Here is a 144,179-nt window from a genome sequence, read left to right on the forward strand (position 1 = left end):
AGAGACTGGGTCTCCTGCCTGCTCCCTGCTCACCTCGTCTCTCGTCGCTGCCTCCTCTCCGATCCACATTGCTGCTCTATTTTTGGACCTTCGTAATTCAGGCTCCTGCTTGGCCAGTGGCCTCATGTTGCTGGCCCTCCTCAGCCACCTGGCTCTGACTTTTTCTTCTGTGTATGGCCCTGACAAAGGCCTGCTGTGGGATCTTGCTTCCCTCCTTGCTGTGCCACCCCCAGCTCAGTCGCAGGGCCGGGCACTAATGTCCTGTCGCTCTCAACCGCTGTGCTGCCAAGTTGTCGACGCTCTTCTGCTGCCCAGGCCCGACCCCTCAGTTTGCTTTCTTCGCAGCTCAGCCCCGTCAGGGGCTGCTTGCGGGCTCTTGCTGCTCTCCCCACTCTGCCACCCCCCAGCTCTGATGTGGGGCAGCGATCGGGTAGCCAGCTGCCTTCTCGGCAGAAATGCTGACGGTGAAGCTCCTTAGAAATGCTCCTACCAGTGCGCCATCTTGGCCACGCCCCTTAAAGGTCTAAAGAAAGTGAAAGGACGCATACCGAGGCAAAGGAAAGAGCAAATAAAAAAGGCAAAGAATGAATGAAGGGAAGGGAAAAAATAGTGAAAGAATGAACACCTGATGAAGAAAAAAGATAGGAACGAAAGAAGGAAAGAAATAACCAAGTTTTTGCGAGTTTGAAAGAAGAGGTAGCAAGAGAAAGAAGGAAATTAAAAATGGAGAGGTGTAGAAATAAATAGTTGAAAGAAAGAGAAAAACTGTAAATGTGTGGACTTTAAGAGCTGGAAAGAGAAAAGTGGGGTAGAAAGAAAACATTGAGGGTAAACAGAGTAAAGGAAAGAATGGAGTGAGATAGCTGAAACAGACCCTCTGAAATAAAGATTGCAGCTATAAATAGCTTTAATTGGCTCCCTCATGTCCTTAAACAGAAGTCAGAGTGTGGAACAGCAGGGGGCACTGCAGAACATCAAGCGGTGCATTAGCAGAGTTGTTTGTGAACCCCAATACAGCAACATTGGGGAGCTTCTGATCAGAATTTGGGAAACAGACAGAGCTGTGTTCCGGCCCAGTGCTGGAATAACAGAAAGGCAATGGGTGAAGAATGAAAAATGAAGCGCTGTGTAATTCCTGGTAGTGGAATAATGGGGCGCTGCATGTTAAGGTTGAGATGCACTGACAGAGTTGCATATGGGCTACAGTGCTGGAATAGTAACGGACCCACAAGGTCAAAAGTGAGGCATGTTAATGGAGCTATGTGTGGAACATAATATTGGTGTGAAAGTATTGCCGAGTGTTAGCCTGGAGGTGCCCTGGTGAAGCTGCAAGTGGGGCCCAGTATTGGAGTGGCATTGTCCCTGAACCACATGGACAATGCCCAGAAGTGAGGAGTCCTGACGTGCGTTTGTGTGAGCCTTTGTACTGAGAAGAAATCAGCACTGAATGTTAGAATTGATGGATTCTGGTGGAGCTGTGGTGGTTCCCATCAACAGTGGCATTGAATATTAGACATGAGGTGCCCTGGCTGATCTGTGTTTTGCTCTTTTGGGTCCAGTATTTGCTTGGCAATGGGACTGAATATTAGAATTGAGATACTGCAGTGGAACTATATGTGAGCGGGGTCCCAGTATGGAAAAAGAAGTGTCCTCGCTGGGGTAGAACAGAGGTGCACTGATGGAGCTGCACATGAGGTCCTAGTACTGGAACATCAGAGTGTACTGACTGTATGAACTGAGGTGCTCTGGCAGCTGGCGTATTTCGGGTTCTGGCACAGGAAAGGAACTTAGAATGTGTGAACTGAGGTGCACAGATGGAGCTGCACCCCAGGTCCCAGTACTGGAACAGCAGTGTGCACTGACTGTAAGAACTGAGTTGCTCTGGCAGACAGCATGTGTGGGGTTCTAGGCTGGCATGACTGAGGGGCTTGGAGTGTGTGAACTGAAATGCACTGATGGAGCTGCGGGTGAGGTCCCAGTGCTGCAACAGGAGTGTGTACTGACTGTAAGAACTGAGGTGCTCTGGCAGACAGTGTGTATGGGGTTCCGGCATGGGCATGTCTGAGGGACTTGGAGTGTGTAAACTAAGGTGCACTGCTTGGGCTGCACCCAAGGTCCTAGTGCTGGAACAGCAATGTTTACAGACTGTAAGAACTGAGGTGCTCTGGCAGACAGCGTATTCGGGGTTCTGTCACAGCTGAGGGGCTTGGAGTGTGTGAACTGAGGTGCACTGATGGAGTTGTGCCGGAGGTCCCAGTACTGGAACAGCAGTCTATACTGAGTGTAGGAACTGAGGTGTTCTGGCAGAGAGTGTGTGTGTGGGGTTCTGGCACAGGCATGGCAGACGGGCTTGGAGTGTGTGAACTGAGGTGCGCTGATGGTGCTGTGCCCAAGGTCCCAGTACTGGAACAGCAGTGTGTACTGACTGTAGCAAACTGAGGTGCTCTGGCAGACAGTATGTGTGGGGTTCTGGCATGACTGAGGGGCTTGGACTGTGTGAACTAAGGTACACTGATGGAGCTGCACACAAGTTCCCAGTACTGGACCAGCAGAGTGTACTGACTGTAAGAACTGAGGTGCTCTGGCAGACAGCGTGTGGGGTTCTGGCACAGCTGAGGGCTTGGAGTGTGCATGACTTATGGAGTATGTGCACTATTGGAGCTGCAAGTGGCATTCCAGGATGGAACAGAAGTGAGGACTGTCTCTAAGGATTGCAGGGTCCTGGTAGAGCAGGGTGAGAGGTCCCGGCACTGGAACAACAGTGGGCACTGAGTGCTTGGTAGGAGCTGCTTTTGCTGAGCTGCATGTGGGTAGCAGACATGAAAGATCAGGGATGCCATCAAAGGTTTCCAAGGTGACATCAGGTTCCATTTGGGAGCATGGCCTCTGGATGGGGGGAACGTTCTTGTATGCTTGTTGGAACAAAAGTGGAGATACCCAGTTAATTTACAACATCACTAAATTACTTAATTAGGAAAGGTCAGGCAGATCTCACTAACAAAGCAGGAAATGTCAGGCAGTCACAATTTATTCCAAAGCTCATGAAAACAATTTTGTGGTGTTTTCTGCTAATTTTGTTGCAGACCCTGATGTAAGAAGCCCTGGGGGCTCTAGGCTACAAGCCATTACAAGCCAGCATCCCTTGCTCTCAGCACCAGAGACCACAGGCTGGCACACCAAATGTGACCAACATGACAGCCTGATTTATAGCCTTGTTTAAGGATAAGCTCAGAAACTGAGGTGCTCTGGCAGACAGTGTGTGTGGGCTCTGGCACAGGTAAAGCTGAGGGCTTGAAGTGTGTGAACTGAGGTGCACTGATGGAGCTGTGCCTGAAGTCCCAGTACTGGAGCAGCAGGCTGTACTGACTGAAAGAACTGAGGTGCTCTGGCAGACAGTATGTGTGGGGTTCTTGGCACTGGCACGGCTGAGGGCTTTGAGTGTTTGAACTGCAGTGCAATGATGGAGCTGTGCCAGAGGTCCCAGTACTGGAACAGCAGAGTGTAATGCCTGTGATAGCTGAGGTGTTCTGGCAGACAGCATGTATGGGGTTCCTGGCACTGACACAGCTGAGGGCTTGGAGTGTGTGAACTGCAGTGCAGTGATAGAGCTGCACCCGAGTTACCAGTACTGGACCTGTACAATGTACTGACTGCAAAAACTGAGGTGCTCTGGCAATCAGCATGTGTGGCATTTCTGGCACTGGCACGGCTGATGGGTTGGAGTGTGTGAAGTGTGGTGCACTGATAGAGCTGTGCCAGAGGTCCCAGTACAGCAGCAGCAGAGTGTACTGACTGCAAGAAATGAGGTGCTCTGGCAGACAGTGTGTGTGGGGTTCTTGGCACTGGCATGGCTGAGGGCTTGTAGTGTGTGAACTGCAGTGAACTGATGGAGCTGTTCCACAAGTCCCAACACTGGAGCAACAACATGTACTGACTGCAAGAACGGAGGTGCTCTGGCAGACAGCATGTTTGGGGTTCCTGGCACTGGCACAGCTGAGGGCTTGGAGTGTGTGAACTGAGGTGCACAAATGGAGCTGCAAGTGGGATCCCAGTGTGGAGAGAAATGGGCACTGTCTATAAGGATTGTGGAGCACTGGTAGAGCTGTGTGCTGGGCTATAAGTAATTACAAGCGATCCTCCTTCCTTGCTCTCAGCACACAGGCACGAATACTTGCTAAAGAAAACCCAAGCCAAGAAAGGGCGGGAGCCAGGCAGATAAGAGAGGGTGCAGAGAGCCCACGAAGCCCAAATCTGACCGTTATAACAGCCTGGTTTATAACTTTGCTTACAGCTAAGCTCAGAGGACGAATGCTCTGCAAATGAAAAGGTAAGCAACGTAAAAAAAAGGGTCCCCTGTAGACCAGATAAACTGGACAAAGCATAGTTATAGTTACAGTAGTTGATCCCTGCTCCCACACAGAAGAAGGAGGAATAAAGAGGCATGACTGACCACTAGCAAGCAAGGATTTTTAAATGACAGTGAAACTAACAAATGAAATTGCTGGAATCCCACAGATGGAGCACACTTAAAAGTATACAACACGTCACACTCTTATGCTTGATCTAAAAACGGGCCACAACATCTTAAAAAAGACCCACAAACAGCCAAAAACATACCTACGCCCTGAACTTTCAGACCAGCTCTTTGGGTCACTGCGAGATTGCCCTAGAGACCCTGGTTGAGGCTCTCATTTAGGTCAAAGCAGCTATGTGCTGTGTTTGTCTTTAAATGCTATACTTCTGCCATTCTTAAATGACCCTGCTGTATTCCTTTAACAAAACAAAATACATCCCTGAGGACCAAATAACTTTAGTTGCAAACTTCAAATTCTGAATTGACTTAGAGTGCAAGGAAAGAGTAAAGGTACACTTTTTAATTTTTCTTTTGCAGCATTGAAAATCACGAAGCTGGCCAGAAGTGTCATTTCTTGATCGACCACCACGTCAAAATGAGGGCATAAATAACCTAAAACGAAAAATCAATCATTTGTAACTGATAAAAACAAGTTCTTGTCTTTCTTACAGCTATCAGCAAGCCAGCAGAATTATCAACAAATATCTCATCACTGCACTGCGATATAAGTTAATGAAACAAAATAAAATGAATTACAATCCTCAAATGGTTTAAATACAAGTATTTCTATTCCACAGATCTTTGGTTTGACTTTCTGCCAAAGGATATATTTAGACACGCCTCGAAAAAAGGAAAAGAAACGCATTTAATTCAAGAGGATGGCAACTAAAACATTTTATTACTTTACTTGTATGTATTTCTACATTCTTTCGGATTAGAGCACTTTGTTACCTAAACACTTTTGTATTAATATGTGCGATTGGATTGAGGCGGTTTGTGTGGATGGTGTGGGAACTGTTGAAAGACGTACATTGATGGGATAGACGGTGGGCTGCATGGAGTAGGAAGAAAAAGACGTGTGCGCAGCTGATGCGGTATATTCCTCTGTCCTAACGTGCCTAACATGAAACACAGTCCTTTATTCATTACTGATAAGTCTTGTGGAGTTGCTGTCATCGAAATCAGTACAACTCCAGGTTTTCTCCTAAAAAGCTCCTATCACAGTCACATTTTAGCAACAGCTTTATTCTGAGTCATTGTTGCATGAGTTACATAAGTTATGTAAGCTGTTCTATTAAATATAACCAGTAGCATTTTTCTGGACATGTGCTTGAAATCAGATACTGCTCCACATTCATTGATGGAACAGGTTTCTGCAAGCCCTATTTTTCAATGTACATAGAGAGGGTATTTGGGCAACCCACTTCAGGCATTGGCTTGTTTGGGTCAGCCCTAGCCGGCCCCTTTCAGCCATGGTTTTGAGACTTTGGGGCATATTTATACTTTTTGGTGCAAAACTGCACTAACGTAGTTTACACTAAAAGGTTTAGCACTGGCTTGCCCCATTCCTGAGCACCAGCCGGGTGCCATATTTATGGAATGACGCAAGCCGGTGCAAAGGGTGGGTTAACATTAAAAAAATGACGTTAGCCGGGTGGAAATGGCGGTATGGGAGAAGGGGGTTTTGCACCAAAAAGTGACGTTAGGCTGGTTAGAGTAAAAAATAATGACTCTAACCAGCCTAGCATCATTTTCTGATGCTAAACCATCTTAGAAAAGACAGGAGTCATGCCCACCACCCCAATGGACAGCACACGGGACAGTGTCCCTCTGGGCATGGTCATTGCACCCTGTGCCATGCAGGGTCCCCAAGTTGGGCCCAAGGGTGCCACTTTAATTTTAAAAAAACATACTTACCTATACTTACCCTACTTACCTGGGATGGGGTCCCCATCCTCCGGTGAACCTCTGGTGTGGGTGGGGGTCTTCCAGGGGTTTAAGGAGGACACCTGTGGACCCATTCCATGGAGTTTAAGTATGGAAATGGGTCCACAGGTCACTTAATGTCTGGTCTGACCCAGGAGTTAAAGAAGCAAGCTTTGCACCATTATTTAGCCCCTCCTCCCACCCGTGTGTCATTTTAGCATGGGGGTAAATATGGGGCTATGGGGTTAGCATCATTTTTTAGATGGGAACGCCTAACTTGCATCTCATTGACGCAAGGTAGGTTCACACATCTAGAAAATGGTGCAAACTCCAATATTTTGACATTAGACTGGTCTAACGTCAAAATATAAATATGAAGTTAGTTTTGCGCCAAATTTGCATCACAAAGATAATACAAATTCATTGCAAATGGGGTATAAATATGCCCCTCTATCTGTACCAACTTGGATTATCCCCAAAAAAGCATACATCATTCACTTCCTACAAGTGGCTCTTTGGTGTATCATTGCACCTCCATTGAAGTGTTTCCATTGCAGTACATATGTTCATTGGCTTCACCATATGGTCTGGATTATTTTGTGAAGGCAGAAAGCAACTAGGATTAAATATTGACCCTCTAAATAGCAATATGTTCTACATTTTCAGAAATGATTACAGAATGTGGGATCCAAAAGCTAATTTTTTGGTGTTCAATAAATAATCCACGAGAAAAAAAAAATTAACATTTCAAAATAACACCTTAAAATATTATCTAGAATGCACATACTTTTCTGGGTGAACTGTTTCATTACTTTCCCCAGGCTACTGTTTAAATTACAAGATTGAATCAACTCTTAAACCTGGTTCTGTTTTCTTTTCCCGTCTGTTTTTTTTTCTTTTTTACCTTTGTGGTCGTTTTTCTGCCTCTAGTTACTTGTGCTAGTCTAGCCTAGTCTAGTCTAGCCTAGTCTTCAATGTTGCTGGTTGTATGTACCATTGTAGTCCTACTCTCTGTGCTGATTTGTTTCATTGAGATTTTTCTAACATAAGAATAAATGGCTGCCATCTTACAATAGTGTTTTCCATTGTATGAAAGATTGCAATGGGAGGGAGAGGACTGGTCCAGTGGTCCTAGCACGAGGCAGAGATGGACTTGACTTTTGATGCACCTTTGGTGCGCCCATGGCATGTTCACGTTTCCACTGTATTATGTATCATGGAAGCGGGGAGTGAAGAAGGTGGTGGGGAGGGCTGGGAGAGGTGCAGGAGACTGGAAGTGGGAGAAACGGAGACAGAATAGTGGGTGGCAACTGATCGGTGACAGCAGAGTAAGGGCCTCATTGCTATAGTGACTGTTGGAACGCTGCACTCCAGGCAGTCTAACTGCCAAAATAAGACCCTGGCCAGTGGACCCGCCTAAAAACTGCTGTCCTTGCCAGAAACATCGTTCCCAATGCAGTGCTGGCAGTCAGGGTTGTACTGTCGTGAACCCATTTTAGTTTGCACGGATACAGGATGTTAGACCTGACAGGTTTAGTGTGGTCACCCCTAATTTGTTTACCTGCCTCCCTCCACTTTTTGGACACTATTTTTGCTGGATTTAGGACTCTGCACACTTTACCGCTGCTAACTAGTGCTAAAGTGCACATGCTCTCACCCTTAAAACAGGATGACATTGGATCATACCCAATTGGCATATTTAATTTACGTATAAGTCCCTAGTAAAGCGCACTATCTGTGCACAGGGCCTGTAGATTAAATGCTACTAGTGGGCTTGCAGCACTGATTGTGCCACCCAGTTCAGTAGCCCCTTAACCATGTCTCAGGCCTGCCATTGCAAGGCTTGTGTGTGCAGTTTCACTGCTAATTCGACTTGGCATTTAAAAGTACGTGCCAAGCCTAAAACTCCCCTTTTTCTACATATAGGTCACCCCTAAGGTAGGCCCTAAGTAACCCATAGGGCAGGGTTCTGTGTAGACAAAAGACAGGACATGTACCTGTGTAGTTTACATGTCCTGGTAGTGTTAAACTACTAAATTCGTATTACACTGCTGTGAGGCCTGCTCCTTTCATAGGCTAGCATTAGGGCTATATTCTAAAGAAATATTTCACTCTCTTATTTCAATTCCAAAATATATACACACTTACACAAGCTTTTCAGATTTTTATCATAGAGATTAGAAAATTATTTTTATTATTGATAATAGTAAAGAATAAACACTCATCTAATATAAACTCAACATAAAACATGGAAAGACAACCAAACTAAGACCACACGTAGAAACACAAGACAAATCGCATCACACCACGGATAAGACAAAATTGCAAAACACAAATAATATTTACATCATATATCGAAAATATAATCCTTACAAAATCATACACATCTTCTCCAATTCAAAAAGATAATTTTGCAAATAATCTATCAACCCTCAGGCAGTCTGTATCTGGACTTTACTTTGTTTGTAGTAACAACATGCTTTACTTGTCATTAAATTGTCCTTCACACATCAATATCTTTTATCCTCATGTGTTTCCATCCATTTCCAATTAAATATATAGAGAGGAAAATATTTTCTGGGATTTCAGCTTGAGCGTTGTTGCCACTGAGCTTTGATGAAAACCTTCAAAGCCAGCCTTGGCATTCCTTGCCGACGCGCGTTTCGGTGGATCCCACCAAATGCTGATATTTTAAATCACCTTCCTCAGGGCTGCACACAATCGTGCAACAATAGGCTGGAATAATATCTACAACAAATAAATATAATCCAATAAACCCTACTTCATTTCCATGTTATTCTTAACCATGTCTTGCTCATATTTCCAAACACCAATGTACCTGCCACCAAGTGGTCAGAGCTGTGAATGTGCTGGAGGTGTCTCTCAAAGAAAAAAATTAAAGACCTTCACCAAACTGAAAAAACTTTCAACATGAACAACCGAACGTCTTATAGAGCCTTTAACCAAAAACCAACACAAGTGCCTCACATAAGTGCCAAAAATAAAGATTCACCTGTGACCGACATTAACTAATAAAACTACAAATAGGTGACACTTAGAGCAAAACAAGAATACCTCTTTTTCAATCATTCTGCATCTTTCCTCAAAAACGGGTTAAAATTGAAATCCGAAATGCTTAATTGGGACATCCTAGGCTGAAAACAAAGAATTTCAAATTAAAAGAACTTTAACCGTAATGATCAATTGTCAACCTATATTAACTAAAAACCCTGAAATTCAAACTACAAACATAAATAAAAGGAAATTGCAACAAACACATTTATAAACAATTGCACCACACGAACAAACTCAACCCCATGAACTTAAATATCAAGCATTTACAACGGACCTAAATACGCATCCAATTATTCAGAATCTTATCTACTTAGTGCCAATGTTGCCAAAAAACTCGTAGTGCGCCGATATCTGCAACTGCTCAGTATCTGTCTGATGTGCCGACTTGCCGAGTGTTTCTCGGCATGACGCTTTTAGCCAATTACATTGCAGATTCACTGCAATAAAAGAAAGACTCTGTTTGAAACCCAAAAGCGGGCAGCCTCGTTCACGGCGGCCATCTTGAAATGTATATCTAGACGGCAAGTACAATTTGCACCTAATTGCCCACCTCTATTATATCCAATGTTTATAAAAAAATAGAGGCAGGTACACAAAGAATTAGTAGCTTTGGTGTGAACATACAAATATTGTATATTCTACTCTCATCACTCAAAGACATTTCGAGGACTTAGCAACTGCTTTGCATACCACAGTGTACCTAAACATAAAGTCAATACTAAAACATCAAGTCAAACATAAACTTATTAAACATCATGGAAATATGCCAAGATACCCTCCAACAGTCGTACAGGGCTAAATTCTCAAGCCCCTAAATTTAGGCTACTGTCTCAAACAAGCCTAATGCTAATGAGGAAATCAACATATCGCATTTTGTCATGGTATTTCCACATTTAATCCTTTTTATATGTATCTAGAAAAAAATCCAGAACACTTCACGCTTTTTCCTTTTATTTTCACTGTCTTCTAGGTTACTAGATACTATTTTTTCCAGGATAGTCCATTTAATGTCTTCTTCTTTATGTTTGCACTCCTGCAGTGTGAGGCCAAAGGGGCATTCAGTTTCTGAGTTATACATGCTGAAAAGTGTTCATAATACCTAAATCTGAACTCCCTCTATGTTTCACCTAAATAGCCCAGATTGCACGGACAAAGAATGAGATAATCCACGTTTTTGGTTCTACAGTTTGACATATTTCTTAATTCAATCTTCTTGTTGTTGTATGTAATGGTACTTGACTTGATATTATCGCTCCCTTACATGCTCCACATGTCCCACATTTGTGGTTGCCTTTAACAGGTTCTAAACCACAAATGGATTTTTGTACCGGTTCGCTCTGCCTTCTCATAGCTGATTTAACCAAGATATTTCTCAAATTTTGTTTTCGCATGAAGACAAAAAGTGGTTTCTCAAGTGGTTCCTGATCTGTTTTGGTATTCAAAATGTGCCACTGAGAATTAATGATTTTCATAATCTTATCATTGATATTAGAGTGGCGAATGGAACAAACTAGTTTGTTGTTGGTTTTCTTTAGATTCTTTTGGAACATTGCATGACGGTCATAATATTTGGCTCTTTTTAGAGAATCTCTAATTAGTTTGGGTGGATATCCTCTGAGTAGAATTTTTTTGGCCAGAATATTTGAATGCTCAATATAGTCCATCATACTAGTACAGTTTCTTCTGACTCGCAGAAAATGACTAAATGGAATGTTTTGCTTTTGACTCACCGGATGATAGCTTTCATAGTGCAATAATGTATTTCTGGCCGTAGGTTTAACATAAAGTGACATAGAAAGAACTCCCTCTTGATGTGCAATGCATATATCCAGGAATTCTACCTGGTTGCGATCATATTTCAAAGTGAATTTTAGATTATTATCGCATAAATTCAACCAGGTAAAGAACTCCTGGAGTTGTTCTAATTCTCCATTCCAGACTAAAAATATGTCATCAATATATCGTGACCTTCGTGTAATATTCTCATAAAATGGGGCCACTTCATTGTAAATAAATTTCTCTTCAAACAATCCCACATACAGATTAGGTATACTAGGTGCACATGCTGCTCCCATGCTGACTCCTTTTATGTGATGGAAAATAGTGGAGTTAAACTCAAAAAAGTTATCGTAAATAACTGTCTCAAGACAGTCCTCAATGAATTGTTTAAGTGGTTTAGATTGCATGTTTAGTAGACTTTGTTTCACGCATTCTAAAGCTTGCTCTTGTGGAATGTTACTATATAATGCCTCTAGGTCCATAGTAACCAAAAACTCAGTGTTAGGAATAAATTGTTTGCCTTCCACTTTTGAAATGATATGACTGGTATCCTTGATGTAAGAGGGAAGTTCCACAACTAATGGTTTTAAAAAAGTGTCTCTATATTTAGGCAATGGTTCGATTGCCGAACCTATCATCGAGACAATCGGTCTCATAGGTGGATTTGTGGTATTTTTATGAATCTTCGGAAGATCATAAATTACTGGAAGTTGAGTGTTCTTTGGAGTAAAAAAATCATACTCTTTCTTGCAAATAACCTCTTGTTGTAAAGCTTTAAGGTTTCTTTCCATTATCATGGTCTTAATTCGTGTTTCTGGATTCAGAGATATCTTTTTGTAAAATTCTTTACATTGTAACATATTAGACATTTTTTCAATATACTGATCTGTATAAAAAATAGTAATACCACCTCCCTTATCGCAAGGTTTGATGGTGATCTGTCTGTTATCCTGCAATCTTTTCAAAGCCAGTTTCTCATCATTCTCTAGGTTGTACCGTGGCTTCGGAATAAATCTAAGTAGATGAGTCAGCTTATTTAACACAGCTTTTTCAAAGATTTTGACTTCTGGATCCAAAGGTTCTATCTCTGGGGTAAGTTGTGATACCGGACGTAAGCCAGATATATTAACATCTATTTAGGAAGGCCTTGTTTCAAAAAATGTCTTTGAACGTATTCTTCTAAAGAAAGCATGTATATCTGTCAACAATTCAAATGTATTGACATACGAACAAGGGACAAAAGAAAGTCCTTTGGGCAAAACTTTTTTAGTAGAAATGTCAAGAGTTTCTGTGCTTAAATTGAATACTGGGATATTTTCTAGCCCCGCCAATATTGGTTTCTTCTGGTTTGTAAAAACTGAGCTGGTTGTTCTGAATTTACAAACTTGTTGCCACGACTGAACTGGGGTCTCACCCTGTAGTTGTTTCTCCTGTTCCCTAAAAAACGGGTATTAGTGTAAGATTGATCACCTTGATTCTGCCTGTTACCGTAAGTGTCGAATTGATGTGAGCTGCCTTCTCCTGCAGAAAGAGTAACAATTTTTTTAGATGTCCAATAAAATTTATCTTAAGAGGTCTGATTTAATTGCTTATAATAATTTTCAGCCAAATAGGGATAAGTTTTTTCAGCGGTAAAATACCGAATATCCTTTTTTAGTTTTTCTGTTTTCCTTTTTATTAAATATTGATTGAATGAATCAAATTCAATCGTTACTTATTCCAGTTTTTTCTTAGCTTCTTCTAAGGCATTCTTTTGTTTTAACTTCACTTCAAGTTCTTCAATTTCTTTACGTAATAAAGACACTATTTCACACGCAGTCTCAATAATTACCAGCATCCAATCTCTTGAACACCTATTGGAAATCAGTGACCATTTATCCAAAAAAGCTCTGATTTCTACAAACAGTCCTGGTATGTTTTTTACTCTAAGGCCATTTGGAATTACTCCTGCTTTCAAGTATTCCAACATAAACTCGGCATGGGCTTCAGTTCTACAAGTCTTTTTCTTAAGTTCAAGCAATTTTATCCAGTCGTCTTTTAAGGTGTTAGCGAGGCTAAACCCCTGGTCTATAAGTTGAGAAGCTCCCACAATTCTGGCAAAGTCAGCTTTGGAAAATCCAAACGACTTTATGCTCTCCATATATAGTACATACGCCTTTACGGTCAATCCACAAAATTACACAACAAGAATTATTAGTGCAACTCCCAAACAAGACGCAGATATAATAAAACAAGCTAAACTAGAAAGACACCCCCAGGCACATTACAACTACCTATACCCCTACAGCCAACCGCTGTTACTCAAGGAAACAAAATAAAGGGGTCCCTTTCTTTAGTTTCCTTAACATTAAGGCTACCCTCAAATACCATTTGACTGGTAGCTTCTGATCAGAAAGGAGTAACAAGGTCATATTTAGTATGGCCAGAATGGTAATACAAAATCCTGCTGACTGTTAAAGATGGAGTTAATATTACTATTTTAGATATGCCACTTTTAGAAAGTTAGCGTTTCTCTGCACTTAAATCCTTCTGTGCCTTACAATCCATGCCTGGCTAGGTTTAGTTGACATCTCCCTTGTGCATTTACTCAGACAAACCCCAAACACAGGATGCTTAGTCACACTTGCATACATCTGCATATTGAATGGGTCTTCCTGGGCTGGGAGGGTGGAGTGCATGACACTTACATGACAAAGGACAGTAGCCTGCCCTCACACAAAAGACTGCCACACCCCTTACTGGGACCGTAGCAGACAGGATGAAACTAAAAGGGGACCTAGTGCACTTCTAAGCCACTCTTTGAAGTCTCACCTACTTCAAAGGCACATTTGGGTATTTAAGCAGGGTCTCTGGCCCTACCAAATCAGACGCTTCCTGGAGAAGAAACCCTGAACCAGACACTGCAACCTGCCAAGAAGAACTGCCTGGCTGCGCACAGGACTCACCTGACTGCTTTTCTGAGAAGGACTGCTGCCTTGCTGTTGCCATGCTGCCTTGCTGCTCTCTGGCTGTGCTGAGAAGTGATCTCCAAGGGCTTGGATAGAGCTTGCCTCCTGTTCCCTGAAGTCTCAGGACCAAAAGGACTTCATTCCTGCAAAAAAACTCCTTGTGCGGCAAAAATCGATGCACAGCCTGCATCGCGGTCAGAAAATCACAGCAAGCTAAACCGGAATGACGCAGCCCAACTTCGCAAGGAGAAGATCAACGCAGCACCAGCGTTGCAACTGGAAATTCAACGCATGGCCCACTGGATCGACGTAAAACTGAGCCGGAACGACGCAGCCCGGCTTCCTGAGAGGGCAGTTGAAAGTTCCACGCTTCGCCCACCAGATCGAAAAAGCCCCTTTGACTTCGTCCTGCAAGTCCCGGATTTCAACGCATCATCCTCGGGGCGTCCGAAAACCCCACCCCCGAAGAGGAACCCAGTCTACATGCTGTAAATCAATGCAAAGCCTGCCCTGCGTGAAAATTCTACAACACATCGTCTCTGTGCGCTGGTAAAATCGACACACACCTCCCCGTTTTCCACACATCTCCTCCTCTGAGGTACCTTGCGGAGAATTCAAACGCAAACCAGGTACTTTGTGCTTGCAAGAGACACTTGTTGCTTTTTTAGAGACTAAAGACACTTTATATCATTTTTACAGTGATATTTCAACGTATCCTTATTGTATCTTGATCGTTGTGACCTGCATCTTAACGGACAAATATTACATATTTTTCTAAACACTGTGTGGTGTATTTTTGTGGTGTTCTACTGTGTTAATGCATGATTTATTGCACAAATACTTTACAGATTGCCTTCTAAGTTAAGCCTGATTGCTCAGTGCCAAGCTACAAGAGGGTGGGCACAGGATAATTTGGATTGTGTGTGACTTACCCTGACTAGAATGAGGGTCCTTGCTTGGACAGGGGGTAACGTGAATGGCAACCGAAGACCCCATTTCTAACATTGGTGATCAGTCGTGAGGATAGAACTTGTATTTGTGCAGTGACATACAATAGCTACGTGTTCACTACACACCCACAGTTGAACGTCAGTTTTTTTTTTTTATCTTTCTCTGCAATTTTGTTCTCTACCTGACGTTTTTAACTAAATCCTCACTCAACATGTCTCTGGCTGAGTCTCAAGCAAGAGTTGAAGATTTTGACCTAGCCATCCTGGTGACATATAGACCCTCATTACAACCGTGGCGGTAAATTCTGCCTACCGCTGTGCTGACGGCCGCCAACATACCATGACCGCGGCGGTATTCCGCTAAAGGTATTATGACCCACACTGAGAAATCTGCCACAATACAGACACCCATACAAGTCTGCCAGACCAAAGGTCAGTGATAAACTGGCGATAGCTAAGCCCACACCGTTACGCCAACAGGAATACGCCCACAGTATCATGACCCACGAAACACTGCGGCGGTCTTTCAATCGCGGTAAACCATTGGCATTACATACCGCCTCACTCAAAATACACACACATTTACAAAACAACACCACATTGGACAATTCAAAACTACACAAACCTAACACACATACACACCCACACACTCACACCGCTATAAAACACACACCCACATTACCCACAACCCTTTCAATGAAAATAAAGATTGCCAACACAGAGAGACACAAGCCAGGAGCACCAACTCAATCAGAGCCACAGAACACCATCACCCATATACCATCCATGCACCTCACAGCATACACTTCAACACATCACCCCACACATCCTCACACATATCACACACACCACATCCATGGCACCCCAAAGACACCCCAGGTTTTCTGAGGAGGAGATAAGGGTAATAGTGGAGGAAATCATTGGGGTAGAGCCACAGCTATTCTCATCACAGGTGCAGCAGACTTCCATTGCAAGGAAGATGGAGCTATGGCAGAGAATCGTGGACAGGGTCTATGCTGTGGGACAGCACCCAAAAACAAGGGATGACATCAGGAAGAGGTGGAACGACCTATGGGAGAAGGGGCGCTCCGTAGTTGCAAGACACCAGGTAGCAATACAGAGGACTGGCGGTGGGCCCCCACCTCCTCCCCCACAACTAACATCATGGGAGGAGCAAGTCTTGGCTATTATGCATCCTGAGGGTGTCGCAGGAGTCGCAGGAGGACTGGACTCTGGTAAGTCAAATCTTTACTACTATATCCCCCCTACCTGCATGCCATCACAAACTCCTACTCCTACCCTTACCCCCATCACTCCACCTCCTCACATATACCCCACTATCACAACCCACCCATCCCAATACCAAGCCCTGCATGCAATACCAAAGCATGGACCCCCAACACAGACCTGCTTGGACACCCATCACCACAGCATGCCTAGTAGAGAGACTCACCAAACAGCCCACAAAATCACCACTCACACAAGATCAAGCTGAAAGGGAAATCACAAAAATACCAGGAAACACACCAATGCACAAGATGGCGCCTGCAGATAATTTAACACTGCATTTGCATCCCCACAGAACCCATACTCAATGTCACTGGTGAGGAGGTGCCAGCTACATCCAGTCCCCCCCCCCAAAGAGGCCCACAGTGACGACAGCAGCTCTGCACGCCTGGATCAGGATGACCAACCTGGCCCATCAGGGACCTCTGGACAGTCGGGTACCCAGCCACAGTCCCAACCCACCACAGAGCCTCCCCCTTCAGGAAACACCAGCACAGCACCCACCCAGAGGGCCCATAGCACTGTCCCCAGGACACGTCAATCAGCAGTGTGTCCACCACTACAGGGACCCCAGCCAACCCCACAAACACAGGACGATCAGGGTCTTGGGGTCAGTGGCAGTGGGCATACGGTTCAGGAGACAGAGGCACAGGACAACAGGGAAGCTGGGAGGACTGCTGTGCGACAGGGGGAGGACAGGCCCATGGAACCCACTCTCCATGAGGCATTCTCCAACAACCTGGGAGCATAGCACCATTCCCAGGAGACGATGTGCCAGATACTGGCCAAGTTGCAGGAGTCCCAGCGGCTGCAGGAGGGACAGTAACTGGGGATCAGGGATGGCCTAACTAACATCTACACCATCCTGGCCACCATTGCAGGGGTGCTGGCTGATATGGCTAAGACCCTGAATGAGGCAGTGGCACAACAACGGGCGCCTGACACTAGCCAATCCGATGAACAGCCTTCCACCTCTGTCAGCACTAGTGGACAGGAGGCCCCACCACAGGAACAACAGGCCACCAGCACCCCACCCCCTGCAGAAGGAGAATCACCCCACAAACCGTCCCTGCGATCCAGGCAGAAGAAAAAGAACATTGCCAAGACCCCCGCCAGGAAATAAGACTCTCCTGATTGTCACCCTTCTGTCCCACTCTGTCACCCTGTCCACCTTGAACTGCCATTACACCTAAATAAACACCCTTGGAACAAATACTAATCTGGAGTCTGTCAAATGATTCACAAATGTATTAGTACAACATTATCAAAGCATTGCAACTCAAATGTACAGTGCAATATACTTTGGAATGACCTTTGGTGGGCAGCAGTACACATACCAGGAGCCATAGTGGGGCACAGAGATCTGTAAATAGAGATTCCAAAGTGTACTGTCAGTGGCCATAGACATAGGGAAATCAGGCTGCCATGTACAATGTCCAATAGAAAACTGAAATGTAAAGTGAACTTACAGTGTCTTACCTGTGTGTCACTGGAAGTACTGCTGAATTATATTGATTCTGTTGTCAACATCTTCTTCCTCTGCCTCTTCTTCCTCACTGTCCACAGGCTCCACCGCTGCAACAAGACCATCTCCCGGCACATCCTCCTGCAGAAAAGGCACCTAGCATCGTAAGGCCAGGTTGTGCAACATGCAACGATGATTTGGCACACCTTCTTGGGTGAGTATTATAGGGAGCTTCCTGTCAGATTGAGGAACCGGAACCTGTCCTTCAGGAGGCTGAAAGTCCTTTCAATAATCCTCCTTGTATGCCCATGTGCCTCATTGTAACCTTCCTCTGCCCTTGTCCTGGCATTCCTCACTGGGGTCAGTAACCATGAGAGGTTGGGGTAACCAGAGTCACCTGCAAATATCGAGGGACAACTGTTAGACACACACTAACCCTTAGGGACAACCCAATACCCAGAAACCAACTTATACTGGGTGGGGACCTTTGGCTCACCTATTAGCCACACTCGGTGCCTCTGGAGTTGGGCCATCACATATGGGATGCTGCTATTCCTCAAGATAAAGGCATCATGCACAGAGCCAGGATATTTGGCATTCACATGGGAGATGTACTGGTCCGCCAAACACACCATCTGCACATTCATAGAGTGATAGCATTTTCTATTCCTGAAAACTTGTTCATTTCTCCAGGGGGGGGGGGCAAATGCCAGATGTGTACCATCAATGGCACCAATGATGTTGGGGCTATAACCCAGGGCCTAAAAGTCAGCTTTCACTGTGGCCAAATCCTCCACCTGGGGGAACATGATGTAGCTGTGCATGTGTGTCAGCAGGGCAGACAACACCACTCTGGTCAACGTTGGCTGGACATCCCTGATGCCATGGCCACTGTTGTTTGGAAGGAACCACTTTCCAGGAAATGGAGCACTGACAGGACCTGCACTAGAGGGGGGATATCTGTGGGATGGCGGATAGCTGACATCAGGTCTGGCTCCAATTTGGCACACAGTTCTTGGACTGTGGCCCGATCAAGTCTGTATGCAATTATAATGTGTCTGTCCTCCATTGTTGCAAGGTCCACCAGGGGTCTGTACACCTGAGGATGCCGCCATCTCATATTCAGCCTCAGCGGTTGAAGCCTGTGGAAGAGAACGGTGAGCAGAAGGTCATATTCCCACATCTATTGCACTAATGATGATTTGTTTACTTTACAGAAACAAAATTTGAACCCGACTGTCAGTTGCCGTGCCAATGTCTGCTGTGATGCAGGTAGGTGCCATGGCCTGTGCTCCCCTAAAATGGCAGATGCCTGACCTGTCAGGAGGGACAAGTGAAATGAGGTAAGTGCTCTGGCATTGTGCGCCCTCGCAGTAGGCGGTCGATGTCCACGGTGCAACTTTGCATTGGTTATCATTGGGCCCTATGGGTTCCAGGAGCCAATTCCTCTTGCAGGACGGTACGCACCGCCGCGGACATCACAGCCATTTTCTATCCATCCACTCACTTGCTACCTGACCTTCAACAGGAGAGGACCTACACTGCAAGTGCTGCTGTGACCTGTGTCTGGAAGCAACAATGGCTCATGTGTCTGGGGAAAGGGCCCCTGCCTTCACTGCAGAGGAGTTGGAGAAACTGTTGGATGGGGTCCTACCCCAGTACACGTTACTCTGCGGTCCTCCAGACAAACAGGTGAGTACACTGTGAGCATGATGCGTGGGCCATGAATGTATGGAGTGCTGTGTATGTAAGCCACGTGTGGGGGGGCAGAGGCGTCCTGGCCAAAGTGCACCATGTAAGGTGGACAATGTATGTGCGTCAGGAGATGGGAGGGATCTCGTGGGCCATGAGTCTGACGGTCCAGACGGTTGACTAATTCCCTTATCTGCTGTCTTTTCCCTGCAGGTCAGCGCCCACCAGATGAAGGGTATTTGGCGTGCCATCGTTAAGGAGGTGCGGACCCTGGGGTTCTTTGACAGGTGGAGCACCCACTGCTGCAAGAGGTGGGAGGACCTGCGCCGCTGAGCAAAGAAGATGGCATAGGCCCAGCTGGGGCTGGCCTCCCAATGAGAAAGGGGTGCCTGTCGCACTATGACCCCCATGATGTTCTGCATCCTGACGGTGGCCTATCCGGAGTTGGATGGGAGCTTGAAGGCATCACAGAAGCCACAAGGGGATGAGTACAGAATCTGACTCCTGACTTTGTGCGCGTTAAGAGGTACCTGGGTGGGGGAAGATGGCAGGGTAGGTCCCTTGTTGGGCAGGCTCTGAAGCACTCCTACCCCAATAGTGTTAGTGGGCATCTGCTACTGGGCAGTGTCCTGTGAGTTTCTGGTGTGCAGCTGATGGTGTTAGGCATTTTACCCCATGGGCTGGTGACTATCTTAGTAACTGGTTGGGCATGGCCTAGTGCATAGGGCTGCTCCTTGTGTGTTGTGTCCGCCAACGGTAGTGGTGTTGCTGGCATTGACCAAGTGTATCCTCTGACTCTTCCCCCCCCTTTTTGTTTTGTCACCCTGTCCTTGTGTGCAGTTACATCATCTGGCGGAGGAGCGGAGGCACCGGTGATGGAGGGAGCTACATCCCACATGGGCCTGGAGGCTGAATCCACCGAGGGTGAGGGCACCAGTGGGACGGAGGGTGAAGGAACCTGCTCACCCAGGAGGGTGGACATCTCCTTCGCCCCAGGCACCTCAGGCCCTGCCCCAGTCAGCCTTGATGCCCTCAGTGAGGAGACTATTGACCTCCTGAGATCCCTCTCTGTTGGGCATTCAACCATACTGAATGCCATCCAGGGTGTAGCAGGGCATTTGCAACAAACAAAAGCATACCTGGAGGGCATTCACTCTGGCGCGGCGGCACAACAGAGAGCATTTCAGGCTCTGGCCTCTGCACTGATTACAGCCATTGTCCCTGTCTAGAGCCTCCCCCCTCCAACTTCCTCCACCCAGTCCCAATCCCCTTAACTCCAGCCTATCCCAAGCACAACCTCAGACCAGCATTCACCCAAATCAACACACAGAAGTGGTTCAGGCAAACACAAGCACCACACATCATCCCACAGGCACTCACACAAACACCATACCCATGCAGACACACCAACATCCACTGCCTCCGCTGTGTCCCCCTCGTCGTCGTCGTCCACCTCCCTCCCAGTAGCTTTTCCACTCACACCTGCATGCACTACATCCTCATCTACTACCTCCATCACCAGCACGCCCATCACTACTCACCCCTCACTGGCAGTCACCACCCCCACATCCATTCACACGTCCCCTGTGTCCTCTCCCAGTGTGTCTGTGACCACTCCTCCCAAAGTACAAAAACTGAAGCATCCACCTACCCAACAGCCATCCACCTCACAACAGCATCCAGCACAGGCACCATCACCCAAGCTCAGCAGACAGACACCTCCTACAACTACTCCCTCTTCCTCCACTCCCAAACCCTCTCCCTCTTCCCACTCCAGTGTGTTTAAAAAGCTTTTCCTGGCAAACATTGACCTGTCCCCTCTGTCCTTTCCCTCGGGCCAGTGTTTAGACTATATTTACTTAATATATCAGTTCTGAACCGGATGAACCTAAAACCTAAACGGTCTGGATTCTTAGTTTTAAAGAATAATGATGATCTGTATGTTTTATAAATCTGTGACCTCACTATTTATCTAGGGTTTTAAAAAAAGTAAATTATGAAATTTCCCCCTTCTATCCCAGACAACAGAGACAAATGATAAAATTGGTCACTCAGCGGCAAGGTTCTTGTAAAATACATAGGAGACACGAACTAGAACTCTGATAATCACTTGCTTCCAATAATTTGGTTTTAGATTATATTTAATTAGTTTGATAAATTTTAATTAATTGAAGCTAAATTTTAACGATCTAATATTTTTACACGTCTTGAGATTTTGTAATAACAAAAATGTTTAAAAACAATGTTGTCTATACATTCTAAAAGTTTTTAAAGTGCTATGTCTCTTAATTATGTTATGTCTTGTATTGTTTACTTTTATGGCTTATAGCCGAAATAAAGTTATATATGATGATGATGATGATGTGTCCAGACCCCAGGCCAGCACCTCAGCCACCAAGTCGACGTCTGCTGTGGTACCTCCAACTCCCAGAGGCTCAAAGGGGGCACCCGTCAGGCCAGCCAGTGTGCCTCCAACCCCTGCAAAGGACCAAACCATTCCACCACCTGCCAAGGTGAAGAAGGGGACGATATACAGCAAGGGCAAAGAGGACGACCCACCCAGCAAGGCCTCCTCCAAAACTCCAGCTGCCAGAGCCAAGGTCACGACAGCATCTGCCAAGGTGAGGAAGAGGCAGAAAACCCAAGGCAAGGCACTTCAGCCGTCGAAGGCTGCAGGTAAAGGTCAGGTGCCCACCAGCAGAACCGCCAGCCCTGCCACCTGCACCGCCAGAAGCCCCACTGCAGGCACCGTCGCAAGCCCTGCTGCAAGCCCCACCACCTGCACCATCGCTGCCACCACTACTGTCAGCAGCAGCATCCCCAGTGGCCAGCCGTCCGAGGCTGCAGGAGAAGGGCTGGAGCCTCCCTCCACCACTGGCAGCACTGGCACCTGTACCACGGTCAGCAGCCACGCCGCAAGCACCGCCACTGCACCTCTGACAGTAGGACCAATACCAGCAGCAGCAGCCCCAGTGGACAGCGTCCGAAGCTGCAGGAGACGCGCTGGAGCCTCCCACCACCACTGGCAGCACCCCCACCAGCGCCGGCACCACCACCAGTTTGCAGCCTTAACTGCCTCACAATGTAGTCTAGCCCTGCGTCCATGGACTATCATACAAATTGGTCCTTGCAAATCTTGTGACTCAGACACACAGATGAGGGAATGTGAACTGCCACACCCTAAGTGCTGCATCACTTGGCACAAGGCCCCCTCCAGAACCAGTGGAGATATGCATCCACTCACCCACTCCTTGGAAGGATGAAGCACACTGGGCACAAGGCCCCCTCCAGAACCAGTGGAGATATGTATCCACTCACCTCCTCCTTGGCAGGATGAAGCACACTGGGCACAAGGTCCCCTTCAGAACCAGTGGAGAAAGGCATCCACTCACCCTATCCTTGGCAGGATAAAACAGACTGGGCACAAGGCCCCCTCCAGAACCAGTGGAGATATGCGTCCACTCACCTCCTCCTTGGCAGGATGAAGCACACTGGGCACAAGGCCCCCTCCAGAACCAGTGGACAAAGGCATCCACTCACCCTATCTTTGGCAGTGTGAAGCAGACTGGGCACAAGGCCCCCTCCAGAACCAGTGGAAGAAGTCATCCACTTGAGAGACTGTGGCTTTGCACTACCCAGGACCAAACAGTGGGCAGACCACCCACTTGAGAGACTGTGGCTTTGCACTCCCCAGGACCAAGCAGTGGGCAAACCACCCACTTGAGAGACTGTGGCTTTGCACTCCCCAGGACCAAGCAGTGGGCAAACCACCCACTTGAGAGACTGTGGCATTGCACTCCCCAGGACATCGCTGTGGGCATGGAGCCCCCTCGAGGAGCAGTGGAAGTTATTCCATCTTCTGGCTGAGGTGCCCCCCTTCCCTGTCCCCCTGAGGTGCCTGTGTGTTTTCAACCTGATGCCCCTACAGTGTTCTCCCTGTATTGAGGCAGGAGTCAAGTGTGAGCTTGGCCCATGATTCTTGGCCCAATGGCCCACGGACATTTGGAAGGGACAATGTACGGCCTTATGTACATATTGTATATTTTTGTAGATATTGTTTTTATAATCGTTACATATATCTGCCTATTTCTAGAATTACACTGATTTAACTCTATTCCTTTTGTCCTTGCCTTCTTCCAGGGGGCAACGGGGTGTAAATGTACTGTTGCTGCATGTGTTTGTGTGTATGGTGTTGTCGGTGAGGGTGGGGGTGGGGGTATTGCATGTTGCGTGTGTATGTCACTCTCTTTTTCCTCCCCCTTCCCCTGTGTACTAGGTGTAGTACTCATCGTGGTCGTCGCCGCCGTCTTTCATATTCTTGGTAGATGAGGAGGTAGACTATCATGGGCAGGACCTGTAACCAGGGCATCCTGGTTCTTCGTTGAGTGTCGAGAGGTGAGTGGTTTTCCTTCCTAACACTGTTTCCGCCGTGCTTTTCATATCGTTGGTACCGCCCCGGAAAAGCTGGCGGATTGGCGGGTTAGATGGGGTAGGCGGTAAATTGTCTTCCGCCTGTCTGTTGGCGATGACCGCCGCGGTGTTTGTTGCTCCTGCTGAGGCGGTCGGAGTTTTAAAGTGGCTGTCTGTGTTGCCAGTTTCCGCCGTGGTCTTGATCCCATTTCTTTTACCGCCGGCCTGTTGGCGGTATTACCACTGCTTTAACACTGACCACCAGGGTTGTAATGAGGGCCATAATTTCAAACAGCTGAAGGGGTTCTGCAAGGATATGGGAGTACCTACCCAGGGTGCCTCCAGAAAGGAGGAATTCCAAATGGCGCTGAGGGCCTGGGCAGAAGCCCATTCTGATGAGAATATTGAAGAGGAGGGTCCAGAGGATGCCCCCTCAGAGGATTTTTTGCCATTACTGGAAGATGTTACCACTGTGATTGTGCCCCCTGCCAAACCAGGGAGCAGTGTCTCTAGCCATGGCCTGACCGCAGAGGAAAGGAGGGAAGAGAGAGAATTTCAATTACAAATGGCAAAGTTAAATTTTTTATCTCAACAGGAGGAGAGGAGGGCAGAGAGAGAAGCCAAACAGGCTTAAGCTGAGATAGCAGTCAAGCTAATTGAGGCTGAGAGAGCTGAGGCTGCAGCTGAGAGAGCCTTGGCTGAAAATAAACTTTTGTTGGCTCATGAACTGACTCTCAAGGAGCTGGATATCAAGGCAAGACAGTCTGAGTCCAGCAGTGATGGTGGCAGTATACATGCAGTACCTGTTGGAGAAAAGAATGTTTGTATACCCAAAAGTGTAGTGCCAAGTTATGTGGTGGGTGATGACATTGATAAGTGGTTGGCTGCTTATGAATTTGCACTAAGGGCTCTGAGGATCAATGGGGGGTGGCCTTGTGGTTTTATGTACCAGTATTGGGGAGGGGCACACTTCTTACACTAGATCTAAAATATAAAAAAGTGTATGCACCCATGAAAGCTGCTTTACTTGCCAAGTTTGGGCTGATTTCTGACAAAGACCGTCAGAGGTTCAGGAACAGCATCAAACTCTCCACACAAGACTGTTTTGATTTCTCCAATAAGGCACTGAATGGATGGGTGTGGGGCAGCAAAGTAAATGATTACACAGAATTAGATGATTTTATTCTAAGAGAGCATATGCTCAGTCTTTGTTTTACAGCGATGCGCCAGCACTTAGTAGACCATTAGCTGACTGGTCCTAGGAGGCTTGCTGAGGAGGCAGACTTCTGGGTTAGCACCAGAGTGTCCAAAAAGGTACCTGGGGGACACCCTCAAAGGTGGTCAGGGTTCCCAACAGAAGAAAGAGGGGGAGACTTAAACATAGGGAGTTCTCCAAAGGTCCCCAAAACAATTCCCAGGGGGGTGGTGGTACCTAGTCCCAGCCTGCATTTGAGAAAAAGCCGGGATACTTTGATAAAAAGCAAGGGAAATTATCCCCAACTGCTTAGAGTGCTTCAAGCATGGACACTCTAAGGGGGACTCCCAGTGTCCCAGGAGGGCACAGCCCCCCCACTGAAGGGCAGACACCCGGGTTGGCTAGTGTAGCGCTTGGGTGAGGAGACAGTCCCGGTTACCTTTGGGGAGCAGATAGAGGTGTAACTAGTATCCCTGGGAGATAAGGAAATGGTGCCAAAAGCCCACATACCTGCCAATACTTCCAAGTAAAGGCAGTGGGTCATCATTGATGGGCAAAGGGTGAAGCCTCTGCGTGACATAGGAGCCAGTATGACTACTGTCAGGGGTCAGCTGGTGTCAGCAGAGCAAATCATCCCTAATACATTCCACAATGTCATAGTCGCTGACAATTGCGAGAGTCACCTTCTGGTGGCTCTGGTTCCCTTTGAGTGGTGGGGGGGGGTCATTGGTAATCTAAAGGTAGCTGTGAGTCCTGCCATGCCTGTAGATTGCCTGTTAGGCAATGTTTTTGAGCATACTGCCTGGAAGGAGGTAGAGCTCAGATCCTACCTGGAGATGTTAAGTTTGCCTGAGTGGGTCTGCATGACCACAAGGTCCATGGTTGCCCGGGAAGGGAGTCAAGGGCGTCTGGAGCCTGGAACAATGGCCCAGACAGCTGCACAGAGGAAAGGCAAGGGGCGCGGAAACCCGCCTCAGATATTCCCACGGTGGTGGACGGTGTCCCAGAGGAGGAGACCACTGAGCCAACTGGGGAGGATATTGCTGACCTGGTAATCTGTCTGAACTTGATGGCTGTCAATTAGAGGGTGGGCCAACGAGGAAGGAATTCTGTAATGCACAGAAGTAGTGCCCCACTCTTGAGGGTCTGAGGCAGCAGGCCTCAGCCCAAGTAGCAGGTGAAGCTTCTGGGTATCACCACATATACTGGGAGAATGATCTCGTATACAGTGAGCCTAAGGTACCGGCCGCTGGAGCAGCACATATGCTGGTGGTCCCCCAGTGTTACCGCGCCTTACTCCTGGGCCTGGCTCATGACATCCCCCTGGCAGGACATTTGGGCCAAGGCAAGACCTTGCCAGGCTTGTCACCCATTTCCATTGGCCTAGAATGTGGGTGCCTCAGATAGCTTCTGTAGGGCCTGCCCCACCTGCCAGGCAAGTGGGAAGACAGGAGAAAGGCTTAAGGCCCCCCTGATCCCACTCCCCGTTGTTGGCATTCCCTTTGAAAGGGTGGGCATCAATGTCACAATGTCCCTTACACCCCAAAACCACACTAGGCAACAGATTTATTCTGGTTTTCATGGACCATGCCACCCGCTACCCAGAGACAAACCCTCTGAGGACAGTGACTGCACCAGTGGTGACCAGAACTTTGATGGGAATATTTACCCCTGTCGGGTTCCCAAAGAAGGTTGTGTCTGACAGATGCACAAACCTCATGTCAGCGTACATGAAGTCCATGTGGGATGAGTGTGGGGTATCCTACCGGTTTACCACCCCTTACCATCCTCAATCCAATGGGCTTGCTTAGAAATTCAACAAGACCCTAAAAGGCATGATCACTGGCCTACCAGAGGCCATGAGTGGTAAGTGGGATGTCCTCTTGCCATGCCTTCTCTTTGCTTATAGGGAGGTGCCCCTAAAAGGGGTGGGGTTCAGCACCTTTGAACTTCTCTATGTGCACCCTGTCAGGGGACCACTAAGCATAGTGAAGGATGGATGGGAGAAAGCTCCCAATAAACCTCCCCTTGATGTGATCACTTACAAGCTGGCCCTCCACAACCAGACACAGTGCTTCTGGAAGCAGGACAAGAGCAACCTCAAGGCCAGTAAAGAGGTGATGAAGGAATTGTATGACCAGAAGGCCACTCTGGTTGAATTCTCACCTGGCGACAAAGTTTGGGTGATGGAGCCAGTACAGCCTAGAGCTCTCTTGGACCGCTGGACTGGCCCATTTGAAATCAAGGAGCGAACGGGGAGGCCAAAAACCTAGTGCACCTCAAGACTCCTAGACACCCCCTAATGGTTCTCCACCACTATCGACGAATGCCTCATTTTGAGAGGTCTGAGGTCTGTGGTCAGCATGCTCCTTGTGACAGATGAGGGCATGGAAGAGGAGAGTGAGCCTCTTCCTGACCTCCTCTCTGCCAAAGAAAGTGATGGGTCAGTGGAGGTTGTCAATCTCTCTGACTCCCTAACTCTAGATCAGAGGGGAGACTGCTACAAGTTGTTGGAGCAGTTCTCTTCTCTGTTTTCCGTCACTCCTGGACTCACACACTTGTGTGTCCATGACATTGACACAGGAAACAGTCCACCAGTAAAGATTAAAATTTACAGAGTGTCAGACAAAGTGAGGTCCAGTACCAAGGATTAAGTTTCCAAGATGCTGGCTCTTGGGGTGATAGAGAAATCCAGCAGTCCCTGGTCCAGCTCAGTGATGTTGGTTCCCAAGGCTGCTGTTCCTGGTGCCAAACCAGAACTTAGGTTCTCCGTGTACTACCGGGGTCTCAACTCTGTCACAAACACAGATGCTCACCCCATCACCAGAGCTGATGAGCTCATAGACAGGCTCGGTGCCGCCAAGTTCCTTAGTACCTTTGACCTCACGTCAGGGTACTGGTAGATTGCTTTGACTAAAGGGGCTCAAGAGAGATCCGCTTTCTCCACTGCTGTGGGCCATTACCAGTTCAGAGTGATGCCCTTTGGGTTGAAAAATGCCTCCCTACCTTCCAGCGGTTGGTTCACAGGATCCTAGCTGGCAAAGATGCCTTCTGCGCAGCCTACCTAGATGACATAGCCGTCTATAGTTCCAGCTGGGAGGAACACTTGCTCCACCTTAAGGAGTTGCTTCAGGCCCTGCAACAGGCAACCATGACCATCAAGGCCAGTAAGTGCCAGATTAGGCAGGGTTCCGTGGTGTACTTGGGACACCTAGTAGGTGGTGGGAATGTGCAGCCCCTCCAGGCCAAGATTGGAACTATCAAGGCCTGGCAACCACCTAGAACACAAACAGAGGTGAGAGCCTACGTAGGCCTCCCAGGATATTACCATAGATTTGTCAAGGGCTATGGCACTATTGTGTCACCCTTGACAGAACCTACTTCCAAAAAGCAACCTAGGTTGGTGAATTGACAGAGGCTTGTCAGAAAGCCTTTAACTCCTTGAAGGAAGCCTGTTTACGGCCCCCTTGCTCAAGGCCCCTGACTACTCCCAGTAATTTATTGTGCAGACCCTTCAGAGCATGGCACAGCTAAATGAGGTGGGCTTAGACCAACCAGTAGTCTTTATTAGCAGAAGACTTTTACCGCAGGAACAGAGGTGGAGTGCTATTGAGGGGTCAGACAGACCACAGGCCCCTCAGATGGCTCTTGCAGATGATGGGTGAGAATCCTAAACTCTTGAGGTGGTCCATTTTCTTACAGAGGATGGACTTTACGGTGTAGCATCGCCCGGAGATTGACCACGCCAACGCTGATGGTCTCCCCAGATACTTCCGCCTTAGCGATGAGAGCTCCCAGGAGGTTGGGTAGCTCTTCCCACTTTCAGCTGGGGGTGTACACATGGTAGACCTGACAGTCTTAGGGTGGTCACCCCTAACTTTTTGCCTGCCTCCCTCCACTTTTTAGATACTGTTTTTGCTGAATTTAGGAGTCTACGCACTTTACCACTGCTAACCAGTGCTAAAGTGCATATGCTCTCTCCCTTAAAACATAATGACATTGGATCATACCCAGTTGGCTTATTTAATTTACTTATACGTCCCTACTAAAGTGCACTATCTGTGACCAGGGCCTGTAGATTAAATGCTACTAGTGGGCCTGCAGCACTGTTTGTGCCACCCACTTAAGTAGCCCCTTAACCATGTCTCAGGCCTGCCATTGCAAGGCCTGTGTGTTCAGTTTCACTGTCAATTCAACTTGGCATTTGAAAGTACTTGCCAAGCCTAAAGCTCCCCTTTTTCTACATGTAAGTCACCCCTAAGGTATGTCTTAAGTAACCCATAGGGCAGGCTGCTGTGTAGACAAAAAGCAGGACATTTACCTGTGTAGTTTACATGTCCGGGTAGTGTAAAATTCCTAAATTCATTTTACACTGCTGTGAGGCCTGCTCCTCTCATAGGATAACATTAGGGCTACCCTCATATACTGTTTGAGTGGTAGCTTCTGATCTGAAAGGAGTAACAAGGTCATATTTAGTATAGCCAGAATGGTAATCCAAAATCCTGCTGACTGGTGAAGATGGATTTAATACAACTATTTTAGAAATGCCACTTTAAAAAAGTGAGCATTTCTCTGCACTTAAATCCTTCTGTGCCTTACAATCCACGTCTGGCTAGGTTTAGTTGACTGCTCCCTTGTGCATTCACTCAGACAAACCCCAAACACAGGATGCTCAGTCACACTTGCATACATCTGCATAATGAATGGGTCTTCCTGGGCTGGGAGGGTGGAGGGCCTGACACTTACATGTGAAAGGACAGTCTGTCCTCACAGAAAAGACTGCCACACCCCTTACTGGGACCCTGGCAGACAGGATGGAACTGAAAGGGGACCTTGTGCACTTCTAAGCCACTTTAGACACATTTGGGTATTTATGCAGGGTCTCTGAACCTTCCAACTCAGACACTTCTTGGAGAAGAAGCCCTGAACCAGAACCTGCAACCTGCCAAGAAGAACTGCCTGGCTGCCCACAGGACTCACCTGACTGCTTTTCTGAGAAAGACTGCTGCCTTGCTGTTGCCCTGCTGACTTGCTGCTCTCTGGCTTTGGTGAGAAGTGCTCTCCAAAGGTTTGGATAGAGCTTGCATCCTGTTCCCTGAAGGCTCAGGACCAAAAAGACTTCATTCCTGCAAAAAAACGACTTGTGCGGCAAAAATCGATGCACAGCCTGCAAGAAACGATGCACAGCCTGCATCGCGGTCAGAAAATCACAGCACGCTGAACCTGAACGACGCAGCCCGAGTTCGCAAGGAGAAGATCAACTCAGCGCCAGCGTTGCAACCGGAAATTCAACGTATTGCCCACTGGATTGACGCAAAGCCGAGCCGGAACAACGCAGCCCAACTTCCTGAGAGGAATCGATGCAGCACCTACTGTGCAGTTGAAATTGCGATGCATCGCCCACCGGATCGACGAAGCCCCTTTTACTTCGTCCTGCAAGTGCTGGATTTCAACGCATCGTCCCCGGGGCGTTCTAAAGCCCCGCAGCCCGAAGAGGATCCCAGTCTATGTGCCATAAATCAACGCAAAGCCTGCCCTGCGTGAAAACTCAATGATGCATCGGCAGTGTGCGCCGGAAAAATCGACGCACACCTCCCCGTTTTCCACACATCTGCTCCTCTGTGGTTCCTTGCAGAGGATTCAAACGCAAACTAAGTACTTTGTGCTTGCAAGACACTTGTTGCTTTTTAAGAGACTAAAGAAACTTTATATCGTTTTTACAGTGATATTTCAATGTATACTTATTGCATCTTGATCGTCTTTGACCTGCATTTTATCAGATAAATATTATATTTTTTTCTAAACACTGTTTGGTGTATTTTTGTGGTGTTCTACTGTGTTATTGCATGATTTATTGCACAAATACTTTACGCATTGCCTTTTAGGTTAAGCCTGACTGTTCAGTGCCAAATTACCAGAGGGTGGGCACAGGATAACTTAGATTGTGTGTGACTTACCCTGACTACAGTGAAGGTCCTTGCTTGGACAGGGGGTAACCTGACTGCAACCCAGTGACCCCATTTATAACACAGGAGTTTATTTTGGCCTTGGTTTGTAGGCCTGTGCCCTTTTTACCTACATAAGCATGCCCTGTTTTATTAATTATCCTTTAGTCAATTTTAATAGTACTTCTTGTTTCTGCATTTTATAAGAAAAGTTTTTATGTTATAATCAGTTGCCCTTCTGTGAAAGTATCATTATCAGTAGTATACATACTGAACTGTTCACTTGTCCCTCTGCTTCACAGAATATGAGCATGTCAGGCATTTTTGTTATGGTATTGACGATCCAAGTTTGTACACACAATTTAACTCTGAGGTACATACCCACATCAGGAGGTCTACCCAAACAATAACATGGGCCTTATATAAACACTCTGTGAGACCAAGGTCATTAGAGGGGTTCCAACCAGGAGATTCCATTTACGCTGCACAACATATTGCAGCAGACCTCAGCCTTTGCGACACTACAGCACCTGAGTTGGGGACTGGCGGCCACCTTGGTCTGAGTTAAAAGGGACTGGGGTGCCTCTCATGGACGGAGTTTTGGCAGATTAGGCTTGTCATACCTTGTTCTCTTTAGGGTGGACAATACACTCTAGTGAGGAGTTTGTTTATTCATGTCTAGTGAAAAATGTTAGGATTGTTCATATTCACATCGCTCATTTTCACAATCCTGATTTGTCTCCTGTCATTATCCTAATCATTGCAGCTCATGTATTTTACAGTAGATTGTAGTATTTTCAATAAATATACTGAAAACTTTCTTGCATCTTCTTTCTTGTCTGTGTGTGCAAGAGACTCATTTTTAACAAGAGAAAAGGATAAGACTTGTAGCACCACAAATCCCTGAGAACATTTCTGAGTCCATGTGTTAGGCTGTTCTTGGGTGAGGTGCTGCTAGAGAGCTGAGAGGGTTGGTGCCCCAATCTAAGACGAAGTCAGTGGTCAAAACATGCCTTTCACTACAAGGGCGTAGGCAGCAATTCTGCTGGACAATGTGGTAGACATCACAATTTGTCATCAAAGACTTATAGATGATATGGATGTGACAGCAACTAACAATTTTCTCATCATAGAGACAGAGGACAGGCATATTTCCCCACCCAACAGGGTTTATGAGTTAAAACTTCAATTTGAAAGGGACACAGAATGCACTATTAAAGTAATCTTCTGGAAAGCACCCAACTGTGATATCTTATTGGCAGAAAAATATTGGCCACCTGAATTTGTCCACAAGCTCCCACATGGTGAAGATGTCATTTTGCAGTCTTTCTCAGTCCTCCTTGCAGATGCGGTAAAGGAAGTCACTGTAACTGACTGGGCTTTAGCTCAGGCTCCTCCACTGTTCCACAACCACATGGGATGGGATAAGGTATTTTCCAACATCATAATACTACTTAGGTCTACACCACAGCCTCAGCCACACTATCCCATTGCGCATGAGGCTGAAGCTCCAATGAGAGAGACTCTTGCACAACTTGAGTACCAGGGAGCAATAGAACCCTGTGCCTCTGCAATTAATAATCTGTTATTCCCCATTGCAAAAGCAGACCATTCATTTAGAACAGTCTTAGATTATATTTAAACAGTCACACACGCACATATGCATTACAAAACGTACACAGCACAGCACTGACAACATAGTGTGTAAAAAAATATTAAACAACCTTGGACATTTCCAGTGTTTTTTTCTGTCAAAGTCTTGCACCTGAAGGTCAGGATCTTAGGGGGTCATTCTGACCCCGGCGGTCTTAGACCGCCGGGGCCAGGGTCGGCGGGAGCACCGCCGACAGGCCGGCAGTGCCCCGCAGGGCATTCTGACCGCGGCGGTAAAGCCGCGGTCAGACCGGCAACACTGGCGGTCTCCCGCCAGTGTACCGCCGCCCTTCTGAATCCTCCAAGGCGGCACAGCTAGCTGCGCCGCCGAGGGGATTCCGACCCCCCCTACCGCCATCCAGTTCCCGGCGGTCCGCCCGCCGGGAACCGGATGGCGGTAGGGGGGGTCGCGGGGCAGACAGTGAAATACGCGACGGGTGCAACAGCACCCGTCGCACCTTCCCACTCCGCCGGCTCAATTCTGAGCCGGCGTCCTCGTGGGAAGGGAGTTTTTCCCTGGGCTGGCGGGCGGTCTTTTGGCGACCGCCCGCCAGCCCAGGGAAAAACTTAGAATACCCTCTGCGGTCTTTCGACCGCGGAGCGGTATTTCGGAGGGGGAAGTCTGGCGGGCGGCCTCCGCCGCCCGCCAGACTTAGAATGACCCCCTTAGTGTCTTCAGCACATTAGGCTTGCAGTGGCACTTTTATCATTTGCCTCAGGGGTATAAGACCAGCCCAGGATTGTTTTCAGCCTGTGTAACATCGATATTGCAAGATATTGATCCAGAGGGTTGTCCTATGTGGATGATATTTATCTCACATACGATTACCTCAACATTCATCTTGGCAGGAGCAAACGGATTATTCTTGGATTCACTGCCCCATACTATAAATTCAATTGTAAGAAAACATAATTGCCTTTCTTAGTGTCCTACTCCTAGGATATGAGTTGTCAGGTGAAGACAAGAGCCTGGCCCCACACGTTTTAGAACAATGCACACAACTTCCATCAAGAAACTTCAGTTACTGCTGGGCTTCTTTAAATTTGACAGAACATGCATATCCGATTATGCACAATACATGAAACCTATTTATGACTTAATTTGTCCAGATTTCTCAAACAAACATTGAACACTTGAACAAACACGCATTCTCAGAGACCTTCAGCAGGATATGCTTGCAGCTAAACATTTACATTCACTTAACAACAAAACAAATTTGATCATCAAAATAGTAGATGGCTGTCCAAGGGAAACACAGTATTGTTGTTACCCCCAAGTCAGCCTTAGAGACTGTTACCAAGGCAAGCATTCCTAATGATAAAGCATTACATCCACACTGGATACACTGCAACTTCTCTAACTGCAAATGATGTTGATGCATTTTTGACCCAAAATTGCAAACACAAGAATTTCTCCAAAATGAGCAGGAGTACCCGGCACCGACCTATATATTACCACTTGATCAATACCACACTATCATTTACACTGATGGATCAGCACACCCATCTATAGGTACAAAACATCAATATTAAGCTGCTTGCGCAGCCCTAATCAGTGCGATGCGGGAGGATGCATTTCACCCTCAGAATACCTACACGCAGACCCGAGGGGATAGCAAACCACAGCTAGCAGAGATTAAGGCTCTCATTTTGGCACTGGAACATCCAGATCCAGCACACGCCACAATAATTGTGTGTACTTCGTATTATTGTGTCCGGTCCTACAATATTTTCTCATTAATTGGCATTTGAATGGGTTCAGAGATTCCAAGGGGAACACCATTAAACAAAGAACGTTGTGTGAGAGGGTAGCAGATCTTAAAAACAGGCTACCAGATGCTCATGTAGTACATACATTGTGTGACCAACCTTTAGGAGTACATGTTGTGGGGAATACTCTGGCTGACGAAGTAGCCAAATCTGCAGTAGCTACTGCTTCTGTTGCTGCAGTGACTTGTTCTCATATGAGAATGGATAATGAAACACTGGCTGCCTTGAAAGCTTTGGCTGATGGCCAACCTTTGCCTAAAGCATACCTTCCGAAATAAATATATCATATTATTGCTCAGAATGTTGCATTTGCAACCGTTCCAGGGTTAGGAGATTGTGTGATCCCCAACCCAGATCAAAGACCAGATCTTATCAAAGCAGTGCATGAGGGTGTTGCTTCTGCTCATGCAGGGGTGGTGGCCACCATTCCTCTTCTACAGAAATGCTTTCAGTGGCCAGGTCTATATAAACAGACTAAGAAGCAATATGTCCTTTGTTGTGACATTTGCCAAAAAATATAAGGTTTTAACAGTAAGCGTCCACCACAGACTTCACTCTTTGTGTCAAACAGACCACTACAATGTGTGTACCTAGACCATTGTGGTCCCTTACAGCCTGATGGTGCATGCAAATACATCTTTGTAGCTGTTGATTCCTGGTCTAGATTCCTATGGATATGGCCACAAAGGTCGGCTGAACTTCTAACTATTATTAAAGATTTGCAGGTCTTTAACTGTACATATGCAGTTGTAGTATTCCACTTGGACCAGGGCCCTGCTTTTGCCTCAAGGACATTCACGAACACCACGAGGATGATGGGTGTTGAACTCCATTACTCTTCCTTCTACCATCCCAAGGATAATTCGGTAGTGGAGAGAAGGAATTGAGACTTGGTGCAATCTGTAAAACCAAGATTATTGGGTTCGGGTTTTAGCTCGCTTCATCACTTATATGGGGTTCAGAGAGCATTAAATAATCTCCCCAAAAGATCTTTGGGAGATTGAACCCCTTATGAGGTTTTGTTTGGGATACATATGTATGTCTCAGATCTTGATGGATCTGGATTGGTGGCAGCAGACAAAATTTGACATGAATGAACGTGTGACTATTTTACAGGAGTTATAGAAATTCTGTGATGACAATTCATCTGCCTTGGGAATAAGGGATTTGCCAACAACATCTACCGGCTGGATTCCTCAAGTTGGGGATCTGGTATGTGGAAAGATTGCTGTGAAGGAGGAATTCTGCCCACCCTACGGAGGACTGGTTCTAGTAGTGAAAATACACAGTACCAGAACTGTCATCTTACCACCGCTGCCTGGTTCAAAAGGAAAAAGATTTGACTTTATTGACAAGGTAAAATTGCACTGTGTGGCCAATCCTGCACAGTAGACCACAAGTTCCCTTGGGTAGTACCTGCTCCCCTCCCATTACCCAACAGGTCATACCTCTACAACCGGTGAACAACATTTCTGCAAGCACCAATTGATATAACAATGTAACAATTGCCTCCGTGAGCATAGGGGTGGGGGAGAGAATGAGCTTTTACTTATTCCAGTCATCACTTCACTGACAAGAAAAATTAGATATAGAACTATATAACTCCAATTCCACACAGACAGACGGTATTGTCATCTATAAACCCCCAAAGCAAGTGGATCTCTGCACCAGTTCTACACAGGCTCCTGTATTTGCACGGACTGCTTCTGCTTACTTAGTCGACATTGATGATTTTTCTTCTGATTCTACAACAGAAGCTGTATCAAAGACATGTAAGCTGTACATATGGCTTAAAAATAACTATTTTGTTTATTCATGGTATTATCTCTGGATACTGTTGACATTGCTTACCTTTCTGTTATGGATTGGTTTTGTCATTGTTTTCTTTCTCTTGATAACTGGATATTACCTTCCTGAACACCCTGCAGTTGAACTAGTGGATGAGGTTTTAACACATTACTTGTCTTCTCATAAAGTTTGACGAGGCTTGTGAAAATCTCAGCGGTTCCGATTCCTGATGGGATTGTTTGAGATAAAGTGCCCTTTGAGGTCATTCAAATTCCATATGTGTTTAAGGTATCAATGACTGATGTTATTACACATGGTGTTATCTCTGATGACTGGGATATTGAGACAATTGATTCTATGCCTACCGAGCTAGACTACTACACTGTTTTTGAAAGTGAAGATGTGTGGGAACACAACAAATTATGGGAAAATGTTCTGTTACAATCAATGGGGATGTAACTTTCTGCACTGAGCCAGTAGACCCAGATCAATTTTCAAATATAGACAGTGGAAACATTTTCCGACTCCAGCTGTGGGAAGTATCAAAAAATATGTAGAAAAGTTTGCATATTTTACTGGGCATGACACTAGAAAACCTGAGTCAAATCATTTCAAATTACCACTTTCCAGAATGAGGAAAATATTGCTAACTGATACAAAACTAATTTAATCAGACTCCTTTCTTTCCTAGCTTACTGTTGAAGGCTGAATTTTGAAAAAATAATATTGATGTGAAGTGCATGGGGAACAAGAGATTGGCAGATACAGGGTAGGGAAGCTTTGATTAGAGCATGCCTTAGTCCCTTACAAATCATATTCTTAACTTAAACAGTTCAATAAACATCATGCTGGGGTTAACAAAAATAAAAGAAATGAACATGCCCAGTATCCCCACACCTGCTAAATTTCACAATTTGCAAATGCTTCTATAAGTTACTGAAGATTAACTAACAGCTTCGGTTCATAATGGTACCTTTTATTCCTCACTTTCAAGTCCCAGTGGGTGGTTATTGTGGCCAAAGTACACAAATGGTTTCGAGGCACGTTTTGTTAATTCCTCAGCAGGTTTCAAAGCAAGCCAGCCATATCCTCACTATGTCTTGGGGTAGTACTAGGGTATTGTTACTACATACATTGTGGGTTAACTATGCCAACAGTGGTTACGTTCCTCCACCTTAGCAGCTGTGAAGCAACATCTTAGTCTCCTTTCTGAGGAAATAGATTTACAAGATTTCTTGTTAGGACCTAGGAAATCACTCTCAAAATGCTTCTTGTATGCCATATATAATGAGATTTGGAAACTTTCCCAATTGAAAGCTGCTGCACGTTTGAGGCAGATGGATAGGGAAAATAAGGAAAAAGCTTTAGCTGTTGTTGATAAAGGCATGTACACTTTGTCCAACATAATTATACCTTAAATAATATTGTGTCTTCTTAGAATTACTTCATACAGAATGCCATGTCTTTTCTCCAACATGGGCAGAATCAACTGTGGTCCATCATGCAGTTAGGTTGGACAGTGCAATTCCTGAAAAATGGCTACGTAGTTTGGAAATACATGAATAGTAGCACCTTGTTCGCCGCTTTCAGTTTATTCAGACACCAGCAGATAATGGCTAAGAAATAAGCTAGTTAACACCACGCTTAACATTGAGAAGTTATAATAGTTGCATTTCACTGTTGCAGAAATTCCTTCAGCAGTATGGCTAATACATGGGGTTAGAAATCTACTTATTTCCACCTTTCATTTCGCAAACTGTTTGACACATCTTGCAGTAGGCAGCCATGAGTGGCTAGGAGACAGTCACATACACAAAGTATGGGAGTTGCCTTTTGATTACAAGTCTAAATAGCGAAACAGTTGTGTTTCTTAACGTAAGCAAATGTGAGATTACTGTTAGTCATTCTATGATTTGTAAGCAGGTGCCCTTGCATGGCTCTTGCAATGCAGAGGTACCATTCGGCATGCCATATGAAGGGTACTCCTGTACCTTTGATTCATCCAGTATTTCAGAAACTTTCAAATTGAAGTTATTTGGTTCTGAACAAAGAGAGCTGCTGCAGTATGAAGCCTGGAATTCCTTATGTGATTTCGGTTTCTCAAATTGTAACTTCTTGCGGCAATGTTTTATTACCTCCCACACAAGAGATAAGGGTAGCAGAATTGTGGCCTCACATTGTTACTTCGAATGTGAATTTTGACAAGCTGAGCAGACTAAAGGTGTTATTGTCCCAAAAACAAGTAACTTTGACAACAGCAAGAGAGACGTGTGCTCGTCAGATAGCAAGGTCATCAGTTGAGATACAGTCCCTATTAAATATCAATTTCCCCAAGCATTTTGGAGAATTGGTCAGCAGAATTTTCAACATTTCTAGCACTGTAGGGATTGTGCACTTTTTTAAGCCTGTCTGTTCTGGGTCAGTACCTTTCAGACTGTGCCTTGAGTCATACCTTCATCCATACACCTACTCTTTTCTAGGTTCTTTGGCGGATTCCTTGTTACTTTGGCGCTGATTGATGGGATTTTGCTGCTATTATTTTTGCTACATAGTGGCTGCCCTATTCCAGTGAACCAGAGTGATGGAGCTACCATCAACCCTGCTATGTCATGATTGCCTTATGCAGTACTTCGGAGCACCCCCTTTGGAAGCTGGAGAATGATTGGTCCTTGACATTCAGATCAATCGTAGCCTGTGTGCAGCCAGTTTTCCACTGCATTTGGTATACCTCTGACTGTGCACCAATGGTGAGCCTTGCAATACAGCCTGTGCCTCCTGTGGACAAGGATCTGTTAATATTCTCAATAAGGGTTCATTCACAGACATGCCCCTCGAAATTGACGCTGATCCGCGAGGCAGCTTATGAGCCACCGTTTATGGATTTCCTGGCTCCGACAACATCTGGGACAACCTCTGCAGGTCATTCTGCTTTCGAGGATCCTACACATTTCTGCTCTGTGGATCCCTCTGATAATCCTTTGCTGCACCTGTTGCATGCCAAAGTGGGATCCTTTTTGGTCTTAATCTCCGTTGACGAAATCAGAGACCTCTTGCAAGACCATAATTATTGTTAATTTCACCATTGTCTCTTAAAACAAAAGAAATACAAATGGTGACTCCAAATTGCCTTTTAATTCGACCTGTCTGCTGGCCTTTTTTGGTTGTCATTATTGACATTTCCTCTCTTATGTATGCTTTTAAACTTGCTTTAAAATTTTTAGTTTAGAATATTTTAGCCTTTGGATTTCACACCCTTGTATCTTCGAAAGGGGAGGGTGTTGTGGGTCCATTTTAGTTTGCTCGGGTACAGCAGTTTAGCTTAACCTCGGCTTGCAGGCCTGTGCCCTTTTTACCTTGATAAACATGTTCTGTTTTATTAACCATCTTTTATTCATTTCAATATTACTTGCAGTTCCTGCATTTTATAAGAATAGTGTTTATGTTATAATTAGTTGCATTCCGTGAAAGCGTCATTATCAGTAATGTACATTTTGAATTGTCCTCATGTCCGTCTGCTTCACAGAATATGAGCATGTTAGGCACTCTTGTTATGATATTGACAATCCAAGCTTGCGCATACAATCTAATGCTTAAGTACATACCCACATCAGAATGTCTGCTTGAACAATAACATGGGCCTTATATAAACACTCTGTGAGACCAAGGTCATTAGAGGAGTTCCATCCAGGAGATTCCATTTACACAGCACGACATATCGTGGCAGACCTCAGCCTTTGTGTCTCTACATCGCCTGATTTGGAGAATGGAGGCCAACCTTGTTCCAAGGTAACGGGGGCTGGGGCACTTTTCATGGATATGCCTAGGGCATATTAGGTTTATCATACTTTGCTCTCCTTATGGTAGACATACGCTCTAGGGTGGAATTTGTGTATTCATATTTCGTGCAAAACATTTGATTGTTCATGTTCAAATTGCTCATTTTCACAATCCTGATTTCTCATTATAATAATCATTGCAGCTCATGTATTTTACAGTAGATTGCAGTCTTTTCAATAAAGATATTTAAAACTTTCCTGAATCTTCTTACTTGCCTGTGTGTGGATAAGACTTTTTGCACTGGGAATCACAGAGACAACTTCAGATTCCATGCCCTAGGCTGCCAGAAATCACCTGTGCTGTTTATGTTCTTAAGTGAGGTGCTGCTAGAGAGCCGGGAGGGTTGGGCCAACAGCTGCCAACTGTTGTGGGAGTGACTCAGTCACCTTCAATCAGAGGTAGTGGCACTCCTAATCCGGCAGTCTCGTAGAGATACAACAGTCCTTACAATAGTGCTGGGGGCCACAGGGTAGCCTCTGCACTGCCCATGGCATGGGAAGTGCAGCCCCCCCCTGCCCAGCACCACCAGAATGCGCATTGTCTGCAAAGCAGACAGTGTGCATTGTGAGGTTGCTGTGGTGCTAGGGTATTGGCCTCAGCTCCCTTATGGGAGCCAAGGCAAATATCGTAACACTGTTACTTCTGGCCAACATGGCAGCAACGTGTATTACAATGTTCACTCTGGTAAGCGCATGGATAACATTGTAATACGGTTGGGGGAACGCCACTGCCATGGTAGTGGCATCCCTCCGCCCTGAGTTTGGCAGTCCCGCATTGGGCCCACCAAAATCATAATTAGGTCCTAAGTCTTTCATTGCACTTTAAATGGCTACGGGATGACAGAGGTCACATAAAGCACAGAAACCCATAATTTTCATGATTGACGTAACAAATTAGAGTATATTCTGAAGAGGACACACACTGGGACAAAGACTGTTGCAAAGGTGTCACAATTAATGGACTTTATTTTAATGTCAGTGGTGGTGAAATTACATGCCATCTTTAGAGTGGATAGGTGTTCCATTAGTTGACAATTCTCCATTTCACTACTTTAAACGCTACACAGACAGGATCAGTTGAAAAGAATGTTTGGTCAAAAGAAAAAGGACCACCAAAGCTGTTGACCCGTGTCAGGAGCCCTGGGGTGGAAACACTCCTGACTTGCATGCTGGAACACTCCCTACAGGGATGGTGGCACTAGCTATCCGATTCTCCACTATACCTAGTATAGTGGGGCATAGTCTTGTTGTACTGTCCTCAAGGAGACTGTGGATTATGGCTGTTGCAAGCAATCATCCTGCAAGAGGTTGAAGGCCAGATTGGTTGCAGTATCCAGGGCTGGAGTATAAAATGCATATGAAGAACTATATGGTGCTGCTATGTATCTAAAGTACACTAGGTAAGTCGATCATGTGAGCTATGAAGGAGGACAATGAAACTGCTTTTGCCAGGAGGAGGAATACATAGAAGTGTGAAGCTAAGAGTTCAGAGCAAAGCTTGCTAATAATATTGTAAGCCTTCTTTTGTTTCTAAACCAGGAGGATCACAACTACTTTTTCTGGTGCCTAGAGGGGGTCTTCTTCAGAAAATAGCTCTAAACCCAATTTAAGAAAGGCCAGTGGGAACTGGGATGCCAACAAATTTGGGGCTCAGATATGCTGGAGGGAGTAAAAATGTTTCCAGCTATGACAGAAGAAGGGGATGGGAGTACAAAAACTAAAATGAAAAGGAAGCAGACAGACAAGACAGAGCAGAAAGCAGAAAGCAGATGAGAGTAAAAAGACGGACGCACATAAGAATGACTCAGAAGACAAGTTTATGGGTCAGCCTTTAATGAATTGTTCCCCCGCCATATCAGACAGTTGAAAGACTAGTTCAGAACATAGCCCCAAGTGTACCTACAGCTCCAGCTACACAAAGCATGATTCAGGTAGTCCAAAGTGTACCTTCTAGTTCAGTGACACAAGTGCCTGAAATGTATCCTGCAGTTCCTGTGTGAATCAGGTAATGCCAAGAATAAAAGCGATTCAGATGGAATCAATGCCTAATGTAACAGTACCTGTGAAGAATTTTAATCAGAGACAGACAATGCCCATATATTCTCCAGTATCAAGAACCCCAGATATTTCCCCGAATCAATAAGGACAGACTTACAGTACAGTATGAGCAGATCAAAGTGCAGGGATGATTCCACGGAATATGACAGATTTGACAGGACCAGAACCATTGACAGTACCCGTAACCATAGGTCCAGTTGTCCCACTGTGTGCTCAATGTAGTACTTGGAGTAGCCTCCAGACACCAAATCCACAGTAGTTGCACCATACAATACACAATAAATCAGTATACTTAACTAATTTGGAAATGGAAATATTAGCGACATCCGTTCCAGCAATGAAACCAATGAAAATTGTAGATCTCAACCAGATGTTAAATTGAACAGGTCTAATAATAGATGTGAGATGTCCACCAGGAACCCCAGTCACACATATGTCCTTATCAGAACTTATTGTAAGGAACCCATGTAATACCCAGCAAAACATAACACAGGGAAACATCAATTTGCAGGGATTTACAGCACAGCAATTGACTGAGTGGTTAGACAGTCTGAGTGGAACAACAGGTGTAATAAACAATAGTGGCAGAACAGAAGAGGCCCCCACAGAGAAACAGGATAGTGAACGTGTCCAGATTAAAATTAGAATTAGATTAACTAATTGAGGTAAAATTAACTCCTAGAAAGATTGGATGCCCACAATGAAGAAGAATTGTGTTTCATGTGCGAAGTTGTCACAAAAAAAACCAGGATTGACATATGATAAATTAGTAAAATTGTCTGAAACATATGATGTGGATTTAGAGAAATCAAGGCCTCCAAGATGGAGTACAGACTAGAATTCAGTTCCAAAGACAATGCAAACATGGGGTTATCCAGCATAAGAATGCACATTAAAGAATTCATTCTAAACATTCTATCATGGAGAGCATTAGTTAAATGGGGAGGCATATGGTCAAAGAAAAGAGGTCACAAGACAGCAAAGCAGAATTTGTCTCCGGCTGAAGCAAATCAAGCTGATGAGAGTGCACAAATGCTACCAATGAGAGAGATACCAGTTAGAAGCTATGCACATCTCCCTTGGACCAGAAGTGACATATTGTCATTTACAAATGATTACCCGAAATTGAGGGAGTAACCGGTAGAGTGGTACAAGTGAACAGAGAGGATTGTGAAACTTGTGAAATGCCAGTGGGAAGATTTGAACACCTTATGTGAGATTGTGCTTCCAGTCGATTTGTGGGTTGAGTGCAAGCAAAATGTTGATTCACCAACTTGTGAACCGCTGAGAGATAGAGTTACAGGTGCACGGTCTGAAGATGTGATGAAAGGATACTGCAAAGTGGTTGCATTTCTGACTAATAAAGTTTCCCTTAAGATGTTTATTGGTAAAAGATTGACAGGACAGCATAGGAGACAAAAGAGTTGATTCATGCATACTATGACAGATTGTTGCAAGCCTTCATACAGCATAGTGGATCTGAAGTTATTGAGGCAAAAGACATGAGGCATTTTGTGTTCAGATTTGTGCAAGGATTGAAACCTGAAATTAGTAGCATTATTCATAATCATTTGATTTGCTGGCAGAATAAACCGATTGATGAAGTGCTGCAGTATGCTAAGTACTATAGTGATGTAATTGGATTGTAGCAGAAAAAGTTGAAGGAGAAAGTGATGGTGATGCAAATTAAATCTGCTCAAAGAGGAACACAGAGTTTGCCAGTAATGATGAACACCAGTGGGATGGAAGGTATGCAATAGCAGGTTAACAAGGTGCCTCAGTTTAGAGGTAGAGGAGGTGGTGTTCTGATAGGTCAAAGTGATAATGTGGTTGATGTTCAGTCAATAAAGAAGCTGAGCGCATGCCATACTTGCGGTAGTTTTGGGCACTGGAAGCAGGAGTGTCCATACAGTAATGTAAATAATTTGGTGCAGAATGGTGGTGTTGCATAAACTGTGGACAATAGTCAAGTTCAAAATCAGAGAGTTCAAAGATCCCAAATCCAAAATGTGACTGTTCCAAGTGGATTACAACAGATGAAGGTCCTGCAACAGATGCAGGTTCCCCAACAGGTTCAAGTCTCTTGGCAAATGCAGGTTCCTCAAGCCCCAGTGCAACAAAAACAAGTGACGGTTCCTCAGCAAAACATGAATCAGAGAGCAAATGCAAATGTAAATCAGTTAATCACACAATACCCATTAATTGATTTCAGTGACTATGAAGTCCCTGAAACATATAACAATGACAGTTCAGAAGAGGAAGAATGTGTACTGACTGCATTCTCAGAGGTAGATCAGCGTAGTCCCAACGTAAATGCCAATGTTATGTGACACGATGTTTTATTCCTGGTTGACACTGGAGCAAAGCGTTCCACTGTCAGAACAGCAGAAGTGCCAAATGTGCCCTTGTCAGGAAAGAAAGTACAGGTGCTAGGAGCAGTAAATCAGCATTTAACAAACCAGATTGCAGAACATATCCCTGTTAGAATAGGGTCATTTGAGGATTTTCATCAATTTGTGGTTTGCATTTCAAGTTCTGTGAGATTATTAGGATGTGCTCTATTGTGCAAATTAAATTGTTCCACTAGTTGCAGTGACAATGGAATAGCCATTCAAACAAATAGTGATGAGGACATATCCAGCAAAATTGATGAAATGTATCCTCTCAGTTCATTATTCCCAATGATGATAGTTAATGATTTGCCCGAAGAGCTGCAAGGAACAGTGATGGTAAAAGTTAGGTATTTTTCAGGGAAAGATATCCTGCTCATTAGAGGAGTTGAGTCAGTCAAGAGAACAATAAAGCCAAATGCAGTGTTTCCCAGGATCCCCCAGTATAATATTGCCCAGAAGAGATTGCAAAGATTACTCCTGTAACTGAACATTTTGTAGAGCAGGGAGTCCTGAAGGAGGTAACGGGAAGCCTATGTAATTCTCCTATCATGGTACTGCGGAAGCCCAATGGGAAATACCGCATAGTCCAAGATTTGGGGAAGGGGAACGAAATTGTCATTCCCTGTTTTACAGTGGTACCGAATCCTGCTGTGATTTTGTTCCGGATTCCCCGTGAGGTGGAACGGTTCTCTGTCATTGACTTGTGTCAGACATTCTTTCCTGTTCCACTCCATGAAGAAAGTCAGTTTTCATTTTTATTTAAATTTGTAAGTGGTGTTTATTCCTGGTGTTGTACTCACCAGGGGTACACAGAGGCGTTACCCTTTTTTAATCAGATCTTAAAAAAGAATTTAGAGTTCCTAAACATGCCATTTCATTCAGCCTTAGTTCAGTACATAAATGATTTAATGTTCACATCAATCACTTGTAAAGCCTGTAGGAGAAATACCATTGCTCTATTGAACCATTTGAGTGAAACGGGCATTACATTTCCCTCGCAAAATTACAGTCAGAGAAAAGTGAAATATTTAGGTCATCACATAGAGAAAGCAGCAAGGAAGGTGTCCTAAGGGAGAATTGCAGCAATTATGCAAATGAATCCACCAGTGACACATAGAAATGTTAGAATGTCCCTGGAAGTGGTTGCGTACTGCAGCCGGTGGATCCCATTTTTTTAAAATAATTTCCAAGCCATTGCAAAAATTAGCACACAAGGAAGTGTCTGATCTGGTACCATTTCATAACACATGCCTGAATGCCTTCTCCGAACTGAGCCCCAGCTCTCCAAATGCCTGATTAAAATAATTGTTTACACATGCCTGAATGCCTTCTCTGAACTGAGCCCCAGCTCTCCAAATGCCTGATTAAAATAATTGTTTTTCATAGTTTTGTCATGAACGTGATGGCTGTCCACTTTCTGTTTTGATGCAGTTACATGGAGGGGTGAATAAACTAGTGGTGCGCTATTTGTTGGTGGGACACCGGAACGGCCACGTCACCTGGGGTGGGACTATGTCCCCCAGGCTCCTCTGCTCCTTCTCATGCTTTTAAGCACAATTAACACACGCAGCGCGGGAAGTGCCTGGGCGTGTGCCTGGGTGAAGACTGGGCCAAGATGGGCCCATCTTTGCCCCTCATCGCCCGATAGAGGCCGGGCTGGGTGCACCCCTCTGACTTTTGTGAAGTAAGTTTTTGTCCCTGGAAGTTGACTTCAGGTTTTACTTACTGTTCTGTTTATATCTTCTGCTGTTCAGAGATGGAGAAAAGCAAAGCTGGGGATGCCCCGCACACTCCAGTGGTAAAAAAACCTAAAAAAATGGTCAAGCAATCAAATGAGTTCCTTGTCTAACAAAGGAAGTAATCCCTTAGAAGATATTGATATATTATTTGAAGAGATGGAGGCTCTTTTGAGAACAATTCTAATTTACCATCTATAAAATGAGGTACTTCTGCTCAAAAATCCCGAATATATTTAAGAAAAAGTCACAGCTACCCAACTCCTCTATGGAGATTGAAGTAAACATGGCACCCCAAGTTTTCAGATCTAATTCTTCTCCTGTGCTGACCACTACCCTGTGCAGTGACTTGGACGTTGCATCTTATGTCACAGATGACCTTCTTGTGGGGAAAGAGGTTCCTCGCCCTCCACTAAGTCCTGAGGTTCTGGTGATTCCCAATATCTCATGTTTTAATCAGTATGGGTTCTGGATGAGATTGGGAGGTCCTATGATGGTGCTACACATTTACAACCTGGAGCTTGTGTTGATGACAACATTGCGGCCAAATTGCCTCCGAACATGGGCTGACTGTCACTGTCTTGTAGGAAACCTGACCTGGCCTCTATTCTTCAGAAGCTGGACAAAGTCAAAAGGGTGGTGCTGTTGTTGATGGACAATTTAACTGGGGAACTGGCACTGAAGTGTGAGTGCAAGTCTTTGAGGTCAAACAGGTGCGGGATTTTGCCTGCTCCTGGGGGCTTGCCCACTGTTATTACTGTGCCTGAATCTGGGCCCGAGCAGGTAACCATCCTCTAGGGCTTGCTACAACATCCCCTCTTGAAAGTTCATCTGCACCCCATAATGAAGGATTTCAGGCTGCACCTGCGACTGTAAGGCGGAAGTATAATACAGTTATCAAGGACAGGAACACCATTGGGTCAGAGAAGCCAGTTAAAGTCCAGTCTGTTGATTTTACTAAGGGTTCTCGGGAGGCTGCTGGTACCCAGGTGCCTGCTGGGGTTGCCACTCATAGAACACATTATATTAAGTCATCCGATGATGTCATACATCAGGCTGGTATGAGTTGGCTAGTCCTTAAGAAACCGGGCCTAGGCCTGTGGAGCAAAGGAGGCACCACCTAAATGGTTGAGGTACCAAAGTTGCCCCCTGGCTCTTTGGAAACCCAGGATTCCCTGATAAATAAGGTCATTTATTGGCTACAAGTCCAGCAAAATTGCCTTTCTGTTATTCGTGCAGATATTCTTGAGGTGGGCAGACATAGTCAGCTTGGTTCAAATTTTGATTTCATTTCTATTCGTCTTGTGGATATGTTGTTGGTGGATAAACTCATTGATTTCGAATTACACACTTTCTATCTCAGGAATCCTAGAGGGGCTGGTATTAGACTTAAACTTTCCCCGCGTACTGGCAGTCCACCTACATTTTATGGTGGTCCAGCTGGTGGGAAGTCTGACTTTACTCAAAAGTGTGCTCTGGTTCCAGCAGCAAATTTCTCTCATACATTATCAGAAGTTGATTGACTAAATATAGATCCTTACTTAAAAACCTCAACTTTGACTTCTGAGGCCAAATTTGGAGCGTCAGATGAGATCAAATAACATAGCGAAGCCCAGTGCCCCAGGCCGAGAGTCCTGATAACTACCTCTGAACTTTCTATTATGTCTTGGAATTTGGCTGGGCTAGGCAGGAAGTTGGGAGATCCCGAGTGGGTCAACTATTTAAATAAGCAGGACATATGCCTATTCCAGGACACATGGGAGGAGGACCCAGTTTCCTTGGAATGGTTTTTATCATACTATGCCGTGGCCCAGCCTGCCAAGGGTGGCACAGGTCATGCCAAAGGGGTACTACTGATACTGTTGAATAAGAAATTACAGTGTGATCACTTTGCATCAAAAATAGATTCTCGACTTATTGGGTGTCCAGCTTACATTTGATCGAGATTTCAAGAAGACTATAATTCATGTATATGCCAGGTCTGTCCCACGGGGACTAGAGTCTCAGTCTTTGGCTCAGTTGTCTAAATATATGGATAGTCTGACTTCCTCAACCAAATTAGTGGTTGCAGGGGATATGAATTGCACTTTTGAACTCTCTTGCTTAAGTAGTGATCTAACGGTCGAAGAGGATGAACTTTGGGGCATTCCACAATTGATGAACAAGCGACAATGCACTCGCTCCCGTGCTGCTTTACAGTTGACATCCCTGTGTTTCAAATATGGACATAGGGCCTGTAATGGCCGTACTTGTTCTGACTTGAGTACTGCACCTATTTTTAAGCGAGGTCAGTCCTCAAGCGTTATTGATTATTTTCCAGTGGATGTCAGGCTATGGCCATCTTTAAAAGATACGAAGGTGGACTTTCGTCACGAGAACGATCATAATCCCCTGCTTCTTACTTTACATAGCGGTGTATTCAGGAGATCGCAGAACATTCAACTTACTGTGGTTCCAGAGCTACTTTTGGACAATAGTCACACTCGTGTTAGCTGGCCAAAGGTCATCATCATCATCATTACTTTATTCGGTAGAAAAAGACCATAAAAGACATCCAATAAATAAAACATACAAGTTTCTTAATCATAAAATTACTAAAAAACGTTATTAATACATTTTTCGAATACCATGAGCAGCACATATAAAGTTTAACACAGCCTGAATTATATCCACAGTTCCCAGGTTATATAAGTATAAATAAGCAAGCTGACTAGTTCTAATACTTTTAGATAAAAATAGCGGACATAAAAACCTTTTTCTCTTAACAACATATAAAGTGCAAAAGAGCATAAAGTGCAATGTACTCTGAGGTGTCTTTCCATCACAGCGACAAGGAGGAAGGTTCTTAAACCAGGTTCCACATACTGGAAATGCTACCAGGTAATGTAATGTATTTAAACGTAGCCTTGTGAGTAAAAACCTTTGTCGCTTGTGGTTAATAGTAGTCAAATATAGCTGTGGTTGCAATTGTTGTATCTCGTGCCTCACCAATAATCTATTTGCACCCGAGGCTGGCTCCATGACCTGGCTTTTCTGCCAATATATGTCTTTAACCTTTTTAATGTCCTGTTTTGTTAAAATATCCGGTTTAAGAAACAATTCTCCTAGTCCTCAAGATAGTAGGGAGAGATGAACGTATCTAAGCCAGGGTATATCCAAAGATCGTGATAAAAGGAGGCAATCCTGTATCACCTTTCTGCATAGAGACGCTTCTGGCTTAGTCCAAATTTTTTACCATAATAATACGGGTTGAAGCTTTATATAACTAGATATGTATCTCAAACCTACTTCTTCGTGACAAAATGTTACTGGTGTAGATTGGGGGACTGCTAATAGCCTTCTTAAAAATTTGGGGGCATATTTATACTCTGTTTGCGCCGGAATTGCGTAGTTTTTTTTGACGCAATTCCGACGCAAAACTAACTCCATATTTATACTTTGGCGTTAGACGCGTCTTGCGCCAAAGTCCATGGAGTTTGCGTCATTTTTTAGCGTGGACACCTACTTTGCGTTAATGATATGCAAGGTAGGCGTTCCCGTCTAAAAAATTGACTCCGAGGCATGTGCGCCGTATTTACACTCCCGGGCAAAATTCACGCCCGGGAGTGGTCGGGTCAAAAAAAATGACGTACGGCCGCTTTTGCGCCGTTTTTTAGCGCCTGGACAAGGCAGGCGTTAAGGGACCTGTGGGCTCGGAAGGAGCCCAGAGGTGCCCTCCCATGCCCCCAGGGACACCCCCTGTCACCCTTGCCCACCCCAGGAGGACACCCAAGGCTGGAGGGACCCATCCCAGGGACATTAAAGTAAGTTCCAGTAAGTATGTATATATTTTTTTTCGTGGCATAGGGGGGCCTGATTTGTGCCCCCCTACATGCCACTATGCCCAATGACCATGCCCAGGGGACAGAAGTCCCCTGGGCATGGCCATTGGGCAAGGGGGCATGACTCCTGTCTTTGCTAAGACAGGAGTCATTTCTATGGGGGTTGGGAGTTGCAAAAAAATGGCGCAAATCGGGTTGAGGCGAAAAATTTGCCTCAGCCTGACTTGCCCCATTTTTTGACACCCAAGCTACATATCCCCCTACGCCGGCGCTGCCTGGTGTACGTCGTTTTTTTCCACGCACACCAGGCAGCGCCGGCGGCTAACGCCGGCTAACGTCATTGATTAAATACGGCGCCCGCATGGCGCTTCAGAATGGCGTTAGCCGGCGCAAATTGTTTTGACGCAAAACTGCGTTAGCGCAGTTTTGCGTCAAAAAGTATAAATATGGCCCTAGTTTTCTACAATCTGGAGGCCTGAACATTCTGCATATCCCCAGACCCCGGCTCCAAATGTCGCAAAAGAAAGACATTTGGAGGAAAAAACAGTCATCATTTCTTTGACAGGTTTGTGTCGGAGTCTTTTCGCAAACCTAAAAACTGCTTCTATGGCTTTTTGAAATTGTATTGAACGTATATTTACTAAAAATTTCCAATTCAAATCTACGTCAATGGGGACCCCCAGATACGTGAAATGTGGGACCTTGAGTATCTCATGCCCATCTAGAGCAAATTTTTTCGTTTTTGCTAATTTGGGTCCGGTCTTCATCACAAATGACTTAGTTCTATTAATTTTAAGACCAAGGTTCCCCATAAAAGTATTAAAAGCATTCAATAAAATCTGGAGGCCATTTGCTGTCCTTGAGATAAGTACAGTATCGTCTGCATACAATAGTACAGGAATTGGAGAATTATTAATGACTGGGGAATCCTTCCCCGATTCACAGAGAAATTTCTCTAACCCATTTATATATAAAAGAAAAAGAAAAGGGGCCAGGACACAGCCCTGTCTAACCCCCTTTAATGAGGGAAATTTCTCTGTCAAGCCACCCTCCCGAGAATAGCGGACCCGAGCCTCTGTACAGGCGTGAAGTTTACTAAGTAAGATGATTATATCTTTATCCACGCCCATATTCAGCATAACCATCCACAGTTTTTCCCTGTTAACTGTGTCGAAGGCGCAGGACAGATCCATAAATGCTAGATGTATACACCCCCTTTTAACTTTGGTATATTTCTGGACTATGAGGGTCAAGTTAAGAGTTTGTTCTACTGTGCCCACACAGGGCCGAAAGCCAAATTTAACTTCTGAAAGGAAATGAGATTCAGTCGCCCAATTTTCCAACTTATTTAGGATCACTCGGGCTAAGATTTTAACTGAGCTATCCAATAAAGAAATTGGACGATAGCACAAAGGATCTGCCCTGTCTCCCTTCTTGAAAATCGGGACAATGATCGCCTCTTTCCAGGTATCTACTAAAGGGCCTGTCATAGGCGATCTCAGGACATTAGTAAGCAATGGCCCCCAGAAATCTGGAAGCGCTTTATATAAATCAGCAGGGATTCTGTCTGGGCCAGGAGCTTTCTCAGAAGGGCAATCTTGAATGGCTTGTTTTACACCATCCACGTTTATAATATTGCTGAGAGCCAGACTTGACTGATCATTTCCTATTAACTTCAAACAGTTTAACTTTTCTAGTTGAACATTAGTCTCTATTGCAAAAGTTTTTTTTAAATAGTCCACCCAAATTTTGGCTGGAATGACAGTATCCATGGACATCTCATGTTTGTCATTCAGCAGTGAAGAATTAACCACACGCCAGAATGCAGTTGTATCTTTAGTTTTGCTTGCTTCCATCAATTCCTCCCACGCTGACTCACTTAATTCGGCTTTCCTCTTGGCAGTGCTTCCTTGTAATTTTTCCTGGCAACTTTAACTGCTTGTCGGTCTTGGGGAGATGCGCTAGTTATTTTCTTTAGATTACTTAAGGATGTGGTACATGTGTGGTTAAACCATCTTGGGCCATGTACTTTATTAGTGCCAGAGGGCTGTAATTTCTCAGCCATATACTTTGTCAGCGAGGAAAATGCACAGACAATTTCATGGGGGGCCCTATCTTCATCCAAGGATATCATAACATCTGACCGTTTATTCAACATTAAGGGGGTCATTCCAACCCTGGCGGTCGGTGTTAAAGCGGCGGTCAAACCGCCAACAGGCTGGTGGTAAAAAAAATGCAATTCCGACCCAGGCGGAAACCGCCAACAGAGACCGCCACTTTAACACACCACCCGCCACGGCGGGACAAACAAACAGCGCGGCGGTCACCGCCAACAGACAGGCGGGAGACGATGTACCGCCCACCCTATCACAACCCACCAATTCGCCACCTTTTCCGGGGCGGTAGCCCTGCCGATAAAAACACGGCGGAAACAGCCATTTCAAACGGAAAACACTCACCTCCATACACCCCACAAGGAATCTGGACAGCATGGAACCCGAACTACACATCCTACCAGCCATTGTCTTCCTGCTCCTCTACCAGGAGCACGAATGCCGGCGCAGAAGACAACGGTGAGTACTGCACCTATGACACAGGGGAGGGGGAGGCAAAAAATTACGGGGACACACATATGCGACACATCCACCCTCACCCTCAACCACTACAACACACACATCAATGCATAGCAACACATCACAGTTACACCCCCAAACCCCCCGGAAGAATGCAAAGGCAAAAGGAAATGATTATAAATATAGAATTATATTGTAAGACTGAGTATAAAATATATCACACATCTATAACTTTATATACATAAATTGTCCAGTCCGATATGTCTATCAGCCATTGTTCGTGGGCCACTGGGCCAAAACACATGGGCAAAGCCCACACAGGATACCTGCCTCCAACGGAGAGAACACTGCAGGGGCATCAGATAGGAAAACTACAGGCACCTCAGGGGGAAGGGAAGGGGGGGCACCTCAGCCAGATGAGTCCACGACGCCACTGTGCCATCCTGGGGAGTGCAAAGCCACAGTCTCACAAGTCTCTACAGTGGGTGGGTTGCCCACTGTGCCATCATGGGGAGTGCAAAGCCACAGTCTCACAAGTCTCTACAGTGGGTGGGGTGCTGTAGGAAAGTACCATCTTGCCTGGCATGTTACCCCCATTTTTCACTGTATATATGTTGTTTTAGTTGTATGTGTCACTGGGACCCTGCCAGCCAGGGCCCCAGTGCTCATAAGTGTGCCTGAATGTGTTACCTGTGTTATGACTAACTGTCTCACTGAGGCACTGCTAATCAGAACCTCAGTGGTTATGCTCTCTCATTTCTTTCAAATTGTCACTAACAGGCTAGTGACCAATTTTACCAATTTATATTGGCTTACTGGAACACCCTTATAATTCCCTAGTATATGGTACTGAGGTACCCAGGGTATTGGGGTTCCAGGAGATCCCTATGGGCTGCAGCATTTCTTTTGCCACCCATAGGGAGCTCTGACAATTCTTACACAGGCCTGCCACTGCAGCCTGAGTGAAATAACGTCCACGTTATTTCACAGCCATTTTACACTGCACTTGAGTAACTTATAAGTCACCTATATGTCTAACCTTTACATGGTAAAGGTTAGGTGCAAAGTTACTTAGTGTGAGGGCACCCTGGCACTAGCCAAGGTGCCCCCACATTGTTCAGGGCCAATTCCCCGGACTTTGTGAGTGCGGGGACACCATTACACGCGTGCACTACATATAGGTCACTACCTATATGTAGCTTCACAATGGTAACTCCGAATATGGCCATGTAACATGTCTATGATCATGGAATTGCCCCCTCTATGCCATCCTGGCATAGTTGGCACAATCCCATGATCCCAGTGGTCTGTAGCACAGACCCTGGTACTGCCAAACTGCCTTTCCCGGGGTTTCACTGCAGCTGCTGCTGCTGCCAACCCCTCAGACAGGTTTCTGCCCTCCTGGGGTCCGGCGAGGCTTGGCCCAGGATGGCAGAACAAAGGACTTCCTCTGAAAGAGGGTGTTACACCCTCTCCCTTTGGAAAATGGTGTGAAGGCAGGGGAGGAGTAGCCTCCCCCAGCCTCTGGAAATGCTTTAATGGGCACAGATGGTGCCCATTTCTGCATAAGCCAGTCTACACCGGTTCAGGGACCCCTTAGCCCTGCTCTGGCGCGAAACTGGACAAAGGAAAGGGGAGTGACCACTCCCCTGACCTGCACCTCCCCTGGGAGGTGCCCAGAGCTCCTCCAGTGTGCTCCAGACCTCTGCCATCTTGGAAACAGAGGTGCTGCTGGCACACTGGACTGCTCTGAGTGGCCAGCAGGTGACGTCAGAGACTCCTTCTGATAGGCTCCTTCAGGTGTTGCTAGCCTATCTTCTCTCCTAAGTAGCCAAACCCTCTTTTCTGGCTATTTAGGGTCTCTGCTTTGGGGATTTCCTTAGATAACGAATGCAAGAGCTTATCCGAGTTCCTCTGCATCTCTCTCTTCACCTTCTGCCAAGGAATCGACTGCTGACCGCGCTGGAAGCCTGCAAAACTGCAACAAAGTAGCAAAGACGACTACTGCAACTCTGTAACGCTGATCCTGCCGCCTTCTCGACTGTTTTCCTGGTGGTGCATGCTGTGGGGGTAGTCTGCCTCCTCTCTGCACTAGAAGCTCTGAAGAAATCTCCCGTGGGTCGACGGAATCGTCCCCCTGCAACCGCAGGCACCAAAGAACTGCATCACCGTTACCCTGGGTCTCCTCTCAGCACGACGAGCGAGGTCCCTTGAATCCAGCAACTCTGTCCAAGTGACTCCCACAGTCCAGTGACACTTCAGTCCAAGTTTGGTGGAGGTAAGTCCTTGCCTCCCCACGCCAGACTGCATTGCTGGGAACCGCGACTTTTGCAGCTACTCCGGCCTCTGTGCACTTCGGCTGGAAATCCTTTGTGCACAGTCCAGCCTGGGTCCACAGCACTCTAACCTGCATTGCACGACCTCCTAAGTTGTCCTCCGGCGGCGTGGGACTCCTTTGTGCAACTTCAGGTGAGCACCATTTCACTCTACTTCATAGTGCCTGTTCTGGCACTTCTGCGGGTGTTGCCTGCTTTTGAGAGGGCTCCTTGTCTTGCTCGACGCCCCCTCTGTCCCCAGACACAATTGGCAACATCCTGGTCCCTCCTGGGCCACAGCAGCATCCAAAAACACTAACCTCACGATTTGCAGCTAGCAAGGCTTGTTGGCGGTCTTTCTTCAGGAAAACACTTCTGCACGACTCTCCACAGCGTGTGGTATCCGTCCTCCAAAGGGGAAGTTCCTAGCCCTTGTCGTTCCTGTATAATCTTCAGCTTCTACTGTCCAGTAGCAGCTTCTTTGCACCCACAGCTGGCATTTCCTGGGCATCTGCCCATCTCCGACTTGCTTGTGACTTTTGGACTTGGTCCCCTTGTTCCACAGGTACCCTCATTTGGAAATCCATCGTTGTTGCATTGCTGATTTGTATCTTTCCTGCAGAATTCCCCTATCACGACTTCTATGTCTTTTGGGGAACTTTAGTGCACTTTGCACTCACTTTTCAGGGTCTTGGGGTGGGCTATTTTTCTAACCCTAACTGTTTTCTTACAGTCCCAGCGACCCTCTACAAGGTCACATAGGTTTGGGGTCCATTCGTGGTTCGCATTCCACTATTGGAGTGTATGGTTTGTGTTGCCCCTATCCCTATGTGTCCCCATTGCATCCTATTGAAAATATACATTGTTTGCACTGTTTACTAAGACTATTACTGCATATTTTGGTATTGTGTACATATATCTTGTCTATATTTGGTATCCTCATACTGAGGGTACTCACTGAGATACTTTTGGCATATTGTCATAAAAATAAAGTACCTTTATTTTTAGTATATCTGTGTATTGTGTTTTCTTATGATATTGTGCATATGACACTAGTGGTACTGTAGGAGCTTCACTCGTCTCCTAGTTCAGCCTAAGCTGCTCTGCTAAGCTACCATTATCTAACAGCCTAAGCTGCTAGACACCCTATACACTAATAAGGGATAACTGGGCCTGGTGCAAGGTGTAAGTACCCCTTAGTACTCACTACAAGCCAGTCCAGCCTCCTACATTGGTTGTGCAGCAGTGGGATAAGTGCTTTGAGACTACTTACCACTTTTGTTATTGTACTTTTCATAAGAGAAAAATATACAAAACAAGTTCAGTGTATGTACACCTAACCAAAAAGTTTTGCATTTCTTTTCTCACTTCTTTTCTAGAGTGCTGAAAAGTACTTCTAAACTTTCTAAAAGTTCTTAAAAGTTTTAAAAGTTTTTTTCTGTCTTTCTAAAAGTTCTGAAAACTTTTTTCTCTTTTTCTGTCACTTAAACTCTTTCTAAAAATGTCTGGCACAGGCCAAACTGTTGATCTGTCCAAACTTGCATATGATCACCTTAGCTGGAAAGGAGCAAGGAGTCTCTGCATAGAGAGAGGTTTGAGTGTAGGGAAGAATCCTTCTTTGGAATTATTGCTTAACATGCTTAAAGAACAAGATAAGGCCAGAAGGGCACCATCTGTTGAAAAAGTAGCTAATGGTTCCCAATCTGATCCAGGGACTCCCCTAGGAAAAGATTCAGGAAAGAAACTTCCTAGCCTGCCCATTACTAGACAGCCTAGCATAGTTGGTACTGATGTAGAGTCACACCATACAGATAGTGTTGTCTCACATCCTAGCAAGAGTATTCCTTCTCACCACAGTAGAAGTGATGTTTCTGTTAACCAAGCTGTTAGGGTGCCTTCTGTAAGGGATAGGTCTCCTTCTGTCAATTCTCATCATACTTCTGTTTCTAGACATGTCCCTCCCACCTACCCTGATGACAGATTGTTAGAAAGGGAGCTCAATAAATTGAGAGTGAAACAAACCAGACTGAAGCTTAAGAAGCAACAGCTGGATTTGGATAGACAGTCCTTAGAACTAGAGAAGGAAAGACAGAAGTTGGGTTTAGAAACCCATGGTGGCAGCAGCAGTATTCCCAATAGTCATCCTGCAAAAGAGCATGATTCTAGGAATCTGCACAAGATAGTTCCCCCTTATAAGGAGGGGGATGACATTAACAAGTGGTTTGCTGCACTTGAGAGGGCCTGTGTTGTACAGGATGTCCCTCAAAGGCAGTGGGCTGCTATCCTATGGCTATCATTTAGTGGAAAGGGTAGGGATAGGCTCCTTACTGTGAAAGAAAGTGATGCCAATAATTTTACAGTTCTTAAGAATGCACTCCTGGATGGTTATGGCTTAACCACTGAACAATACAGGATAAAGTTCAGAGAAACCAAAAAGGAGTCTTCACAAGACTGGGTTGATTTCATTGACCATTCAGTGAAGGCCTTGGAGGGGTGGTTACATGGCAGTAAAGTTACTGATTATGACAGCCTGTATAACTTGATCCTGAGAGAGCATATTCTTAATAATTGTGTGTCTGATTTGTTGCACCAGTACTTGGTGGACTCTGATCTGACCTCTCCCCAAGAATTGGGAAAGAAGGTAGACAAATGGGTCAGAACAAGGGTGAACAGAAAAGTTCATACAGGGGGTGACAAAGATGGCAACAAGAAGAAGGATGGTAAGTCTTCTGACAAGGGTGGGGACAAATCTAAAAATGAGTCTTCATCAGGCCCACAAAAACGCTCTGGTGGGGGTGGTGGGCCCAAATCCTCTTCTAATCAAAACAAAAAAAAGAAACCATGGTGCTATTTATGTAAAATAAAAGGCCATTGGACAACAGATCCCAGTTGTCCAAAGAAAAGCACCAAGCCTCCTACCACTACAACCCCTACTGCTACACCTAGTGTCCCTACTAATAGCAGTGGTGGTGGGAGCAAACCTACTAATAGCCAATCCAAGGGAGTAGCTGGGCTCACTTTTGGTAACTTAGTTGGGGTTGGTCTTGTTAGGGAGACCACAGAGGCTGTGTTAGTCTCTGAGGGGGCTATTGATTTAGCCACCTTAGTTGCTTGTCCCCTTAACATGGATAAGTACAAGCAGCTACCCCTAATAAATGGTGTTGAGGTTCAGGCCTACAGGGACACTGGTGCCAGTGTTACAATGGTAATAGAGAAACTGGTCCACCCTGAACAACACCTACTTGGTCACCAGTACCAAGTAACCGATGCTCACAACAACACACTTAGCCACCCCATGGCTGTTGTAAATCTCACCTGGGGGGGGGTTACTGGTCCAAAGAAAGTTGTGGTAGCCTCAGATTTACCTGTAGACTGTCTACTAGGAAATGATTTGGAGACATCAGCTTGGTCAGATGTAGAGTTGGAGGCCCATGCAGCAATGCTGGGCATCTCAGGGCATATTTTTGCTTTAACCAGGGCTCAGGCCAAAAATCAAAAAGGACAGGGTGACTTGGATCCTGGAACAATGGACCAAGTGCTCCCTAAAGCTAGGGCTAGTAGAAGTAAAGCACTACCTACTATCCCTCCCTCTACAGTGGATTCTACTTCTGAGGAAGAAGAATTTCCACCCTGTGCAGAACCTACACCAGAGGAGCCGGAAGCAGGCACTGCTGAGCTTTTGGGTGAAGGGGGGCCTGCCAGGGAGGAGCTGAGTGTGGCACAGCAAACCTGTCCCACACTAGAGGGTCTAAGACAGCAAGCTGTCAAACAAGCTAATGGGGATGTCAGTGACTCTCACAGAGTTTACTGGGAGGACAACCTCTTGTACACTGAAGCAAGGGATCCTAAACCTGGAACTGCCAGGAGGTTAGTGAGTCCTCAGGAGTACAGAAAGTTCCTCCTAACTCTAGCCCACGACATTCCCCTAGCTGGACATTTAGGACAAATGAAAACTTGGGACAGACTTGTTCCCTTGTTTCATTGGCCTAGAATGTCTGAGGACACAAAGGAATTTTGTAAGTCCTGTGAAACCTGTCAAGCCAGTGGCAAGACAGGTGGCACCCCAAAGGCACCCCTTATTCCACTACCTGTGGTTGGGGTTCCCTTTGAAAGGGTAGGGGTTGACATAGTTGGCCCCCTTGACCCTCCTACTGCTTCAGGCAATAGGTTTATCTTGGTAGTAGTGGACCATGCCACAAGATATCCTGAAGCTATTCCTCTAAGGACCACTACAGCACCTGCAGTGGCAAAGGCCCTCCTGGGAATATTTTCCAGGGTGGGCTTTCCAAAAGAGGTGGTATCAGACAGGGGAAGCAATTTCATGTCTGCTTACTTAAAGGCCATGTGGAAGGAGTGTGGTGTGACTTACAAGTTCACTACACCCTATCATCCACAAACAAATGGACTGGTGGAGAGATTTAACAAAACTCTCAAAGGCATGATTATGGGACTCCCTGAAAAACTCCGCAGGAGATGGGATATCCTTTTACCATGCCTCCTTTTTGCCTACAGGGAGGTACCCTAGAAAGGAGTGGGCTTCAGCCCCTTTGAACTCCTCTTTGGACACCCTGTTAGGGGTCCATTAACACTTGTCAAGGAAGGTTGGGAACAACCTTTAAAAGCTCCAAAGCAAGATATTGTGGATTATGTACTTGGCCTCAGATCAAGGATGGCTGAGTACATGAAAAAGGCCAGTAAAAACCTTCAGGCCAGCCAAGAGCTCCAGAAGCAATGGCATGACCAGAAGTCTGTTTTGGTTCAGTACCAACCAGGGCAGAAAGTGTGGATCTTGGAGCCTGTGGCCCCAAGAGCACTCCAAGATAAATGGAGTGGACCCCACACAATTGTTGAGAAAAAGGGTGAAGTCACCTACTTAGTTGACTTAGGCACTGCCAGGAGTCCCCTTAGGGTGCTCCATGTCAATCGCCTGAAACCCTACTATGACAGGGCTGATCTCACCCTGCTCAAGGCAACTGATGAGGGACAGGAAGAAGAGAGTGACCCTCTCCCTGATCTCTTCTCTTCCACAGAACAAGATGCTCTAGTGGAAGGTGGGAGTGCAGAGCCACAGTCTCTCAAGTGGATAACAGTCTCCACTGGTACTGGAGGGGGACTAGTGCCCAGAGTGCTTCGTGCAGCCCTGCCCGACACAGATGTGGGCCTGCCCCTTCCGCCAATGGGCCAGCGGTGCTTGAGATGAAGGGCCCAGTGGAGCAGTGCTTGAGATGAAGGGCCCAGCGGAGCGGTTCTTGAGATGAAGGGCCCTGTTCAGCGGTGCTTGAGATGGCGGTGCCCTGTTCAGCGGTGCTTGAGACGGCGATGCCCTGTTCAGCGGTACTTGAGACGGCGTGCCCTTTTTTTAGCGGTGCTTGAGATGAAGGGCCCAGTTCAGCGGTTCCTGAGACGGCGGTGCCCTGTTCAGCGGTGCTTGAGATGAAGGGCCCAGTTCAGCGGTGCTTGAGACGGCGGTGCCCTGTTCAGCGGTGCTTGAGATGAAGTGCCCAGTTCAGCGGTGCTTGAGACGGCGGTGCCCTGTTCAGCGGTGCTTGAGATGAAGGGCCCTGTTCAGCGGTGCTTGAGACGGCGGTGCCCTGTTCAGCGGTGCTTGAGATGAAGGGCCCTGTTCAGCGGTGCTTGAGACGGCGGTGCCCTGTTCAGCGGTGCTTGAGATGAAGGGCCCAGTTCAGCGGTGCTTGAGATGAAGGGCCCAGTTCAGCGGTTCTTGAGACGGCGGTGCCCAGCGGAGCGGTGCTTGAGATGAAGGGCCCTGTTCAGCGGTGCTTGAGACGGCGGTGCCCAGCGGAGCGGTGCTTGAGATGAGTGTCCTGGTCAGCGGATCCGGCCCAGGCATGGATGTCACTCGCCACCTGACATGTGGCTGGCGGGGCCTTCCTGCTCATCTGTCTGGTGGCTTGCGGGGCCCTCCTGGGCTGCAGTTCTCGGCCTGTGGGTGTCCTCTTGCCCACCTGGGACGTGGCTTGCGGGGCCCTCCTGGGCTGCAGTACCGGGCCTGTGTGTGTCCTCCTGCACACCTGGGATGGGGCTGGTGGGGCCCTCCTGGCCAGCTGGCCTGCTGCTGGACTTGTCGGGCGTGCTGCCCTTCCCACCCTTCCCTGCACGCTTGTGGCCCTTTCCCACCTTTGGCGGTGTGCCAGGTGCCACCCGACTTTCTGCCGGAGCCAATGTAGGGATTTTTGTCCCTGGGGTCTTTGGTCGCTCGCGCCGGGCACTGGCAATCTTAGGATGCTTTTCCGGTGGTGGGCTGGCCGTGCCTTGGCTCCTAGCTGAACTGGATGCCCTTGAGGGTGGGGGACTCCACAGTCCATGGACAAGAGTCTTCACAGGTCCCGGTTTTGTGGTGGCTGAGGTGCTGATTGGAGTCTTATGAGATGGACGGGGTGGGGGAGTTGTTGGAAAGAGGTTAATGTTGGCAAGGAAAAGCAAATTTGGAAAGAGAGGGTCGGGTAGGTGTAGTGGGTATGGGAGTGGAGGAAGAGGATGTGGTTGTAGGAGTTTGAAGTCTAGTGTCTTTGGCTGCAGGTGCTTGGGCTGGAGGCTGTCGTGAGGTGGATGGCTGTTGGGTGGGTGGCTGCCTGCGTTTGTGTAGTTTGGAAGAGGGGGTGACAGACACACTGGGAGAGGACACAGGGGACGTGTAAATGGTAGTGAGGGTGGTGACTGCACGTGTGCGGAGTGTTCTGGTGGGTGTGCTGGTGATGGACATAGTGGCTGAAGATGTTGTGCATGCAAGTGTGAGTGGAGACGTGGCAGGGAGGGAGGAGGGAGACGAGGAGGAGGGGGACACAGTGGAGGCAGTGGCTGTTGGTATGTCTGCATGTGGATGTTGCTTGTGTGAATGCTTGTGTGATGTGTGATGTGTGGTGCTTATGTCTGGATGAGCTTCCCTTGGGAGTTGAGGTGTGTGCAGGCTGGTCTGATGGTGTGTCTGGGATAGGCAGAGGTACAGGGGATTGGGTCTGGGTGGAGGGAGTTGGAGGGGGGAGGCTAGAGACAGGGACAATTGCTGCCGTCAGTGCTGAGGCCAGAGCGTTGAACGATCGCTGATAGGCAGCCTGACCCGAATGAATGCCCTCCAGGTATGCATTACTCTGGTGCACCTCCCTTTGTACACCCTGGATGGCATTCAAAAGGGTAGACTGCCCAACAATGATGGTCCTCATGAGGTCAATGACCTCCTCACTGAGGGCAGCAGGGGCGACAGGGTCAGGGCCTGAGGTGCCTGGGGCGAAGGAGATGCTCACCTTCCTGGGTGAGCGGGCACGGGGCAAACGCTGAGGGGCTGCTGGGAGGGCGGTGCTGTGGCGCTGGGTGGCGGCTGTACCTGTTGTTGCGGGGGGCACGGATGTTGCCGCCACCACAAGGGAGCTCCCTTCAGAGGACGAGTCGCTGTCACTGACATCAGCACGAGTCCCCGCTGTGGAGCTCCCCTCGCCCTCCGTCTCACTGGTGAAATCTGAGTCAGTTGCATGTCCCGCCATGGCCATGTGAGATGCAGCTCCCTCGTGCTCCGATGCCACTTCTCCTTCGCCTGATGATGCTAATGCACACATGAACAGGAAGACCACAAAAAAGGGGGGGAGGAGAAATAAAGACATGTTGAGTGCATGGATTACCGCTACAGTTGGCGGACAAGACAGACACAGAAGCCCCCTGCACTACGCCGCGCACTTGGGGTCCACTACGCAATCCGTGGGACATGGCCTACAAGCCTATGGACGACAACTGCACACATAGATGACACAGGGCCATGGATACCTGTACTTGGCACCCTACAGACGTGGGGGGCGGGGGCACAGGGCCATGTCTTATGGAGGGGCCTAGCCTACAGAAATTGCCCTGGCCTAGGGATACCCACAGCCCTCCTCCCCCACCCAGACACCTCCACTGCGCGCAAAGTCAGCAGAATGTATTTGTACTCACCCCCTTGTGTCTGCTGTGATGTCCTCACGCGCCCATCCAAATCGGGGTAGGCCACCGCCAGGATCCGGGACATCAGGGGGGTCAAATGACGACTGGCACCCATCCTACGTTGGGAGGCCTTCCCCAGCTGAGCCTCCGCCGTCTTCCTGCTCCAGCGTCGGATGTCCTCCCACCTCTTCCGGCAGTGGGTGCCCCGTCTGTTGTGGACCCCCAGGGTCCTGACATCCTTGGCGATGGCACGCCAAATCGCAACTTTCTGGTGGGCGCTGACCTATGTGACATGTACAGGGAGAGAAAAATTGTCATCACCTTCTGCATGCTCGATGTGAGTGGCCCCCCATCCCCACCCTTGCCATGTGGCACATGCTCTCATCTGTCGTTTGATGCATGCCTCAATCGCTCCCCTCTCCACCATCTTTCATCCGCCCGACTCAACCCAGGCATTGCCCACTAAGCATGGTCCCAGTGTACTTACCTGTTGGTCTGGAGGACCGTAGAGTAGCGCATACTGGGGGAGGACCCCATCCACAAGTTTCTCCAACTCCTCCGCAGTGAAGGCAGGGGCCCTTTCCCCAGTAGCATGAGCCATTGTCTCTTCCAGACCGAGGTCACAGCAGCACTTGCAGTGTGGGTCCTCTCCTGTCGAAGATCAGGTATCGAGTGATTAAGCAGATAGAAAATGGTGGTCACGCCCGCGGCGGTGCGTACCGCGGCGGTGCGTACCGCGACAGCCAGCGCACATCGTCATTAGCTCCTGAAACCCATAGGGTTCAATGTTAACCAATGCGGCTTAGCGCCGCGGTCTTCGACCGCCTACCGCCATGGTGTGCCACGCCAGCGCATTGACCTCACATCCCACTGTCACACTTCACAGGTCAGGCAGCCGCCATTTCAAGGGCCCACATGGCCTAATTACCAACTGCGTCACACATACCTAGGCCATACACCAACACTCATACAAGCCATTCAATGCATTGGGAATCGTGTTATGTGCAAGCTGTGGTTACGTACCTGTGGGTTGCTTGACTCTGTGCTCGCTGTTGTCCTTCATAGGCACCGTCCGCTGGGACATGCGAGGAGATGGAGGAATCGTCCCGTGTACAGACCGCTGGTGGACCTGTCGACAATGGAGGAACGACATGTCATACTGACATACAGGCTTGACCGAGCCACTATACAGGAACTGTGTGCCCAGCTGGAGCCAGACCTGATGTCACCCATCCGCCAACCCACAGGGATCCCCCCTCTAGTGCAGGTGCTGTCAGTACTCCATTTCTTAGCAAGTGGGTCATTTCAAACAACAGTGGCCATATCATCAGGGATGTCCCAGCCTATGTTTTCCAAGGTGTTGTCCAGAGTGTTGTTTGCCCTGGTCAAACACATGCGGAGCTACATCGTTTCCCTGAGGTGGGGGATTTGCCTACAGTGAAGGGTGATTTCTATGCCCTTGGACATATCCCCAACATCATAGGTGCCATTGATGGGACACATGTTGCTTTGGTCCCCCCCAGCAGGAGTGAACAGGTGTACAGGAACCGGAAGAGTTATCATTCGATGAATGTACAGATGGTGTGTTTGGCTGACCAGTACATCTCCCATGTTAATGCCAAGTTCCCTGGGTCAGTGCATGACGCCTACATCCTGCAGAATAGCAGCATCCCGTATGTGATGGGTCAACTCCAGAGGCACCGGGTGTGGCTATTAGGGGACTCTGGTTACCCCAACCTGTCCTGGCTACTGACCCCAGTGAGGAATCCCAGGACAAGGGCAGAGGAACGGTACAATGAGGCCCATGGGTGGACTAGGAGGGTGATCGAGCGAACCTTTGGCCTCCTGAAGGCCAGGTTCAGGTGCCTCCATATGACAGGTGGATCCCTAATGTACTTGTTGGAAAATGGGTTATTGGTAGGGCAGGTAGGTACCTACACCTAGCAACAAGCCACAAACCTCCACATAAGTACAGTTAGGTCTCAGTAAATTAATCCCAGCTCTACCCTTGGTAGCTTGGCATCGAGCGTCAAGGCTTAACTTAGGAGACAAAGTGTAAAGCATTCAAATATCACAAAACAGTAATTAAATAAAACACAGGAAACAGTTTAAAAATCCAAAACCAATTTATAAAAATAGCTTATATTTTTATCTTTAAAATGACACAAAAACGATTAAAATCGGTTCAGGGGAACCGGAGATATGAATTTTTAAAGTATTATTATTTTCTAGCGCTTAGAAACAAAAATCGCCAATCGGGTCATCTGGTTGCACCAGGACCGGGGCAAAGTCAAACTTTCAGGCCGACCGCGATGGAGCCCTGCTCGGCTACAAGTCGCGGGAGGCCTCGGTTAAAAAGTTACCTTCTGACTTAGTCTCTTTTTTGATGTTTTTCTTCCCCGGGACGAACCTGCCAGTTGAATCCGACCTCCTGGAGCCCTTGTCCGGATACGCGAAGTCGGTTTCCTCGGTGGTGATTTTTACCTTCGGACTTAGTCGTTTTTTCGAGATGAAAATCCTTCGACCGGGGTAAACCTGGATCTTGATCCGACGTCCATGGAGCCCTTCTCGGATACGATGGCTGGGAGGTCCCGGTCAACTTTTTACGTTCGGACTTAGTCTCTTTTTTGGATGTTTTTCTTTACCGGGACGAACCACGAAGTCAGGCCGGGTCGCGGTTGAGGCAAGCCGGCTAGAATTTCCGCGTCGGGTCGGTCACTTTATGGAGCTTTTTTTTCCAAAATTCTCCAATCTTTTCCAAACTTCTGGGGGCTTCACCCAGATGTTCTTTTAAGGTTCTTTTGGGGTCCACAGCTCACCCCAAGGGTCCAGAAGTTCTGTGATGGTCCTTGGGAAGTGCGGACTTCAACTCCCAGAATGCACCTGGCGCAAACTCCTTTTTGGCCACTGGACAGTGGTCAGCTGGTCACTTTTTCAGGAGTTGGTGCAGGAGACTCTGGTTTAGCAATTTTTCACCTGTAGCAAACAGGGAGTCCCTCCTTGAACCAGTTGAAGCCAGGCAAAGTCCTTCTTGTGGTGAAGCCCAAGTGTGCAGCTGGTGCAGTCCTTCTGAGTGCAGGGTCCAGGTGCAGGCCAGGGGTCCAGCAGGGCAGTCCTTCTTCTTCTTTAGTTCCTTTCTTGTTGAATTCTGGAGGGGATCTGAGGCGTGGGTGCAGGTCTGCCAGTTTTATCCTTGCTCCTGGGTGAAAAGCAGGGGGGCCCTGGTCCTCCAATCAGGGACAGGGTCGTCCCCCTGTGATGACCACTTCCTGGGAAGTGTGGCAAAAATCCATCCCAGAAGGCAATAGTCTCTAAAAATCCAAAATGGATGAATCTGATTTTTAGAGGAGAGATCTGGCTGAGCCCACCCACTGGTGTGGCTAAAAATCATAAACACACCCCTCTCCTGCCCTCTCCTAATCTAATCAAGGGGGCACCTAGCTGTCTGGGGTTGCAGGATGTGGGGGTGTTGCTGGGTGCTCCAGATGTCCTTCTCTGCCTTTGAAGACCAGTTTGGCAGCCCTCCCCCTTCCTGCTTCCCCATCTGCTGAGGGGAGATTCTCTCCCCCAAGCACATTCCTTTGTGTAAAGCCAGGCCACTTCACACCTCATAAAAGTGGCCTGGCAGAAGCTGCTGCAGGCTGGCCAATCAGAGCACAGCAGCAAAAACAATGCAGAGCTGAAATTGGCAACTTTTTAGGTAAAGTCTAAACTTTTTACCTGCACTAGTTATATTAAATCCAACAACTGGAAGTTGTGGGATTTATTATAACAATCAATTTGATACCAAATTCTTGGTATGTAACATTTAAGGAGACTTTAAAATTTAAAATAAAGTCTGCCCATTCTAGCCTATGAAGGCCATTTACTTCAATGAGGGAAAAACGAATTTGGCTGTTTTTACCTCACCAGGGCTTATAAATCTATTTTTATAAAGTCCCTGCTTATAGTTACATGGCACCCAGCCCTAGGGGCACATAGGGCACACCTTAGGGGTGACTTATATGTAAAAATAAGGTAATTTAAGACTTTGGAAGTACCTTTAATTCCAAAGTCGAATTTGCATATAACTTTAATTTAAAAGCAGCCAGCAAGGCAGGCTTGCTTTTAAAATGACACTGGGCACCTCAGCAATGCACCTAGGTGTGCACCACCTATGCTGTGGTCCCTAAACCTACATGCCCTACCATATACTAGGGACTTATAGGTAGGTTAACTTAGCCAATTATAATTAGCCTAATTTGCATATCCATTTTACACAGAGCACTGGCCCTGGGACTGGTAAGCAGTACCCAGGGCACAGCCAAGAGTCAGTAACCACCAGTACCTATCCAGAAAGAGTGGGGGTGATCAGGCAAAAAAAGGGACTTTCCTACACTGCCCCCCCCCAGATGAAAGGTGATGGGTACTAACCTACACCCTGGTAGTCCTCATCAGCTAAGTGGAAAAACCTGGAAAGGCCATCTGCATTGGTATGAGCAGTCCCAGGTCTGTGCTCCACTGTGAAGTCCATCCCCTGTAGGGAAATGGACCACCTTAACAGTTTTGGGTTCTCCCCCCTCATCTGCATCAACCATCTGAGAGGTCTGTGGTCAGTTTGTACACGGAAGTGAGTGCCAAACAAGTAAGGCCTCAACTTCTTCAGGGACCAAACCACAGCAAAAGCCTCCCTCTCAATGGCACTCCATTTCTTCTCTCTGGGGAGTAGTCGCCTGCTGATGAAGGCAACTGGGTGATCATGGCCCTCTTCATTAACTTGTGCTAACACTGCCCCAATCCCTTCCTCTGAAGCATCTGTTTGCACTACAAACTCCTTGCTATAGTCAGGGGCCAGTAACACTGGTGCTGAACACATAGCCTGTTTTAGGGTGTCAAAAGCTTTTTGACACTCTGGGGTCCAAATGACCTTCTTGGGTTGTTTCTTGGAGGTAAGCTCAGTCAGAGGGGCCACTATGGTCCCAAAATTCTGAACAAACCTCCTGTAATACCCAGTCAGGCCAAGAAAGGCCCTGACCTGAGTCTGGGTTTTTGGAGCCTCCCAATCCAGGATAGTCTGGATCTTGGGCTGGAGAGGTTGTACATGGCCTCCACCAACAAGGTGGCCCAGGTACACAACAGAACTTTGCCCTATCTGGCACTTGCTTGCCTTGATAGTCAGGCCTGCTTGAAGCAGGGCCTGAAGCACTTCCTTCAGGTGGACCAGGTGGTCCCTCCAGGTGGAACTAAATACAGCTATATCATCCAGATAAGCTGCACTAAAAGATTCCAACCCAGATAGGACTCTATTCACCAACCGTTGGAAGGTGGCAGGAGCATTTTTCATCCCAAAGGGCATCACCTTGAACTGAAAGTGGCCCTCTGGTGTGGAAAATGCTGACCTCTCCTTAGCTCTTGGACTTAAGGCAATCTGCCAATATCCTGAGGTCAGATCAAATGTGCTCAGGAATTTGGCAGCCCCCAACCTGTCAATGAGCTCATCAGCTCTAGGTATGGGGTGAGCATCAGTCCTAGTGACTGCATTTAGACCTCTGTAGTCCACACAGAATCTTAATTCTTTCTTCCCACCTTGGGGACTAGCTTTGGGCACCAGTACCACTGGACTGGACCAAGGACTATCAGAGTGCTCAATTACCTTCAGATCCAACATCTTAGCCACTTCAGCTTTGATGTTGGCCTTGACCTGGTCAGACAGCCTGTACAGCTTGTTCTTGACAGGCAAGCTGTCACCAGTGTCAACATCATGGACACACCAATTGGTGAGTCCAGGGGTCAGGGAGAACAGACTAGCAAACTGTCCCAAGACTTGCTTACAGTCTTGTTGTTGCTGATCTGTCAGTTTGGGAGAGAGTACCACTCCCTCCACTGACCCATCTTTTTCTTTTGAGGACAGGAGGTCTGGCAGAGGTTCACCCTCCTCCTCCTTCCCTTCATCAGTGACCATCAGCATGGTCATGTCTGCCCTGTCCTGGTGGGGTTTCATCCTATTAACATGCAGGATCCTGTGAGGATTCCTGGGGGTGCCAAGGTCCACCAAGTAGGTGACCTCACCTTTTTTCTCTAGGATTGGATAGGGCCCAGTCCATTTGGCCTGTAGTGCCCTAGGAGCCATGGGCTCCAAAACCCACACCAGCTGTCCTGGGTGATACTCAGGCATGGTAGCCTTCTGATCATGCCAGAGCTTCATGAGCTCCTGACTGGCCTCCAGGTTCCTGCTTGCCTTCTTCATATACTCAGCCATGCGAGACCGCAGGCCTAGTACATAATCCAGCACATTCTCCTTGGCTTCCTTGAGAGGCTTTTCCCAAGACTCTCTCACCAAGCACAATGGGCCTCTTACAGGGTGCCCAAACAGTAACTCAAAGGGGCTGAATCCAACCCCCTTCTGTGGCACCTCCCTGTAGGCAAACAGCAGGCATGGGAGGAGGACATCCCATCTCCTCCTGAGTTTGTCAGACAAACCCATGATCATGCCCTTCAGGGTCTTATTGAATCTTTCCACTAGACCATTGGTCTGTGGATGGTAGGGTGTGCTGAACTTATAAGTAACACCACACTCCTCCCACATGGCTTTCAGATAGGCTGACATAAAGTTTGTGCCCCTATCTGAGACCACCTCCTTTGGGAATCCCACTCTGGTGAACACACCAAGTAGGGCCCTAGCCACTGTGGGTGCAGTGATTGTCCGGAGGGGTATTGCCTCAGGGTACCTGGTGGCATGGTCCACTACCACCACAATGTACCTGTTACCTGAAGCAGTTGGTGGGTCTAGGGGACCAACAATGTCAATCCCCACCCTCTCAAAGGGAGTCCCAACCACTGGCAGTGGAATTAAGGGAGCCTTTGGCTTGCCCCCTGTCTTGCCACTGGCTTGACAGGTGACACAGGAGCTGCAAAACTCCCTGACTTTTTCTGACATTTCTGGCCAAAAAAAATGGTTGACCAGCCTGTTCCAGGTCTTGGTCTGTCCCAAATGACCAGTTAAGGTGATATCATGGCTTTATGTAAGGAGGAATTCTCTATACTTTTGGGGGACCACTACTCTCCTAGTAGCCCCTTCTTTGAGGGTCCTAGCCTCAGTGTAGAGAACTCCATCCTCCCAATAAACCTTGTGGGTACCACTGGTATCCCCTTGTTCTTGCCTGGCAGCAGTCTTCCTCAGGCCCTCAAGAGTGGGACGCTCTCTTTGTCCCTGGCACAAATCTTCTCTGGTGGGCCCACCTGCCCCTTGCAGTTCTGCCAAGTCAGGCAGAGTTTGCAGGGAAGGTGTCCCTCCCTCAGAGTTCAGATCCTCCCCCTCAGGGTTGGATTCTTCCTGACCCTCTGTACTTGTTGGGGCTGGTAAGCCAGACCCAGTGCCCTTTCTCTTCTTCTTGGAGGCTTGGCCCATTGTTCCAGGGTCCAAGTGTCCAGCATTTCCCTGTTGTGCTGCCTGTGACCTGGTCACAGCACACACCCATTCAGGGAGATCCAGCATCTTTGCATGGACCCTTCTCTCCACTTCTGACCATTCAGATGCTTCAAGATCATTTCCCAGCAGACACTCTACTGGGAGGGCAGGAGCTACAGCTACTTTTTTAGGGCCAGTCACACCTCCCCATTCCAGACTCACCATAGCCATGGGATGGAGTTTGGTTCTGGTATCTGCATAAGTCACCTGGTGGAAGACACCAGGTAAGACCTGCTCTGGAGAAACCAGCTTTTCTGCGACCATTGTCACACTGGCTCCTGTATCTCTCAGAGCTTCCACTTCAGTCCCATTGACTTTAGGCCTCTGCCTATACCTCTGCATGGTGGGAGGTAAGGTGGCCATAGTTGCAATGTCCACCCCACCCACGGATACTAAGGTGACTTCAGTGTACCCTGATTCCACCCCTGGGCCAACTTCCACCCCCAACCCTACACTAGCAATCCCCTGGGATTGCCCACCAGTGGGGGGCTTCTTGGTGCAGATAGCATCTCCTCTTTTATGTCCTGGCTGATAACAGTCAAAACACTTGCCGGCCTTAGCAAGCTCCTGAAACCTTCCTGCCTTAGCAGGATCAAAATTCTTTCCCTGATACCCTTTCCCTTTAAAAGTGAATTGGCTCGGGGTTCCCCCTCCCTGAGAAGTTTTTGGGGACTCTTGTGAGGGCTCTTTGGGTTTTTTGTCATCTTTCCCCTGGTTCTTCCCCTGAGAAGAACCATGTCCTCCCTTTTTCTGATCACCCCCTGGGGGTCTCTGGTTAACCCTAGTTCTTAACCAGTCATCTGCTGCCTCCCCCAGCTCTCTGGGGTTGGTCAACCTAGAGTCTACTAGATACTGGCGGAGCCTCTCTTGGACACAATTAGTTAGAAGGTGCTCCCTCATAATCAAATTGTACAGCCCCTCAAAGGTACTTACCCTGTTGCCCTGTATCCAGCCCTCCAGTGCTTTTACTGAAATGTCCACAAAGTCCACCCAGGACTGGGTGCTTGTCTTTTGGGTGTCCCTAAACTTAAGCCTATACTGCTCTGGGGTTAGACCAAACTTTTTAGTCAAGCATCTCTTCATACTGGGGTATGAGTCTGCATCCTCCCCACTCATGGTTAGGAGCCTATCCCTCCCAGAGTTGGGAACTAACTCCCAAAGGAGTGAACCCCAGTACTGAGGCTTGACTTTCCTCATCTGGAGGGCCCTCTCAAAGGCCCCCAGCCACTTATCGATGTCATCCCCCTCTACATAGGCAGGAACCACCCCTTTGGGTAATCTGGGGGCAAAACCCCCACCCAGGGACACCTCAGTTTCTTTCTCGCTGCTTCCATCTTTTTTTTCTTTGCTTGCCCACTTCTTTTTTTCTAGGGCAAGCTTATCTGCCTCCAAAGCTATGTAGGCTAGCTGGGCTTCCAGCTCTCTCTCCCTGATGGATGGGTTCTCTCCTCCTGAAAGGACCCTCTTCCTACCACTAGCTTTGGGTCTGCCCCTAGTGACTGTGTCCAGTGAGGACCGTTCCTCCTCTTCCTCACTTGGGGTCTGATGCCTTTCCTCCCCTGAATGGTTAGAGTTAGCATCATCTTCTTTTGGTTCCTCCTCTGGAGCTTCCTCTGTCTCTACCTCTTGGGCCTCAGCCCATGCTGTCAGGGATTTAATCAGGATTTCCTTCCTGAGATTAGTGGTTGCAGGCAACCCCCTCTCAATACACAACCCCCTAAGCTGGACTACTGTCAGGGTGGGTAGGCTAGCCAGATCAAGCTCCATGGTTCCCTAGTTTTGTGTCAACAAAAGCTTTTTGCAAAAATTGGAAACAAGAATTTAGAAAAATTACAAAAATTCAATAATTGAAATTAATCCAAATTAATTTAAAATAAAATTAAAATTAAAAATTAAAAACAATTTTTGCACTAGGACAATTTAAAGGATTTTTAATTTGTTTTATCTAAAACTGTAACGTGATATTGAACACAAGTACAGGATCCCGTCACTGCTTCCAATTATGTTGGAAAATGGGTTATTGGTAGGGCAGGTAGGTACCTACACCTAGCAACAAGCCACAAACCTCCACATAAGTACAGTTAGGTCTCAGTAAATTAATCCCAGCTCTACCCTTGGTAGCTTGGCATCGAGCGTCAAGGCTTAACTTAGGAGACAAAGTGTAAAGCATTCAAATATCACAAAACAGTAATTAAATAAAACACAGGAAACAGTTTAAAAATCCAAAACCAATTTATAAAAATAGCTTATATTTTTATCTTTAAAATGACACAAAAACGATTAAAATCGGTTCAGGGGAACCGGAGATATGAATTTTTAAAGTATTATTATTTTCTAGCGCTTAGAAACAAAAATCGCCAATCGGGTCATCTGGTTGCACCAGGACCGGGGCAAAGTCAAACTTTCAGGCCGACCGCGATGGAGCCCTGCTCGGCTACAAGTCGCGGGAGGCCTCGGTTAAAAAGTTACCTTCTGACTTAGTCTCTTTTTTGATGTTTTTCTTCCCCGGGACGAACCTGCCAGTTGAATCCGACCTCCTGGAGCCCTTGTCCGGATACGCGAAGTCGGTTTCCTCGGTGGTGATTTTTACCTTCGGACTTAGTCGTTTTTTCGAGATGAAAATCCTTCGACCGGGGTAAACCTGGATCTTGATCCGACGTCCATGGAGCCCTTCTCGGATACGATGGCTGGGAGGTCCCGGTCAACTTTTTACGTTCGGACTTAGTCTCTTTTTTGGATGTTTTTCTTTACCGGGACGAACCACGAAGTCAGGCCGGGTCGCGGTTGAGGCAAGCCGGCTAGAATTTCCGCGTCGGGTCGGTCACTTTATGGAGCTTTTTTTTCCAAAATTCTCCAATCTTTTCCAAACTTCTGGGGGCTTCACCCAGATGTTCTTTTAAGGTTCTTTTGGGGTCCACAGCTCACCCCAAGGGTCCAGAAGTTCTGTGATGGTCCTTGGGAAGTGCGGACTTCAACTCCCAGAATGCACCTGGCGCAAACTCCTTTTTGGCCACTGGACAGTGGTCAGCTGGTCACTTTTTCAGGAGTTGGTGCAGGGGACTCTGGTTTAGCAATTTTTCACCTGTAGCAAACAGGGAGTCCCTCCTTGAACCAGTTGAAGCCAGGCAAAGTCCTTCTTGTGGTGAAGCCCAAGTGTGCAGCTGGTGCAGTCCTTCTGAGTGCAGGGTCCAGGTGCAGGCCAGGGGTCCAGCAGGGCAGTCCTTCTTCTTCTTTAGTTCCTTTCTTGTTGAATTCTGGAGGGGATCTGAGGCGTGGGTGCAGGTCTGCCAGTTTTATCCTTGCTCCTGGGTGAAAAGCAGGGGGGCCCTGGTCCTCCAATCAGGGACAGGGTCGTCCCCCTGTGATGACCACTTCCTGGGAAGTGTGGCAAAAATCCATCCCAGAAGGCAATAGTCTCTAAAAATCCAAAATGGATGAATCTGATTTTTAGAGGAGAGATCTGGCTGAGCCCACCCACTGGTGTGGCTAAAAATCATAAACACACCCCTCTCCTGCCCTCTCCTAATCTAATCAAGGGGGCACCTAGCTGTCTGGGGTTGCAGGATGTGGGGGTGTTGCTGGGTGCTCCAGATGTCCTTCTCTGCCTTTGAAGACCAGTTTGGCAGCCCTCCCCCTTCCTGCTTCCCCATCTGCTGAGGGGAGATTCTCTCCCCCAAGCACATTCCTTTGTGTAAAGCCAGGCCACTTCACACCTCATAAAAGTGGCCTGGCAGAAGCTGCTGCAGGCTGGCCAATCAGAGCACAGCAGCAAAAACAATGCAGAGCTGAAATTGGCAACTTTTTAGGTAAAGTCTAAACTTTTTACCTGCACTAGTTATATTAAATCCAACAACTGGAAGTTGTGGGATTTATTATAACAATCAATTTGATACCAAATTCTTGGTATGTAACATTTAAGGAGACTTTAAAATTTAAAATAAAGTCTGCCCATTCTAGCCTATGAAGGCCATTTACTTCAATGAGGGAAAAACGAATTTGGCTGTTTTTACCTCACCAGGGCTTATAAATCTATTTTTATAAAGTCCCTGCTTATAGTTACATGGCACCCAGCCCTAGGGGCACATAGGGCACACCTTAGGGGTGACTTATATGTAAAAATAAGGTAATTTAAGACTTTGGAAGTACCTTTAATTCCAAAGTCGAATTTGCATATAACTTTAATTTAAAAGCAGCCAGCAAGGCAGGCTTGCTTTTAAAATGACACTGGGCACCTCAGCAATGCACCTAGGTGTGCACCACCTATGCTGTGGTCCCTAAACCTACATGCCCTACCATATACTAGGGACTTATAGGTAGGTTAACTTAGCCAATTATAATTAGCCTAATTTGCATATCCATTTTACACAGAGCACTGGCCCTGGGACTGGTAAGCAGTACCCAGGGCACAGCCAAGAGTCAGTAACCACCAGTACCTATCCAGAAAGAGTGGGGGTGATCAGGCAAAAAAAGGGACTTTCCTACAGTACTCACCAAAGAAGGTGTGCCAGATCATCGTGGCCTGCTGTATGCTTCACAACCTGGCTTTGTGCCGCCAGGTGCCTTTTCTGCAGGAGGATGGTCCAGATGGTGGTGTTGTAGCAGCTATGGAGCCTGTGGAGAGTGAAGAGGAGGAAGCTGAAGAGGACGACATAGAGAACAGGAACACAGTAATACAGCAGTATTTTCAGTGACACACAGGTAAGAGTAGACACCGGCATATTACATTTACTTAATGACTCCTACCTTTCTACTGTCTGACTTTTTCCCCCAGTGTATGGTAACTGTGTTGTGACTTTCCCTTCCGTTTTCAGAGATGTGGGCCCCACTGCGTGACATCTGCTTTGTTTCCCCATGGACTACAGCTGTGTGACAGCGGTTTGTTGGCATCACAATGTGAATAACAATTTTGGCACTGTCATGTCTAATACATTTGTTAAAATCACAGACAGACTCCAGATTGTTTATGTTCAATAAGTGTGTTTATTCAAGTGCTCTAATTTGGATGGGTGGTTGCAAATCGGTGAGGGGTGATGGTGGAGGATTGTCCATGGCGGAGTCCAGACTATCAGTTTCACAGGTGCATTGTCCAAATGCCTGTGGGAAGTGTAGCAGGGGCAGTTTAAGGTTGGACAGGGTGACAATGTGGGACAGTGGGATGACAATCAGGGCAGTATCCGTTGCTGGCGGGGGTCTTGACATCTTACTCTGTCTTCTTCCTGGATCTCAGGGCCCGCTTGCGGGGTGGTTCTCCTTCTGCAGGGGGTGGGGTTCTGGTGGCCTGTTGGTCTTGTGTCGGGGCCTCCTGTCCACTAGCGCCGGCGGAGGTGGTAGGCAGTTCTTGGTGCATGCTAGTGTCAGGGGCCCTTTGAGGTGCCACAGTGTCCCGCAATGTCGTGACTACCTCATTCAGGGCCACTACGATGGTACCCATGGCGGAACTGATGTTTCTTAGTTCCTCCCTGAACCCCATATACTGTTGCTCCTGCAGAAGCTGGATCTCCTGAAACCTGGCCAGGACCGTCGCCATCGTCTCCTGGGAGCGGTGGTATGCTCCCATGATGGAGGAGAGGGCCTCGTGGAGAGTGGGTTCCCTGGGCCTGTCCCCACCCTGTCGCACAGCAGCCACCCAGTTCCCCTGTTTCCCTGGGCCTCTGTCCCCTGGACCGTGTGCCCACTACCACTGCCCCCAGGTCCCTGTTGTTGTTGGGGTGGTGGGTTAGCCTGGGTTCCCTGTAGTGGTGGACACACCGCTGATTGACGTGTCCTGGGGACAGAGGTATGGGTCCGCTGGGTGGGTGCTGTGCTGGTGTTCCCAGAGGGGGGAAGGTCTACTGTGGCCTGTGGCTGTGTGAGGGGAACCGACTGTCCTGAGGTCCCCGATGGGCCGGGCTGGTCATCTAGATCCAGGGGGACAGAGCTGCTGTCCTCACTGTGGGCCTCTTCTGGGGGTGGAGTGGACATTTGTGGACCCTCCTGTGCGGTGACGTGGCGTTCGGGTCCTACAGGGGTATAAAAGTATGGTTATTGCTTCTGTGTGTGTCATAGCGTGCAATGGGTGGGTGCCCGTGTACCCCAGTGCTGGCATTCCTTTGTGGGGGCTGTTGTGACGGTGGTTGGGGGGGGGGGGGTTGTATGTGTATGTGCAGTGGGCATGCTTAGGTGATGGGTGTCCATGCTTTGTGGACGCATGCAGGGCTAGGTGTTGGGATGGGTGGGTAGTGATGGTGAGACAGTTGCAAGGAGTAGGATGTGATGGGGGTGAGGGTGAGGGTGGGGGTATGAGTTGGCATGCAGGTGGGGTGGGGGGAAGAAGTAGTTATGATTTGTCTTACCAGAGTCCATTCCTCCGCCTACTCCTGCGAGGCCCTCAGGATGCAGGATGTTCAAGACTTGCTCCTCCCATGTTGTAAATTCTGGGGGAGGAGGTGGGGGTCCGCCGCCAGTCTTCTGCACCGCGATGTTGTGCCTGGATACCATTGAACGCACCTTCCCCCGTAGGTCATTCCACCTCTTCCTGATGTCGTCCCGATTTCTTGGGTGCTGTCCCACAGCGTTGACCCTGTCCACTATTCTGCTCCATAGCTCCATCTTCCTGGCAATGGTGGTGTGCTGCACCTGTGCCCCGAACAGCTGTGGCTCTACTCGTACAATTCCCTCCACCATGACCCTGAGTTCATCATCAGAGAACCTGGGGTGTCTTTGCGGTGCCATGGGGTGGTGTGGGTGATGTGTAGGGTGGATTGTGTGGTGCTAAGTGTGGTGATGTATATTGTTGTGTTGTGTGAAGTGCATGCAAATATTGCTGGGTGACAGTGAATTGGGCGTCTGGGTGCTCGGATGTCTTTTCTCGGTGCGTGTTCACGAATCTCTAGGAGTGGAGGTTTGTGGGTGATGTGGGTGTGTATTTTATATTTAATTGGGTGTGTGGGAGTGGTGTGTGTATGTGTCTCAGGTGTGTGTATTTTGAATTGTCCAATGTGGTTGTATTTTGTAAGTGTGTGTGTATTTTGAGCGCGGCGGTGTGTACCGCCAATGGAATACCGCGGTTGAAAGACCGCCGCATGGATTCGTGTGTTGTGATAGTGTGGGCGTATTTCTGTTGGCGTGACGGTGGAGTTTTGGTCATCGCCAGTTTCTCGCTGCCCTTTGGTGTGGCGGACTTTTGTGGATGTCTGTATATTGGCGGTTTGCCTGTTGTGGGTCAGAATGACCGTGGCGGTTTACCGCGGCGGTGTTATGGCGGTCTTCTGAACGGCGGTAAGCGCCTTTTACCGCCGAGGTTGGAATGACCACCCAAATCTTTAAAAAAGCTATTGCTATCTATCTTTCCCCATTTAATTGTAAGTCCTTTTTGGGTTGAAAACTTCATATCAGGGTGTCGCTTCTCTCTTCTTGAGTCACTCGTCAAGTCCAAATTAATTACAATAGATAAGGGGTTGTGATCGCTAATACAGGTCGGGGTCACCCTGAACTGCCCGACAAAAGAGGATAGTTCTCTAGAATAGATAATATAATCAATGATAATAGTATGAGTATCTCCCCTTATAAATGTTGGTACCCCTCTAATAGCTGGTATGGGGAAAAGTAGAGAATTAGCTGTTATCAAAGAGTTAAGAGCATTCCCATATGAAGAATGTTTAAAATGCTGAATGGGGTTATCATTTTCATCCAAGAGTCCGCAGCAGTCCAAATACTCTGGCTCACACAAGTGGGCGTTAAAATCGCCGACCCAAATTATTCTTAGGTCCTTTCTACTAATGATTGTTGCCTTATATATTAACATCTCCAAGCTGCCAACCACACTTGTGTCTGAATTATCAAAGGTATTATTATAATAATTAATCAGTAGTATATCAAATGGCTCTGCTAATTTCAGAAATAAAGCCCCCCAAAAAAGGGGATGTGCCCACAACATGTGCTTCCATCCCCCCGGCCTTTACAGATGGGAAAGTAGCCAGGCCACCCTTAGCCCTACCTGCAGAGGCCTTAATTGCAGGGACACTATATGTAGTGTAGCCATTAATATGTGGGGATTCTACAAGCCAGGTCTCCTGGCAGCAGATAAAAAGATTTTCCGTCACTAGTTTTAACCAGTCGGGGTTTCCAATTTTTGATTTTAAGCCTGCAACGTTCCAAGAAATAATCCCTAAGGCTGTTGTACCCTGTATATCATGTATGTCAGAAGCTCCCTTAGACTGCGAGAGGGACTGTAGCGGTATATTTATCTCCAAGGGGCTTTGCATTAAGGGCCCAGTTGCTGGTGGTCAATCTAGCTGCTCCAGTAAGGCCAGAGGCTAATATCTGTTAGACAGTGTCATGACAGTATCAGGGGAATTGGAAGCACTGGGATCGCCAAAATTCTGTTTCCCAGAATGAATTAAATCAAAATCACCTGGATTAAATGCCGGGGGAATGAATTTAGATAGACGTTGTACTCTTATGGACTCTACAGATGGTTTCATAGTTGAAAAATGGTGATACAAGGCATTGACAATCCAGGGTCTCCTAAAGTTTAGAATGATGCAATCCCCTTGTGATGCTTTAGGGGATGGGCTAACCCAGGGGACCCTTCTTACAGTTAAAATGTCCCTATAGAAATCTACCCTCCCTCCCGAATGCTTTCCTACCCAATGTGTCACTTTATTTAACAGTGATGCATGGGACTCATGGTGAATATTTTCTAATGTAGGGACGTTTTCCAGGATTAAAATATAGGGAGCGCATACCAGCGGGATCCTCGGGCAGGCTATTTGAGTTCTTATAGTCTTCTGACCCACTAAGTCTTCCCGCTTGGTTGTGCCCCACTGAGGCTGTGAATTTATAGAATCCTGGAGTACTTCTGAGTTCAGGGATTTTAGGGCTGGGTTCTGAGCAGGAATCGGTCTGTAGTTTTGGTGCTGATGAATGGCCGGGACAGGTGAGCGTACAGGGGCGGGATGATTGTTCTGAGGTTCCGCCCTCGGTAGTATGGAATTCATTGTTGTTGTGTTTGTTATAAGTTCAACCTTCTCCTCAAGAACAGCCACTCTCTCCAGAACCAATAAACACAGCTTTTTTATATCTCTGAGTTGATCTTCAATCTGGGAGAAACAGGTATGAAGAGTATCCAAGTTCTTTCTGTCTTTTGGCTGTTTTCCTATAATTTGTTTTTTGAAGGGTTAGATAAACAGCCAAAAGTAATGTCTAGCCCTTATTTGATCAAGAGAATTTACCAACTGTTTGTTGATGTTATGGCTGATTATGAGGAGCTTCAGATGAGTAACATTCCAATCCTCAGCATTCATGAAAAAATTATGAGGAAATTGCAAAATATTTTCTATAGGAAGACCACCACTAAGCACCTTGATGATAACTATAAAACTAGTGAGTGGTTTAATATGGACTGTTCCATGGCCAAATTAGCATTAAAATCAGCTATTATGTCTCGCTCACAGGGGTCACTAAAATCCGCTAGACTCACCCATAATAAGACCACAACACAGGGAAAGAAAAGCTGTGAAGACACAACCTGGCAGAACCCGCTTAATGCAATTAAACATAATGATAATGTGACATTTTGGAAGTTACTGTCCAATAGACATAGAGGGGGCAAGAGCACAATCTGCACTGATATTCAACCTGAGAGTTGGATGGATCACTTTTCCGAACTTTATGCTCCACTTTGCAATCTCTCAATTTATAAACTACCCCCCCCCCAGTAGCTGGTTAAAACGTGTCATCTGCTTGACGATCAAGGAATGGATACTCTTAACCACAATGACCCAATTGTTTTTACGTTGGGGGAAACTACTGCTGCAATTAATTCCTTAAAATCTGATAAAGCACCTGGTCCAGATAAGATACAGCGGGATCTTTATAAATCTGAACCAGTAATATGGTCCTGTTACATAAATACGATCTCCAATATTATAGCAGCTGGGGGCCCAATACCTAGTATCTGGAAAGGGGCAGAAATAATCCCCATTTACAGAAAGGGTGATGTGAGTTCCCCTTCCAATTATAGACCTATTAGTTTTATTGACAACCTCCAGAAAATCTTCACTAAGCAGATTTTGGACAGGCTATTGGATTGGGCTCAAGACTCCAGGAGGGCTTTCGCCCGAAAACTACTGTAGTACAGTGGACCAGGTTTTCAGGCTGACGCTCCTATACTGGAAATACGTAGTCCTTGCTAAGCAAAATTTGTATGTTGTCTTTGTGGACCTCCGGTCTGCTTTTGACATGGACCCCAGAGAAAAGTTATGGGATGTTCTGCATAGAATGGGCACTCCTGCCAATATAATCCATTTATTACAAAGGCTACATGAGAAGACATATGTCCAGGTGAGATGGGTTAACCAGGTAGAATTAACAGATCATATTGCCGTTCATCAAGGATGTGTCTTGGCACCAACTTTATTCACCTTATTCATAAATTAGGTAGTACAAGCTGTGTCTTTCTGTGAAAATGATGCCCCCTCCCTGAATGTGCAGAAAATCCCTATATTACTTTTTGCAGATGACTCCCTCCTCATCTCTGAGACCCCAATGGGTCTTCAGATTCTTGTTGACAGGTTCAAAACATTCTGTGCAGATTATGGTCTGGAACTAAATGCTAGTAAAACCAAATTAATGGTGTTGAGTTCAGGACCAGCAAGGAGATGTACCATTATTTTAGATGGGGTCCCCTTAAGCAAGGTTAGTTCAATAGACTATTTGGGAGTGAAGATCTGAAACAATTTATAACGGGAGGATCAGATCAGCAAAAGTGCGTCACTTCTTCAACATAGGTCAGGCGCTATCTTGCACTTTTACAAAAGCACTGCCACAAAAGTTGTTTCCCCGGCCATTAAGATCTATTTGGCAAAAGCACAGGGTGCTGCTGCCTATGGTGCTGAGGTGTGGGGATTTTTCAATACTGACAAATTGTCTGTGGGTAAAAATAGTTTTGCCAGAGCTCTACTTGCATGTCCACGTAGTACAACCTTGAGTCTGGTTTATTTGGATCTTGGGTTTAATCGTATTTCTGATATGATAGCTTTGAGACCCTTACTCTTTTGGGTAAGGATCTGGACCACACCAGAGCTTACCATCTACAGGGAATCCCTTCTTGACATCGCTTTGATGTTTTTTTTTACTGAATAAAGCTTGTATTCAGAATAAAAAAGACCAGTGGCGTATTTTTCTACTACATTTGACCCTGTAGCTGCTGGTTTGACCAGCTGTTTAAAATTAGTTGCGGCGGCTGGTGTTAGCACTGGACAGTGTGAAGGCATTTTCATGGGTCATCACCTGAACGTCGATGAACCCCACTCTGTTGAGGTCCTTTTGACCCAAAATAAAACCCGATATTTGACCAATGCACATTTGACCCATTATGAGTTGAACATTCTAGGCTCTCTGAGTGTTAATATCAAAATAATTATCACATTGAACCCCGCAATGCTTTTGCCTATGAATGTTAATGATGAAGATGAAGTAGAACATGACTCGGTGTTACTGAACTATGCACCAAACGTAGACCCATTACTCCAGCTAGCCCATTCGATGAAAATGAATTTGTTATGTTAGTTGATGACTCCTGTTTCTGAGAAAATGAAGGAACTCTGAGAGCTGGTTATGTGGTTTGCACAGTCTCAGGGGTAATGAAAACTTCATACCTTCAAGGAATTGTTTCAGCCCAAGTAGCCAAATTTGTAGCATGCTGTGCTTCTGAACAGCTCAAAGTGACCATCTTCACTGAAAGTCAGTACGGGTTTGGTGTGGTTCACGACTTTGGACAGTTGTGGTCCCACAGAGATTTTATGACCTCTTCAGGTTCACCAACCTGAAACAGTAAAATAATAAATCAGTTATTAAAAGCATTAAAATTACCAGTAAAAACTGCAGATGTAAAATGTGCAGCACATGAAAGGATAATTGACTATATTTTGTTGGGCAATGCGTATGCTAATCAAGTGGCCAGATGCTGTGGCCACATTGTACGCCCTTTAAAGAGGAAGGGAGTGATGGAAATAGCAACCAATGAGACAAACCAATGTTCTTGAATGTAGCACTTGATACCTGAGAAGAGGTTAAGAGATTTCAGGAAGAAATTACTGGAGAGGATCATATAGATTGGAGTAGAGCAAGTTGTGTTCAGAGAGATGACGATGATGTTTTGGTCTCAAATGAAGGCAAAGCATAGTTGTTAAACAGTTTGTTGCCTTTGATGGTGAGGTATTACCATGGTCAGCTCAGCCAATGTTGTGACTCCAGTTGTGCCTGAAACAGAAACTGTGAGAGGAAACCAGTGACTCTCAAAAGGTCCAGACCTAGTTGCTGATGTGCTTGCAACAATTGCTGAAGTGAGAGACTGATCAAAGTGACAGTGAAAACAGTACAGCAAGGAGATGAAAGAGAAAAAGAGTGCAAAGCAGCAGGAACTCTGCACCAGAGTGGACTTACTTTGCTGGAAATGAATGGGAGATCAAATTTATTGACTTTTGTTTTGACTGTTCAGATTCAGTTGAATATTCTGGAACTTGAAATAACCTTAGAAATTAACTTTGAAATAACCTTGCCAGTTGGTGAATAGAGACACTATTTGCTGGAAGTTCTAATCAGTGATCACAAAACAGTAATTTATGAGAGACTTTTCCTTTTAAACTTTGAGAACTTGCTAGTAGAAATATGCTGGACTTTCAAGAAGATCAAAACCTGTTGTAAATAAGTGCAAAAAGCCTTAGAAGTATTTTTTATTTTGTTTTTGCTTTGTTCATGTAAAAAGAAGAACAAAACATTTTAAAAGCAGCATGACATTTTTTATTTATTTTTGTTTTTTGATTTTTCAATTTGTATTTTTGGTCTGATTTTAGACAAGTCATGAATTTGTATCAGGGTAAATAGAGTAAAGGTAAAAATTTGTGTATTGGTTTAGCAAAAGTACGTGTGATTGTGAGCATATTGGTGCTTTCTGGATTGAGTGTGTCAGTGAAGGACAGTTTAGAGAGCACAGTTACACCAGTGCATGAGGAGACTCATAAAAAACATGATCTATTGCATGAGGATAAGAGACTGCTTCATTTGGACTGCTCAAAGGGAGAATTGTCTTCTAATGTATACTACAGATTACAGTATTAATACATTAAAACCATGGATGTGTATGATTGTTATGTGTGTACACACATCCCTTTATCAGTGCCAGAAGGAATCACCTATCATAGTCTACCCTTGACTAATGGCATTAGTTGTAGTCTCATATTAACTCAACTATATAATCAGGAGTATATACCATATTTTGTTTCCATTTTGACCTCTTTTCTTTCTTGCCTAATAACCAACATCTGAGTAGCATTGCTAAAGATAGCAATATTGACATTGTGGGAGGTTTCTTTGAAGCAACACTAACCTTTGGCACTGCTTATGCTCACAAAAATAATGTAATCTGCATTCTCATACAAGGAGAGAAAGATTTCATTAACCAAGTGAATGACAGGAGAAAGGCAATGAAAAACAAATTAGAAAAGGGAATAGGTTTACAGAATTGGCAGAAGAATGCTACCCATCCTGCAGGAAGTGATACATAAAGATGCTTAGCTTTAGATTGGCAACATGTAGGGAAGCAATGTATACAGGCCACAATCAAAGACTGACATAAGTTTGTAGAGACTAGTGAATGTAGACACGTATTTGTGTTTAAGAGTGTTTGGAATTTCATGTTAAGTGGACATGACCTTGCCATACCATGTGTTTATTTAATTTGTGGGAAAAACGCCTATTACAGGCTGCGGAAAGGCTGGTATGGCACATGCTACTTAAGGGCAGTTATTCTGATAATCTACCATGTGGACAATCATGACAAGCTAGTCTGGAAGGGGAAGTCCAATTCCAGGTTAAGGAGAGGAGCTAGTGCAGCAGACATTACAGGTGACATTTTTAGTGGCCTGATTCCATCAGTTCGTGTGATTCTGAATGGCATCAAGATTAGAAAGTTGTAAACTATTGTGGATAAGATGACAACTGTTTATAGAGGTGCTATGATTTTGGTGGGCATGGAAATGGTTGGTATGAGATCAATGATTTTGCAAAATCACCTTGCATTAGACATCTTGTTGGCAAAGAAAGGTGGAGTCTGCAAAGTTTTACAGGTGCAACATTGTTGCATGCTCATTCCAGACAATAGTAAGGAGATAAGGAAATTTAGATTGAACATGACAAATGTAGAAATGACCAGAAAGACCTGAAGGAGACAAATATCTGGTAGTCAATAGATAAATTATTTGCTGATGTTGGACTATGTTTTGGAGATTTGGGAAAGGGAATTGTGAGAATGATCTTGAGACCTTTGTTGATTGTGGCTGTGTGTGTTATAGTCGCACTTGGATTTTACAATTTATAAAATGGAAGATACAAAGAGCTAAGAATAAACAAAGGATGGAGGAGATTGAAAAGAAGAAAATGAGCAGCAGTTATTATAAGAACCTGAAGAGAATTGAGAGTTTCAGTAGAACAAGGCCCTCACATTATCAAACAACTAGGCTTTGAGTTGTCTCACTGTAAATAAGATTGTCCTTTTTGTGATCCATAATTTGCTGTCAGAGGAGGGATTGTTGGCGTGTAATTTTGATAATGCTTTATTGACAGATAAGTCAGCACTAGGTGACTTTTATATTCATATTTAAAAGCCCAACGTAGATAGCTGCTACCTCTATAGCTCAGATTGTTTGTCTTTGTATGTCTACCCCATTCTTTGTCTGACCTTATATCTCTGTCTCACTTAGTTTTTTCCCAGTGCTCTTTCTTTCCCTCACTTTATTGTGGACTCCCTCGCCTTACTGTCTTCCCATTGTCTTGGCCTACTTGTGAAGCATATGAGCATAGTCCTAAGCCCAGGAAGGCGTTCCTTGACTCAGCACCATCAAAATCATGAAGTTCCTAATGGCCAAGTTGTGCTTTGGCTCTCTAGGGAGAGGCAGGGACTGAATACATGCATCTAGGTGGCATTGATAAATAGCAAGTGTGGCACCGTTAACCAGACCTAGCTCTTCAGCTAAGTGCTGGAGCGTAAATTCTGATAATGCTTTAGTGGCACAGAAGTCAGCACTAAGGGGCTTTTATTTTCATGTTTCAAAGCTCAACATAGGCAGCCGTATTAACGTATTTTAAAATTGTTCACTTTAAATTGTGGCGGTCATTGTACCTACCATGGCAGACGTTGTGCCCACCAGAACTGACAAAGTGCTAACATGAGCTGGGAATCTTGATTGTTGTTGCAAATTCAACTTGTGTTCCTATTTTTATTGGATATTACCCTTTTGCATAATGTAGACTCATCAAATGGACCAATCAAACTGTTCAGAGTAATATAAAGTAGGTAATGAACTCGTAGTTTTTAGAGTAGAGCCTCTTTGAATCTTGAACTGTTAGCTTGTTCCTTGAACCTTTCCTGATTTCAATATGCAGCCTTTGTTCTGCACATTCCACCCAATGATGCTTGTAATGAACTTTGCTGATTATCTACTGCTTTGCTGATGAATCTGAATTCTATGCTGATTCCAGGAGAGGTATATTTAAATGCAATGCTGGTTGTCCCCTTGCCTTGTGTTTTTTTTATAATTAGAATTAGCATGTTAACACCTGCATCTGTTTTTTTTTTAGTTAGACTAACTGAGTCCAAGATAGACTACTTTTCCAAATTATTTGTGTCCTTCTTTCTTTTTACTTTGTGTCTGCATGTGTTAGCCTGTCCCCACACATGCTTGTCCTAATTCACAATAGTAGTAGGTTGTCCCTACAACCTTGTTTACCTAAATTGATCTATTCATTTATGAATTTAACTTGACTAAGGTCATCATCAATTGATTTGAGATCTAATTCTGTTGCACAAATTATTTCTTTGCTGGTGTGTATAATTCTTTTGGATGCTTAATGGTGTTGATATTGAGTAGACTCATAGATTTGGTCAACCTATGTTTCTTCTTTATCTTTATAACTTGATACTGCACACAATTTGCATTATTTTGGCTCTGTGGTCATAATAAGCTTTATCTTTCACAAATTGGAGTTTTGTTTCCTTTGCCACATTGGTCATGGTGTTCAAATTTATAGTTGTATTGATTGTGATTGGAATTATTGTATACGGTTAACCACACTCCTCACTGGGTCCAAAGATGCCATTCTCTTTGAGGAAAGAGTTTTTGGGTTGTGACCGGGAGGATAAAAGGCATTAGCAAAAGCACTCCTCAATGCTGGGATTTTCAACCTCAGACATATTAGGGAAGATGGGAAACATCCCCAAAAATCCAAAGTGCTATTGACTCAAATGTTAAGATTGTCTGACATAAAGCATGACATAGCTGAGTTTGCAGTTATGTTTCTTGGTGAGGTAGCACATTAATGATAAAAAAGATTTATACAATTGCAAAGTTTGTCTCATTTCTCAATATTGAACAGATGTAGAATCTCTTCTACATCAAGTCCTTAAACCAGTATTAATGTATAGTAAGGTTACCGGATAGTCCTCAGTCATCAGGGGCAACCTTTTCAGGCCCATCCTTTCCTTTTGAAAACCTTTGCAAGTTGGACATTTAGCCATATAATGTACGAAGGGACTCCAACTCACAAAATGCATACTATCTTTTTTAAAGATCATGCTTGAAAAGGATATTGCTAATGACATTGAGCAATCGAGAAAATACACTATCGTAAAGCACCTCACAGCACTTGAGTTACATCATGGGAGGTTTCCTTTAAGAAAAACAAAACAGTTTTTTCTTTGAAGATGTTGCTGTAACCAGCAGGAATGGGCCCTTTCAGTGCAACCTATTTCCTTTTGTTTTAAAACTGATGGAACAGCAGGTCTATTGAATGTATTGCACGCTGGCACAAGTAGAGCTGGTGATATGACCTCAGTCACACAGTGGATTATGGGGTCCTGTTAAACACATGTAAAAGTATTACTAAAAGGCTGGTCCTGGAAGGGACTCTGGACCGGGCTGCTTCCATGGCTGGGATTGACAGTTCTCCCGGCCCTGAAAGCAGATTTCATTCAATTCCCTCTCTTGGAGCATGCCAGTTCAATGGTACCTTCAAAGTCCACAAACAACCTAGTAAGGGTTAAAAACCAAAGCCCTGATCGGACCCCAACTGGTGAGTCATTATTTACTACTCATCATCCCCAAACCTCCATGCCATCACACCCCCTCACTCTCACTTCTATCACTTCACTCCATCCCACACACTGCACCTACACATCTGACTTACACCAATGCCAAGCCCTGCATGCTATACCAATACATGGCCAGCTCTCCCAGCCCTGCATGTACACCCATCACCAAAGCATGCACAGCCCAGAGCACTAACAATCCCACAATACATCACCATACACAAACAAAGGTGGCAGTGCAAAAGCAACAATAGAAGGGAAGGTAGGGATGTACCATATGTCACAGACATGAAGCATAATACATCACTTACATCTCCACAGCTGCCCCTGCCGGTCCCAGCGGCGAGGAGGTGCCATGACTATCCAGTCCCCCAACAGAACATGCCCCCAGTGATGATGGTAACTCTGGACTTCATGATGTGAATGAACTACCTGGCCCATCAGGGACCACTGGTCAGTTGGCCACCCCAGCCAACTCACAGTCCACCACGGAACCTCCCTTGTCAATATCCAACACCACAGCACCCACCCAATGTCCCCACACGCTGTCCCCAGGACACGTCAATGAGCAGTGTGCCCACATGTTCATGGACCCCAGTCCACACCTCACCCCACCCCCAAGACAATCAGGGATCCGGGGTCAGTGGCTGTGGGCACACCGTTCAGGAGACAGAGGCAAAGGGGAACAGGGACACTGGGAGGACCGCTGTGCGCCAGGGGGAGGACAGGCCCAGGGAACCGACTCTCCGAGCGGCACTCACTAATGTCCTGGGGCTTACCAACAATCCCAGGACAAGATGGGCCAGATCCTTACCAACATGTAGGACAACAAGTGGCTGCAGGAGGAATACCATCAGGAGATCAGGGAGGATTTGCAGGCCCTCAACACCCCCCTGGTCTCCGTAGCAGGGGTGCTGGCAGATATGGCCAAAATCATGAGGGAATGGACAGCACATCAGCAGGCCCATACCAGTAGCCAGTCTACTGACCAGCACACCACTTCCACTGCAGCTAATGGGCAGAAGGCCCTGCCAAAGGACCCACAGGCCAACAGCACCCCTCCCCTGCAGAAGGTGAACCCCCTGTGAACGGTCACTGCGACCCAGACAGAAGCCAGAGACACTTGCCAAGACCAAGACCACCACCAGGAAATGAGACCCTCCTGAATTTCCCCCTTGTGTCCCACCCTGTCACTTTGTCCACTTTGAACTGCCTTTGTTCCCCTTCCTATGGCCCCTTGGACACTGGACCTGTGCTACAAACAGACTGGAACAATACCCTGGACTCTAGTCAACCATCATCCCATTTCAGTGCACTTTTCTGTCAATTATTTGCACTACAATAAACACCCTTGAACACAACTTGAGTGAAAGTGTTTTATGTGATGCAAATGTGCATTTAAGGAAAAATCCCATCAGGTGCAAATGATCTGAACACTGTGATAGCATACATTTCATGACCTGTAACTGTCTGTAGTCATCACGTCAGTACACAGTTGTTATATCACCAACATCTACAAAAGGAGAAGCCATAGGTGATGGTAAGTAAAGATGCAAAGGAAGCAAATGCCATCTGCTACAGCCACCACAGAAAACATCAATAATTGGGGGAATGGTTAGTTCCACTGTCTCACCTGAGTGTCATTGGAAGTATTAACATATAACTGATGTTCCTTTGTCCACATCCTCATCCTCTGCCTTCTCATCTTCACTGTCCTCAGGGTCCACTGTTCCACAGGGGCATTTCCAGTCTCCTCCTCCTGCAGATAACGCACATGTCGTCAGAGGGCAAGGTTGTGCAACATACAGCATGCCAATACTATCTGGCAGACCTTCTTATGTGAGTAACACAGGGAACCACCTGTTAGATGGAGACATCTGAACATGCCCTTTAGGAGGCCGAAGGTTCTTTCAATAAGTCTCCTGGTTCGCCCATGTGCATCATTATAACGATTCTCAGCCCTTGTCCTGACATTCCTCACAGGGGTCAGGAGCCACGATAGGTTTGGGTAGCCAGAGTCACCTGCAAGTATTGAAGGACAAACATTAGCCTTACAAAATGGGATGGGGTTCACACCAGAAGGCATACACTGACATACTGACATTGGGGGGGGAGTCAGGCTCACCAATTATCCACACCCTATTCCACTGTTGTTGTGCCATCACATTTGGGATGTCGCTATTCCTCAGGATAACCTTCCCAGACACCTGGAAGCACGCCGAAGTCACCGCACTCCTCAAAAAACCCAAAGCAGACCCGGAAGACCTCACAAACTACAGCCCTATTTCTCGTCTCCCCTTCCCCGCCAAGCTCGCTGAGAAGATAGTGAACGCCTGCCTGTCTCACTTCCTAGAGGAAAACAACACACTCAACGCCTCCCAGTCTGGATTTCCCAAGAACCACTCCTCTGAGACCTCCCTCATCGCCTGCACTGATGACATCAGAACCAGAGTTGACAAGGGCGAGACTGTCGCACTCATGCTCCTGGACCTCTCTGCAGCCTTCAACACTGTTTGTCACCAAACACTCCACGCACGCCTTTTCGATGCAGGAATCCGACACAAGGCCCTGGACTGGCTCACCTCCTTCCTCGCCGAAAAAACCCAGAAAGCCCGCCTCCCTCCCTTCCAGTCCCCAGCAACCAAGATCATCTGCGGGGTCCCCCAAAGGTCCTCCCTCAGCCCTACCCTCTTCAACATTTACATGGTCCTGCTCGCCAACATCCTCTACCCCCACGGAATCACCATCATCTTGTACGCAGACGACAGCCAGCTCGTCATCTCCCTCACCAGGAACCCTTCCACCGCCAAGACAAACCTCCACGCCGGACTCCTCAACACTGCCAAATGGATGACAGCAAGCCACCTCAAACTCAACTCCAACAAAACAGAAATCGTCATCTTCGGCCCCAACAAGACAGTATTGGATGACTCCTGGTGGCCCACCGCCCTAGGACCACCCCCAACACCCTCCACCCATGCACACAACCTCGGCATCATCTTAGACTCATCTCTCTCCATGGCCCAGCAAATCAACAGCATATCATCCTCCTCTTTCAACACCTTTCACATGCTACGGAAGACCTTCAAAGGGATTCCCATAGAAACTGGAAAAACCATCACCCATGCACTCATCAGCAGCAGATTAGACTACGGAAATGCCCTCTATGCTGGTACCACAGCCAAGCTTCAGCAGAAACTCCAGTGAATCCAGAACGCAGCCGCACACCTCATCCTCAACCTCCCACGCCACGAACACATCTCTGCTCACCTCAGATCCCTTCACTGATTGCCCATCAGCAAAAGGATCATCTTCAAAGTCCTCATCCAAGCTCACAAATCCCTTCACAACACTGGACCAGACTACCTCAATGAATAAGTGAACTTCCACGCACCCACTCGACTCCGCTCTGCTGACCTCGCCCTCGCCACAGTTCCCAGCATACAACGCTCCACCTCTGGAGGCAGATCCTTCTCCTACCTCGCCTTCAAGACCTGGAACTCCCTCCCCACCAACCTACGCAAGACCCAGGACCTTCAGGAAGCACCTCAGGACATGGCTTTTTGAGCAGTAATCGGCATTCCCAACCCGACAGCGCCTTGAGACCCTATCGGGTGAGTAGCGCGCTTAATACATTTTTTATTAATAGATTGATTGATTGATGAAGGCGTCATGCACCGACCCAGGATACTTGGCAGTGACGTGGGAGATGTACTTGTCCACCAGGCACACCATGTGCACATTGAGTGAGTGGAAACTCTTCCGATTCCTGAACACCTGTTCATTCTAGCGTGGAGGGAGAAACTCAACATGTGTACTGTCAATCGCCCCAATAGTACTGGGTATATGTCCCATTGCATAGAATCCTGCCTTCACAATGGCCAAAGTTTCCATCAGGGGAAAGCAATCTAGCTGCACATGTGTTCCACCAAGGCAGACAAAACCCTTGCCAGCATGATTGAGAACATTGGCTCTGACAATCCTGCTACCAAGCCGACTGTCACTTGAAAAGAACCAGTTGCCAGGAAATGGAGCACTGATAGAACCTGCACAAGAGGGGGGATCCCAGTGGGATGACGGGAGGCTAATATCAGATCAGGCTCCAATTGAATGAATGAATGAATGATCTTCATTTGCATGATTATTTAAAACCTTTGCAAAAGCACAATAAAAGAAAATACATACAACGATAACCAAACTAAAATTACACTTCATACTAAAACACCATATCCTTCGCAACATCTGTCGTCATGCCGTTTCTGAAATTGTCTTGGACTACAGTGGACAGTAAGTCGCAAAACTTGGTTGTAGTTATAGAATGCTAAATGGCATGAAGAGCATCTTAAAAAATGTAACATACCCACATCTTGTGATACATATTAGTAACTCGCTACCTAAAAAAGATTCCCTGCACCTATTGAAACTGTAGAATCTGGGTGCGCTTACGAGAGCTTATGAGAGAGGATTTTGTAATAGTCATTGCAATGTGTATGGAGTGTACAAGCCTGCATACAAGTACAATTTTTACCTAAAAGTAGTATAGTAAAAATACCAAAAGTGTGAAATAAAACAAATCTATAGCAGTGTGTGTAAAAATTCACTAAAAGACTTTAAAACGGAGATACAGATACCCTACAATGCATAATCCACCTCCATTTGGCTCCCACCCCCTGTGGCAGTGTACTAATATTCAGGGTCTATGTTGGATCTCATATGTAAGTACTGATCGAGCGCGCAATTGCCCTCTTTGAAACTACTCAAAGTCAACATTTGGGGGGGTGCGTCAGCCACTTAGTTAACAACGTGGATTCTGGTGCTGCCTCCCCCTTTTTAGTTTTCGTAAGTTCATGGGCACATGCTAGCAGTAGGTTTTTCCTCACAATGGTGAAGAATTTCCCAAAACAGGCCAGCTCCATGGGAATCTCTGCAGTGAATATGTCTTTAACAGCTTCTTTACATGTCCTTAGACCATATTTCAGAAAAAGAGGTTTTAAAAATCGATGTCTATTTGAGGCCAAACCCAGGCAGTAGCATATTAAATGACATATGGATTTAGTGTGATAATTACACAGAATATATTCCTGAGAGTGCCACCACATTGATTTCCAACTGTATCTTAATTCTCAGGCAGGTAATGTTAGGAGTCGCATATGTAAAATGCTTTGAAAAGTTTAGGCTCCCAAGACTGCTTTCATATACGGCTGGGGATTAGTAAGACTATACAACTATGCTAAACCCACTACCCCCCTCATTTCCCTGATTGTAGCACTGTCCTTTTCTCTAGAGATTTGCGTGCCATAATATTTCAGTATCTTTTTCAGGAGGGCCTTCGATTTTAGGGGATCCGATGAGTACGTGGGGACTTGATAAAAAAAAAAACCTTGGCGTGCCTGAGATAAATGGCCCAGCTGCCGGAAACATCTTCAAAAATTGCTTTCAGTGAACCCCTCAAACTGCGATATTTGCCCTGGAGACAGCATGAAATTACTTAATTATGTCCATTTTGCAATTCATGTCCATACTGATACTTGCATGAATTTAGGGATTTGAAAGATCCTTTTGTATGCTCTCATTTGACATTTCTCCAGAGTTTTTGTTATCCTGTCTGGGTATGCTAAATGGCCATAGGTAATAGTGGGTAGAGGTTTTGCTTTTATAACTCTCCTAATTGATTCTGATGTAGGTGCTTGGATCTGGAAATTGAGTTTAGCTAAAGCATAGGTAGTTCTCTCTGCCTTCGTTCTTAGTGCTGTTGCCTGATGTACTATTTTACCAACATTTGATAGCCATACTCCAAGGTATTGGTATTTTGCTTCCGTGTCTATTCATAAGGCACCGAGCTTCCATGCTCTTGGATATTTCTGCGACTGATGTCTGAACACCAATACCTCGGTTTTCGTTGCATTAACCTGCAGAGCATTTTTTTCGTTGTAATCGTGCAGGATGACCAAGCCCCTTTGCAAGTCCAGTTGAGTCTGGTCAAGCAGGACTAGATCATCAGCATATTAGATTATAGGAAGCACTGTCTTTCCCAGTTTCGGGGGAAATGTATTTCCTCTGAGTAGGTCCTTCCCAAAGTCAGCCGTATAGAGATTAAAAAGGGTGAGAGCAATGACACAACCTTGTTTTTGGCCTTTGTTAGTGTATATTCTTTTAGTCACATGTGTGTTCGAAATCTTTTCTCTCACCCATGTATCTGACTGAAATGCCATTATTGAGGCCAGTAAATTCCCTGGTATCCCTCAGGAGGCCAACTTCTTCCAGAGTATGTGATGTGCTACGCCATCAAATGCCGCACTGTAGTCGATGAAACATGCAAAGAGAGTTTGAGCAGCTGGTTTCAAGGTTTTCTGTCCTAAATATGCGAGAGCCAGCACATTGCCTAGGGTGGATGAGCATGGCCTAAATCCTGTTTGGTACATTGGTTTAATATTATTTTCTGTAATCCAATGTTCCAGTTCCCGAAGCAGGACCCTTGCATAGGCCTTGCCATCCACATCCAATTGACCAATTAACCTATAATTTCCCAGGATGGTAGAATCACCCTTTTTAAAAATGAGATGCAATAATTATCCTTTCCAGGCTCCAAGAACGTCTTATTGATGTAGACAGTTGTTGAAGAGACTGGTCAAGGGGGCTGGCCAAAAATCTTGGTCATCCTTAAATATACTCCAGAGTAGACCAATTGGGCCAGGAGCTCCATCCCACCTAATACTTCTTAAGATAATTTTAGTTGATTTGACTGTGACCGTTAATGTAGTGTTATGTAGGCCTTCAAGACTGAATTGCCTCCCCATGGTGCCCTTGGTTTCGATGCATCCTGGATCCACATAAAGGGAGCCCACGTGTTTTTCCCAGACACTGGCTGCTATTGCGTTAGCCCATGTTCTAGAGCATTTATTTAATTCCAGAACTCTCTACTTTGTTAGGTGGCAGCAAAGCTTGTAGGTGAATCCAGAGTTATTCAATCTCCTTCTGCTTCAGTTTCCATATCTTTTCCTTAAGATTTTTCCTCGCCTTTCTACTGCCGGGGATTTATTCCTTCTGTATCTTTTTTCCTACTACCTACACTTTCATTTACTCTGAACGTATTCCCTTATTGAGTTGGGCAGCCATACCTTTTGTCTGTTGTTGTCTGTTGGCCCTTGTTGAACTGGGTTGCTTAATGAGGAATGTAAGTTCATTTTCCTATGTGCCCACTGTTTGCTAATATTGCTAATCTCTCCTTCTAAGGTTGGGGATCCGTAGTGCTTCTTCCAAAGCTCGTATTTTACCTTATCCTTCTCAGTCCATTTGATTCTCTTTGTCAATCAACATAGGTTAGTTGTGATTTGCAGGCCACTAGCTATGTAAGACAGCAGACTTGTTGCTTCCAGAGTTATTTCTATTGTAACAGGGTTGTGATCACTCTCAGCTCTTTGGATCACCTCGTAATTTAGGGATCTGTCCCATTAGGGCCGGACTCAGGAAAATGTCATCTAATATAGAGATATTTTTTAATGTTGGAATAGATGGGCCCTGCCTCGTCGTCTTAGCTTTTGATGATCTCAGTTGGTGTTCTGTGAGAAAGGTCTCTAGAGCACATCTCTAAGAATCTCTAGGGAGACTCGCACTCTGCCCAAGTTGTTGAGTATTGAAATTACTGGTGATTAAAAGTTTATGGTCCGGGTACTCATATACATATTCCTTTAGAGTGGACAGGATTGACTTAAGCTTAGTCTGTTTAGTTTCTCGATTAGGATTTAAGTATAGATTTATGATTGCAATTAGTGTTACTTTTTTAATCAGGACAAATTCATATGTGGTTGTTACATGAACCTCACTGGTTAATTTCTCCCACAGGGCTGATTTCACTGCTCGTTCTAAATTGACATATGTTGCGAGACCACCCATGTGTCTTCCAAACAAGTTTTTCTTTTTTGCCGGGGTATAAGTGGTTGAGAAACCAACAATGGTTTGTGGTTCCTTCGTCCAGGTTTCCTTGAAGCACAGGACATCTGCATTTTTAGGAAGCCTTCAATATTGGGGCTAGCAATGGGAGACCTCAACCGTGTTGTCTGTATTACTTTGTCGGGGACCAAGATAGTTAAAGACACGTTTTCTCATTGATGTTTAAAGCTGTAGGAAGCCAATCCCAAGTCGACCTACCGAGATGCTGTAGTCCATTCTTGCGCTCTCCTGTTGGGGCTTTCCAGTGTAATTTATCAGCTGTACAGAGATCTTCTTGTCTATTATTGATGGTTCAACCGTCGAAGTGCCTCTCAAAGCGATGAATGTTTTTTAGATCGGGCATGTGGCTTGAATTTCCCAGGTCAGCACTTGCGTATAACGCTCCTTTCTTGGTTTGCTAATTTTATGCCCCAGTCTTCCAGGAGTCCCTCATATTCGAAGATTTTGTCAACCAAGGCCTGGTTAGCCCAAGATGTTCATGTGGATTCTCCAGGGGAGATCCATGGGTATTAGTTTAAATGTACTGTTAGGAGGTCCCCTCATGTGAGAGTCAGTAATGATGGTATATGGTGCAATAATCTCAAGATGTTTCACCTGTTTAGTATATCCCAGGAGCCATGTGATGTATATAAGAGGGAGAATATTATTGACAGCTGTTCGCCAGTTTCCGTCCAGCTTATGCTATTTGTATTTGAAGACCCCTGGTACATTGCTCTTGCTTGTTTGTGATGTGGGGTTCTGATTGGGTAGTGTATGAAATATTTGCTGTCTATGATCTCTATACCAGGCATCTCCCTGAGCAATCTCCGTTGCATCTGTGCATGCAGGGAATTCTTCAATGGACTTCCAGTCGGCTCTTTATTCAGTTGGGCTAGATTCACAGAGGTATTCCTCCTGTCTCTTTTCCTGTTCCATTCTATTCAGCTGGTTACCGTGGCCTTGTGTGAGTGGTTCCTGGTATTGATGTTGAGTTGCGAGACTCGTCATGATTTTTCTGTTGTGTGTTTCATACCATTTTGGAGTGACATTGTTGGTATATGAGGGAATTTCGGCTTCCTTGTCCCATGCAGTGTTCCTTCCATCGACTGGGACCGGCTGACCGGTCGAAGGGGGCTGGTTCTTGTTGACAGCCCCTTCTACAATGGCCTAGCGTCCCTCCACCGTGGCCTGTTGTTCTAGGGCCATAACAGCATCTGTCTCACCAATCAATGATGCTGCTTGTCCTCCTATTGGAGTTGAGTTATCCTTTGCTATTTCATGCTTATTGCCATTGAAGGGTGTTTGATCCTTGGCCACTTTGTGTTCATTCTGCACTAAGGCAGAGCGTTTTACCATTTTTATGTCCTTATAAGACTTTACCTTCCCTGTTCCAGCCTGGTCGATTGCTCTACAGGTATGTTCCTGGGCACAGGTTTCATGTGTCATATTTGATTGTGACATTGGGTGGGACTCAATCTGCCCGGATGGCTGCTGGGGGTCCACAAAGCTGCTGTATCTTTATTTTTTTGCTTTGCAACTTTAAGTGATTTTTAGCTTCTTTTTCTGCTGTCTTGTAAGTCGGAGGACTTAGGATTGTGCTCACAAAATGCCTTGTGGTTTACATTAGGTACTTGCTTTGCCCTAGGATTGTGCTCATAAAATGGCTTGTGGTTTACATCAGGTACTTGCTCTTCTATACTGTTTACTGACATATTAGTTGCTACAGAAGGCTGCAGTTCTAGGGGTTCTGCTTTTTGTTGCATATTGGCTAATTATGGCTCCCCACTTCCCTCTTCCCCATCTGTGAGCACTGTTGAGCCCTCTTTGGGGGGTATCTCGAAGGGCACAGTCTGCTGCTGGGTGACCACTGCTCCCATACCAGTTGTTTTTTTGCAGTTTCCAACAGCTGTTTTGCAGTGCTGGATAATGCTGGTTAGTAAATCTGGGAGGGTCGCCAGCTTATCTATTATTTCATCATTTCGTGCCCCCCGTGGCCACCTAATCCTCTCTCCCACTATGGTCCTAGTTGTCTAATTTCACACAAAGCGAGTTTAGCTTGCTTACTATGGTTAGTACGCTTTCCGCTTGCATGTTGTTTAGCTCTAGGTGGATCTCCATTTTATGTGACTGCCAGGTAAAGGCTTTCATAGCGGCTGAAAGGGAGACATTGATGGTCTCTATTACATACTCTGGTCTAACCACATCACCCCTGTCCTTGTGGTGGCCATTCTGAGCTGGCTCTTGATTCCTTTCCCAGTGCTTGATGCTCCCATGTTTGTTTCTCGCAGTGGCCAATCATCTTGCTCTAATGTGGTTGGCTTTTCCCGAGAGGCTTTCATTAAGCCATGTAGTGGGGTGGAGCAAATTCGTCCATTGTCTGTGGATTCATTTGCTTGGACCACCTCTATTAGTGGGTGAGACTGCTGGTAAATCTCAACCACTATAGCCCAGTTGTTCCCACTTGGAGATTCCATTTTCATTTTCCCTGGTTCTGGATTAACGATCCCTCTAATGGGTGCTGGACTTGATACCTCTGGCTCGTAATTGAGCTCACCAAGTACAAATTGCATCTTTTTGCTCCCCCACTAGGCACATTTTTGTCATTGTCTTTATCATTTTTTTTGCCATTGGGGCTATTACAGCGCTCTTCGAGGGCAGTGTCTGCCATAACAACCTGAAGCTTGTCGCACATCTAATGGAGTCTGACTCTTGTTCCTGCTTCTGTCTATATTCTTGTTTGTGCTCAGTTTGCGTCAACCTTGGCACTGGAACGTGCTCCAGTATCAGGGATAGCAGGGTAGCTGAAGCCTGTGGAGTGGGGTTACCCAGAGGAATGATGGAGTCACCCTCTTCGTCACCTTCTCCTGCCCAGCTTCTTGCTCTTGTAAATTAGTTGTGAATGTAAAATTTCTTCGAGCTGGAATCCTTCCGCTTGAAGACGGTCTTAGAGTCCATTGAAGTTTTGTCCTCATCTACTGGTTGCTGGCCTGCCGTAGCACTTGATTCATTGACCTCTCCTTCATGGTGCTTCATTCTGATTCATTCTGCAGTGCTCGCTGTGCGCCGCGTGCCTAGTGGACTGTAGGATACAGGGCCAGGAAAGACTCCACTTGATCGTACTGTGTGGTCTGTACTGGACATATGCTGGAGTGGGTTGAGCTCCGCCACACCTGCCCTTGGAGGAAGTGGGAGGGGGCACAAGCACGCTACCCACTGCTACTCGTTGCTACTTGTGGCTTTCTGTTTCCCCAATTTTGTGTCCTGTTCCCTAATCAGGGCTAGAGCCACAGTTATGGACTGTCGCGGCCGCTAGGTTGACGAGGTCGTTGATGTTGGGTGCAGTGCTGGACTTACAGCTGTCAAAAAATAATAGTGGTGATGCTAGTTGCTGACCTTGCCTGCAGATCTGCGCCTGAAATTCCTTGTGGTGCCTGGTTAGGAATTGTGGGTAACGGGGGTAGCTGGGGAAGGGGAATTGTGCAGGAAACCTTCCCCAGGCAACTGGCGCATGGTCCCGATGTCCACACAGGGCTAGTATAGCCTTTGTAACATAGCAGGATTGTACTCACTGGCAGACGAGCTGCCGCTTGTCAACGTTTTAAGTCTCTTCAGTTTCCCAAGCTTTTCCAGAGGTTTTTCAAGAGGTCTTACCCCAAAAGAACAACGGGAAAGGCAGGGCAAGGTTGAGCAAACTGGTGGATGGTAGGTGGCAGAAGGAATATGCTGTAGCAGGAGGCGATGAATACCAAAGAATATAGAAGAATATAGATGGGTATAGAAAACCAGGAACTCACCGCGTCACGTCAGGTCGGGCAGGGTCTCTGGGTCTCTGGAGCCACTTGCGCCCTCACTGTGCCCCTCTACTGCTTTGCTTGGACCTTTCCTGTGCTCCCGGTGTGGGCTTGTTGATAGTGAAGGCTTTGGCAGTCGATCGACTCTCTCCTTGGACCACAGCACATTTCCCAGCTTTTCTCCGGCTTTCTCCCAACGTTTTCTCGCTGTGGTTACGGACTGAAAGGATCTTCCACCTTCCCTCTAGTTGCTAGCTGGTCCTGGCCACCAACTCCTTGTCGGTCTAGGCGGGACCTGGGGCTGGGTCTGCGGCACTAGCCTAATGTAGGTGCAATTCCTTTCTGCCTCCCGCCGTGCCCCCTGTATGGTGAAATCCCTGGCCCTTGCTGGTGGCGTGAGTTGAGCCGTCTCAAGCCATCTCCCGGGATCCAGGGTCCATAGGGCCAGGAGACAAGTGAGACAGCGAGAGGAACGAAGCCGCAGGCACATGGGGGCAGCAGGCCAAGGGGGCTGCAATTTGAGAAAAAACAAGGCCATCGGTCATCGGCTGTAAGGCAGTGGTGGGCCCCCCTTTGGACTGTGGGGCAGCCACGGCAAGCTGTGGCCGGCCAGCCGAGACAAAGTAGACAGTAAACAGGGAAAACAGACTCCCCTCTCCTGCTATGGCTGGGCTCTGTCGGGTCAGGGGGGTCGGGGCTCTCTGGGGTCCACTGTGCGCTGCCTGGTCTCAGCTTTTGCTCTAGCCACAGCTTCTGCTCCATTGAGCCACTTCCTCCTCTGCTGTCCGGTCTCTTCCGGGTTACAGACCCCAATAATGTTCCAATTGAGCACACTGCGCTGTGATTGTGGCCCTGTCCAGTCTATAGGTCAGTATTATGTGCCTGTCCTCCAGTGTAGCCAAGTCCACAAGGGGTCTGTATACAGGTCTTGTCTCCTCCTCTTCGTCTGCAGTGGTAGGTATCAAAGGTACACAAGAGTGAGTAGGGTGTCACAATTTGAACAATGGAACCACCTCCTCAGTGCACATTGAGCATTGATGTAATGGGACAGTGTGAATGTCGATGTATGTGCAAATTGTAGCAATGACGCAGTTATGGATTATCTGAATGTAATCCCTCACCATAAAATGGCAACCACCTATCCTGTATCTAGGGAAAGGTGGAAGTGAGGTAACTCCGTCGATGTTGGGTGTCATGGCAGAAGGCGGTCTTGCACCGCCATACAAATGCTCATTGGCTAATATAGGGCTTTAGAGAGTACAGTGGCAATGGGGATCAGCGGCGTTGGTGATAGTGTACACCACCACGGACATGACCACTATTTTATCTAAATCCTCACTTGATTCCTGACTTTCCACAGGACAACATCTACACTGCGTGTGCTGCTGTGACCGGTGTCTCGATCCTGCCATGGCCCGTGTGACCGGGTAAAGGGCCCTTGCCTTCACTTCGGAGGAGTTGGAGCACTTGGTGGATGGGGCCCTACCCCAGTATGGACAGCTGTATGGGCTTCCAGACCAACAGGTGAGTACACCTTGGGCACGATGCATGCAACAAGGTTGCATGGAGATGTGTGTGCAAGCATCGTGTCATTTGGGGGGTGGTATGTCTGGTGATAGTGAAGATTGTGGGCACTGGGTGATGTGTGTGCCAATGGAGATGGAAATGGGATTTGTGGTCCATATGTGTGACAGACTGGATTGTATGTGTAATGGTGTCCTCCTGTCTGTGTTTCCTCTGCAGGTCAGTACCAATCAGAAGAAAGGATTGTGGCGTGCCATTGGCAAGGACGTGTGGACCCTGGGGGTCTACAGCAGGTAAAGCACCCACTGTTGGAAAAGGTGGGAGGACCTGAGACGCTGATCCCAGAAGACCTCAGAAGCCCAACTGGGGATGGCCTCCTAACGAGTGGGGCGCCTGTTGGAACCTGACCCCCCTGATGGCCCGCATACTGGCTGTGGCCAACCCAGAGCTGAATCGGCGCTTGAGGGCATCACAGCATCCACAAGGGGATGAGTACAGTGGGCGTTACATCTATAATTGGTAGGTAGCATGGGATCCGGGTGGTGGGTGTCAGTAAGTGGGTCCCCCTTCATGCCAGGTCAGACACTGCAGCGTGATCCAGCTCAAGGATAATGGTGCATTGCAAAATCTGTTAAACTAGCTAGGTTGCCTTCCATGTCAGACAAGGCTTAGTGACTCCCAGGAGGGGTACAGTTGGCTGGGGTTGGCTCACATTTTGCTGTGGTACCTAGCCAATGCAATGCCAGTGTGACGCATGGTGCTCAATCCTGATCCCTGTGTGTGACAGTAATGTGTTTGCCATCTGTAGTGTTGGTGCTGTAATTGACCCAGTGCTCCCTTTCTCTCCCCCCCTTTTTTCTTCTGTCATCCTGTTCATGTGTGCATTACCATCATCTGGCGTAGGAGCAGGGGTGCCGGTGACAGAGGGAGCTGCATCCCACAGGACCCTGTGGTTCTAAAAATTCTGGACCCATGTAATTTACTTTGCCACAGCAGTACGATTTTAGTATCTAAAGACCGATAATGACTAGTACACTAAGCATGAGCATTTTCGCTCAATTCCAGCAGCGTTTTCACCTCGAAATCGCCATTTTCGTCCTGCACTCGTGGCTCCCATTTTATACACGGCAGCCATTTTTTAAAAGTTGCCCTCACATAGGCTTGTAATACAGTCAGATTTGATTCCAAGGACACGTACACCTTGATTGACTTTTCTCTGACCTGGGCAAGCTGGAACCATTGCCTCAGGCCAAACCTGTTTGGTCAGTCCCTCTCCCAGTGGCCGAATCAGATAGCATCAAGGCACACCATGCCATAAAACCCTTATTATCGCTCACACACCCTGCCTAATCTTGCTCACACCTGCACCTGCTCTTTTCTTCTTCTTACTTTACGAGGGGGAGGTGCCCATTTTTATTGGGGGTCCACACTTATCTGATGTAAAATACTAGGCCTTGCCGGGTAATTTATTATGGGTTGGATGACATGAAATATGAGGTTTCATCATGACACTGTTTTTTCCTTTGTAGTGAAAACATGTGAATGACCAACCAAAATGTCAAGAATGTTTGCCTGAAGCTTAAAAAACTGTATATAAGGAAACCTGACTTTGCATTGAAACACAGTCTCCTGAGAACATACAAACCGTGCTGTTGTACTTCTAGGACGCTTGTCACTTGGTTGCAGCCAATAAATTCGATCTTTGACTTCACCTAGAAGACTCTGAGTTTCTGTGGTCTGAATCAGGAAAGTACCCGAGGTCTTTGGGTGTACCCTGGCACCACTGGGTTACCGGATCAGTACCGGTTCTGAAAAACCCAGTACCTCAGTTGGCGTCCAACGTGGGGCGATACCAGCGGTACCGGTCCAGGCCTGAGGTCCGTGAGGAGCTTCGTGTGAAAATTCTGGAGGAAGGTCGCCACTTCATCGACCCCTGCATGTCGACGTGGTCCGAAAGTCTTTGCTGCGAGGTTCCCTGCTTCCCGACGGTTACGAAGGACTGCTGCCCTGGCTATCGCCCTGATTTGGACCCTTGATGTTTGGTAGAGCCAAACGATAAGACGAGTCTTCTGGTGACGTCATCAATATTTTTAGTTAAGTATAAGTGGAGCGTCTCCCAGTCCTTAGTTGGACACTTGGTTTGGTCCTTAGTTGGACATTTGGTTTGGTATCCCTTCGGGATCACTTTGATTTGGAACTTGCAAGTACCAAAGTCGAAGGACTCGTGTATTCACGAGACTATCGTAAACGATAATCCTTTGAAGTTTGAAGCTAGACTAGTGAGCGAAGATGCCTGGTCTTAGCAGACTTGGAAATTTGTTTTGTCTTGGTTGTAAAAGGGACTCCCGGTTGGAGGACTCATGTCCGGTTCCTCCGATTGGAACTCCAACCTATGAACTATATGTGAAGCACGGAGTGGGCCCCATCACGTTTAATAAAGTATGGGTCCGCTATTCTTGGAAATAAATGTCTGTGAGGCTGTTTTTGCAGTTTTTTGGAACACTATTGAGAAACGTTTTCTTTTCTCTTGTAAATATGACTTACAACTAGGATCTGCAAACGGTTCTGTAAGTAAATTGCGACGGCGCTATTTATGAAAAATGGCTAAAGCGCGCTGTATTGTGTGTCCTGAGTGTTTTCTGTTTATATCTGAAATGAGCTCAATGTGTGTTTGTGGGTCTTCTTGATGTTTTCAGTTTGTTAAGTAAAATGTTGGTTAATTAATATTAAGTAGAAACTTAGAAAAAATCCAGAAATGAACCATGTGATGCGCTAACATAGCTATATGTTGCTCTTTAATTTATAGAATGAGCAATTGTGCACATATACAAAACTGCCGTTAAATGCTTAATAAATTAGAAAACACATTCAATAGATATAAATAGGGCCCCCAAAAAAATTGAAATTATCTATTTTTGCAAAAAAATAAATAAATTTACAGCATTTTTCTTAGATGCATTGTATTAGATGTTCACAGGCAAACTTTTCAGCTGCAGTAATTTATAGGAATGTTCAATTCAGCCAGCACTTTCCCAGTTAAACACGGGTGGAATTTTGCATAACCTTCCTTTTAAATGAAAGTGGCGCAAAAATGTGACGCATTTCAAGTTAGGCTTATGCGCTTAGGCTTGTGAGTTAATGTATCCCAAATAATAGGCAAGGGATGCAGCTTGCTTTTATATGTGGAATTATCACAAAAAAAAGAATAATTGGTTTTTTTTCAAAAAAAAGAAAATTATTAATTATGGAAAAATTATTTAAAAAATAAGTGCCTTTCAAAATCGTTTTTTAATATTTATAAAGCTTAATACCTATACTATGACCTCCTAGCATTAAAATGTAATTTAAGTTATGTTGCACCGCTAAAATGACATTTGTATGTGCAATTTTCCCTTGGCGCAGGAGCAAACAAGCTCATTTCTATAAAGTATAAGTTAATATTTTCAATGGCTGACTCATGGATTGTGTAATAGACATTCTGGTAATGCATATTATGCAAGAAAATTGTAGGATATTGATTTTTAATGCCTAAAATATCAAAGTCGATTTTGTGCAAAAGCACTGTTTAAACTGCATTTTCTTTCATTCAGAGTACTTTTTAAAGTGTCTCAGGCTTCAGTAAATGCTTACATTTAGGTTTGATATATATTTGCAGGTTGTGCCTTCTTATGATTCAATGAGTCAATGTGCCAGTACAAAGGCTTGTTTTAATATCGAGGTTGAAGGTTCTAACTTCAGCTGGGCCTACTGAGACGTTCATTCATTCGAGGTTGATGAAATATGAACCATTGCATGGGATTGCAACAAGCATTTATTCTAACAACTGGTATGTGTGTTATTAAGGTTTGTGAATTATTCACAGTAAATGTAGTTTAATAATCTGGAAATAGAGATAAATTTTTGTTAGCGCCTAAAAAGGAATTTTTTTTTTTTTTAAATAGAGTGAATTATTGCAGGTTAGAAGGAAAACAGGAAGGCCTACTGTCTTTGACAGATTCAGAGTGGCAGAAGCTAGGAGAGCTACAGAGGCTGGCTCAAGTCAAGCTGCTGAGATGCTATCTTTAGTTTTCCCATAAACAATGGAGGAGGCTGTCATGTTGACACTTGTGACCTTTTAAATTAGGGCCCTGTCTCTGTGAAATGCAGAATGACCCTACGGGCCTCTAAAAGTGGGATTTCTGGTTTCTCCAGAAGAACATCAATACAATTAAAGAACTTAATTCCAAAGGGAAAATATAAAAAAAAGGGGTTTCTTCGAAAGTCCCAACATCATGGCAGAACTGATACATTTGTGTCTCCGCTCTAAAAAAATAAAATGATGCCTGCTAGTTGCTTTTATTTGACAGAAAACGAAGTGTTGCATTCAGTCTTAGACAGAAAATAAGATGCAGCCCTTTTCTAAAATTTTGAAGGCTACATGTCTTAATGAGAACGATTTATCAATTAAGACTTATTTTTTCACAGTGGAAATTGTAGGTGCCAAATTAATATGGAGTGTCAGTGTAACAATTTTTACTTTTAGAAAGGTAAAACTAAGGTGGCTTGATGTTGCGAAGTAACTGACAAGAGGGTAACAGTTAAGTAATGGAAATTTATTTTCGTGTATTTGGTCCTATCATGAATTGTTCTTGCTGGTCCTGTATGTTAGAAGAGAAACAGTAAAGTTATATTTGACAGCAGATTTCCATTGCCTGGTGATCTACTGTCAAAAGGAGGGTAAGGATTTTAAACCTGACAAATTAAACAGGCCCAAATATTGGGTTTTGGGCTGCAGGTTTACAGTGCATAAAGTACATGACATGGTGTTGTGTGTCACCGCTTATTCATACATGCTATTGTTTTGTCTATGCTTTTTGTGCTTGATACACAGCAAGTATATCTGATAGCTTGACGTTTTGTGCGTTTTTATTTGTTTTTTTTTGCATGTTTGTTGCTGCTTTTGATACTATTACAAGCTCCCCTGTGTTGTGAGGGGATGGTCATGACGATGCCCATCGCTACGCAACAGTTGGTTGAACTTGTTCAGGTTACTAAATTCCACAGATAATGATATTTCATGCTGTGAACATAAGAGACAACACTTCACCAGTGCATGTCTATTTGGCTATAATGGTATTGAAGGAAAATAAAAAGAGATATACAGGATCAAAGTGTGTCACCTGCAGTTAGTCACGTTACTGCCCCTTCCCTTAAAGGAACAGGCAGCCCTACATTTATGTAGCCTTGATTGGACCTAAGGATGAAATTATAGATCTGTGACTCAAGGTGGCCTAATTTCTATATTACATTAGTTAATGATGTTCTGTTTCCTAAGTAGCATATGGCTTTTGTTCCTTAAAAGAAAACCAGGTTTTCATTTTTTCCTGAAGAAGGAACTGAAACATTAGCTAGGAGTACCGTATATGGTGTAGTCACCAACGGTAGAGTTAAAATTTGTGTAACTTTGGCCTTTGTGTATCACCCGTACTCTCGGTGTTGTGTCACATGCCTGACTATCACCCAAATAATTTTTTTGTTCTTCCTATAGATTTTTTTCTTTTGTTACTTCCCCTGACCAATGTCGCATCATGCTTAGTTATTGAGATTTTAGCTATGTCCTAGTCCCATTTCTCTTTTTCAAATTCCTTTCACCAGTCAGACCTTTTATTATTATTGATGTATTATTCAGGTTCACATTTCCAGACTGCAGTGATGTACCAGGGACCCCCATGTTATGTATAATTCCCTTTGGTATGACCAGACTGGTTTTCAAGAATTTGCCTTAGGCCTGCTTCAATGTTTTCCAGCTTGACTGTCAGGGTAGCGATAGACTGGTTAACTGACTTAATATTATAGTAAGACAAGTTTTCCATCTCAATAGGAGATATCTTATGTTTACCTTTTTGAACATGACGAATTTTCAATGTCTATTTTAATTTGGTGTTCGGTTCCCTTCTGTTCCTGCTACTTTTTTTTTTTTTTTTTGGTGGGATCAGATGTGTCCTAATCATGCAAATATCAGGACCCTCTAGTTCTTGTCTTTTTGTTTGCACATTTGACTATTAGCCTGTGTATTGCATAGTGCACCTGATGCACAGTTTTTAAAGGAAGGTTTCTACATGTCCCTGATAATCGGTATCATGTGATTTCTCTATTGAGATGTTCTAAGATAAGGAGGAACACCTAGACTTAATCATTGAGGAAAATATGTGTTTACCCCATTAGACAATGCCACTGTGTGAGGAAATCCATTCAGATAGAATTCTCATGTAGCTATAGATGGCAGAGAATAATGGAGAGAACCCAATTAAAGATGCTAGAGACCCTGTTTTGCCCTTCTGCCTTTGTCTTTGTATTTTATGCCCATGGTGTATGGCTACTCCTTTGAAGATTGCAGACCACCTGCTTGCAGTCCCCTTGTTAAAAACCATGAACTGTTTTTGTACTAAATTGAAGGGAACTAACAACTGTGGCACATTTCCTACGTCACTAGATTCTGCGGGTATCAAGTCATAATAACCTGCAGGACATTGATTTAAGCCTAATTCCCATCAGTGACAGCTACAGATGAAAGATGGACGTTTTGGCCCTACAGTCTCAGCACCCAGAAAGTAGCAAAGCTGGACAGCGATCGCCAGCGCATGGTATCGTACTTGCTCCATCAGACGGCGTTGGACATCACAAAACCAAAGTTTCAGTGTAAAAGAGCTAAAGAGAAGGATTCCTGTTGTTGATGGCAGAGCTGTTTTGAGGTTTCATTTCTCTACCTGTCATGTGCTGGTAACCTCTGACAGTGTGCAATCCCTTGAGCCCCTTGGCCTGAGTTTTGGCCACACACCCCCTTTTCTTTGCTCCAACGGAAGAAGGGCAGTGCACCGGAGATTTCAAGTTTGGAAAAAGGCACTATATTGTGGTGCCCATGAAAGAGCAGCTTGAGCGTCCTCTGACACTAAACAATGAGTGTTGGAGTCTGAAAGTGCTGCTGAGCTTGAGCTATTTCCCAATTAATGGTGCTTGGGTCTGCACGAGATGATTTGTGCCCTTGATCAATGAAGAGCACATTGTTTGTAGTGTCTGCCACAGAGGAGAGACACTGGTGCATTGCTTTAAGACATTGAGACTTTCGAGTGAGCTGTGGGTGTTTGCCAGGAGGGCACTCCAACTAAGCAGTACTTTTCTCACGAAGAGGCCTGAATTGAGAAGCCCATGCGAAAGAAAACAACAAAAGAAAATTTGATGGACAATAGAAGCCTGCCAGAGAGGCTTTTTGAACGGACTTTGGGCATAGTTGGTTTCACAAGAGGTTTCCGTGTGATTGTATAGACTAGGTGTTAGGAGACTGATTGTTTTGCTGGCATTGTTTTAAAGTACTATTCTGTTTAGTAAAAGCAGAATAAAGTCCATTATCTGTGGAAAGAGTACCCCCTTTTCACCTTAGAGCATTGATGAGAGTCACCACTGTTCCACCTGAACATACCAAAATTACTGAAATGCAGAGGAGCCCTAAAAATGTTACTAGATCATTTTAGGATTTGCTTTTTGGTTAGGGTTGTGAAAAATTATTATTTCATTTGTAATAGTGGTCACTACTTTCTCCCGTTGTTTATATGTTCTTAATAACGTGTTTTCTAGTGTCTTTTAAACATGACGTTGTCATTTATGGGTGGGATTGTTTTTCTCTACTCAATTGACTTCTGCACCCACTTCCCAACCTATGTCTTTTCCTACTATTGTTTCTTTGCACTCTTTTCACCCTTTTCCTGAACATGAGCAGGTTAGAAGATCAGAATTCGTAAGCAATTCTTTTGTACAGCTTCTGCATCAACACTAGTTAGTAGTGAACATCACTAATTGTTGGGTGTGTGATCTTATGCCACCTACTGCAGAGAGAGGTATTCCTTACTTTGTCCTGCCATATGTGGCCTCTGTGTTACATCATGCATAAGGAAACCTGCACCAAGAGACGAGCTAAATACTAGGATGATGTTACAGCAACATCTCAACGACTTTAGAAACATAGACCTGGACTCAGATTAGCATGAGAATAGGTTTATTGCCTTTGTAAGGGCAAAAGGAGGGTTTGTGGTTCTAAAAATTCTGGACCCATGTAATTTACTTTGCCACAGCAGTACGATTTTAGTATCAAAAGACCGATAATGACTAGTACACTAAGCATGAGCATTTTCGCTAAATTCCAGCAGCGTTTTCACCTCGAAATCGCCATTTTCGTCCTGCACTCGTGGCTCCCATTTTATACACGGCAGCCATTTTTAAAAGTTGCCCTCACATAGGCTTATAATACAGTCAGATTTGATTCCAAGGACACGTACACCTTGATTGACTTTTCTCTGACCTGGGCAAGCTGGAACCATTGCCTCAGGCCAAACCTGTTTGGTCAGTCCCTCTCCCAGTGGCCGAATCAGATAGCATCAAGGCACACCATGCCATAAAACCCTTATTATCGCTCACACACCCTGCCTAATCTTGCTCACACCTGCACCTGCTCTTTTCTTCTTCTTACTTTACGAGGGGGAGGTGCCCGTTTTTATTGGGGGTCCACACTTATCTGATGTAAAATACTAGGCCTTGCCGGGTAATTTATTATGGGTTGGATGACATGAAATATGAGGTTTCATCATGACACTGTTTTTTCCTTTGTAGTGAAAACATGTGAATGACCAACCAAAATGTCAAGAATGTTTGCCTGAAGCTTAAAAAACTGTATATAAGGAAACCTGACTTTGCATTGAAACACAGTCTCCTGAGAACATACAAACCGTGCTGTTGTACTTCTAGGACGCTTGTCACTTGGTTGCAGCCAATAAATTCGATCTTTGACTTCACCTAGAAGACTCTGAGTTTCTGTGGTCTGAATCAGGAAAGTACCCGAGGTCTTTGGGTGTACCCTGGCACCACTGGGTTACCGGATCAGTACCGGTTCTGAAAAACCCAGTACCTCAACCCAGGAGGCAGAGTCCACTGACGCCGAGGGAACCAGTGGGATGGAGTGCGAAGACAGGAGGTGACATCACTGACTCTGATTACTCCTCCGATGGAAGCTCCCTGGTGGTGGCGGACACCTCTGGGACCACCCCAGCTACAGAAACAGCCGTCACCCCCATACCAGCACTGCGCTCCCAGTAGCCCCTCACCGAGTTGCCCGTGCCCACTCACCCAGGAGGGTGGGCATCTCCTTCGCACCAGGCACCTCAGACCCTGCCCCAGTCAGTCCTGATGCCCTCAGTGAGGAGGCTATTGACGTCCTGAGATCCATCTCTGTAGGGCAGTCAACCATTGTGAATGCCATCCAGGGGCTGGCATTCCAGATGCAGCAATGTATTCCTGGAGGGCATTCACAGTGGATTGGCAACCCAAAAGAGATAATTCCAGGCTCTGGCCTCCTCTCTGGTGCAGCCATTGTCCCTGTTCCTACCGTCTCCCCTCCAACTACCACTTCCCATTCCCAATCTCCTCAACCCCAACCCATCCCATGTACACATACAGACAAGCATGCACACAAAACATCACACAAAAGTGGCACAAATAAACACAGGCAGCACACTTCAGGCCTCAAGCACTCACAACAACATCCACTGACTCCACTGTCTCTCCCACTCCTCCTCCTTCTCCTCCCTCACTGTTTCCTCCACACTCACACCTGCATGTACTGCATCAACAGCCACCACCACAATCACCATACCAAGCAGATACACACCTCACTTTCAGACACCTCCACAATATCCATTCACGTGTCCCCTGTGTCCTCTCGCACCCTGTCGGCCCCATTCCTAAGAGACACAAACGCACCCACTCAAACATCCAACAGCTATCAACCTCACATCAGCACACTGTCCATGCACCTGCACCCAAGTCCATAAACACAAGCGGTACAATGGTAGGGACAGATTCCAATTTTGAATTACTTGCAATGAGCTTCTAAATTGATAATTGATAGTGTACTTTAATTACCACAAAATTATTCTCTTCATTTTTTGGACATCAAACCAAAATTACATATCTACATCATATGAATAACATACAAATAGACTTACATCACAAATATTTACACATATATATATATATATATATATATATATATACGAATATATAAAAACACTGTCTTCATCAGTTTCCAAAATTATTTGAAAAAAGTGGTTGTCAAAATATATTAAGACTTTCATCCACATCAAAGAGGTGGTTGCAACCACTTTCCTTAGGTTTTAAATTAAACGAAAGATGTGAGCTCTGATCTTAGTCCATACATTCACTATTTTTTGCAACCGCCTTGTCAAAAAAGGTCGACGCGTTTCGTACCCTTTACATACGGGCCTCTTCAGGACTCATGAAGGGATAAAGACCTATAAATGATATACAAAATGCAATTAAACTTTTTTATATGGAGATTGTTTAAATACTCCCTTCACAGTGACGGATTATATCCCACCAGATAGTGATGTCATAAAGTTCCTTTTTCCACACTGGGTATTCACTTCATATGTACAATCCGGGATCACCAAAATTAGAGTGACTTGGTGTACTGGTTGTACATAAAATTAAATAAAAGAGGTAGCCTATACCCAATTAGTGCTGTAACTGGCTCGCTACTGAATTAAATATAGCTATCACCCAGGGGAGAAAAGAATTTATATGTGGGACCCCAACTGACCCCATGCTGTGTTAAAAGTGCAGGCCATCTAACATCATTAGTCTAAGCACAATACACAACTCGCGTTCTAAATTTGTCTGGAAACGAAGGACACGAGATAAGAAGCTGTGTCAGCGTAGGAATCGAAATGAGTGCTAAAAATGACTCCAAACGCTAAAAGAACAAATCTCATTGTTTATGGAAACTTACTAAAATCTTTGTAGAGCATCAGTGTGTGGCCCGATGAGTCGCCCTTCTACCGCTTTCCCAACGTTGTGAGAGCAGAATATGGCGGCCGCCATCTTTAAATCGGGTTGAACACTTTGTGGCAGCCATATTAACTACTGGCAAAGTAGTATGATTACAAATGTGAACTTAAACTAAGATGGAATAAAAACGGACTGTCTGGATATTAGTTATTGTGCCTATCTCCATATTGTTGTAAAACGTGACCGCATTTACTTGTGAAATCCGATCTAGTAATGGTGGTGTCCATCTTTGAACAGGAAGGGCCCCCCCTATAATAACAAACACAGCGGCCATGTTAGTTGGATCCTGTACGAACGAGGAATAACATCAGCGTAGACAAAACTGTCTGAGCCTACCATTTATTGCCTCAACCGAAATGCACAATGAAGTTTTCATTGGGTCCAAAAAGAAGTGGACCCATAATAGCACACATATTTACGAGGACCAATTAATTACTTGTGTAGCATCTTAAGTAAACAAGTGTTGCACAGGACATGATCTAGGTAAATAGAGTCCATTATAAAGTTCAGTATATCTATGGCCCTTTCTTTAAACCTAAACCAGACATCTAGAATCTCTATAAACACATTGGGCCATGGGCTATATTTATTCCACCCAGGTATGGTAGGGTTATTGGGGTAGACCCCTTGTTTTTCTATATAAGATTCCTGCACTCAAGTCCAGCAGATACACACCTCCAACAACCATTCCCTCAACCTCCAATCCCATCCCTTCTCCCTCATCCTGCCCCACCATCCCTAAGGAGCTTTTCCTTGCCCAACTTGATCTCTTCCTTCCCCCACCCACCGTCCTACCCGTAAAAGCAGGGTCACAACGACCCAGCCCAGCACCTCAGCCAAACAATCCATGGGGACAGTGGAGGCACCTCCTAGTTGTGGAGGCAAGAAAGGGAAGGATCTCACTCCATCACCCAAGAGAGGGAATGATCCCACTCCACCACCCACGAGAGGGAAGGGTCCCACTCCACCACCCAAGAGAGGGAAAGATCCCACTCCACCACCCAAGAAAGGGAAGGTTCCCACTCCAGCAACCAACCAAGAGAGCAAGAGGCCTCCTCCAGCAGCAGTGGGCAAGAAGCCCTCACCTCCAGCTGGGACACAGCAGCCCTCACCTCCAGCAGAGGGCATGTAGGCCACCCTCCAGGGACTGTTGTACCAGGAGTCCCCTCCAGAAACAGTGGGAAAGTTCCCCATCTCAGAGACTGTGACCTTGCACTAACCAGCAAATAGAACTGGGCATGGAGCTCCCTCCAGAACCAGTGGGCAGGTTCCCCACCTCAGCGACTGTGACCTTGCACTCCCCAGCACAGAGAAATAGGCATGGAGCCCCCTCCAGAACCAGTGGGAAAGTTCCCCACCTCACAGATTGTGACCTTGCACTCCTCAGCACAGAGAAATGGGCATGGAGCCCCCTCCAGAACTCTTCGTCAAGTTCCCCACCTCAGAGACTGTGACCTTGCACTCCCCAGCAAAGTGAAATGGGCATGGAGCCCCCTCCAGATCAAGTAGGCAAGGTCCCCACTTCAGCCCCCAAACCCCTTTCCTTCTGAGGTGCCTGGCCATTCCCAACATGATACCCCTGCACAGTGTAGCGCAGATTTCGTCAGGGAACAAGTTGGGCCTTGGACTGTGCCCTGCAGCCATGTGGGCCTTTTGTACTTTGGACTGGCCATTGTCCCTTTCTGAATAGTGACTCAAATATCTGTTGTCACATGGAAATATGGTGGCTGTTGGCCTCAAATTACACTATCAGTTCTGGCTAAATGGTGCCTCGCATTATTATGACGTGTGTCCTGTGAGACTGGTTTTCCTCTGCAGCTGGTTGTGTGTATGTTGTGTGTGTGTGTGTGTGTGTGTTACTGTCCTTTTGCTCCCTCTCTCCCTTGTGTGCTAGGTGGCTGTACTCACCATTGTCATCTTCATCTGGGTTGGTGTTCCAGGTGGTGCATGGCATAGAGGAGCATCGGGAAGACTTGAAGTTCCGATTCCATGGCAGCGTTGATCTTCTTTGTGTCTCTGATGGTGAGCCTTTCGTCTTCTGTGTTTTGTTTCTGCCAGGCTTTTGATGGCATTGGTACCGCCCCAGAAATAATGGTGTTTTCTATGTCATAATATTGTGGGCAGCACCTTGTCTTCGGCCTGGCTGTTGATGGTTACCGCCGTGGACAGTGGTGTTTACAGACTGGCTGTTGGTGTGGTACATTGGCTGTCTATGGGAGTTATCACCATCATGGTCATAATTTGGCGGTAATTGCTGCCAGCCTGTTGGCGGTGTGACCACCACTTTAACAGTCACCTCCATTTTCATAATGACCACCTTTGTTTAGAACAACATTAGCATATCAGTTGGCCCCAGAAGGGTTTGAAAACTGGTAACCAACAAAATTTTCCTAATTTTCAGTTTTTTTCTTAACAACTTCCTTGTTTTCCTTTTATTTCTTCTTTTCCAACCACATCACTACAATTCTTTTAACGTTTTCACTTTGGACAGGTGGACATTTTTTCATAAACTGGATACTGCCATAAATGAAGAGCATATAGACATTTTAATTTGTTGTGTTCTTTTACACAACTTGGATCTGCATTTACTTTGTTGTAATTAAATGTAACTAGATACAAACCGGACAATGTCCTAACTAGAGGCAAGGTTACATGTGACATATCTTCTTTAAGTACTGTACTACCAATATTAATAAATGCTGCATCTACAATGAAACCTTGAGATGTATGAATTGTAATACTGTACGCTAGAGAAACTGGAAACTGTTTCCATCTGACATATAACTATTTCACATGGAAAAATGTACAATGGACCTTCCAATCTGCTTGATCAGTCTGATCAAATTGAATCACTAGGTATTCCACCTCATTCCTATTAGGAAAGGTAATGAAATCAATAACTTTACTCATAGCAGCAAAACTAATCTTTCTTCAACATGTAAATTTCAATGTAAAATTACTCTACAGTTCTTGCAAACAGTGAAACATTTCTCCTGTCCTCAAGTTCATGAAACAGATGTGTACAATGAATCCAGTTTTGATTGTAACTTTTCATTTAGCAATACTGCATTCTGCAGCACACATAAAAAGAGGAGAAAGCCTCCAAGGATTGTTTTGTGCAGGAAGGTGCCCCTGCCTGCACAAAAACTATCAGGTATTCAACCCGGATACCCTTGTACCATGGTTCAAGGGTGTCTGCAGTGGCCCTAGGCAGCCAAAAGTGTTTCAGCGCAAGGGTAAAGGACAGGAATGCTCTGCATTGCTTCAATACAGCGCTTTCCCACCCTTTACATTTGACACAGGGCAGCGCAGCAAGGTGACTTGCTGCACTGCCCTATGCCAAAACGTCATAAATATGCGCCTCCGTTTTCTATGGGTAATTAGACTGCCTTTGCTAGCCCGTATCTAACAACCATCACAACCACCTGGCTGATTGTCAGTAGATTGCAACCTGTACCCGCCGTCAGCCCATCGGGATCACTGATCCCGGCGGAGATGGCGGTCCCCTGGTGGTCGGAACACCCGGGTTATAATGCAACAGTCAGACCACCACAGCAGCAAAGGTCCGACTGCCACCACTGGTCTGGAGGTCCTAGGACTTATTAGTCCCAAAGTCTTTTGTAGACATATTTAGTAGATTAACACCAGTTTTAAGAATATGGTTAACAGCATATGACAGTCCAGATGAATCACTTTAAAAAACAGATGGAATATATATGGAGTATTTTGTTGAAATCTAGGGTCCTCTGAATATACTCTTGGTGACCTATGTGCAGCTGCTGATATTTGCACTAGGTGGTCATCATACTGTCCACCTTCTCCAGTTGGAAATAGTTGTGGAGAACAATGAGCCTCTAAACTTTTCTCCTACACACTCATTGGAGCTCCTTTTGCTTCTTTAATCTGATACAGTTTAATGACATCTCCCATAATCCCTTTTGAATGCAGTAGATGAATTCTGAAGTACTCATATATTTCTTCATATCCACTTCTATCCACTGTTTCAAACTGCCCACTTCAAAACAACATTTCTTCCTCCATACAATTTTCATGTGTAACAACATCTACATCTTTGTAATATACATCATCTTATTTGAGATAGAATGTAGCTATTATTACCTCATTCACATACATTAGTTCCTGACATATTTTTTTGTTTTTTTGTGGGAACTCCATTAACTAGCGGTTCATACAGATCTCTCTCTATGCCCACAGTTTCAATATTGTGGTTAAAATATAAAGGTAAGTAGACAACTCTACCTTTAAGGCCTTTCTGCAGCTGAGTCGGTGGTAGTTTCTCAATCTTTGGTCCCATGTGAACTATTGCTTGAAAAGGTGTATAGATAGTTTCAGTTTTTTTCATAAACATTTAGATGTGGAAGGTCCTCTGGAATCTGAACCAACTCTAACTTATTATGTATTGTTCTGGCACACATTTTGTTGTACTCTCATTTATCGTAGCAATACTTGCAGATGATCTGGCATTTTGACAAACCAAAACATTCATCCACAAATAAGTACAATGCAAATTCTAGCCACTTTTCTCTGTTTTCTTGCTCAGTTTTCAATAACACATCAACATTTGGAATTTGGCCTTTGTAGTAAGTGTACCATCAATAAATACAAACATAAGGCCTAATTTAGGTCTTGGCGGATGGAATACTTTATCACAAACGTCACAGATATCCCGTCCATCCTATTAAGATCTCCATAGGATATAATGGGATTGTAATATGGCAGACAGTATATCTGCCACGTTTGTGACGGAGTATTCCCCTCCACTAAGATCTAAATCAGGTCCATAGTTTGGTTCCTCAGTAGATACTGCATTAAACTTTGCTATTTCTCATGCAAAGTTATCTATACTAATATCTGTGTTCTATTCCTCTAAACCTGAAAATACCACCTCCCGATTTAGGCCAAACTCCTCTTCAGGACCAAAGAAAAGTAACTGAATATCTTAACAAACATTTTCAACTATTGATACTCTACTATTCAAAAGTGCTTTGTTCAATTCTCTTAATCACAACGCAGGACGTTTTACTGTAAAGTCTTCTAACTAAATTACACATTTTTGAATGATGAACAGCTAACATTCTAAAATAATGAAAGGTGCTTTTGCAAACTTTCCTGGAAAGACACGCCAATAATTATCCTTGTAAATTAGTGTATTTTCTCACATTGCATGAATATAATCTTTGCAACAATACAATTTTCTGCTTCATACGTTTACATGAAAATTTACATAGAAAAGTTATACGATATCAGTTGCTTCCTGGCGAACATTACAAAAACTACTGCAGTCCTATTTATACAAGGGGGCATGCCTACGCCTTCCTTGAAGATCTTCAGCTATCTCTTACTCTTCATTTCTAGGAAAACCATTTCCTCTTTTTTAATTTTAGTACCATTGTTTACCTCATAGCATTGACCAGTTGTTTCAATTGCAGACACTAATGTGTTTCTTGGAAGCAGCTGTCTCTATTAAAGAAAGCCTCAGTTCTAGATGTATGCTTCCGTTCTCTTTTGAAAATTCTGCAAAAATTAATTTTATTAATGAGATTTATTTGTTTTTTTTCTTCATAGACATCACTGTTTTATCCAGTGTTCTCATTCTGTTCAGTATCAAGATAAATAGTTTGCACTTCAGAGCAAATGCTTTATCAACCACACTTGAAATATATTATTTTTGCTTCAATGCTGCTTTTCTTCACTTACTTTCCCTCATGTTTCATACCAATTTCTGTAATACCCTACCCTACTTTTAAACATTCTTACTCGTATTTCTTTAAATTCTTTCTATCTCCATGTCAAATTAGGTGATTTTTTGTAACATGTTCTACTTTCAATGTGATTAAGAGCCTGATTCAGAGTTTGATGCATTCAGTTACTCCGTCACACACGTGATGGATGTCCCATCTGCTGTATTATGATCCCATTATATGATATGGGAATTGTAATACGGCGGATGTGATGATTGTCATATTTTATGATGGAGTAATTCATCCGCCAAACTCAAAATCAAGACCCTAGTCCTTCCTTCCCCATTGTAATCTCACTGTGAACCTTGCTTCTCATTTGAAAATGTTCCCACATTTGTATTTTTGTACATACTGTTTTATGAAACTCCTTAGTCTTCATACCAGAACCGTTATTCTTTTCCAGTACTTTCTCCATGTCATGTGCTTTTTTACTCTCAGTTTCAAGGAGATAGGACTGTTTCCTCTGTTTTCTTCCCCTTTCTATCTTTTTCAGCATTATAAACGCTCCTCCATCAACACAAGTAAATATTTGAATACTCAAATATAGAATCCAGGTAGCTTTTTATTATATATTACTTCATTACATACTATGAGCAAATCAGCAGCTATAATAATGTTTATCTCAGTTTGTAACAGGCACTCTTAGGCCCATATTCATACAGTTTTAGCGCCGCATTTGTGCCGCTTTTTGATGCAAAAGCGGCGCTAACTTACAAAATACAATTGTATTTTGCAAGTTTGCACAGCTTTTGCGTAAAAAAATTACGCAAATGTGGCGCTAAAAAGTATAAATCTGGGCCTTAGTGTCTAATTATAAGTGTGTAATATAGCCTTATAGCCTGATGTAGTGAGCTATACTGGCCATTATAGACCGTCTCCAGCATCCTTTAACAAGGGAGCAGTCCATTAAGGGCTGGTATAGTCAATACAGTAGGCTATAAGGCTCTTAGAACATCCCGCCCCATGAGGGGAACATTCTAATTAAAAACGCAAAGGCCTCTCAGAGACCAAGGGGGTTGAAATTTCCCTTGGCCTCCGAATTCTTTGTTTCACAGCTCTTGCTGTGAATATTCTCCAGCTAACAGTGTGCTCAGGGCCACAGCTGTAAGTTGATGAACATTCACAGCAAGCGATGTGACAGGGGGCTGAAGTCAGCCCCTGATTTCTCCCATGGTTCAGCTATACTGTTATTTCTCTTTTAGCTGGGACAGGAAGATCTAGGAGCTTAGCAGCGTTCTCCCTCAGTCCCTCCATGGCTCAAGTGATTCTGTGTGCCATGGGAGGAGGGAGGGAGAAGGCTTAGGTGTGCCCTGTACCACAGTCTCTTTGTTTCTTTTTCCATTATTGACTCCATATATTAGGATAGACAGGAGAATGAGAAAGGCAGGTGCTGTGGACTAGAACATTCAAATGTTGAGAGAAATGGGCCTATATCAGTTTTAAAAGGCCAGTGCTGCTCCATAGTCTTCAATGGAGCTCTCAACATTCCAATGTTCTAAATCTATACATAACTGGCTTTACGGGTAGATGTCTAGGTGTGTCACTAATTCAGTGGGTATTGAAATATATGTGTTAGTGCCTCAGTGTATCTGTCACTGGATGTGTAAGTAGGTGTTTGGGTATCTCAGTGGCTGTGTTACTAAGTGTATGGTTATTTAAATGGATATGTAAGTACCTCTTGGGATTGGCAACTGGCTGTTTAATCAGTGTCTGGGTATGTAACTGTGTGTACTACTGACTCAGTGGTGCAAACACAACTGCTATGTCAGTGTGTGAGTAGATGTGCAATTGCCTCTGTCACTGTGTGACTCGGTGTGTAAGTGACTATTTGGTTTTCCATATAGGTATGTACGTGCTGGATGTATAACTAGGTAAATGCGGGTGTGAGTGTGTGACTGGATGTGTAAGTACCTGTGTGAGTATGTCACTGAGTGTATTAGTGACTGTCTAGGTGTTTAAATGGGTATGTGAACGACTATGACTATGTTAGTGTATGTATACCTGAGTAAATGGGTGACTGAATAGTTTTATGGGCGTGTGACTCAGTGTCTCTGTCACTCTGGAGTTATATGAATAGTGGGTACATAAGGGTTTTTGTGCAAGTATAACTGGGTGTGGGTGTGTCACTGGGTGTATTAGTGACTCTATTGGTGTCTAAATGCATATGTAAGTGGCTATCTGGATTGCAAACTGACTGTGTTAGAGGTTGTTTGGGTGACTAATTGTGTGTGCAAGTGACTTTATTAGTGGTAGATACATAAGTGCTGTGTTCATGTGTGAATGTATGTGTAAGTGCCCCTGTCACTGTTTGACAAGGTGTGTGAGTAGCTGTATGGTTTTTTAAATGGGTATCTGAATGGTTGTATGAGTGAGAGACGGGGAGCATTTTTAGAAGCCCCGTGTCACAGGGCAGTGCAGGAAGTAACCTTCCTGAGTAGCCCTATGTGACAGGGAAAGGGCAGAAATGCACCATATTTATAATGTTCAGTACATTTCTGTCCTTTCCCCCTGTGATGGTGCACAAATCGCTGCCTAGTAACCCTGCTGAGCTGCCCTGCGCGATAGGGAAAATGCAGAAATGCACATTATTTACACAATGCAGTACATATCTGTCCTTTCCCCCTTGTTGAGGCACAAATTGCTGCCTAGTGTCAACACAGGCACGCTTGCACCATGTTGCAAAGGTGTCTGCATTGTCAACAGGATTGCTTTTATGAAGTAAGGGACACCTTCCTGCAACAAAACATTCTAGAGAGGCATTTTCCTCTCTGTGTGTTCTGTAGAAGGCAGCAGACAAGGAACGAGGAAATTACTAGGAGAAATAAAAATATTTCTCCTTGTGTGCCTGACTAGTGAGGTGTACGGTTTTGACACATTACTAGGTTTACAGATTCCTATAAATCTTGGAATTGCGTCAAATCCCATGTGCATTGCATGGGAACACCCACTACATTGCCCAGGTATGCCTCATTGATGCAATGCACAGCAATGCAATGACTTGCGCTGCATTGCTTTACACCATATCTACAATGCCATGAAAAGCCATGCAAAGTGGCTTTCAGAGGCCCTGTAGATATGGGTCTGCTGGTGCTCATAGAAACTGGTGCACATCTGTGTACTGGGCTTGCAAATATGTCACTAGGTATATAACTGGGTGTGTGGGTGTGCAACTAACTGCCTGAGTGCTGCATAGTTGAATAGCTGTCTAGGAGTGTGAGTGGGCGTGACAGTGTCTGTATGGATGAGTTAATGACTATGTATGTGTATGTATACGTGAATTAATGAATGTGTGAGTGGTCTTAAGGGTATGAGACTGAGTGTAGCAGTCATTGTCTGGTCATGTGAGTAGTGGCTATAGAAGTGCGTTTGTACAAGTGTAACTGCGTGTGTAAGTGCCTGCCAGACTATGTGAGTGGGTGCAAATCACATACTATTAAATGCCATACTATAGTCAAGCACCCATTTCTAAATTCAAACATTCATTCATAGACTCTATAAAACATCTATATTTTCAGTACTACAATTCCCCTTTCTCCTTTCCTGGCCACTACAATTTTACCTAATGTCCTCAAGGAACCTCCCATCTATTTTCCCTTCCACTGTAAAGTACATATTTTTACTTTTTTTCAGTACACCCTAATTCACATAGCAGTAAAATCTGTTTGCTATTCTCCAAATGGTGTTCTCCAAGCCTTTACTTAATATCAGTTAGTATACCTTTTTAGTGCAAATCTGAACTCAAGAATATAACAATTGTCTTCTACTCTCTGTACAAAAGAACCAACAATAGCTACCCTTCCCACTTTCCTTTCACTGATAGACCTGTACTTAGCAAATCACAACCTTTAGTTCATGTTTTATATCTTCTTAAACTACTTCTAAATGGTCAGTATTTTAACCCCTTGTAAGAGTCCTGTAAAGAAGCCCAAGTTGGTAGTGTTTTGGGGTGGATTTGTTGCTCTCTCACGGCACTCAGCTCGGCCCCCATGTAAATTTGTGGCAGATCTGTGAATCTACATGGAATCCATTATAAGCATTTAGCAATGTTCTGTTATTACTTTATGTTTACATTTTACATAATCAAAACTACTCATTTACAGCCCAATCACTCTCAAACAAGCCATGTTTGTACACCATTGTGCTTTTAAGTTTCACAATGCAGTCTTTTCTGTTCCCTTCCCTCACACACATTTGGCTCCATTTCCTCAGTAACCATGCTTGAAACACTCTCTAGCTACCACTAGGTCACAAATTCACATAACTTTGTATAAGTAGCATACTGGCTTCTTATTAAACTGTAGCAGGGGTGGATGACTGGTTGCAATTTCAAGCATATCCCTAACAACATAACTTTTTTTTTAATTTTCCAAAGCCAATCACAAATGTAGTTATTTTTTTCTCCATCACTACCTAATTGTACTTAGCTACACATCTCTACCATCCAATCAAATATCTTCTTTGTGCAGTCCTCCATTTTAACTGCCTTTTATCTTCCAAACTGCCTCATTGACCTGCAGTCTTCTCCTGTGTGATACTCCTGCTTGCCTCCAAAATGCTCACAGTGTGGATTGTGGATCATAGTTTTATGTTTTGGGCCAGAGAGAAAGAGTGGTATTGACAGGGACCTGAATTTATGTAATGTAGACCTAACGTGGGCTGACCAGACAGTATAAAAGTGGCAACAATTGCTGCCTTTGGTTGAAAGCCTTATGGATGGCCAACATCCAGACCTTATGATTGTGCACTGTGGTGGCAATAACCCAGGTACAATTACTGGACTACGACTAGAAATCCTAATTTAGGGTATCTTTGGTAAATTAATGGCACTTTTCCTATACACTGCCTTGATGTTCTCCAAAATTGTCCAAAGGCATAACTGGAAGTGGTCAAATGAATTTGTCCACAGATAGACAAATTCAGGAAACATGTCAATAAAACTGTTTCTGCAGTCCTCAGAGACTACAACATGGGTTCTACATACTGAAACAATTTACGCTTTGATATGGACACATTTATAGTAACAATGAAGTTTATTTCACAGAAATGGGGAATAGGATGTTCCTCAACAACTTCAAAGACTGCATCCTGTTGTATGTGTGATAATCATCGACACATCATAAACACAAAGAATCTTTTCAGAGCCAACCCTACATCCATACACTAGATTTCTATTGTGCCTCACTCAGATCCGTAATGGATCCCAAACCAAAGCACACACTCAACCCAAAATAGCAACACATTTTGGATCTGCACCGGATCCGCGAATCTGTGCCTACCCAAAATCATTCATTCAACACAGCAACACATAAATTACAATACCTGTATAACTGGCTACATTGCTATATGAGACAGTGTGGGGATGCCGCAACAGTGAGTAATTGTGTGTGTGAGTATGTGTATGTGTCTCTCACAGTGTGCATTAGTGATTGTGCCAGTCTCTCAGTTGGTATCTCACTACTTATGTGGGTGTGTAACTCAGTGCATCAGTGACTGTATGTGCATGAGTGTCTGTGTGTGTGGCTTCATGGGTGTATCAGTGGATGTGTCAGTGTCTCTATGGGTGTATGAGTATGTGTGTGTGTCAGTGACTGTGTAGGTTTGTGAGTGGGTTTGCTAGTGTGGGAGTGAGTTTGTGAGTGGTTCTCTGGGGAATTGTGTAGGTCTTTGCCTAGGTGTGTAAAAGGTTGTGTGCGTCTGTTACTTGGGGTATGATTGGCTGTATAGGTGTATGAGTGAGTATATCACTGTGTAACTGGGTATGTGAGTGGTTGTCAGTGGCTGTATGGGTGTATGAGTGTTTGTATGACTGGCTGTTTGGGTCTGTGAGTCAGTATGAGTGGGTGTATGACTTGCTTTGTGGGTGTGTGTTGGAAATTCGGTCTCTAGTTGGCAGAGACATGCAACCTGTCCAAGTAGGGATCACAATTCTGGTCAGGGTAAGTCAGATACACAGCCTAAGTTAACCTGTGCTCACCTTCTGGTAGTTTGGCAGTTAGGCTTAACTTAAGAGGCACTGTGTAAAGTGTTTGCGCAACACTTAAATTACAGTAAAACAATGAAAAACACCAAAAAAGACTCAATACAAGTTTAGAAAAACAGCAAATATTTATTTGAGTAAAACAAGACTAAAACAACAAAAAACCAATAAGTAGATCCAGAGCTATGCAATTTTAAAGATTTTACGAGGCTTTGTAGCAGTTCTGGTGAGCACCACAGAGGTCAGAGCACTCTATGAGCACTTCCAAGGGTCTGAGGACGGGAGTAGTACCACTTGGCAGGGCAGATTCAAAGATGGCAGTGTCCAGGTACAGGAGCAGGTTGGTTGGAAGTCTTTTATGTCCCTGAGACTTCAGAGAACAGGAGGCCATTCAGCTGATCCTTGGAGTTACTCTTGGTTCTGGGTTGTAGAGATGCAGGTCCAGTCCTTCTCACACCCAGGCAAGAGGGCAGAAGGCACAGGTCAGGACAGCAAAGCATGAGTCCAGCTAAGCAGCAGTCCAGCATAGTGGAAGTCCTTTCAGCAGCACAACAGCCCTTCTTCCTGGCAGAGTCTCCACAGGTCCAGAAGTGTACTGAAGTGGTGGTGCCTGAGCTTCAGTATTTATACTTTGATGTCCTTGTTCTGGAAGATGGGAGAAGCTTCTAGAGGTACAAATACAAAGTGCCCAGATGCCCTGCCTCCCCTGTCCTGGCTCCAAGCTGGCTGGATTGACAATATGGGGCTGTGAAGTCCTATTGTGTGTGTTCTGGAAAAGCCTATTCAGGTATAAGTGAGGCAATGCTAAGCCCCGCCCCCATCAAGCCAGTTAATTGCCCATGAAGCCCCATCAAATTACACATAATCTCTCATTGTACATGGCTGTCTAGAGGGAATGTGTAAAGTCCAGCTGTCATCCACCGATATTTGTATTCAGAGCCAGACAGAGATACAGAATGTTTAAAGTAAGAAAATGCCAACTGGTTACTGTTCCTTATTAATTAATTAGCAATCAAGTGCTGCTTAACAACACAAAGTACAATGCTTTCAGTCTTTGCGTGTTATAATGCGAGTCTGTTTTTACTTTCTTTGAGGCTGTCTGAAAAGCATTCTGCTCGGCCCGAACAGCACCATTTAAATTCACCTTTTTCTTTTATGCTTCATTTACAGGAAATGCGGGAACTATAGAAGTTGCAGCAGAAGCCTGGAAAAAAGCATTGGAATACAACCAGTCTCTAGATGTGTTGGGAGCTGTAGGAGAGAAATGGCTGCCGTCGTGGGAACCAGCTGGAGCCAGGTGAGCCCTGGTCACTAGTTTACACATCCAAGCACTGGTTTGTCTTACAGCGTGGCTGAAATATTCATAGGGGCCAGATTCAGTTACATGTGCATGAGTCCGACAGTTTGCGCGCTGCGGTAATTACACTTACTGCATGTTATACAGATGTTGACGGTTTGCACGAGGGCACGTGTGAGCAGTGCTCGACTTGTCTAACTAGTGGTTGATAAATCTAGACATGTGGCATACATGCTGGTTTTGAGTTTTTGTACCACTTAGCTTATGGAACGAGTTTGTTACCCACCTTGCATTGTCTTCATTGTGATGAGTAAAGATTAGCCCCATTCCACAAACTATAAGCAACAATATGAATAAAAGATGACTTTCATCACAACTATAAACAACTAATAACGCCTGCCACAAGTGTTAGAACAATTGCACACAAGGAGAATAAATGGTGAATTTTGTTGTGAAAATCATGCCACCAGAAGTGCCTACCATTGCCACCGGACTTAAGGTGTATGCAACTTTGAAATGGAATGCCAAGTGTGATTTGAGGTGATGCTCATGAGAGTTCTCCCCCAAGGAATGTCTCACAGGACGGGCCTTGGTCGGATGAAGACCGCGAAAATACAGTATAAGGTTAGGAGCATGAACAAAAGATGCAGGTTCCAATGAACATTCGGATGGGTCATATCCTTTCCAGTCAATCAAATAATAGAGTTAGCCTCAAATGAGTTTAGCATCTAAGATGCGTTGCACCTCATTATTCCTGATGGTCATCGATTAGGAGAGGTGGGGGTGGGGAATCTGGTCTGGTTTTGGGATGATAGAGTTTGAGGAGGAACACATGAAACACAGGGTGTAGTCAGAAGGCAACTGAAGACAAACAGTGACAAGGTCCACCACTTGTTTGATTTCAAATGGCTCTATGAAACTTTATTGTAACTTTCGTGCTCTCTCTAAGGTAATGTTATGAGTAGAGAGCCAAACTCGACCCCCAACATGGTACTAAGGCTCAGGGCTTCTATGGTTGTCTGCTTATAGTTTCATTTGGATTTTGTGTTTGACCAAACATTTCTTGGTGTTCAGCTGAATGTCTTATAGCGCAGTTAGTCATTTTGTGATAGAGGGGACAGATGTAGGTTAGAGTCTTAGTTCCATAGGGAGAGTGCCGGAAATGAAATTCAGTAAGAAAACAAAATAGTAAACATCTACAGGATGGGCCTAATCCCATGAGCCTGTAAGTGAGGATAGGAGACACTTGAGGGTTGGTTCTAGTGTTTGGTTAACTTTCTCTGCCTGAGCATCTGTTTGTGGGTGATAGGCTGTTGAGAGCGCCATTTCTGTCCCTAATAAGGAACAAAAGGCCATCCAAAATGTTGATGTAAATTGACTATCACGGTCAGAAATCATTTTTAATGGCAACCCATAAAGTTTAACTATATAATGAAGGAAAATGGTGCCAAGTTCTGAAGCTGTGGGTATGTTCTTGAGAGGTATGAAGTGGGCCATTTTTGAAAACATGTCATCTACCACCAAAATAGCTGTGTGTTTATTGGATTCAGGTGGGCCAGTAATAAAATCAACACTAAAGGCCTCATTTCAAGGCTGGCGGTCCAACTACTGTCAGCCTTGTGATGAAGGTCTGACCGCTGCAACTGTGGCAATCCGACCGCCACATTACAACACTGGTGGGCAGACCTGCCAGGGGACCACCGTCCTCACTAGAAGCATGGTTCCCAATGGGGTGAAGGCAGTCTGAGTTGTACTCAGCCTTCCGCCATGGAAAGGCTGGCAGAAAGCCAGTGGTGGGGGCCTCAGGATAGGCCCTGCACCACCCATGCCCATGGCATGGGCGGTGCAGGGCCCTCGGCCCAGGATCATCAGAATGCACACTGTCTTCTTTGCAGGCAGTGCGCATTCTGATGGTGCTGGTGTGCTACGGTTTTGTCCTCCGCTCCCTCAATGGAGCCAAGGCCAATATCGTAGCATTGTTCCTGCTGGGGAGCCTGGCAGGAATATATAATACAATGTTCCCTGTGATCAGTGCAGTCAGAACGTTGTAATACACTCCAGTGGGACAGCACAGGTATGATGGCAATATCCTTCCTGCAAGTTTGGCAGTTGGCTAATCCGGCTGCCAGACCCATAATGAGGCCCAAAGTGTGTGCCGTGGAGGGATTGGTAAAGGTTGAAGAAATTCAGAAAGAAACAATGGCCCTCATTCTGACCCTGGCGGTCTTTTCGCAAGACCGCCGAGTTACCGCCGCGGTGAAGACCGCCGACCGCGGCGGTATGCCGCTGTGCGCATTCTGACCGCTGGGAGCGTTCCGCCGGAAAACCGCCAGCAGCCACACTGGCGGTCTGCGGGAAAGTGGAGACTGGTCAACCTCCACCGCCACGCCAGCAGAACACCGCCCACAGAATTACGACCCACATTTCTGTGTGGAGGTCTTCTGTTGGTGGTCTTCTGTTGGCGGTCACCTCCCCATGGCTCCCGTCGCCTCCCGGAGGACCAACGCACAAGGTAAGTTGATCGTCCGTGAGGGGAGGGGGTGGGGGGGTGTTGTGTGATGTGGGCGTGCATGGGGGTGTGCGTGTGAGTGTGTAGAGGGGGTGTGTGAGTGCGTGTATGCGGGCGGGGGGTGCTGCTGTGTCTATGGGTAATGTGTGCTGTTCGGCAGGTGCGCATGTCTGCATGTATGTGTGCGGGTATGTGTCCCCGTTGTGTATGTGTGTGTAGGGGGTGTGTATATGTGCATGTTGGGGGTGTGTGCATGTCGGGGTGCATGTATGTGCATGTCGGGCTGGGGGTGGGGAGGGGGTTCGTACCACCTCTGGGGGGTGGCAGGGGGGTGGAGGGTGTGGGGGGAGGACTCGGGTGGGTAGTGGGGGATGGGGGAGACCCCTATCAGTGCCAGGGAAGGAATTCCCTGGCCCCGATAGTGCTTACCGCCATGGTTCGCACGGCGGTTCCCGCCCGCAAGAAACCGCGGCGGTAGGCAGGGTCATAATACCCTTGGCGGTCTTGGGACGACCGCCGGGCCGGAGTGCGCAAACTCCAGCCCGGCGGTCATGACCGCCGTGGCGGTCGGAGTGGAGAAGTGGCGGTCGGTCGCGGCGGGGACCGCCGCGGTCAGAATGCCATTTTTAATACCGCCGGTCTGTTCGCGGTCCGACCGCCGTCTCTCCGCCGACCGCCAGGGTCAGAATGAGGGCCAATGTGTAAGGCTTTGTTACGAGCACAGGTGGGGCAGGTATTGGCATACTGTTACACATGTTGACAAATGGAGCCCCACAAAATGTTACATAAACAAATATCCAGGTTTTTTGTATCCTTGGATGCCCTGCAAGGGCACTGTCATGATTCCAAGCCAGAACCTGGAACTGTAAAATTGGATCTTGTGTGTATAATTTACCTTCAAGGAAGTAATAACCATCTTCTGTGGTGTTATGTGGTTTCTTGGACCAACGTTCAAGGGTGCAATTTTTGTATATTTCTTAAATGCAATCCATAAAGGTGCCTGTGTTTATTGCAGATACAATCTTGTCAGGAGGAATTATAATGGGTGGGGCGTGGGTGTCATTTGGTTTTCCAAGGCTTCCCAATCTAGATAGGATGTCTGATTGCAACTGTTTCATTCGAGATCGATATGAGATAAGGAAGTAAAAATCACTAAAAAAAGTGAAGCCAGTTGATTTGTTGTGGAGTGAAAGCTTTTGCAAAACTAAAAAATTATTTTGCTTAGTAAAGATTGTGATGGTTTGTTTGCCTTCAAGTAAAAGATGTTACCATTCTGAAAAGACTGATTTTATTGCTAATAGCTGCCTTTCTAGAATGGTTCAGTTTTGTTCAGCCAGGAGCAGTTTGCGAGACTAATATGTCAATGGATGGTAATAGCCTATCCGTGGATCGTTCTGAGACAGCAGATCCCCCAGAGCGAATTGAGAGGCATCCTCCTTGACATAAAATGGTTGATCTGGAACGTGTAGTATAGGTGCAGAGGTGAAACTTTGTTTCAAGGTTTTGAATGCTTGTTCAGCTGCTTTGGATGAAACAAATGGTTGGCCTTTCTTCCATAAAGTGGTTATGGGAACCACTATATATGAAGTATGTGGTATAAACCATCTGTAAAAATTGGCAAAACCAAGGATTCTTTGGATGTCTTTGACCCAGGTTGGGGCTGGCCAAGAGAGAATAGCATCAACCTTTTTAGGGTCCATGGTAATTCCTGTGAATGATAGGTGCACTTTTCTAGTTTAGCGAACAGAGGGCCAGATTTACAAGGCCCTAGCGCCTCTTAGCGCCACAGTAGCATCATTTTTTTACACTAATGTGGCAGTAGGGGGGCCATTCTCCTTTGCCATATTTATAAAGTGGTGCAATGCTAGCATTGTGTCACTTTGTAATCCCTTGCACAGCATTCTACCTGTGCCAGGTATAATGTATGCAAGGGGGAGTTCCCATGCAGGGAGGTCACAAAAAATGGCACAGTGAAATCTACAAGATTTCACTGTGACATTTGTTCAGTTATTTATAACACCTGCTCGGGGCAGGCGTTAAAGTGACAAGCCCATAGTAGCATATGGGCCTCCCTAGTGCTTTGCTTCACTTGCACCATAATTTATATCACTAATCCAGCTACATGCCACAATAGCTTCATAAATTGTGACGCTGTTGTAGAAATGAGCGCTGTGATGCACGGTATTGTAAATATTGCGCAATCATGGTGTAGTTAGGTGGGGCAGGATTGGCTCAAGAAAAGTGGTGCATCTGGACCGATGTATCACTTTCTTGTAGATCTGGCCCAGAGAGTGTTTATGTAGTCGCTGCAATATGGACCGAACATGCTGGATGTGTTCTTGTTAATTTTTTGAGTAAATCAGGATATCGTCTATATAGAAGACAGCACAGACGTCAAGGAAATCATGAAGTACTTCATTAATTAAGTATTGAAAGGCCACTGGGGTGTTACAGAGCCCAAATTGCATTACAGTGTACAAATAAAATACCAAATTTTGTTCTAAAGGGGGTCTTCCAATTGTGCCCTTCTTTAATGCATATCAGGTGATAAGCTCCTTGTAGATCTAATTTAGTATATACCGTGGAGCCATAAACCTGATCTAGGAGGACTGATATAAGGGTACCAATTTTTATGGTGTCTTTGTTAATCATTATGGCCCATATTTATACTTTTTGACGCAAACCGGCACCGGTGCAGGTTTGCGTCAAAAATGTTACCGCTGGCTAACGCCATTCCTACGCACCATGCGGGCACCATATTTAAGGATTGACGTTAGCCGGCGTTGCAGGCTGGTCAGAGTAAAAAAAAAATGACTCAAACCAGGCAGCGCCAGCGTAGGGGAAAATGGGGGTTGTACATCAAAAAATGGTACAAGTCAGGTTTGAGTAAAAAATCATGGCTCAAACCGGACTGGCGCCATTTTTTGACGCATAACCCCAATTGAAATGACTCCTGTCTTAGCAAAGACAGGAGTCATGCCCCCTTGCCCAATGGCCATGCCCAGGGGACTTCTGTCCCCTGGGCATGGCCATTGGGCACAGTGGCATGTAGGGGGCCCAAATTAGGCCCCCCCTATGCCACTTAAACAAAAAAAAAAAAATACTTACCTGAACTTACCTGTACTTACCTGGGATGGGTCCCCCCATCCATGGGTGTCTTCCAGGGGTGGGTGAGGGTGGCAGGGGGTGTCCCTGGGGCAGGGAAGGGCACCTGAGGACTGCTACCATGGTCAGAGACCATGGAAGTGAGCCCACAGGTCCCTTAATGCCTGCTCTCACCCAGGCGTTAAAAAACGGCGCACCTCAGGCTTGGCGCCGTTTTTTAAGGCCCGCCTCTTCCTGTGCCTCAAAGTGATGCGGAGTATAAATAAGGCGCACAGTCCTTAAAGTCATTTTTTGGGTGGGAACACCTACCTTGCATGACATTAACGCAAGGCAGTTTCCCGCATCCAAAAAATGACGCACACAGAGGAATTTTGACATCCGTGGGGTCGGGCGTCAAAGTATAAATAAGGGGCAAGGTTTGAGCTGAATGTGTGTCAAAATTTTTGACGCACATTTGGTGCAAACAGAGTATAAATATGCCCCAATGTATTTAATGAAGGTCCATAATTTCTCATTCTTTTTTGGAATGAAAAAGAGGGGCGAGGAAACAGGCGAGGTGGAATGCCTTATGAACCCCAATTCAAGTATTTTGTCTAGGTACTTGCATAAGTGCTTTGTTTCAGATTTCGGTTAAGGCATAGATCCTGCTACAAGAGAGGTCTGCCCCAGGGGCAAGATATATGTGGCAATCATGAACACTGTGCAGTAGTAACTGGGTTGCTTTTATTGGGTCAAAAACATCCTGAAAATCATGGTATTCTCTTTTGAGTTGGTCAGAGAGAGAAACATGGGTTGCAGCGCAATGAAGTGGTGTCACTGGATATTTGGCCTCCTGATAACAAGTTGTCATACATCTTGAAGAATCCAAGGTGATAGTTCTTGAGACGCAGTCTATGAGGTTATGGTACTCAAGCCAAGGCATACCAAGGATGACACCAAATGTTGGAATGTCAATGAGATCAAAAGTTGTTTCTTCTCTGTGCCCATTGTCACACACTAGGGTCAATGGGCTTGTGTGGAAACAGATTCAGTCAGAGAACAGTGGAGAACCATATACGGCACCTACTGGCTGTGGCTCTGCCTTAGCTGCATGTGGAACCCTCAATTTAGCTGCTCAGGTTAATTAAAAGAAATTCCCATTAAATCCTGAGTCAATAAGCACTGACAGGACCTGCCGGTTTAGTGGTGACATGACAATTGTCACTCTAATAGTCATGTGCCTGAGAACATGATTTAGCACATTTGTGAGGTGTTGGAAGATCTGGAAAGTGGACTCTCAGAAAAACGATCTTCTTATATTCCAAGAGAATTAGTTTTCCTGCTGTACAGGGATATCTATGCTTGCAACGACGTTTTTCCTTATTGGTTTCACTGTACAGTCAAATGCAAATGATAGTAATATGTTTTTTTTAGTAAATTTATGCATAGTATAAAATATAAAAAAATATATAAAATACATGAAAATATTCTTTATTTTTTGATCCACAAAAAAATCAGATACTGAATGTAAATTTTTCCCCTCACTTTTCCATTGATTTCAATGGGTAAAATTGTCCTTTTTAGGGGTGAGCGCGCTCTGACCCCTGTTGTAATCTCTCTGTGGGCTTTTAACCACACCCATGTCATGCCCATCAGTTTGGTTGGTTTGTGGGCTTGCCTTCCACTTGATTTCATTAGTGAAAGGCATGCATACGTCATTCCTTTTACGGTATCTAGCCCTCCTTGAGACCATTGGTAAACTACTGAAAACATACGAAGCTCTATGTTTTTAGAATGACTTCTGGACTACATTTTCTTTTTATTTACTATGCAGAACAATCTTGCAGGGCAGCAGTCGAGCGCTTTGCTTGACATCGACCCTGTTACATGGATAATTGCACTTTTGCAAATACGTTTGACTGCAAGCGAACTTCTGGTTCCTTTTGTGTGTCTCCTTCAAGCTCATGGCGGACGAGGGCTCGCTGATGTGAAACTGTTTTACTTTTCACTTTCAATATATGTGGCAAGAAAAGTCCGGTTAGGAGTTTACAATGTTAATAGCTCTAACTCAAGCAAATGTGAGACCCATTGCATTGCAAATGCTTGTTCTCATTTTACTTTTAACATTGATGTTAGCATTGTTAGTCTCTTTCTACAGTCAGTGGAGCTTTGAGGACAAGGACCAGAATCAAGGGAGAGCTGAGGTCATGTAAGTGCAATTTATTTGACTAATCCAGATATACAGGTGACTAAGGGCCTGATTGCAAGTTTGGTGTCAGGGGACCCCCAAGGCGGCAATGGCGGTCCGACTACAGCAGTGTTGGCAGTTGGACTACCGTATTACGATACATGCGGTTACATTGACAAAAGACTGCCACGGTCCTGCCTACATTGCCAGTAAATCTAGACCATTGTGTTGGCGAGATAGGTTAATGTGTCTATCGGAGGGCGGGCTGCCAGTGCAACTGCCACCCAAATCTCGATGTAGCTTTCCACTGATGTGACTGTGGCGGTTCAACTACCACACTGGAGCAGGCAGAAATGAAGTGATAAAAGGCTGAAACTTACCTGAAGGCAGCATCTCACATCCTGGTCTGCCATGGAGCTATTCCTATAGGGCCTGCAGCTGCTTTTGCTGTTCAATGGCACACACAATCAACATTGTTGTGGATGCAAACAACATTAAGCCAAATACCTACCCCTTTCCTCGAACTCCACAGCAAATTGACTGTCCATAGACCTGGTATGAGGACTGTGCTCTTTGGCCCAAACATGTGTCCTGTGTTCCAGTTTGGAGTTGTACACAACGTATGTCCCAATCACTGCACAATGCCTCTCCCTTTGACCCAGGCACTGACCCTGCACCACCACACTCTACAAAACTTGATGTATGTGTACAGATCCCTGTTTTAGGGATAGTGATGTGCTGATAACAGTGTGTCTTACAGCAGCAAATCCTTATCAATATCATACCTACAAATTGAAGTGACACCCTCACATTATTCACATGCCATGGCCTGTTGAGAAAGACCATACACATTTGCAAGGATGTGTCATTGAGCCCAAACACACCTTCCCTGCAAAATCCTTATAATGGACTCACGCATATCACCTATATTGCAAGAGAGTAGAAGGTAAATGGGATGCAGAATAATTTCTGTGACAAACATCCAAAGCAGCAAACAATGTAAACAATCCCTACAGAATAGGTATGGTGGTATTAGGAGGACCACAGGAAGGCTGCTGCCCTGGGACACATTTCACTTTGCACATGCCTCAAAACACTATATGCACAGGAACTGTGGCCTGATGAATATCAAGGACAACTAATAGTATAACCAAGTGTCATGCCCATGTGGAAAATGTGTAAGTGCAAGTCTGGAAACCAAATTTCCAGTGACAGCATGGGTCACACATTTAGATAAAGTAGGTGTAAGGTACACACATTAAAATAAACTTATGTTCTTTCATGTGTATAGGAAGATAGCACATTTAAACAGCCTCCGTGTGTGGACAAACAAACCTCTAGCTTGCACACATTAAACACATGTTCAATCCACATCATGGGGAGAAATGTAAGCCAATAGATGTTGACATTGGCCAAGCCAATCGAAAATACTTACTATATCAAACAACACCCAATGCAATGCCAACCCAATCGGATAACATCCCAAACATCCATCCATTAAACATTTGTCCCTGTCCTCGGTGACTCCAGCACTGGTGCCAAAGTCAGATCTTGCAAACCACATCAAATGGCTCATCAATCCAGGGTAAAACAGACACAACTGTAGTCATACACCACAAATTATTCATGCACATCAAAAAGGTAGAAAAGTAATAGCAGGACCAATGTGTAGCAAAGCAAACAACTGAACTTTATTTCCAACTCTCAAACAATGGAGTGCACACAAATGGCCAGTCCTTGGTAATACGTTTGCTGAGCACACTGCTGTTGCCTACAACCTGCCTCACACATTCCAGGCACCTCATTGGGGATAGGGTGTGGTCAGGTTTTGGATGAGTGGGTTTGGCAATGGGAGGGATGGGCTTCACTTTGGGGGGATGGTCAATTTCTTTTTGGCTTTGGGTGGGGTGTGGCTGGGTCCGGAGGGGGGCAGATGACAAAGTGGAGGATGTGGGCATGGATGGGATGGGTCAGGGTTGGATGGTGTTCTGATTGCTTTGATGGAGTTCACAGGGGTAAGGGCAAAGTCAAACAGGAAACTGGAGAGGGCTTACAGGAGGGATTAGGGGTTGGGAAGTTGAGGAAGTGCTTGTGGCAGCTGTGGATTTGGGTGTTGTTGGTGCTGGTGTGTGTATTTGAACTATGTTTGTGTTTTGTTGGTGTCAGTTTTGTGTATGAATCTTGGTGGGCTGTGATGTTGATGTGATGGGTAAGGAAGGAGTGGAAGATGTGTCTGTGTGGGTGAGATTCATGCCTGAGGCTATGCTGTGAGTGGTGGCTGTGTCTGTGGGTATTGTGGTGGTGCCTATGGGTATGGTGGATGTGGTAGCTGTGTCTGTTGGTATTGGGGTGGTATCTGGGGTTATGGTGGACATCGTGGCTGTGTCTGTGGGTGTAGGGCTGGTGTTTGGGATATGGTGGATATGGTGGTAGTTGGTAAGTGGGAGAGTGATTCTTGAGTCCGTGCATGCTTGTGTGTCCTGTGATGCTTGTGTTTGCGTGTGCTGCTTGTGGCTGTTGAGGATGTTGAAGTGTGTGTGTACTTATGTGTGAGTGTGCTTTGGACAGGTATGGGAATAGAGAAATTGGATGGGGAACAGGAAGGTGGTGGGGAAGGATTGTTGGGGGGATGGAAGACTGCCATGATGAAGGAGGCCAGAAACTGAAAAGATCTTGTAGGGTAGACATAGCAAGGTGAATGCCTTCCAGGAGTGCAACAATCTGTTGGAGCTGGGCGCCTTGCACTTAGATGGCATTCAGAACAGCAGTCTGACCCCAAGAGATCCTCCTCAGGAGGTCAATACTCAGGGCAGCAGAGGTAACAGGGGCAGGGGTGAGGTGCCTGGTGTCAAGGAGATGACTACCCTCTTGGGGAAGCGGGCTAAGCCAACTGGGTGGGTAGCAACATGGAGTGTGGAGATTGAACTGGGGTAGGAGACAAGGATGGAACAGGTGTAGGTACTGAGTGTACTAAGTGTTCTGCCACCGCTAGGGAGTGTCCACTGCAGGTTGACTCAGAAGAAGATGATGTGGAGCCAATTTACTCTGTGGCACTCCCCTCCATGTCTGATGTTTCATGACCGGAGGTACTGTAGCCAGCTGCTTCCCCACTGATGTCAGCCCTGACTCTTCCACTTGCCTGTGATGTTGCTAAAATGATTAATACAAATAGGATCAGTCCATGTGTCTGAACACTCTTGAACAACAGCTTTGATTACAAAACATTACCATAATGTACAGTAGCCCCCAGCCACCAGGTCCTGAAAAGTTCCTCCAACACTTGCATCACCACATGCATGCATGCTACATGAACTGCAAACATTTGCACACAGGAAAATCAGAATCACAGACAACTTCAGTTGCATGGGTGAAGTCGTTCAGTCACAATATCCATGGATGAAGTAGGAGACATCGTCACCTTGAGTGGTTTGGCTCTTGTAGCACCACTCACTAACCTGTTGGCATCAAATATAATGCCAATGCCGACGACATTCCCACAGATAACATACAAGGTCCTGCAATCAGCAAATGTTCATATACACAATACCACATCATGATGAAATGCTGGGCAAATAATCCAGTCATGTTGCAGTAAGAAGGTACAGTAGTCCAAAGAAAATTATATGGAAAGATGTCACACTGTAAGAAATCACCAATGGTAACTTCACAATATGTACATTTTCTAAATAGTGTAATGGAAGTTGCACTAATGTTGCTTTGCTAGATAACACATCCTGCACAGAAAAGTACACTGGAGTCAATCCGTTCAAAGTGACTGAGAAATTTGTCTACAAATATCCACAGCACAATGAATCAGCTGGGCCTAGGGAAATCACCGTTTCAATTGATACTGCGGAGAACACCCTTCTAACATTGCATAACTAAAAGGCAATAGTCCATTGAATGTTTTGTGGCTCGGGGAATGTCCAATGTCTAAAGAGGGACTTTAACATGTTTCTCAATGGGAAGGCACATCTCTGTGCCTTTTGTTCATGTAAAGACAGATTCCATTGGATTACTGAGTACATATTCACATATGATTCTGACATTTCAGTGTGTCACTGTAGGAGGCTGGCCTAGCTTGTAGTGGGTACCAAGGGGTACTTACACTCTGTACCAGGTCCAGTTATCCCTTATTAGTGTAGAAGAGGTGTTTCTAGCAGCTTAGGCTGATAGAAGGTAGCCATATCAGAGCAGCTTAGGCTGAACTAGGAGACATGCAAAGCTCCTACTATATCACTGGTGTCATATGCACAATATCATAAGAAAACACAATACACTGATATACTAAAAATAAAGGTAGTTTTTTTATGACAATATGCCAAAAGTATCTCAGTGAGTACCCTCAGTATGAGGATGCCAAATATACACAAGATATATGTACACAATACCAAAAATATGCAGTAATAGCAAAAGGAAGTAATGCAAGCAATGTATGTTACAGTAGATTGCAATAGGAACACATAGTTATAGGGGCAACACAAACCATATACTCCAAAAGTGGAATGCGAACCACGAAAGGTCCCCAAAACTATGTGAGCCTGTAGAGGGTCGCTGGGGCTGTAAGAAAACAGTGAGGGTTAGAAAAATAGCCCACCCCAAGACCCTGAAAAGTAGGTGTAAAGTGCACCTATATTCCCCAGAGAGCACAGAAGTCGTGATAGGGGAATTCTGCAAGGAAGACCAACACCAGCAATGCAACCAAAGTGGATTTCCGGATGAGAGTACCTGTGGAATAAGGGGACCAAGTCCAAGAGTCGCAACAAAGTCGAGAGTGGGCAGATGCCCAGGAAATGCCAGCTGAGGGTGCAAAGAAGCTGCCACCGGATGGTAGAAGCTGTGGATTCTGCAAGAACGAAGAGGGCTAGAAACTTCCCCTTTGGAGGATGGATGTCCCACGTCGTGAAGAAGCTTGCAGAGGTGTTCCCACGCAGAAAGACCGCAAACAAGCCTTGCTAGCTGCAAGGGTCGCGGTTAGGGTTTTTGGATGCTGCTGTGGCCCAGGAGGGACCAGGATGTCGCCACTTGGATGAGGAGACAGAGGGGGCGCCCAGCAAGTCAGGGAGCCCTCACAGAAGCAGGCAGCACCCGCAGAAGTACCGGAACAGGCACTTGGAAGAGGAGTGAACCGGAGCTCACCCATAGACACAAAAGGGAGTCCCACGACGACGGAAGACAACTCAGGAGGTTGTTCACTGCAGGTTAGAGTGTCAGGGACCCAGGATTGGCTGTGCACAAAGGAAATCCTGGAAGAGTGCACAGGAGCCAGAGCAGCTGCAAATCACGCGGTACCCAGCAATGCAGTCTAGCGTGGGGAGGCAAGGACTTACCTCCACCAAACTTGAAGAGTCACTGGACTGTGGGAGTCACTTGGACAGAGTTGCTGAGTTCCAGGGACCACACTCGTCATGCTGAGAGGGGATCCAGAGGACCGGTGATGCAGTCTTTTGTTGCCTGCGGTTGGAGGGGGAGGATTCCGTCGTCCCACGGGAGAGTTCTTCAGAGCTCCTGGTGCAGAAAGGAGGCAGGCTACCCCCAGAGCATGCACCACCAGGAAACAGGCAAGAAAGCGGCAGGATCAGCGATACAAGGTTACAGTAGTCGTCTTTGCTACTTTTCTGCGGTTTTGCAGGCGTCCTGAGCAGTCAGCGGTCGATCCTTTGGCAGAAGGTGAAGAGAGAGATGCAGAGAAACTCTGATGAGCTCTTGCATTCGTTATCTAAAGGATTCCCCAATGCAGATACCCTAAATAGCCAGAAAAGGAGGTTTGGCTACTTAGGAAGGAGGATAGGCTAGCAACACAGGTAAGAGCCTATCAGAAGGTGTCTCTGATGTCACCTGCTGGCACTGGCCACTCAGAGCAGTCCAGTGTGCCAGCATCACCTCTGTTTCCAAGATGGCAGAGGTCTGGAGCACACTGGAGGAGCTCTGGGCACCTCCCCTGGGAGGTGCAGGTCAGGGGAGTGGTTACTCCCCTTTCCTTTGTCCAGTTTCGCGCCAGAGCAGGGCTGGGGGATCCCTGAACCGGTGTAGACTGGCTTATGCAGAGATGGGCACCATCTGTGCCCATCAAAGCATTTCCAGAGGCTGGGGGAGGCTACTCCTCCTAAGCCCTGACACCTTTTTCCAAAGGGAGAGGGTGTAACACCCTCTCTCTGAGGAAGTCCTTTGTTCTGCCTTCCTGGGCAAAGCCTGGCTGGACCCCAGGAGGGCAGAAACCTGTCTGAGGGGTTGGCAGCAGCAGCAGCTGCAGTGAAACCCCGGGAAAGGCAGTTTGGCAGTACCCGGGTCTGTGCCAGAGACTCGGGGGATCATGGAATTGTCTCCCCAATGCCAGAATGGCATTGGGGTGACAATTCCATGATCTTAGACATGTTACATGGCCATGTTCAGAGTTACCATTGTGACGCTATACATAGGTAGTGACCTATGTATAGTGCACGCGTGTAATGGTGTCCCCGCACTCACAAAGTCCGCGGAATTTGGCTTGAATGATGTGGGGGCACGTTGGCTAGTGCCAGGGTGCCCACACACTAAGTAACTTAGCACCCAACCTTCACCAGGTGAAGGTTAGACATATAGGTGACTTATAAATTACTTAAGTGCAGTGGTAAATGGCTGTGAAATAACGTGGACGTTATTTCACTCAGGCTGCAGTGGCAGGCCTGTGTAAGAATTGTCAGAGCTCCCTATGGGTGGCAAAAGAAATGCTGCAGCCCATAGGGATCTCCTGGAACCCCAATACCCTGGGTACCTCAGTACCATATACTTGTCGCGCCGCGCGGTGCGGCGCGAGCCGAGAGCTCGACTTCTGCCGGGCGTTCGGCTCGGGCCGCGCACCGCGTTATTAAGACGCGGCGCGCCCCCAGCCTCTCCTGCGCGTTTCGAGGCCCCAGATTTGCTTGGGGCCTCGTTCTTCCTTCTGCCTTTCACTGTCCCAGGGGTCTCTGAAACCTCTTACCTGTTTTTCTTCGTTTCTTTGTCCTTTCTTCTTTTTTGCAGTCTGATTGTGTGCCTTTCTTTATGTTTTTTCCTCCTTCCCAGATTCCTGTGCTTTCCCAGCATTCCTTGTTCCCTATTCTCTATGGTTCCTCTACTATTCTGTTCTATGTATTGTTTCCCTATCTAAGATGGTGTCCTTTTACTTCCTGTGGGTCACTTCCTGTTTTTTGGTATATAAGGGCTGTGTTTTTCCTCTTTCTTTGCGCTGCAACACTTTCTGCTCAGTTAGTGTCTTCGCTCCTGATTTCCTTGCCTTTTGGTTTTGGATTCAGCATTCTGTGTTTTCTGATTTTTGCTCCTTTTGGATTCCTGTTTGTTTGTTCTTGTTTTTCTCCAGGAGTCTTCCTGTTTGGAGGTTTTTTCCCCTTTTTAAGGGGTTTTTTCCCTCTGGCGCTACTTTCTGAAGGGCACGGTCTGTTCTTGGTGTCTCCATTGCCTACAGCACCGTGGCTACCAGAAAGAGTCGCCCCTTTTTGGGCCAAAGCCGAACATTGAAGATTCACGCCACCAGATCTGCAAATTCCAGGCGCAAGCAGCACGTGAGTCGTGACAGATTGCAGCGCCAAACCATTCCGACGTCCTCAAACACCATGGATAATACAGTGGCGGCTGCTGCAGATCCGGAGCAATCTCTGTTGACCACGATTCAGCAACAAGCCTAGGAATTGCAACAACTACGTAATGAAAATGCTGCGTTACGACAGGCTTTGGCCCTCCGCACCAGTGATGTTCCGACAATCTCCGCTTCTACCCCTTGTTTCTCTGGTGAACCAACCAAGCTTCGCGAGTTCTTGGATGCTTTAACGGTATATTTCGCCTTCCGACCTACTCAATTCTCCCACGACAGGACCAAGGTGGGTTATCTTATCAGTGCCTTATCCGGTCCAGCCTTGGCCTGGGCAACCCCGATGGTGTCCTCCAACGACCCTGTATTGTCAGACTATTCCGCCTTTGTGAGTCGCTTCAAACAGATGTTTAGTCGTCCTGGATTGGAAGCCTCCGCTGAAGAAGCCTTGTGCGACATCCAACAAGGCTCCCAAGACGTCCTGCAATATATAACCCGTTTTCGTCAGCTGGCGGCAGAGACCACTTGGGTGGAACGTACTCTGGTAACATTATTTCGTAGAGGACTCAAAGAAGAAATAAAGGATGAACTAGTGCATTCTACCAGAGCGGAAGATCTTCGTGGCCTGATGGATCAAGCACTGTCCATCGAATATCGTCTTCAGGAACGGAGATCGGAGAAGAAAAGGAGTAGAGGGTTTGCCCAGCCAAGTAGCTCACGTGCATACCTGCAGCGTTCCGAGGAACCTCGCACTCCTGCTAGAGACATCGAAGGGGAACCCATGCAGGTGGATACTACCCGAGGTCCGCTCTCTGCTAGTGAACGAGAAGACAGACGCAAGAGAGGGTTGTGCCTGTATTGTGGTTCTGCTGGTCACATGCTCCGTACCTGTCCAGTACGTCCGTCCAGGCCTTCGGGAAACGCCACCTCCCGTCCTCTGTAAGAAGGGAGGGGACGGGATCTACAGCTATACCTTCCATCAGCTCCTTTAATGACAATACAACTGCCTTGTTCATCTTTCCGGTCCTGTTACAACTTCCTGACGGTCGTCAAGAAAAGACTATGGCATTACTAGATTGTGGTGCTAGTGGTATATACATGGACAAGACGTGGGCTGCTGCTAACCTAGTTCCTACTCAAGCAAAAGAAGTACCCGAACAGGTACACACTGTGGATGGATCTTTGATATCCTCTGGTCCTGTAGACACCACTACCCTGATGTTAAGTCTACAGGTGGGAAACCATCAAGAACACATCTCCTTCGATCTTATTACGTCCCCTAACCATACCATCATTCTTGGAATTCCGTGGCTCATCAGACATAACCCATATATAAATTGGGTTACCCGGACAGTCTCTTTGTCTTCGCAATTTTGTCATGAGAACTGTTTTACTTCCGACAAGTATTGGTCTCCGAAAAGATCCTTAGCTACTGAAGGTGCCACTGGTATGTCCATTAATACGGTCCAAGGGATCCCAGACCACTATTTGGAGTTTCAGGATGTTTTCCAAAAACCGTCAAAACCTGTGCTACCTCCACATCGAGAATATGATTGTGCAATTCCATTGGAACCCGACACAATTGTTCCTTTTGGGAGGATGTACTCCCTCACGGAACCCGAAAAGGAAGTTCTAAAGGAGTATCTGGACGAAAATATACAGAGTGGTCTTATTGTTCCATCGTCGTCTCCGGCTGGGGCCCCTCTCTTTTTTGTGCCCAAGAAGACTAAGGATCTTCGTCCGTGCCTGGATTTTCGAGGTCTGAATAAAATTACCATTAAAGATCGTTATCCTTTGCCTCTCATCAGGGACATACTGGAAGCAATCAGAGGGGCCCAACGTTTTACTAAATTGGATTTACGAGGAGCCTACCACCTTTTACGCATAAGAGAAGGCGACGAATGGAAGACAGCATTCAGGACCCCATTTGGCCATTTTGAATATAGGGTTATGCCGTTTGGTCTTACTAACGCCCCGCAATCTTCCAGAGATTTATGGACTCAGTGTTTTCAGACCTACTGAATCAGACAGTCGTGATCTACCTAGACGACATTCTTATTTATTCCAGAAATCCTGAACTCCATACTTCCCATGTGAAACAAGTTCTTCAAAGACTTCGTGATCATCAACTATTTTGCAAACCAGAGAAATGTGAGTTCGACATGACGGAAGTCAAATATCTGGGCTATCATTTAAGTCCCACCGGCATAGCTATGGATCAAGAAAAGGTACAATCCTAGAGTGGCCTTCTCCTTCTACCATAAAAGAAACACAATGTTTCCTAGGTTTAGCAAACTTCTATCGACAATTCATTCTAGACTTTGCCAGTCAGACTAGCCACATAACTCACACCTTAAAGAAGGACAATTTAAAGAAGGGGTTTGTCTGGACTGAGGCTGCTGAAGCAGCCTTTCAAAGCTTAAAGAGAGCCTTCACCCAAGCCCCCATCTTAAGACATCCAGATACCACCAAGCAATTTATAGTAGTAACTGATGCTTCTGAGAGAGCCATCGGAGCTGTCTTACTCCAACGACAAGAGGATGATGGCCTTGAACATCCTGTTTTCTATTTGTCTCATATCCTTTCCACAGCTGAACAACATTATTCCGTACTTGAAAGGGAATTATTGGCTCTGAAAACAGCCTGCCTTGAGTGGAGACAGTTTCTGATGGGTTCCAAGGAACCATTTGAGGTGAGGACAGACCACCGTAATTTACAATGTTTAAGAAATTTTGTATGCCAGAATAGTCGTCAGGCCCGCTGGGCCTTTTTCTTCAGTCAGTACGATTTTTATATTACATATATTCCAGGATCTCAAAACATTCTGGCTGATGCTCTGTCTCGTCGATATCCAGAGTGTTCTCCTTCCTCATCCCAGTATCTTCTAGAACCCAGTAAGATCATTGGAGTGGCTCAGTCTTTCCTGGAAGAAGTACAACAAGAATACGCCAACCTATCGGACCATGACATAGAAGAACTAAGACCATTATTGTACAAGAAACAAGGATATTTTTATTACCAAGACCTGATATTCCTCCCTACAAACAAGGTGCAAAAGAAAGCATTACAAATGTGCCATGATTCCCCTGTAGCTGGTCACAGAGGCATCAAAGCCACACAAGAACTACTTTCACGATTTTTCTGGTGGCCTACCTGGAAACTGGATGTGGAAAAATACGTTCAGGCCTGTCCCATATGTGCCCAAGTCAAAATACCTCACACCAGACCGGCAGGATTACTACAGCCTTTGCCTGTTCCATCGGCCCCATGGCATACTATCTCTACTGATTTTATGTGTTCGCTCCCACCATCAGCAGGAAACCGGGTTATCATGGTCACAGTGGATTCTTTCACAAAAATGGCTCATTTCAATGGCCTAAAAAAGCTGCCTACTTCTCAAGAACTAAGTCAAATATTCATAGATCATGTCTTCCGTCTCCATGGACTTCCACATACCATAATATCAGATAGAGAACCTCAGTACATCTCCCGATTTTGGAAGCATTTTTGTAAAACCCTGAATATAAATAGAGCCCTGTCTTCAGGGTTCCATCCTCAAACCAACGGACAGACTGAGCGTCTGAACCAAGGACTGGAGCAATATCTTCAATGCTTTTGCAATTCTACCCAAAGTAACTGGAGCACTTACCTCTCTTTAGCTGAGTTTTCCTACAATAACTCAGTCCATAGTGCCTCCAAGGTCACTCCCTTTTTCTGTTCCTATGGTTTTCATCCTACCTCTTTCCCTACTTCTCCACAATCCAACTCTCCTCTACCTGCTATTAACTATTTCTCCAAACGCCTTCTCCAACTCCATAAACTAATTCGATCTAATTTGTTACATACCAAGAGGTATATGAAGAAGGCTGCAGACAAGAGACGTACAACCAATCCAAATTATCATCTGCAAGATAAAGTCTGGCTCTCTTCCAAATTCTTGCCCTCACGTCTCTCTCAAAACAAGTTCACACCTCGTTACTATGGGCCTTTCCGTATTCTCCAGTTGGTCAATCCTGTCACTGTCCGTCTTCACTTACCCCATACATGGAAGATCCATCCGGTTTTTCATGTTTCTCAGCTTAAACCTTATGTGCCTGATCCTTACTCACGTCAGTTTCCTTGTCCACCTCCTGTCCTTGTGGATGATGCTCCTGAATATGAAGTGCAGGAAATTTGTGACTCTCGTCT

General features: G+C 45.7%; 1 long non-coding RNA gene across 1 annotated transcript; it reads right to left on the minus strand.

The window, feature by feature from the left end:
* Positions 1 to 4,859: 4,859 nt before the first annotated feature.
* Positions 4,860 to 111,665, minus strand: LOC138250190 (uncharacterized). Its single transcript, XR_011194902.1, has 3 exons — positions 111,549 to 111,665; positions 81,985 to 82,151; positions 4,860 to 4,966 (listed from the first exon to the last, which is right to left on the minus strand). It is a non-coding gene; the product is annotated as an uncharacterized lncRNA (long non-coding RNA).
* Positions 111,666 to 144,179: the final 32,514 nt, after the last annotated feature.

Source organism: Pleurodeles waltl, chromosome 8, assembly GCF_031143425.1.
Source record: "Pleurodeles waltl isolate 20211129_DDA chromosome 8, aPleWal1.hap1.20221129, whole genome shotgun sequence".
Lineage (NCBI taxonomy): Eukaryota > Metazoa > Chordata > Amphibia > Caudata > Salamandridae > Pleurodeles > Pleurodeles waltl.